General features: G+C 44.9%; 4 protein-coding genes and 1 pseudogene across 4 annotated transcripts in view; all 5 read right to left on the bottom strand.

The window, feature by feature from the left end:
- Positions 1-9,456, bottom strand: part of Slc22a14 (solute carrier family 22 member 14) — a 12,555-nt gene extending 3,099 nt beyond the window's left edge. The window contains exons 1-8 of the mRNA XM_052189475.1: positions 8,944-9,456; positions 8,038-8,141; positions 7,676-7,830; positions 6,687-6,855; positions 2,422-2,542; positions 2,083-2,180; positions 1,515-1,729; positions 17-125 (exon numbers count right to left, since the gene is read on the bottom strand). Coding sequence (XP_052045435.1) covers positions 17-125; positions 1,515-1,729; positions 2,083-2,180; positions 2,422-2,542; positions 6,687-6,855; positions 7,676-7,830; positions 8,038-8,141; positions 8,944-9,456 — 1,484 coding nt within the window. The remainder of the gene's footprint in view (positions 1-16; positions 126-1,514; positions 1,730-2,082; positions 2,181-2,421; positions 2,543-6,686; positions 6,856-7,675; positions 7,831-8,037; positions 8,142-8,943) is intronic.
- Positions 9,457-25,894: 16,438 nt separating this feature from the next.
- Positions 25,895-39,149, bottom strand: LOC127689573 (solute carrier family 22 member 13). The gene is made up of 10 exons (XM_052189261.1): positions 38,772-39,149; positions 28,723-28,826; positions 28,335-28,489; positions 27,969-28,137; positions 27,674-27,794; positions 27,495-27,589; positions 27,125-27,339; positions 26,839-26,947; positions 26,195-26,410; positions 25,895-25,988 (listed from the first exon to the last, which is right to left on the bottom strand). Exons 1-10 carry the CDS (start codon positions 39,147-39,149, stop codon positions 25,895-25,897), a joined length of 1,656 nt encoding a protein of 551 aa, XP_052045221.1.
- Positions 39,150-45,627: 6,478 nt separating this feature from the next.
- Positions 45,628-52,672, bottom strand: LOC127688412 (solute carrier family 22 member 13-like). Its single transcript, XM_052187004.1, has 10 exons — positions 51,211-52,672; positions 50,474-50,577; positions 50,092-50,246; positions 49,753-49,921; positions 49,458-49,578; positions 49,279-49,373; positions 48,908-49,122; positions 48,620-48,728; positions 48,020-48,235; positions 45,628-47,809 (listed from the first exon to the last, which is right to left on the bottom strand). The coding sequence occupies exons 1-10, from the start codon at positions 51,586-51,588 to the stop codon at positions 47,704-47,706; spliced, it is 1,668 nt and encodes a 555-aa protein (XP_052042964.1). The 5' UTR covers positions 51,589-52,672; the 3' UTR covers positions 45,628-47,703.
- A 6,700-nt stretch (positions 52,673-59,372) lies between these two features.
- Oxsr1 (oxidative stress responsive kinase 1) lies at positions 59,373-143,324 on the bottom strand. The gene is made up of 18 exons (XM_052187003.1): positions 142,918-143,324; positions 123,064-123,176; positions 114,457-114,565; positions 105,968-106,109; positions 97,553-97,608; positions 93,341-93,450; positions 90,910-91,011; positions 88,607-88,740; positions 83,938-83,986; positions 83,076-83,141; positions 79,502-79,624; positions 75,766-75,801; positions 69,460-69,606; positions 68,519-68,583; positions 65,688-65,740; positions 61,438-61,506; positions 60,420-60,484; positions 59,373-59,926 (listed from the first exon to the last, which is right to left on the bottom strand). The coding sequence occupies exons 1-18, from the start codon at positions 142,985-142,987 to the stop codon at positions 59,852-59,854; spliced, it is 1,584 nt and encodes a 527-aa protein (XP_052042963.1). The 5' UTR covers positions 142,988-143,324; the 3' UTR covers positions 59,373-59,851.
- LOC127689478 (40S ribosomal protein S2-like) lies at positions 80,242-82,518 on the bottom strand (annotated as a pseudogene).
- Positions 143,325-144,179: the final 855 nt, after the last annotated feature.

Here is a 144,179-nt window from a genome sequence, read left to right as displayed (position 1 = left end):
CCACCAGACTCCATACCTGAGGACGGTGGGGAGGAGCTCAGCCGTGTAGATAAAGAAGATAGAGACAGTGCCAGCCATGCTGAACTCTGCAAGCACGAGCATCAAGATTACTGTCGACTTCAGCTCTAAAGGAAGACAGCACAGCACTAAGTCCTGGGCCACCCCACCTTTAGTGCCCTACAGCCCTCTCTCAGCCCCTTACCAGGGGCAGCTGATGGCCCACCCCTATACTTGGTCACCTGGCCAGCAGACTCAGACATTCAACCAGAGGAGAGTTTATCTGCATAGTCCCAGCCAGTCCTACAATAGGAGAGTTGGACAGGGGTTGGGGGAGACCTTGGGACAGACCTTGGGACAGACTTTGGGGCAGGCCTTGGGGCAGACAAAACACAAGTTTGGCTTTGTTTGTTTGTTTGGTTGGTTTCTTGAGACAGGGTTTCTCTGTGTAGCCCTGGCTGTCCTGGAACTCACTCTGTAGACCAGGCTGGCCTCGAACTCAGAAATCCACCTGCCTACACAAGTTTTTAAAGATAGGGTATCTCATTGAACCTGGAATTGGCTGACTCAGTGAGACTGACTGGGTAGCAAACCAAAGAGAGTCTTCTTTCTCTCAGAGACTCAGAATATACCATGTGCTCTCCTGCTGAGATTTTTACATGAGTGCAGGATATCCAAAGCCAGGTTTTTCATGCCTATGTAGCTAACCTTCACCAGCTGAGTGGCTATGTCCCCTGCCCTCAGACCTTTCCTCTCCAGAATCCTCTCCCTAGTTTCTCGGCCACACCTGTAAACATGTCGGCTTGATCGGAGCTCTACTTAACTAGAGCAATAATGTCAATCGTGATAAACAACATCGTGCTGTAAAAGCCTGAAAATGTTTCTTCGTTTTGTCGTTGCCAATCACTATCTGCTAGCAGCTGGGAAGTTGCTGAGAGATACTTCAGGAGCGAGAAGGGGCTCCCGAGGGAGGACGTACACAGAGCCCCCCTCCCCCGACACTGACCGCAGCTCCGAGCGCCCCAGCCCTACAGACGGACCCATGTTTGTTGCCCAGAGATCTTTGAGACATTGGAAACAACGCTGAGTACCAGGATCCAGGCAGCCGGCCCCTGGGAAGGCCTCTGAGTAAGATGACTGCCATGGATCCAGGTCACCACTAGACCATCTTCAATGAGTAGATAGCAGTGGGTACTTGCCAATCAAAGGCTCCAGATGAGAGGCGAGGCTTGGGGGAGTGGCTAAGGAACATTACTGCCACTGTCTACTCTCCTTTACCCACTAGGTCTGCTTCCGGAGTGGGTTGCAATGGGGTCACAGAGGATGCCTGCCCTCCTACTCAGGGTTAACTCTCTTTTAATAGCATGAGTTCCTCTCGCGGGTCTTGGGGGCTGGGGCTTCCTCAAGGAGGACAGAGGAACAATCCTTCATGCTTAGCTGGGCTGGCCAAGGCAAGAGACACTAAGAGAACTGTGGAGAAGCGAGGGGTATGGGGCTGCCTTCTTGTCACGCTGTACCTTCAGGGAGGAAAAGGAGAAACAGGCACGTGAAGGTGACTAGGAAGAGAGTCAGGTTTAAGGACCACTTCCTCCCTAAATACTCCAGGAGAATGACACAGCACAGCCGGGCCGGCACCGCCAGGATGCTTGGGATCACTTGGACGAAGTAGATGTCCAGCCCGAAGTCTTTCATCTTGAGGCTCAGTGTAAAACTGATGTAACTGACGGTAAACCTGGGGGCGGGGCGGGGGGGGGGTGGAAAGAACAAGGGAGAGAGAAAGGAGGAGGATGGAGAGAAGGAACGAAGGATAGAGACAGGGAGAGAGACGGGAGAAAGGAAGGAGGGGAGGGAAGAGAAAGCAAGGAGGAGGGAGGAAGGGAGGGAATAGGAAGGGAGGGAGAGAGGAAAGAGGGAGGGACGGAGGGAAGAGGGAGGGAGGAAGGATTGAGTATCAGGAATAAGGACAGGACAGGATGGGGGGAGAGGTGGGGTGGGGGGAGAGGTGAAGGAACGGCCCAGAGACTGGAAGATGTGACCTAGCCCTGACCAACCTCTCTGAGTTTCCCACCAGCTCCAGACACTCACCACACACAGCCCATGGCCAAGACCACCTTGAAGAGGTGCTGATTGGTATAGAAGTCCAGGATGGAGGCCTTTGTCACTTTCTTTCCTGGAATCTGTAGCTATAGGACGATAAGACCAGCCGGAGGGGGTGGAGACTCCTGCTTGCTACCTGCCCATGTGCACAGGGCAAGGCCTGCCCCTCCTCTCTCCCCCCAGTGCCAGCCACTCTTTGGCCTTGCCCAAGAGCGGCTTAGTTTGTCCGCATTCTGAAGCAGTAGACTAAGGTCCCACTGCCCTGATGGTGGAAGAGGTGTCCACAGTCCCCGGCCCGGGCCTGGTTCCTGGCTTGAAGCCTTTTACCTCATTAAGTAGGTTTAAAGGGATGGTCTTCTTGTTCACCTCAGCTGCATAGCACAGCACCTTCTTGGCTTCCTCCACCTTTCCTCTCACTATCAGCCACCGCGGGGACTCTCGGAGAAGCCTGTGTGACCCCCACCTCTGTCACCTCAGAGTTCTAGGATGCCCCAAAGACCAGTGGCTCTCCAGCTGAGATGCCACCGGTATCAACCAAGGAACCTCGAGGGCCACCACCACCTCAAGATACCTTCTGCTCCTACACGGCAGCCAGCCCTTCTTCCCTGACCCACCCCAGCCCAGCCCAGCCCCAGTGCTGCTCAGAGGCAGTGCTCAGCCATTCGATCCCTATGCCCTGTGGTCTCTTTAACTGCCCCAATCACCGCTAAGCTCTTCCTTGCTAGCTCAAAGGCGTCATCCTTCATGCCCACTCTCTGAGACCAATAGTTGAGCTGCTTCCTTCAGGCATGACATGACCATCGCTGCCGCGAAGCAGAACGACTGTGGCGACTAGAGCAAGCATTCCCTGGCCCGTGCCAGGTTGTAGCAACTAAGTAGAGCAGCTAACTCTGCAGGTGGTAATGCGGTGATGAGGCTGATTCAAGTCCAGTGGCCACGCCCTCTACCTACAGGGTCCAGTAGCCACGCCCTCTAGCCAGCCCGTTGCTATATAGGAGCGGGATCTGAGCAAGACTGGAGTATATGGAGGATTAAAAACAACCTAAGGGGTGGGGTGCTCGGTGCAGTGCCCGCCTGTGTGCACGGAAAGAACATGACCTCGTGTATCTGCTAGACGGGACTTGATGAATCTTTCTGTGTTCTCCTGGCCTTTGCGTTATTGGGGGTGAGTAAATGTGTCTTTTACATCTCTCTAGGAAAAGTATATAATAATTGGTACTTGTGCAACGGGGACTTGACAAGCAAGCTAAGACAAGAAGTGGGCAATATGGGATGTACGTGTGAACCCAGCATTTGGAAGAATTGTTGCAAAGTTGAGGCCAGTCTGGACTCCAAAAGAGCAGAAGGCCAGCCATGACTACAAAGCAAGACTCGGGTTTTGTTTTTGTTTTTAAAAAAGATATATTATGTGAGAAAAAATAAATTTTTAATAAAAAAAGAAATAAAAACAGTAGAGGGCTATAGAGATGGTTCAGTGATTAAATGTGCATACTGTTTTTACAGAAGACTCAGGTTCAGTTTCCAACACCCACAACAGGTGGCTCATAATCACCTGTAACTCCAGCTTCAGGGGATCTGACATCTTCTGTCTCCTTCAGATATCTGTACAAATGTGCACACATCCACACACTAATACACATGTACATACTACATATATATACACATACATACATATACACATATACACATACACATATTCATATACATACATATACATGCATACATACATACATACATAAATATATACATATATGTACATACATACACATATATGAGTACACTCATACACAGCAGCATACATACACAGGTACACCTATGCACATATGCCCATATACACATATATGCATATGCGCATATACATATATACATACGCCTATGCATATACATATATATGTTTTTACAAAAAGTAGCAAAGATGACCAGGAGTAAAACATTCTAGGACGAAATCCTGAGACGGCCATCTTGCTCCATGTGGCATGGGCCGGCATCCTTCTTTGATGAGTGTGGTCTACCAAATGTACACAGAGGTGTCTCCCAAGAGGCTAGTGGACTAGAAAGCTGTAAACCATGCAGGTAGCACATAGGCAAGAGAGTTGTCAGCACACTGAAGGCGATCGCATGCCTAAAGGGAACTTGCCTATAACAAATGGAGAAGTGACCAGGGGCAGATGTGTGTGTCCCCTGTAACAGACCACAATCTGGCAAGGAAGTCAAACAAGAGGAAAGACAGATGGAAATGCTGACTTTCATTTTGTTCTTGTGGTTTTTGTTGTTGTTGTTGTTTTGTTTCTTTATGTCTTGAGGTACCAAAAGGGAACAAATTATATTGTTACTGAGAAGCCCCTCCTGGGAATTCAAAGTCTTGAAATTCAAGGGAAGGATTGTACTGTGAGGACAGAGAGCACAAGGCAGACATGACTGAAGACAGCTCTGTAAGAAAGCTCCACTCTTGAATACAGAGAGGTGGGTCACTGCTCTGTGCAGGGAGGTCTCTGGGGCCTCATAGACCATACAGGCACTTAGCACTGCGATATGCATACCCAGAGAGGATGGTTAATGCCCAACCCTGAAGCCACCACATGTTCTGGTGGCAGGAAACAAATCAAGCTAAATCTGAGCTGTAAGGCTCTCCTCACTGGTGAGTGACCGTAGTTGTCGAAGGCCTCATACAGGCCACTGTGAGAGAATTGTCATCACCTACAGTCTTGCTCACTTCTGGGCCCTAGGAATCAGCATGGCCGCTGGTATAACAGTGGCACAGTGGTCACAGGGGCCACCAACTACCTCCGGCTTGGACTTAATGCTCACTTCACAGGACAGAAGCCATGTTTGGTACAGTAATTAGACAAAAACTTATTGTTCAGGAAGTCATAGCTCCCAGTAGGGAAGTTATACTGTTTCACTGAGCCAATACGACATGCCTGTCAATTTGTCCTGCAGGCATTTTTTTGTGTATCTGACCACACTGCAGCTGGATACCGCAGTTGAAGGGAAAAATTCTTTTTACATTAGATGGTGGTTACTGCAGACACTCATAAGCAATCAAACTGCTGAGAAGGTGTTTGCGACAGCCCATACTGTTGCTGCAGCATACGTGGGCCAATGCTCAGGTCTAAGTGAAGGAAAATATACATACAACAGCTTCTCTGTGCTCCAGTGAGTTCAGCCCACTGGAGACGGCATCGACTCTAAGCATGCACAACAGCCAGGAGAAAGGCCAAAAGCTTAGCGAGGAATTCTGGGAAAGGAACCGGAGGCTGAAGGGTGAGAAACTGGGGGCTTGTCAGCACAAACCTCCTGGTCTACTATATTAGTAACACTCGTGCAGAGGTCGTGTGTGAGGGTATGTATATACATGTTCGTGTGTGTACAGGTGTGTGTGTGTACATGTGTGCGCAAGCATGTGAAAGCAAGAGGTCAGCCTTGGGTGGTGTTCCTCAGGAACCAGCCAGCTCATTTTTTAAAATGGGTTCTCTCAGTGGGAGCCAGGACTAACCAATGTGCTAGATTGGCTGATGAGCAAGCCCCGGGGTCTTCCCTTCTCTGTCTCCCCATTGCTGGGATTAAAAGCATGTCGTCCACATTTGGCTTCTACATGAATGCCAGGCACCAAAAGTAGGTCCTCACGCTTGCATGCCAGGCAATCCGCCCACTGGATCTATCTCCCCGGCCGGCCCTATGTAAATAGCATTTTAAAAAATCCCTCAAAGCCAAGTCTTCCAGATGCATGGCAGAGGCATGCCACCCACACTCACTGGCGTCTAGAGGGCTGTCAAGGCTGGTCCCTAGCTTCTGCAGCATCGGGAAGGTCCCAAGCCACGTACATGCCCTGTGCTGTAACTCATTACCTCACCCCTTGTACTCAGCCTGTGCATGGTACAGGCGTTACCATCGACCAGGGCTCTGAGGCCAGGCAGGCTGGGATAGAAATCCCAGGTCCCGGCCTGCCACCCATGCTTCTTATGTACATGATTTCCACCCTCCGGAGCTCCCATTCTTCTTCCCAATGCCCACCAGAGTTGTAAAAACAAAATGGAGCCTGTGGAGATATTGAGTTCATTCTTTCCCTCATGCCTTCCTCTCAGCCCTGACTCGTCTTCTCTCCTCAGACACAGTGAGCACATGGCTGTCCCCTCCTCCCTGTTCCTCCCAGCTTAGCTACTCGAGCTGAGCCTTCACAGCCCCCCGTCCCCACACTGCTGCACTATGACTCACTACATTTAAAACAGCAAATCCCTTGAACATGCCTCAGCCGACCACGAAAGGCCCTTTCTCTCTTCCCCCAAAAGGGTCTCACCCCCTGGGGTACTCCATCCACCCAGCTTCAGTTCATGGATCCTGGTTCTGGTTCTCTGGCAGTGATGTCACCTCAACAAGGTGACCAAGGCCATCCTAGAATTTTCCGTCTTACCTCATCAGACCTGATCGCTGCCTGTCTTTGGATCTTTGCTAACTACTGTTCTGTCCACCTCTGACATCTCTTTCGTGTACTTCTCTGAGGGCCTCTGGCTCTCCCCCCATCACAGACTTCCACGGCGCCCTCCATTTCCCCTGAGGCCCACCCCGTGGGTGCCCTGAAATGGACTGCTCACCAGAAATTGCAGATAAGTGGAAACATTGGCATGCCGCCCAGCAGGAACAAGAGCCTCCAGTGGACGACCTTGTAGGCAAGGCCCGTGAGGAAGATGACTCCTACGGTGAGGAAGCAGTGCTGGAGGATGACAGCTTGGGCTCGATGCTCGCCTACCAGCCACTCCATGACTGTGCGGAGAACATGAGGACAAAGGTGTGGTCAGGTCCCAGTCCCCAGGCTGGCCTTCCGTACAGCCTGCCCTCGACAGCTCAGGGTAGACAAAGATTCTTCTGCCCGTTCCAGATCTTTAGATACCCGTCAGAGCCAGATTGTCCCTGTGTCCCCTGGGTCACATCCTACCCGTTGATGCACCTCCTCAGATCCCATTCACCATTTTTTCCTACCCTCGTCCACTCCCTCTAAAGTCTAAGAAGTGCCTCTCATAAGAGCAGGGCCCCAACGTGCACTAAGCCAAGGAACCACTTGTCTTGGAGTGTATCAATGCTTTGCTCTCTGTGGTTCTGTGGAAGGTCACTTTGGCTGTGCTCTGGTAGGTTCTCATGAGAAGAGGTGTCAGGAAGCCCCAAGAAAATGAGGGGTTACAGCCATTTGGTTCTAGGCCTGGATATACGTGCTCTTGAGGTGTTAGCATCACATAGACCTGAGGAGAAACCCCAGCTCTCTTTGCTCTGTGGCCCTGAACTATCTGGCTAAACTTTCTGAGGCTCAGGATGAAATAACCAAAGCACATCTAGGGCTCAGGGTGCAGGGTCACAGAAGGAGCACGAAGGGATTACACAGGCCACAGGAGACTGCTGTGGAGGATGAGGGTTGGGAACACTCCCTTCTGACTCCCTCACACCTTCCCTGCTGAGCTTTGTGGCCTGTGGCCTGTGGCCTGTGGCCTCCCGCCTCCCTTAGGTTCCTGTTAGGCTGTCCCTCCCAGGTAGATCTGCCTCCTGCTCCCTCTTGAACTGTATCCGTTTCCATCCCACCGTGCCCCGTCACCTAAAGATACGCTGCAGATGGCATAGCCCACGGAGGCCTGGGCCACGAAAAAGCGGAAGAACATATACTGATAAAAGCTGTTCACAAAGGCTGTTCCGAAGCCAAAGATGAGGAACCCCAGCAGCGACAGCAGGATGACTGGATAGCGGCCCACCCTGCAGGAGGGGAGGAGAAGACGCCACCAAGCCACACCTCCCTAGCCAGACAGGCTACAGGGCTGTGTGGCTATTCACCTGGGCCAGCCTCTGTGTCACCCCAGGGCTTTGGAGTATCCCTTCGTTTTCCTCCCCGAGTCTGAGGCTCTGAATGCCTGAGGGGGAGGCAGAGTGTCCCAGGTTCAGAGGGAGCTCCAGGAGACTCACTTGTCACTTAAGAATCCGAAGAGAAGAGACCCTGTCAAGACGCCTGACATGAACACAGTCTGCCCGTTTTCCTTGTGTGGTTCGTTGCCACATACCAGGTCAAACTGCGGGTTAGACAAGGGCACTGATCACGGCCTCCACACAGACCTAGCTGTGACCCTTTAACACAGTTCCTCATGTGGCGGTGACCCCCAAACATAATACTATTTTGCTGCTACTTCCTGCTATTAGGAATTTTAATGTGATAGCTGATGTGCAACCCCTGTGAAAGGGTCGTGACCCACAGGTTGAGAGCCTCTGCCTTAGGCAGTTGGCACCCAGAGAATGGTCATTTTAAGCCTCACTCTGCTACCCCAGGACCCTGTCCAACACCTGGTAGACCCTGTAGCAACACGGAGAGAGGAAGCAGAGGAGTGGTGCAGACAGGATCCTGACTGAGCACTTGCTACGCACAGGCACACACATTACCTGCTGTCCCCGCTTCCTGCAGAGAGATCCGCTGAAAAGGGCCCAGGCCTCACCTCAGGGTAAGAAGCCCTGTGAGAATGCCTGGTACAAGTTTTTGATTTTCCATCCCTAGCTTCTATGCATTCTGCTTGGCTGCCTCCTGACCTATCTTCTGTGCCCCGTGCCTCTGCTGCCTCAATCCAAGGACTGCTAGGTACCAGACAGGATACAGATGAAGAGAACAAAGCCCACACACGGCCATTTGTGCCACCATCCCTAGGCCCTCAGCTTAAGGGTTTTCCCTTGACCAGAAGCCAAGAGTCATAGCAGTTCTCTGTCCTGAGAACAAATCCTCTGGACAGGTGACAAGCCTGGCTCTGCTAGCTTCCTGTGCTCAGACCAAGCACCAGCACATCTCTCGGGTGGCTATAGTCAGGACAATATGAAAGAAAACCATACCTCGTTGACCAGAGAGCGCGTGCGAGCAAAAGGATAGATCCACCCGAATTTGCACGTTTCTGTATAGTTGAGGCCAAAATGGATGATAGAGTCTAGATCCCACGGCACGGGGATATACATGAGGCATGTCAGGTAACTGCCGTTGGATGCTCGGGGCAGGGTCAGGTTCAGCTGTTCATCCTCCGTGAGATTGGGGCCCACTTCCAGGATCCAGCTGGTGTTACAATAGGGCCTCTGAGCTGTGAGCAGGAAGTGATGAGAGAACATGAAGAAGGTTGACAGGATGCTGGGGATGAAGGTGAGGGCCACCAGCCTCCACTGGAATGTGCCAAACTCCCCAATGGCACCCAGGACACTGGCAAACTTATCATCCTTCCTGGCATCTATGGCCTTCAGTTTGCGTAGCAACATCTCCAAGGACCAGTTATGGGAGGGAAAGGAAATCTCATGCCGGTGTGTGTCCCTGGAATTCTGGGATCTGATCGTTGTCTTGGAGGTCTGTTCTTCCCTCATCTGTTCAAAGAAAGGATGCAGGTCAGTCCCTGTCACTGCTTCCCCCCTTCACTGGGTCCTAGCATGGAAGTCAGTGGACAGAAGAGACCCTCTGCCTTGGGTCAATGTGGACTTCATGGTCCCTCCTTTCCTTTTCCTTCTTGGTCCCTCTTAGTTTGCATAAACCATTCCTCCTGGCTCAACCCCCTTATTTTGGGTGCATTGGACACTTGGAATGTTTTAGAGAATGTTTTCCTCACGAATGTCGGGAGCTCTCTGATAGCTTCCTCGAAACAAACTGTTCACACATTTGAGGCATCGCTGGAATTTCAAAGCTGGCAGAAGACTCAAAGGACTTCCCCCTCCTTCAAGTAAGCCAACAAGTAGTGATGTAAGATAAACATTGAGTCAGGAATGAAGGCCCAGGACCAAAGGCAGAGGCTTAGAGCCTTAGTCATAAAGCTCAGAAGCCAGGGCTGGAATGTAGAACACTGAAGGAGACATAGTAACCGGATGCAAAGTGGGGCAATGGTTGGGGGGCTGTCAGCAGTATCTAGGGCGTACCTTGGCAGCAGGAAGGAGCAGACACAGCCCAATACTGTCTTGTGAGCCAAAACCCTTTAGCAGTGCTAAAGAGGCCATGGGTTGGGGACTCTTTGGCTACCTTCTCTGTGCAGACCTTCTGCAAGCGAGCCTGAGAGATTCTCAAGGCCCAGTGGCAAACCCAGAATGTGGTCTGTGAAGGCGGGCACTATGAGTGCCAGAAAACTCACAGTGGTGAGCTTCCCAGCATAAGAAGGGTTAAAAGGTTGTCCGAACTAAAAGTATGCAGAGGGACATTAAGCAGAGGGATTCAGTGTGGGGAGTTAGCGAGCTGGAATGTGGAGCTGAGAGCCGGAAAGGTGCAAAGACCTGGTAGGTGGAAGGCTAGCCCAGGTCTAAACGGAAACTCACAAGAGAAATGGAAGAGAACAAAATAACAATGTACATATTAGTATATAGAAGCAGCATATTTTCTTAAACTCCAAAACCATAAATCAAAACATCCAAGAAACTCAGCCCTTCTCTCAAACACAATTGGGAGGAGCCTGTGGCTAGACACCCTACAATGAAGCCTTGGGCCCCAGGGGATGGAGGGTGCTAGAGAGGCAAAGGAACAGCCTCCAAGTCTCCACAGAGACTACAGAAGAGTGAAGTGCCCAGCCAGCCTGGAGTGATGCGGGGCCGAAGCGAGTAGAGTAGAGATTGGTCCAACCAACTGGGAACCAAGAGCACATCAAAGTGAGAGGAACTTACAAAAGAGCACAGGGAGGCAGCCTGAGGTGCAGACACAGGTGACCAAAATGGCGAGCCTGTACAAAACTTTCAGACATTGACTGTTTTAAGTAACAAGGGGACTGTCAAAAGATGAGGTCTAGAGGAAGATAGCGGAGGGGGTGGAGACAGGGCTCAATACTCTGGAGTTCAGTTCCCAGCACCCATATCAGGTGGCTCACAGTCATCTGGAATTCTAGCTCCAATGACCTCTTCTGTCCTCTGAGGGTAGTGTGTACAAGTGTGTGTGCATGTGAGTGGGTGTGTGTGTAAGTCGGAAGGGAAAAAGACATATTTTTCAGAGCTTTCTGTGCTTGAGAAAGTATTCAGGACAAGAGATGGAGACTTTGCAGCTACTCTTACATAACATAGACTTCATATTCAAGTCAGTAGACTGAAAACTATAAACCAGAGGAAAATAATTTTAATTCAGAAAAAGTCAAGGGAAGAAGAAACAAAGTGGATTCAGTAACCAAGACTGGAAAAATGAGTGTAAATTGTTACAAGTTTAAAATTGTGCAGTTTCTGGGGACTGTGGCTCCTTCCAGAGCTGGGTGCAGCTGATGCAATGGTATCGGCAGGCTCAGGTACTGGAAGGTTGTAGACTGGCCCCTAGTTCTAGCTGTTCTCTGCTGCTGGTCCATGACCTGTAATCTGTAGGTGCCATATGTTCCTGCTGCTATGAATTCCATTAGGACTTTCCCACCACAGGGGACTAGGACTAGGGTCTCCAACCCCGAGACAAAAGAAACCTTTCTTCCTCCAAGTTGTTTCTGTCAGCTACTTGCTCACAGTAACTCAGGAGACCTGCTTCTCTGTCTGTCTGTCTGTCTGTCTGTCTATCTATTATCTATCATCTCTCTATTATATATATAATAGATTATATATATATATATATGTATATCATCTATCATCTACCTATCATCTCTCTATCATCTATTTATTATCTATCACCTATCTATCATCTATCCATCATATATCTATATTTATTTACCATCTATCAATCATCAATCAATTTACCTATCATCTATCTATGTTATCTGTCTACCTTCATCTATAATTTATATCTCATTTGTCTATTCTGTCTATATATGCACAACAGAATATTATTCAGACATTAGAAACCAACATTTTGTCACTTACAAAAACATGGATAGAAGAGATGGGCACTCTACCGAGTGAAAAAAGTTAGATGCACATGGACAAATAGCTTGTGCTCTCGTGTGTGTGTGTGTGTGTGTGTGTGTGTGTGTAAGACAACACTGATTTCAAAGAAATAAAGAATCAATCAGGGGCTACCAGAGCCCTGGAGGGGCACAGGCAAGAGTGGGGGGATGATAGTTAATAGGGATAGAAGGTGGGGCTGGAGAGATGGCTCAATGAGTAAGAGCATTGACTGTTCTTCCAAAGGTTATGAGTTCAAATCCCAGCATCCACATGGTGGCTCACAACCATCCATAAAGAGATCTGATGCCCTCTTCTGGTGTCTGAAGACAGCTACAGTGTACTTACATATAATAAATAAATCTTTTTTAAAAAATAGGGATAGAAGGGACAACTAAACAGTAAAATAGTATGGGCTAGTGCTCCATCGTACATCAGAGTAACTACGGTGGACAACAATTAGATATTTCAAAGTAGCCAATAGCATTTTGAACGTTTGAACACCTTTAACCCCAGCACTTGGGAAGCAGAGGCAGGCATATTTCCCAATGCTAGAGGCAGCATAGTTCCCAATGCTAGAAATGGTGTATATCTGAGCTAGTGGATATGCTACTGGCTGACCTGATCTTACCTGTTGCATATGTGCGTTAAAGTGCTATACTTATTCTATAAAGTGTGTATTAATTAGTGTGTATTAATTAACATTTTAATAAAATAAGTAAAAAATAAAAAGAAATATTAAATCCATGTTTTACTTTAGAAGGGTCGTGGGCACTTCCCAGTGTGCTTGGAGCGTAGCTTGTTTATGTCTTCTGGGCTGGTCTAGGAACTCACCTTGGTTCTCCAAAGTGTCTTGAAGTAGATGGCAGTTTGGTCACCCTGTAAGAAGATGCACTTAAGACACAAGGACAAAAAAAATAAGGCAGAGTAAAGGGATAGGGAAAGTTTTATTTTGTACAGTAACAAAAGAAAGCTGGTACAGCTAACTTATCAGCAGACAAAGAGAAGAGTCAAGGGGACCACAGCAATGGCTCGGGGGTTAACAGAACTGGCTGCTTTTGCAGAGGTCTCAGCATTGATTCCCAGCATCCACATGGCAGCTCGCAATCATGTGTAACCCCAGTCCCAGGAGATCTGATGCCTTCATCTGACTTCTGTGAGCACAGCATACACATGATACACAAATATACATGCAGGCCAGACACTCATTTATGTAATATGCACATCTCTTTTTAAAATGTCAAAATTTGACATCACTAGGAATAGAGAGGTTTACTATCTAAAGATAAAAATTTCAGAACACAAAAGCGGGAAATCCTTAAAATACCTGAGCATTAGCCAGGCGGTGGTGGTACACACCTTTAACCCCAGCACTTGGGAAGCAGAGGCAGGCATATATCTGGGTTCAAGGCCATCCTGGTCTACAGAGTGGGTTCCAGGGTAGCCAGGGCTACACATAGAAACCCTAACTCCAAAAACAAACAAAAATCTCTGAGCCTACTTAAAACCTTCAGAAACTTAAATCAGGAAGGGGTGGGTGAAAACAGTAACAGCTCCAATAGATGACCAAATTCAGACTGATTTTTAATTGTGTGTATATGTGTGCGTCTGCAGGTGGGTATGTTATGTGAGTGCAGGTGCCCTCAGAGGCCACGGACGGTGTGGGATGCCCTGACACTGGACTGGGAGCTCCTCGGTGTGGGGCCAGGAACAGAACCTGGATCCTCTATCAGCATACTCTCTTAGCCACTGAGCTACTGCTGCAGGCCCTAAAGTAACTCCTCTAAGGGGTAAAATATACATATATATTTAGCAATAATATGGTCTAACACTACTCAAGCTTTGCCTGGCCACCTGTGCTGATATATATGTCTGTCACCCCAAAACTTGTAAGTGGGAAGATCTCAAGTCTAAGACTAGCTTTGGCTATATAACAACCCCAAGTCTAAGGCTAGCCTTGACTATATAACCTCAGATTCTACCTCAAAAAATGGGTATGCACTGGAAAGTCTCTGTGGTTTAGGGTGCTTGCTACCCAAGCACACACACTCACAAGCACTGGAGTTGATGGCCTGGTACCCACAGGCCAGGCCAGGCATGCATGCTTGTACCCCAAATACATGGGCAGCCGTGAGTAGTAGATGGAGTGGTGCTGTCTGACATCCTCGGCCTCCGTGTGCACGCGCCGGAACACACACTCAATTAAACTCAATTAAAAAAAATCTGAGGACTTTTCTTTTCCTTTTCATTTTTCTTTTTGAGACAAGAAAAAGCCCTATGTAGCCCTACCCATTCAGGAACTCACTCTGTAGACCAGGCTGACCTAGAACTCGCAGATCTGCCTGCTTTTGCCTCCCATGTGCTGGGATTAAAGGCAGGGCCCCACCACATCTGACCCCTAAAGTGTCCTTTATCTATTGTAATTTATAAAATTCTGCAACTAGGAACTAGAAAGTAAATGCTTCCCTCAAACCTGCTTAGAGGATTCGTGAAATTTAATCATGTACCAAGCAATAAGTTAAGCTTCAGAAAATTTCAAGGTACAGACATATAGATTCTTTTTTAAGATTATTTTATTTAGGGCCTTGGACGTAAGAGTCTGTAGCACTCTCGTAGAGGACTCAAGGTTGGTACCCATACCAGACAGCTCACAACCACCAAAAGCTCCTGCTCTAAGGGGTCTGATGCTTTTCCTATTCTGCCTCCACAGGACCCACATATATGTCCACATACACAAATAAAAATTACTATTATATTTAGTGTATAAAATGGCAGGGCTCATTATGACATTTTCATACATACGCCTATATTTTATAAATGACAATAGATAAAAAACCCTTCAGGGGCCAGATGTGGTGGCACATGCCTTTAATCCCATCATTTGGGAGGCAAAAGCAGACACAAATATATATATATTTGTAACAGTTAAGTTCATTTGACACATTGTATCCAGGCTCCCTAAGCCTTTGTACCTAAGTGGGATTCAGGGTTTGTCTAGTTACTCTCTGCACAGCACAACTCTCTGGGCTTTAGCAAACACTGAAGATAACTACCATTCCAAAGCATAAAAGTCCCCCTGCCTAAGGACCCGCTCCATGGTGACAATCCTCTCTCTTCAGGAGCCCCTATGAGACACTTGTCACCTTGTTATAGGGACTTTGCCTTTCCCAGAACAGAAGCTGAGACCACACGACATTCTACCTTTCTTTCACTTTCAGTAATGTCCATTTTTCATGTCCATCCATGCTTGTTGTTTAATAGCACTTTTTAAATTAAAATATAATTACATCATTTCCCCATCTCTGTCCTCCCTCCAACACACCCAGCCTGGCTCTTTCATATTCAAGGCCTCTATTTCTTTAGCTGTTACACACACACACACACACACACACACACACACCTAAATATATTAATACAACCTATGTAGTCAATATAGTGCCACTTGCACATGTGTGTGCATGATTTCAGGGCCGAGCATTTGGTATTGGATAAACCAATGTGGGGCCCTTCCTTTGGGAAGACATGGTTTTTCCCCAACCTCAGCATGCCTTCATTACCCATAGTTCTTTGTCAGGCCCATGAGATTTCTCTAAGCATATTTATTGGTGTCCTTTATAGAAAACCACAACTGACCACAATGCAGAGAAACCAGTGACTGTGTGATGCTCAGCTCCAACTGATACATGTATATCAACAACTCCCACCCCAGAGGCTCATGGCTGTAGCAGAAGGGAGGGGGGAGATTGTAAAATGCAGAGACTGTAGTCTCATCGGCATGGCTGCCAAGTCACTCAGAAGTACTTTACTGCCTGCATGTGCCACAGCCAGTCCATCCATCCACCCACTGAAGGACTTTCTAGTTGTTGTTTTTTTTTTGTTGTTGTTGTTAGTTTTTTTTTTGGTTTTGTTTTGTTTTTTTTGGCAACTGTGAAGCAGGCCACTATAAACATTTTGATATAAGTTCTCATGTGGACTTAAGTTTTTCTCCTTTTTTAAAGATTTATTATTTATTTTATGTATATGAGTACACTGTAGCTGTACAGATAGTTGTGAGCCATCATATGGTTGCTGGGAATTGAGCAATTTATTTATTGTTATATCTAAGTACACTGTAGCTGTCTTCAGACACACCAGAAAAGGGCGTCAGATCTCATTACGGATGGTTGTGAGCCACCATGTGGTTACTGAGAATTGAATTCAGGACCTTTGGAAGAGCAGTCAGTGCTCTTAATCGCTGAGCCATCTCACCAGCCTGGACTTAAGTTTTCAAAACAGTTGGGCAAACCTCTAGGATCAAGGATACTGAGGCATATGGGTCATGGGGCAAGAGCATGATTGGCTTTGTAAAAGACTGCCAACTGTCTTCCATACAATTCTGCATTGTATCTATCTATCTATCTATCTATCTACCTACCCATTTATCTACCTATCTTTATGTCTATATTTTTATCTCAGAGTCTTCTACATATTGGACAAGTGTTTCAACAACATGACTACAATTACCAGACACTTCTATTTTTAAAGATTCATTTTTATCTGGTGTATGTATGTGTGTGTGTGTGTCTGTCTGTCTGTCTGTCTCTGTCTCTCTCTCTCTCTCTTTCTCTTTCTCTGTGTGTGTGTGTGTGTGTGTGTGTGTATGTGTGTGTGTGTGTATGAGCTGTGTTTTGGTATAAGCTCCTGAGCGCTAGTTCTCATGGAGTCTGGAAGGAGTCGGTCAGACTGACCCCTGGAGTTACATGTAGTTGTGAATCATCTGACAAAAGGGCTGCAAACTGAACTGGGTTCTGCTGTAAGTACGGAACCTGCTTCTAACCACTGAGCCTCTTCTGCAGCTATGTCTGCCTGTTTCAAAACTTGTAGTTTAAATAAAAATCCTTGGGCTGGAAAGATGGCTCAGTGGTTAAGAACACTGACTGCTCTTCCTGAGATCCTGAGTTCAATTCCCAGCAACCACATGGTGGCTCACAACCATCTGTAATGGGATCTGATGCCCTCTTCTGGTGGGCCTGAAGATAGCAACAATGTACTCATATACATAAAATAAATACATCTTAAATAAATAAATAAATAAATAAATAAATGTCCTTATCAGATACGTTTGCAAATATTCCTAGTCTCTGATTTTTCATCCTTCTAAAGGGGGTCTTTGCAGAGCAGACAGTCTGGGAGTTTTAAACAGGCTTCAACATACCTATTCCTTTTCTTTCTGAGCTTTTGCTTTTGACATTGTAGCTAAAAATCTCATTGCCAAACCTAGGGCACTGAGGTTTTCTGCTCTTTTTCTTCTAGAAGTTTTATTGTGTGGTTTCACATTTAAGTCTATCATCTGATTTGAGTTGGTTTTTGTAAAAGGTGGTATTATCTAGATTATTAATTTCCCTATAGATAGCCAAGTGTTATATAGCACATTCATTTTCTCCATTAAGTGATGTTTGCCTCTTTGCTGGGTTGGCTTTATCTGTACGGACCTGGTGCTGAGCTCTGCTGTTTCTCGGATCTGTGCTGTGCTGTGCTGTGCTCTCTCAATTGTGCTGTGCTATCAAAACTGTGCTAGCTTTACTGCAAGTCTTGATATCTTGAAGCAAATGTGTGCTCAATTGTGCTGGCACACACACATGCACACACACATTCACACACACACACACACACACACATATTCAGTCTACTTCCTCTTGGTTATGGTGGCCACTTGGTCATCCAAGCATAAACTTCAGAGCATACTTGTTATAGCCACACAAAAAAATTTGTTGAGCTTTGATTGAAACTGTATCAAACACTTAGTTCAGCATGTCTATCTAGGTACAAGTTGATTTCAAGGCCAACCTGGTTAATTTAGCACTACTCAAAAACCCACAGGGACTGGCAGTCAGCAAGGCCCTGCGTGCCCCCAGGTCATCTGCAGGGTGCCTGGGCACACCTCCCTGCACCGAACAACCATGGGGACTGGCAGTTAGCAAAGGCCTTGACCACACTGCCCTTCACTGATCTCAGAGAAGACTCAGCACTCCACCTGCACACAGGAAATGACCAGGCGCCACGCCACCCCTAACCCCCCATCTCCCCTTCCGAGGACTCACAATTCCTGTGAGGACAGCCTGCACTTTCCATAGGGTTCCCACAGCTGAACAGGCCCAGGCTCGCTGCTGTCCACATTCGTGTGGAGAATGTAGCCTCACGGTCACAAGGTGTTGTCATAATTTTCACCTTCTACGTGCACTCCCAGTCCCTCCTCCCTGGAGACGGGACCACAAGTCAAAGCCAGGCCCACCTGACTGTTGTCCAGACCCAACCATATCCTTGGAAGCAGAACCCTGGGGTTCCTTTGGTAGCTGGGGAGACGGTGTCACAATAGGATGGAGAAGGTGAGCTGGGAATGCTGAGGGCCATATTCTACTCCAGGCACACACGTGGCCAGTCTTGGGGCCAGAATTAGTTAAGGCAAGTATGCAAACTGCTATGGGAGGTACCCTCGTGCCTTCACAAAAACTGTCTTCTATACTGAAAGCACTCCCCTGTCTTAGTCAGGGTTTCTCTTTCTGCACAAAGCATCATGACAAAGAAGCAAGTTGGGGAGGAAAGGGTTTATTCAGCTTATGCTTCCACACTGCTGTTCGTCACCAAAGGAAGTCAGAGCAGGGACTCACACAGGGCAGGAACTTAGAGGCAGGAGCTGATGCAGAGGCCATGAAGGGATGCTGCTTACTGGCTTGCTTCCTCTGGCTTGCTCAGCTTGCTTTCTTATAGAACCCAAGACTACCAGCCCAGGAGTGGCTCCACCCACAAGGGGCCCTCCCCAATCAATCATTAATTGAGAAAATCCCTTACAGATGGATCTCATGCAGGCATTTCTTCAAGGGAGGCTCCTTTCTCTGTGATAACTCCAGTTTGTGTCAAGTTGACACACAAAACCAGCTAATATACCCCCCAAATGAAAGCCCACCCTTTGCAGGCTGTCCTTCAAGCCTTCCTGACCCCGCCCCTGGGATCTGCACTATACCTCTCTTCTGCCTCAAGGGCACTTCACAATCAGCCAGCTTGCTACAACTGCCTTTGTCTGACCCGCCTCCCTAGAAGCCAGAGCCCTCCTCTGATGGTGGAAACAGGACTCTGGTCTTTTTGCTTAGAGGAGGGGTGGGGAATCAGCAGAGGACAAGGAGCCAGGCTGAACTGGTTGTGGGGAAGCAGGGGACGTGCGGGACCCTATCTCTAGCCCAAAGGCATGGCTCAGAGACAGCTGGCAAGAAGCAGGAACGAGAGCAAAGGAGGCCGGGGTCCAGACTTGCCCAGCTTCTCCATGAGCACAGGAAACACTGCTCAGGACGCTGGCAAAACTGGCTGAGGCAAGTTAGGAGGCAAGACGGAGGAGACAACTCAGCAGGCCAAGCACTTGGCACACAAGCAGAGAGGACCCGTGTGCAAAGCGTGGCGTGACGGCTTGTGCTTGTAACCCTAGCACCAAGGAGGCAGACAGGTGAACCCCTGAAGCCAGCTGGCCAGCCAGCCTAGCCTAAGTGGCCCATCTGAGGTCCCAGTGACTGATCCTATCTCACAACCAGAGGAAAGGGCGGGGAGATGGCTTGTTGGTAAAGTGCTTGTCACATAAGCACAGAACATGAATTTGACTCTAAAAGGCGAGGCACAGCCCCCATATGCCTGCATTCCCAGCACTTTAGGGCTGGGAGGGAGATTAGGATGGGGACAGATAAGTCCCTGGGGTTCACTGGCCAGCCAGGCGGTCTGAATCGTGGAGCTTCAGGGTCAGTGAGAGACCCCGGCTCAAAAGATAAGGTGGAGCGTGACTGAAAAAGATAGCTGGTGTTGACCTCTGACTTCCACGTCACGAATGCACACACACACACACACACACACAGAGAGAGAGAGAGAGAGAGAGAGAGAGAGAGAGAGAATTCTTTGTTTAACTCTGTACCCCATTTTTAATAGGGTTATTTGGCTCTCTGGAGTCTACCTTCTTGCTTTTTGTATATCTTGGATATTAGCCCTCTGTCAGATGTAGGGTTGTTAAAGATCTTTTCCCAATTTGATGGTTGCCATTTTGTCCTTTTGACAGTGACCTTTGCCTTTCAGAAACTTTGTAATTTTATGAGGTCCCATTTGTCAATTCTTAATCTTAGAGCATAAACTATTGGTGTTCTGTTCAGGAAATTTTCCCCTGTGCCCATGTGCTCAAGGCTCTTCTCCAGTTTCTTTTTTATTAGTTTCAGTGTGTCTGGTTTTATGTGGAGGTCTTTGATCCACTTAGACTTGAGCTTAGTACAAGGAGATAAGAATGGATCAATTTGCATTCTTCTGCATGCTGACCTCCAGTTGAACCAGCACTATTTGTTGAGAAGGCTATCTTTTTTCCACTGGATGGTTGTAACTTCTTTGTCGAAGATCAAGTGACCATAGGTGTGTGGGGTTCATTTCTGGGTCTTCAATTCTATTCCATTGGTCCACTTGCCTGTTACTGTGCCAATACCATGCAGTTTTTATCACTATTGCTCTGTAGTAATGTTTGAGGTCTGGGATACTGATTCCCCCAGAAATTCTTTTACTATTAAGAATAGTTTTAGCGCTGGGCGGTGGTGGCTCACGCCTGTAATCCCAGCACTCTGGGAGGCAGAGGCAGGCGGATCTCTGAGTTCGAGGCCAGCCTGGTCTACAGAGTGAGTTCCAGGACAGCCAGGGCTACACAGAGAAACCCTGTCTTGAAAAAAACCAAATCCAAAAAAAAAAAAAAAAGAATAGTTTTAGCTCTCTTGGGTGTTTTGTTATTCCAGATGATTTGAGAATTGCTCTTTCTAATTCTATGAAGAATTGAGTTGGGATTTTGATGGGGATTGCATTGAATTTGTATATTGCTTTTGGGAAGATGGCCATTTTTACTATATTAATCCTGCCAATCCAAGAGCATGGAAGATTTTTCCATCTTCTGAGGTCTTCTTCGAATTCTTTCTTCAAAGACTTGAAGTTCCTGTCATACAGATCTTTCACTTGTTTGGTTAGAGTCACACCAAGATACTTTATATTGTTTGTGGCTATTGTGAAGGGTGTCATTTCCCTAATTCCTTTCTCAGCCTCTTTATCCTTTGAGTATAGGAAGGCTTCTGATTTGCTTGAGTTAATTTTATATCCAGCCACTTTGCTGAAGTTATTGAGATATGATTTTAAATCCAACTCTTGCTTTTCCAGTGTGTTGGGGTATCCGGGACTTGCTGTGATGGGAGAACTGGGTTCTGATGTTGCCAAGTAGCCTTGGTTTCTGTTGGTAGGGTTCTTGTGCTTGCCTTTCACCATCTGGTTATCTCTGGTGCTGGTTGGTCTTGCTGTCTCTGGCTGGAGTTTGTCCCTCCTGTGGTCCTGTAAGTCTGTCTCCATACTGCTGGGAGACCAACTCTCTTCTGTCAGGGTCTGTACACAGAAGGCTGTGGAGCCACCTGGCTCCCCTGTGCAAATGGCAGCTTGAAGATCTCTGTCCCAGCTGCTCCACTGATCATATGCCCTGTGTACTCCTAGCTACTCCCCTCCAGAGAGGAGGTGGAGATCTCACCTCCACGCTCAGCTCCCAGGTACAAATGGCGGCGGGAAGCGAGTTCCCCAGTCTTAAAAGCAGAGGCACTAAGGCTGAAGGCCTGAGCAAGAGGCACAGTGGGCACCCAGAAGTCGGTAAGGACAATGGTCAGGGTGAAGAGCATGCCTTGGCTTTGTGAGCTCCCAAATCTCTACCCTCCTCTCTAGGCATGAGAGAACACTAATGTTGGCTGAGATGGAAGTTGCACAATGCATGTCAGAGAAGTGCTTAGTGGAAAGAGCTTAAAGAGCTACTACTCATGCCAGGAGTCATGTTAATTATTACACTCACACATATCTATGCACACACTAACACACACACTCACTTGCACATACACATACATTCACACTCACAATAACACACACACACACACACAGGATGGGGCTAGGGAGCTGATTTAATGAGTAAAGCATTTACCACGTGAGCATGCGGGCCTGTGTTTGACTCTCCAGAACTGACTTTAGTATAGCCAGGGATGGTAGCTTACATCTGTGATCTACTGGTGTCACTGCAGCAAGAGAGGTGGAGATGGGAATCCCCAGACACTATTTTAGAATAATACCCAGTAAGAAGACTGTCTCAGGCAAGATGAAAGGCAAAGGACAAGTTCCAAGGCCACCTTCTGACCCCCAAGAGCCTCATATATACACACTATCCTTGAACACACAGAATTACATCATGGAAACGCGAAGCCCCCTAGAAGACCATTTCCGTCCCTTTTGCTGTATGAAGACATTAGGGTTTTTCAACTTGTGAGCTGAATACAGAGCTAACTCTCACCTTGGCCCTAGTTTATGAGGAGCAAAAGCCAGAAGATGGCAAGGACGGAGCAGTGAGGCAAGGCCCACAGAGGGGCCCCGAGCTCTTCCTGTTCCCAGTATGATGACCATCAGGCCCTGTCCCAGCCTCCTCTGGAGGCAAGAGGCCTGGGCTGACCAGGGCGAGCACAGTGGACCATTATTGGCTCACTAGGGAGCTCTGAGGGTTGTAGGTCCTCCAGAAGGAACTCAAGTCTTGCTGCCATGAAAACATGGAGGCAAATGCCACTCAGAGCCTTCACTGACCTGCCTGATGCCCAGGACCCTTGATCTAAGGAGACGGAGAACAGAGGCAGACAGGGAAGGAGGTGCAAGGACATGGGATGACCTCTAGGTCAATAGAGTTGCTAGTAGGCAGCCTGGAGAGCTGACCCTTTGCAGGCCCTACTTCTGAAGCAAGGGAAGGGAGGAAAGGAGGCATGCAGAATGCAGAAGGTGGATGGCCACGAGTGGAGAGGGAAAAGGAGTCCATGAGAGATGGGCTGCTAAGCATCCACTGGAGGTGGGTCCCTGGACTCTCAGAAAAGTGAAATTGTACAGTGTATGACTCTCTCTCGATATGGGGCACAGGGACAGCACAGGAGGGTGCCTGACCGTGCTCACTACTGTGGCTTTTCTAGTTGGACATGACCAAACAGCACAAGAATTAAAATGAGGTGCTCGTAACAGGGCTAGGACTATCCCGTCTCACTAGTAATTGGAAGGCCAGCTTCATCCTCTGATCTGAGAGATGGGAGAGACTGGGAGAAGCGTCAGCAGAGCTGAAGGTTCCAATGGAGCTAAGAATGCTGCTGTAGAATGTTTGAACTCCCTCCAGGGCATATAATGTACCTGGACCCACAGTGTCATGGTATGTGGAGGTGAGGTCGTGACCGGGATTAGATCATATCGAAATATGGCCATCAGGGCAGAACCTTCCAGATGGAATTAGACCTTATAGCAAGAAGGAGAGAGAAATTTCTCTCCATTTGCACACACCACGGGAGAGTACATGATGAACAAGAGAGTTGGCCTTCCATACCGAGAGGTATAGAGAATACCTAGAGATGCATATAGGTCTAGGAAGGCTCTTCACCAGAACCTGAGCACACTGGTGCCCTAACCGCAGGCTGTCCGCTCTCGTGGCTCCCCAAGCAGACTGAGTCCGGTGGGAAGAGTGGAGCAGGCTAATCAAAGTAGTAGCACGTTAGCAGACTTCAAATACGAACTGACCCCAAGAGTCTCATGGGTGAATATTGGATACTGAACTGGTGGCCCTGTTTTAGAAGGTTCTGGAAACTGTAGGATGTGAGACCTAGGTAAAGCAGATCACTGGAGGCATGCCTTGGAAAGCTGTGTGTGGTCCCCCATCCACTCCTTACTTTCTTCCCTAACCATCAAGAGGCGGAGAACTTGCCCTACCACTTGACCATAGCCCTGACAACCTGCTGAGGTGTGTGCTGAGCAGCTCCCAACAGAACCTTCTAAAACCTTGAGCAGAAGTCCTCTCCCTCCTTGAAGGTTGCTTTGTCAGGGCTGAAGGGATGATTCAGCAGTCAGGAGATGTTGCCCTTCCAAGGTACCTCAGTTCCATTTTGGTACCTACTTTGGGCAGCTTGCATATGCCTGTAACTCTAGCTCAGGGGATCTGAGGCCCTCTTCTGGCCTATGCAGGTACAGCATCCAAACACACAGTGTTCAACTTGTGCTGTTGGTCACCATTACACAGAAGTAACTGGAACAGATGCTGTAGTAATTGTCAACGGTCTGGATGAGATTTGCTCATCTTTTACTTACATGTCAGATGCTTCTGAAATTTAGGTAGGAGAGGATTTTCTCCCAAGGATGACAGTAACTGGAGTAGAAGGGGTGGCCATGAGCCACCTAGACAAATTGTCGAAGAATGGGGAACATGATCTGGAGGGGTAGAGGTGGGACACACACACACACACAGAGAGAGAAAGAGAGAGAGAGAGAGAGAGAGAGAGAGAGAGAGAGAGAGAGAGAGAGAGAGAGAGAGAGCACTTACCACAGATTTTGGTTGGTGAAGGGACATGATAGCTGAGAGGCAGAACTGAGGAGCAGAGGGACCTGTCACCCAGCTCCCCTGCTGTGAGAACTTTCACAACTGTGTACAGAGGCAGGGGACAGAATTCTTCCAAGAATGGCCAAGAACATGGGGTGTCGTCAGGCTTTGGTCAACAGTTCCAAGGACACAGGTTTATGCCTGTGAGAGGAACTGGATGAGATAAGGAACAGCAGGCCCTTGGGAGCCAGGTCAAAGAAGAGATATGGTAACCAGAGGAGTGTGGGAACATCTTAGGGCTTGGACACAAAAGCCAAGAATTCAAGATGTGCAGTATGGTGGTCTTAAGCTCAGAAGCCACCTGAGAACAGACCGCCAGACCTCTTTGCTTTTCCTAGGCAGAGTTTGAGGTTATACTGTACTCAATGAAATCACCCATTCTGTGCAAGTGTGTGGTCAGTGAGAACGTTGAGAATTAAGCCCCGGGCATCCCACATGCTGGGCAAAGCCACCCACTGTAAAATAGGAAAGCTAGGGCCCAGATCTGGAGGATCCCTGCCCCCAGTGCTTGAGATCTGAATGTCACACCAGCCCCAGCACTGAGTGGCAGGGCTCTGTGTTCTGGCTATTCTCTGTTCAGCAGCACCCTCTAGGGGACAGGTGTGGACTGGCATACACTCGCCACTACGTTCCCGGTGGAATCCCCTTCTATTGTGATCTACCATCTCTAATCCTGAGTGGAGATCAGGCCAGGGCAGCATTTCCTCTGGGCTCCCAGAAGTCTTAGCTTCTGAACTGCTGGTGAGCAACCACCAAAGATAACCTGATTACCAGAATACGCCACAGGCACAGAGAACCTCTAAAGCCATGAACGTGCCGGGGTAGCAGAGCCAGCTCTTCGCAGCCATCAAATGCTGACTGCTGACAAGCCGGGGCATGCTGGGAAACAGCAAGCAACAGCACCTAAGTGAAAGGAACACACACACACACACACACACACACACACACTCTTCCTCACACGCTTGGAAAGCAGAGCACAGTGGGGACAGGAAGAGCTGACCAGGCTCCTCCCATTGCCGGTCTCACACCGGTGAGAGACAAACTGGCACAAACTGGAGACAGGTGGGGAGAAAGGCTCTTCAAAGGACAATGTGGTATAAAAGCCTTCCTTCTTCACCGACTCCCACAATTGCCCTGGCTGGTACCCTGCTGTTGAGTTTGGAGGTGATTTTGCTTGGGAGGAGGTGGTCATGGTTTGGTTTTTGTCTTTATGGGGATGGAGTATTCCAGACGTGGGTACCAGTGAGGCCATAATCCCAGAGAGAGAGAGAGAGAGAGAGTCAGAGAAGACCAAGAACCATCCAAGGCCTGGCCCGGTCATGGTGCTGGGATGTGGTTTATGTACAAGGGGTGTGGAAGAAGAGAGGTACTGTCCCTGTCCTTGGTGTTTCCGCCAGGTTCTGAAGTGTGGAGCAGGGACAAGGAACACGGCTGGTCTGATCCTGTGCGCAATGGACGCCATTCAAACAAGAACACAGCGTGAGCCACCCTCTGCTTTGATAGGCTGGACCTTAGTGAACACAGTCAGAAGTAGGAACTGCTCACAACAGCCATCCTCAGGCTGGAAGTCCTTTCTGAAGCCTCCATGTCTTTTGTTTGGGGTGCTGTTTTGTGGGACCTGCAGGGCACAAAAGACAGTCAGCGGCTACCCAACACACTGCATATGATGGTTCTCTTAATGTTTCCTGCTTAAAGATGGGGAAATGTGCTCTAAAGCCAGTCAGATATCTGTGGTGCCAAGGGGCGCCACGATTCCCAGTAGCAGATAGAGTGAAGGGAGCGGGAGGCCAGGGCCTGGGGAGAGGCCAGCAAGTCTGAGCTCACCGTGGGGGGCACCCCTGCTCCAGGTCCTGGAGGGTGTCCTTCAGGGTCTGGCCCCGGGTCTCAGGCAGCAGAGCACACAGTAGGCCTGTCCCAACGGGGAGGCTGCCAAAGATGAGCATGGGCAGCACCTGGTGGAACTGCTCCAGCAGCATCACAAGGGGGGTGAGGATGCCACCGACCCTGGAGAAGATGCTCACCAACCCCATGCCTGTTTGCCTGGGGAAAGAGCACAGGCTGAGGCTCTGCCCACTGTTGGAGGCTGCACTCTCTCCACAGCTGTGAGGACCCAGGTCTCAGCCACCTTTGGTCTGGCCATGGGGCAAGCTTCCTGGACCAGCCAGCCCCCTCAATCTTCCCTCTGTCACTCAAGAGACCCAAACTCCCTTTCCCTTCAGAGTGCTCCTCTCCTGGGAGCACACCTTTCTCTCCTCTCAGCTCTTCCTTCTGTCCCACATTCTGGCCCTGACATGACCAGGGCCTGCCTATGTCCACACATGCCTTGGAGAATGGCACTAGACTTCCTAGGCCCCAGAGGCAGTTCACTGGCTGGCTGTGGGCCGATGACAGAGGGACAGAAGAACAGAGGAACTGGGTGGCATTAGATCCCCGGGGCAAAGGACCAAAAGTCACCCAGCAGCTCTTACCTGATGATGGTGGGGAAGAGCTCAGCAGTGTACACATAGGAAATGCTGAAGGCAGCAGATGCGGCAAACTTCCCCACTACCGCCAGCACAGTGACCACCGTGGGAAGATCTGGAGGAAGTGCAGGACAGCCACACAGAGAGGACGCCCATCACCTGAGGCTGCACACCTCCCTGTCTATTCAAGTGATACCCGCGATACCTGCACCCTGGGGAAGCCCTACATCCTGAAGGGAGATGGGGCAATGGCTCTAGCCATGCAGGGAGGAGAAGGGAAACAGCCTGGTACCTCCTGGGATGAAGATGATGGTGATACACATTGTGCCAGCCAGAGTCAGAGCACAGAGCTGGCTCCACTTGCGACCCAGCTTCTCCATCATGGGGATGCTGAGAAAGCGGGCAGGCACTTCCACTGCTCCAAATATTAGCTGTGTCAGGTAGATATCCAGGCCAAAGTCCCCCACTTGGAAGCTGAGGCCATAATACACCAGGCTGTCCATAAACCTACAAAGTACCCAAGCATCCCTCAGACCCCGAGACATGGGAGGAAAAACCATCTCAGCCAGAGCCTCTGTTTAACCCTCCAGTGACACACAGCAGAGGAACGAGGTGACCCTCTGGGTCTGTCCTAACCGAGGGACAAATCCCTGGACACTTACCAGACGGCTATGAGAATCAGAGTCACCTTCCTGAGGTGAGGGTGTCTGAAAAGATCCAGGGCATTCCCCGAGGGGCCTGTCTTCTCAGGGACCAGCTACAAGAAGGGCAGAGTGAGGGGCCGGGACACAGGCATGGAGACTGGCTGGAGTCGGGGTGGCCTTCACCTGCTTACGGGTACCTGGTTCAGGAGCTCCGGGGCAAGTGGCCTGCCGTTCACCAAGGCTGCCTTCTGGACCAACTGTTTGGCCTCCTCTATCCTTCCTTGGGACAGGAGCCACCGTGGAGATTCTGGGAGAGCCCTGTCAACCATACATGGCCGTGAGGCTGGGGTCTTGAGCTCTGTTCAGCCACCCAGAATTCCAGGGCACACTGCTCCCCAACCCCCAAGCTCCACAGGCTCCCTCTTCTGGGCCCTGCATCCTGCCACAGTGCTCCCAACTAGGGTGGCCTGTCACTGGCAAGGGTCCCCTCACCAGTAATAGAAGAGGAGCAGGAAGACAGGTGCAGTGCCTATTATTTGAAGGAGTCTCCAGTTGCGGACGCCATAGGCCAGTCCTGCTAACACCATCAGCCCAAGGGCAATGTGACTCTGGGCCAGGACCATGGCTCGTGTTCTCCAGGACGGCCCCACCCACTCTGAAACTGTGAAAACAAAGGCTGAGGCTGGGTGGAATCTCCTTACTCCCCTTTGGTGGTTTCCCAAATATCAGAGGTGTGATGGGTCCCAGCACAGAGGATTTTCCTAGGACCTTTTTCAGTGCCATTGCCCAATACCATTCCCACATGTAATTTCAGGGCTCTGGCTCTGAGGGAGAAGGCTCCTGAGCCCAAATACTCACGCAGGACATTGGTGCTGAGTAAAAATCCAGCGTTTGCAGTAGCCAAGGCAAAGCGCAGGGCCATGTAGAGCTCGAATCTGGGCACGAAGGCTGTGGCCATACCTGAGATCCCTGACAGAAGCAGCTGCATTAGGAGCGAGGGTCTGCGGCCAATCCTGAGGTAACAGGGATAGGATTTGAAATGAAGAAGCCTTCCCAAGACCGAATCAAGAAAGCCCCCAGGCAAGCCTACTCTGGCCCTCTGTCAGAGTGGGGAGATGGGGTTTTCCCTGGGATCCCATCTGAAAGTAGACAATAGGACTTATCTCGATGGCCACTGATATGGCTCCAGGGGGATAACTGAGCCAGCCCCAGAAGCCTAAAAGCATGCTGGTCCAGCAGCACATACCAGTCACAGACAGGCCCAAAGACCAGGGCCCCAATGAGGAGTCCAACCATGAATACTGACTGGGAGGTCCTCTTCAGGTTCTTCCGATCACACACCAGGTCAAACTGAGGAAGAAACATACTCATGTTAAGAGCAGATGCAGTGCCCGGGTCAACTTTGCTGTCTTGGGCCCCCAGCTTCACTGCACACCAAGGCACCTCCCAGCAAAACAGCTGGTACGTGGTAGTTAAAATCAGAACAGAAAGGGCTGGAGAGATGGCTCCGCGGTTAAGAGCACTGACTGCTGCTCTTCCAGAGGTCCTGAATTTGATTCCCAGCAACCACATGGTGGCTCACAATCACCTGTAATAGGATCCAATGCCCTCTTCTGGTGTGTCTGAAGACAGCCACATATATAAAATAAAATAAAACAAAAATCTACACAGAAATACAGCAACCTTTGAATTCTATCCAATATCACAACTTGCCTAAAAATTCCAACAACGTTCAATTTACACTGTGTCTTGTCCTTTGCTTCAATGAAAACCCCAAATGAGGGCAGCCGCAGTGTCAGGAGACCAGGGTGCTTGTGCAGCCCCTGCACCACAGACAGCCTGTCAGTGTGTTTCATTCTAAAGAACTAAGTAGGATATTTTTCTATTTTTCTGTTGCCATGATAAAAACAATGACTAAAAGCGGGCAGGGTTTATCTGGTTCACACTGCCAAGGGAAGCTGGAGCAGGAGTCCAGGCTGGAGCAGAGGCAGGAACCCTGGAGGGTGGCTTACTCTCGCTGGCTCATGCTTAATCCAAGACTACCATCCCGGAATGGGCCCACCCACCGTGGGCCAGGCCCTCCCCTATCAATCACCAGTCAAGACAATCTCCTACAGATACAGCCTCAGATTAATCTGATTTTGGAAATTTCTCGCCTGTGGTTCCCTCTTCCCGTTGACTCTAGGTTATGTCAAGTTGACAATAAACTAGCCAGTACAGTGTGTATTGAATTCTTCGTTTGTGTGTTTTTAGGCAGGGTGCCTAGTAGCCCAAGCTATACTCAAACTCACTTTATAGGCAGGATGACCTTGAACAACCCATCCTCCTGCCTCTGTCTCCTGAGCGCTGGGTTTATAGGCATCATCTGTCATGATGCCTAGCTCTGGGTATTAATGCTTAAAACAACTACCTCTTGGTGCCAGAATACCTACCATTAAACTATTTGGACTTAATTACTTAATACACAGAATTGCTGAATATTTTTTCTGGCATAGAGACTACCATGTAAAAGTATTGACACAGTAAGAATGTAACATTTGGAAACTTCTGACCACTCTCATAGCTGCTTCCTAACGAACAGCCTGTTTCCTATGTAAGCCACTCGGGCCTTGCCAAGTTTTCACAGATGGCTGCCCAGTTACCTTCCAATGCCCCCAGTTTGATCAGAATTCTAAAGAGTGCTGACTTGTCCCTTTTGGTCGGGACAGATGTATATGCACACAAGGAGTGGGAAGAGGAATATAGATTCCCTGGGAAAAGTGTCAGCTTACCTAGGGACAGGCTGACCACACCAGGAATACTGGCTGGTTTTGTGTGTCAACTTAACACAGGCTGGAGTTATCACAGAGAAAGGAGCTTTGGTTAGGGAAGGGCCTCCATGAGATCCAGCTGTAAGGCATTTTCTTAATTAGTGATCAAGGGGGAGGGCCCCTTGTGGGTGGTGCCATCCCTGGGCTGGTAGTCCTGGGTTCTATAGGAAAGCAGTCTGAGCAAGCCAGGGGAAGCTAGCCAGTACGTAACATCCCTCCATGGCCTCTGCATCAGCTCCTGCTTCCTGACCTGCTTGAATTCCTGTCCTGACTTCCTTTGGTGATGAATGACAATGTGGAAGTGTAAGCTGAATAAACCCTTTCCTCCACAACTTGCTTCTTGGTCGTGATGCTTTGTGCAGGAATAGACACCCTGACTAGGACACTAGGAGTACCAAGCAGAGAAGCATATGTACCACATATCCAAGTCTACTACACACACACTGGTCCCCAGCCTGCCAGGCTGTGGCCCCAAGTGGAAATTCTGTGCCCTAGTGTAGATCAGCCCCTTCAGGGATGCTTAGGTGGGAACCTGCCCTGTGAAGACACTCCCAGTGTTACAGCTATACATTGTGTGCCAGCAAAGAGTGGGTTCCTACCAAAGCCTTCATGTGAGGGACTGGGATAGAGTTTTATACCACCATGCCTGGCTAGTTTCCCCCTGTATTTAGATTCACAAGTGTTGGATTTGTAGACAATAATGTGTCAGGATGACAAAAGGTGAGAAATGCCTGCTAGGTGTTTCTTGAGCCAATCAAGTTGACAATCAAAATTAACTATCCATGAGGCTGAAAGACGCCGGCATGAGCTGTCCTTTGCCTTTTCATAGTCAATACTCAAATCTGACCAAAAGCACTCTGGCTGGTTGGAAACCCTTGGTTTAAAGTCAGTTGGCAGTAGATGGAGGTGAGACGTGTTTGTTGATGTACGCATGAAATTAAACCAAGTGAAGGCTAAGAGAATGTTTCCTGAGATGAGTTAATGGATAAATGAACTAAAACTTACACCTACCCACTTGATTAGATATTTCTTAGCAAGAAATTAACCAATCTGGGAGTTGCCACACTCACACTTCTCAAGGACAACAGTTCCTTCCGAAGGACTTGCAGGACGTGAGGGATGGTGAACTAACTGCCTCTGAATGAAGCGAGGCAAGACAGGAAACTTAACTGTTGTGCTTCCCTGTTCTGTGCAGCTTGGGTTGTCTCTATAGAGAATTGCTTCAAAGTAAGATATCGCTCACAATGAATGCAAACAGATGGGGACATCCTGCAGCCAGGCTCCACAGTCAGAGCTGAATGGCTCTGTGTGACCTTGAGCCTGTTAGCCAATTTGCCTGTGTCTTGGTCTCCACTCATGCAAAAATGGAAATAAAGTGGACTAGGATGTGACCTGATATGATCAGGTTATCTATAACTCTTCTAGACCAGCAGCTGCTACACAGATGCTCCCAGTCTAGGTTAGCTGGGATAACTGTGTGCTGAACCTGTGGCCACAGAGCTTGTGTGTGTGTGTGTGTGTGTGTGTGAGTGAGTGCACACATGTGCAGAGCTTTGCAGACACAAATGCCAAGTCATAGGCTCTTCTAAGACTGGTGGCCCTGGTCCATAGACCATTGCCACCTCCCCTTACTCTATAACCCTTGCAGCTTAAGTCCTGATGAATGCTTACTGCATTGTTCGGAAGCAGTGCCCGAGACTTGCAGGGCCCCCAGTGTGCTCAGTCTCAGGTGCAGATGTCATATGGCAGACAGCAAAGGATGGAAGGTTCGAACCTGGCACACGAGTCATCACCCTCTTTGGCTTTTACCAAATGGATTTGGCACAGTGGCTGGTTCTGCCCAAGTCCCACTGTAGTGGCCTACAGAATGCCACGCGCATTCTTAAAAGCACATCCCATGATCTATCTCTCTCCCCCCATTCCCTAACCTTCAGTGCCCCTCTCAGGTTTCTAGGAGGCTTCATTTCCTTGGCATTGCACCTAGGATATTTCCCAGATGCTTTCATGCCAGCACCCCTCAAACTATGCTAGGCACTTCACGCCTCCAGAGCCTTAAGAAATGCTGTTCTCTGCACTTTTCCTTCCATCCTGTTCAAATGTCTTTGTTCCCTGGACACTGCTGTGGTTCACTGACAGTGGATCCATCTTGATTCACCGCCCTACATGGACAGGAAGGCCAGGCAGGCCAGACATGTTTCCATCTTAGTGAAGTTAGGTATGCAGGTACTTCAAGCAGGGGAAATGTCTTCAAGAGCACAATCTATCATAAAATATGTTCTCTTCAAATCAGTGTGCTTTGTGTTTCCATCTTAATATGAAGTCGCAGGTTATAGAAAGGAAAGGTCTATTCAAGAAGAGGACCTGGAGTTGGTGTGCAGAGTCCTCCATTGTGTCGTCCAAGAGACAGAAATCAGGATTACAGTATGGATCAAGACACAAAATCCCAAAGGTGACACAGGTGTACATTGCCAGGGGAGCCTGAGGTAGGAGGTAGCATGTAAGGGGAGACAGGACAGATTGCAGACTGCTGGTGTCAGTTCTTGGGTTATACAGTCCATCATCGAAGGAAGGCAAGTCAGGGCAGAAGGAGAAGCAGGAAAGGAGCAATGCTGCATTTGGACTCCCTGGGCCCAGGTTCTCAGCTACGTTTCTCATATGGCTCAGGTCTGTCTGCCTACAGGTGGCATTCTGCACAACGCGCTGGGCCATTTTATATCAATTAGCAAGAAAAAGTGTCCCCACAGACATGTCTACATGCCAATGTGACTCGGACAGTCCCTCAGTTGAGAATCCCTACTTCCAGGTGACTCTCATTTGTTGATAGCAAAATAGCAAGGGCTTCACCCTTGTCAAGTCAATAAGCAGATACATCGCCTACTACACGGTAACTTTCCTCTCTTGTTTATCCCCAAGATCTTACATCAATAATGTAAAATACACTACAACATTAAAACCCCCCACAGTCTTTAGTAAAATTTTCAGAGTTTTAAAATGTCAATGTCTCTTCAAAAATCTAAATTCTCTGAACTACGGGTTCCTGTCAAATTAACCAACAGCAACAACAAAAACAAGTTATGTATGTCTTTCCTTCCCAAACAGAAGACTAGGAATAATCAGATAAAGCCTAAGTCCAACAGCGTGCAGAACTCAATCCAGCGTCTGTAACACACCATGGGCTTGGGAAGCCCCACCTCACTGGCTCCACTATCCAAAGCATACACAGCTAAGCTCATAGGCTCAGGATGACTCCCCATCCCTTCCCCCCCATCCCATCAGGATGGACCCACCCAGCCAGCCACATATGCTGCTGTCCTTGATGGTTATCCAATCCTCCTGGAATTGTCAGTATTCTGAGGGGTCCTCTGGAACTGAGGCTGTTCCCTTCACCAGTGACTTCTTTTGGTTTTTCTGCCAGGACTCCAAATGTACCTCACGGAGCAGTGTTAGTTTCTTTCCATGACTCCTTCAATCCCAGGGTCTCTACTGCACCTGAGGCTGACCTCTGAACTCTCTTCAGGGACTCTAATGCTGCCTCATGAGCTCCTTAGCCTTGAACCTCTCATGCCTTCAAAGTCAGAAGTCATGGGAGACTCCTTACATAATGCCGAGTTCAGCTACCAGCTTGAGATGAAGCCATTCCCCAGTAACCCCCAGACCCTAGCTTCTGTTTACTGACTCTAAGGAAACACTTTACAAAATATTTCACCTCGATGGTGATGGTCTCTATTAATCATAGATGCTTTCAGTCCCAGATGACCATCATCCATTATCCCAGCAAAGCAAAGGTTTTATTTCTGAACATTATATGATTAATCCAATGCCAATAGTTGTTGCTCTCCTCGGAAACCTCCCAAGCCACACGTCCAGGATCTGTATTTCTCTTGGTATCTGAGATGCTACAGATGAGCACCTGACTGCTTTTCACTCAACGTTCCAATGTCTTCCACAAGCCCCAACAAAGCATGCTTCTGTTCAGCACAACACTATCCTGGTACCAATTCTGATTTTCTGTGACCATAAACACCTTGTGGAGGAAATGGTTAATTTGGCTTACAGATTATGGTCCATAATCAAGGACATCCAATATCCAATGCAGGCATCTTTTTGTTGTTGTTGTTTTTTTTTTAAAGATTTATTTATTTATTATATATAAGTACACCATAGCTGTCTTCAGACACACCAGAACAGGGGTCAGATCTCATTACGGATGGTTGTAAGCCACCATGTGGTTGCTGGGGTTTGAACTCAGGACCTTCGGGAGAGCAGTCAGTGTTCTTAACCGCTGAGCCATCTCACCAGCCCTGTTGTTTGTTTTTTGTTTTTTGTTTTTTTTCGAGACAGGGTTTTTCTGTGTAGCCCTGACTGTCCCAGAACTCACTCTGTAGACCAGGCTGGCCTTGAACTCAGAAACCCGCCTGCCTCTGCCTCCCAGAGTGCTGGGATTACAGGCATGTGCCACCACTGCCCGGCCAACGCAGGCATCTAAAAGCAAGAACCGAAGCAGAAACTGTGGAGAAATGGTGCTGATTTGCTTGCTCCCAGGATACCTTTCTTATAAAGCTGAAGCCAATTGGCCTAGGAAGGGTTTTTTACACAGAGGCCTGGGCCCTCTCAAGTAAATAGGCAACCAAAAAAAAAAATGCCTTGTAGACATGTCACCAGGCTGGCCTGATAGGGCCAATTTCTCAGTAAAGGGTTACTATTTCCAAGTGACAAGACATGGACCTTTAAACAAGTTGTCTTGAGCATGGCACCACTGTCTCCTAACATACAAGTCTCCATATGAGAACATGCTATTTATTTTTTCTCATTTACTTTGTGCGTGTGCCTGCACATGTGTGCACATATGCATGTGCATGCCATAACATGTATACAGAGGCCAGAGGACTAGTTACTGGAGTCCAATCTCGTTGTCTGTCATGCGGGTTCCAGGAATCAGACTCAAGTCATCACGCTTGGCAGCAGTGCCTTTCCCTGCTGAGCTGTCTTGAGTGCTGATGGTTTTTGACATGCCTGCAACCATGGATTGCTAAAGAGTCTTAGGATCTTTCACTTTTTGATACTCTAGACAAGAGGGATTGTGGTGTCTGGGTACCCACAGACAGGCATATTTCAATGATCTCTTTGTGCTCATCCAAAACTGTAAAAGAAATGGGGGTGTGCCTCTGTCAAACTGTTTTCTTGTTTGTGAGGACCCAGATGATCTTAGGGATGACCCCTGTGGCTGAGAAGTGTGTCAGGAAGACACAGAAGGCCATCACATCAGAGATTCTCCAAAAGCTGGCCCTTGCCCAAATAGTGTTACGCCCACGGAGACTGGAGACTATTCTGAGGCCCCACGCGTGTGAAAAGGCCCCACGCATATATCTGCCCTGGAACCTCCAGGGCAAATGAAGAGTTTCTGGTGGGTGTTGTCATTTAAGGATGCGTTCCATTTAGGCTGCGCCTTTTTTGTCTGCCCATGAGCAGATCCAGTGCTTTATGGATTTGTTGGAGTAATTACTCCCTCCCTGCTCCTCTTGCCCAAGTTCTGTGTGGCTACCTTTTAAGGAGATCAAACCACTATTTGCTGTTGGAGAACAAAGTTAACGTCTAACTTCTTTTACTGATAAATGAAAAGGATTGAACTTTTTCAAACGCCAAATGTGAGCTGGCAAGATAGCTCAAGGGGTAACAACGCTAGCCACCAAACTTGAAGACCTGAGTTCAGTCATCAGGACTCACACAGTAGAAGGATAGGCCTGGCTTCTTCAAGCTGTTATCTGACCATACACATGCTGTGACTACCCCCAACACACAAGTACACACACACACACACACACTCACATCTCAGCACCCTCATGTCAGTTCAAAACTACCTGTAACTCCAGCTCCAGAGAGACTTGGACGCCCTCTTTCTGGCCTCTACAGGTACCAGGCATGCAAGTAGGCAAAACACCCATACACATAAAATAATAACCGTTTCAAAACAAAAATGTACCAAACTGATTGAGCTCATAATCTCAGTGATTGTCCCCTTAAACCAAGGCTTTTTCTCTGTCAGTTTTTAAATATACACATTATAATTATGAGGATTAAATGGACAAACAAAAAGAGGTCCCAGCTCCTTGCAGACTTCCCATCAGTCTTGGTGCCCATGACTCTCCCTTCTCTGGGGCTTCTAACCATGTACCTGCTCCCTGTGGCCAGGCTTTCTTCTGATCTTGTCTGCAAAGAACTCCTGATTCTCTGTCAACATTCTGGGGAGCTTTCTAGTGCCACCAGCAACAACCACTACCTCTTCAAGAAAGTAGAAGAAGCAACTGTTAGGCCTCAGAGTCCACTCACCCTGTATTTCTGTACCAAGGACCTATATCTTCCATGACCATTGGGTTCTCAGAAGATGGGAAGATGGAATGGGACACCGCTCTCCTTTGACTGTGCCCACACCATCTGAGCTGGATGAAATTACATAATAGAGCAGCACATGCTGCGGGCTGGGCTTATAGAGTAGGCTCAGAGCAATCTAGAAGGTTCAATGGACCTTAAAGATACTATTGTTTGGCCAGGTGGGCAGAGCAATTCAATTTAATTATAAGTGTGCTCCAAACACCAGAGGGATAGTCAGAGCCAGAAGGTGAAGCCACAGGGTGATGTGGTTCAACCCCTTAAGGGGTCAAATGAACCCCTAAACCTGTGGGGTTCAACCCCTTAAGGGGTCAAATAATCCTCTCACAGGGGTTGCAGTACAGATATTTACATTGCAATTCAAAACAGCGACAAGGCCACAGTTATGAAATATCAATGAATACAACTTTATAGTTGGGAGTCACCATAACGTGAGGAACTCTATTAAAGGGTCGCAGCATCAGGAAATTTGATCACTACTGGTCTAGATTCTTTTAGGCCAGGTAGGAATCCTGTGATCAGGCTAATAGATTCAGTGATGAGAAGTATCCTTAAGCAGTCTAGTTCCACAGGGTGAGGGGCAGGGCGGAGCGTCCCAGGCAGGACACGCCCTCAGACTTGGAAGGACTATAGTCCCATCCAAAAAAGTAAATGTTTCACGTTAGTTAAAACACTGTCTCCAAAGCCATCTAAAAATGAATGCTTTTTTTTTAAATAATGTGGCGGCGGGGGGGGGGGGGGAGGAGAGTGAATGTTTAATCTGTGGGACTGAGATCTTCAACCAGAACCATGTTGAGAATGTGGAGATGGAACTCCCTCCAGAGCCCACTCCCCAGGTCTCTGGACTCTCCAGATGTGCTCCTCTGCTGACAAGGAAGGCAGGGCAGGACAGCTGGGATCCAGCAGCGTAGCCTTGGTTCCAGGACAAGCTTCCTATACTTCCTGGGCTAAGACATCTCCTCCAACTATGCCTCAGCCCGATGTAGGATGCTTTCTGAGGGCCCCTGGGACGTGAAGGTTGCAGAGAGAGAAATATATCTATCTGCTTTAATTTCTAAGAGAATAGAGCTACTAGAAGCACATGATATCCACAAAAGAATCGTGGGGTCTGAAGTATTCTCCAGAATCCTAGAAGCCAGTGGAAAGAGACCTAGACAGGGCTGGGAAGCAGAGAGCTACGTGGGATGCGCAGGGTGGCAGAAGGGCAGATGCGAATGGAGGGGACGTTAGACAGGAGGAGACTATGGCATCTTACGAGTCTTTGGAATAGGTTAATGTATAGTCAGGAAGACTTGCAGGAAAAGGAAGACTCTGGAAGACAAAGGTAGTGGGGAGTTATGGGTAAGTGGGGGGCAGAAATAAAGGAAAGTGGCTGGCCATAGGGCATAGACGTTTTACATTTTAGGTCTGGAGCCTAAATGAGTACCTGACCTACAGAGCCATCTCCAACTTCTCTTGCCAATTTTTACTCATGTATTATTTTCAAGAGCATTAAACAAATAGCAACAAGAGAAAGAGGTTATGAACTATTGTACACTTGCCATCTGGTCTCTGTGGCCCATGCCCCTTCTACAATACCCCAGAGGTGGACTCAGCTCCCAGACAGACTGTCTGCTGCCTGCAGCCAGGCTTCCTTTTATTCTCCTTCTCTGTAAAGGTTTTTTCTTCTCTGTCAACAGTTTATGGGTATCTTGGTTCCACTAGGTCCACAAATAGACAGATGAAAAAGAAACATTGATGGATCACGAGCAAAGCAGACATAGAAAATGAAGATGAGAGACATGCCAACAGAGGACAAAGAGAAGCACAGGATGGCCAGAAAAGGGGGGCATAGGCAATAGGTAGCTATATGCAAGCATACAAGCAACAGGTAGTTATATACAAGCACACAGGCAATAGCTAGCTATATACAAGCACACAGACAATAGGTAGCTATATACAAGCACACAGACAATAGGTAGCTATATACAAGCACACAGACAATAGGTAGCTATATACAAGCATACAGGCAGAACAACAGAGGGTGATCAAAGGCACAAGGTCAGACAGAGGAAATGACACACCACACAAGTGGGTATCAGACAACTGGCCATCCTACCTCGTTCTTGAGGGACTGAGGCCGGTTCTCAGGATAGTCCCAGCCTGCGTCGCAGGCCTGTGTCTCATTGAAGCGGTGGCTCAGGATGTCTTCCAGGCTGGCACCTTCAGGAGGTGGCTGGAACATGAGGCAGGACTCAGGTCTGCCTGCTGTGTCGTTGGGTATGCTTACAGCCAGCTGCTCAGCGGCACTCAGGTTGAAAGTGTGGTTCTTAACCCAGGACACTGAACAGTGGTGAGCCTCATCGAGGACCATGAAGACCTGGCTAAAGATGAAGAATGCAGACAGGAAATTGGGGATGCCCATCAGGATGGTCACCCGCACCTGGAAGCGACCGAAGTCACCCACTTCAGCCATGACCTGTGCAAACTGAGCCATGTCTGCTTCTCACTCCTTAAACTAGGAACACCACGCAGGTCTGAAACCTGGCTTTGGGACACTTGCTGCTGTGGGTTGTGGTGACAGTACATTAATGTTTAATCTAGCCTTGCTAAGCTGTCTATCAAATCTCTTCTACTAACTGTAATCAAACTGTACTATAGTTTGACATTGGAATGCACCCCCACAAAGGTCTCATGTGTTGAAGACTGGGTGTCCACCTATTGAGAGGCAGTGAAACCTGGAGGAAGTGGAGCCTATCTGGAGGGAGTGGGTGATTAAAGGCATGCCTTTGGAGGAGCTATTGCAGCCCCCTCTCTATCCCGTGCTCCCAGAACACCAGGAGGGTGGCAATCTTGCTACAGATACTTCTGTCTTACTGCCCAGTCTCACTACAAGACTACACAAAGAAAATCAAATCGAAACAAAACAAACAAAACAGAACCTAGTGACTTGACCTGAACCAAAATAAATCTTTTTCCCTTTAACTTCTTGTTGTCAAGTATGGTTTCACAGCACAGGACACTTACTAGCACCAAAAACTGTCATTAAGAACCAGATTGAATGTAAGTGTTCTTTGTAAAATCAGTTGGATGGTGTTTTGCTGGAGAAAATGTATGAAAGTGGATACATGTGTGAAAGGCTCAGGCAGACGTGTGATGAAACATTTGACTAAAGCAGACACAGGAGAAAAGATGTTCTGCTAAAGCAAGCACATAAAAGGACACTTGATGAAGGATTCTTTGCTAACAAGATGCATGTATTTATTAGCTTGCCTTGCATTGTGTAGCTGAGCTGCATTTGTCAGGACTCCATAGAGAGAAATGTACCAAAAAACTTCTGGTGGTGTACTGCAGTTCCATGCCTCATCCGAGGACTTGGGCTAACTGGATGCATGTACTGAGGCAAGACCTGTGCTGAGGCAAAGCATGTGGAGGACACGTGAAGTTTGGAGGGTGTAAATATGACTCCGTGGAGTGACGGAGACAGAACTTGGCTTGCTGGTACAGCTAGCTGTGCAACACTTGTGGGTCTCAATTCTTTTCTGATCTTTCCTTTTCTGAGAGAGGTACTGCTAAGAACTTCTCCTGGGGTCCCTCTGGGTCCCTCCTGCTCACTTGAACCAAGGCTGAAGCCTGGCTGTCTCTACTAGATTATGCCACTGCTGCGGACTCCTGTTTGCTATCCCGACTCTACCGAACCAGACTGCTGTTGAGTGTTTGTGAGTGGATGGAGCTGCCACTGCTAACCTGTGAACTGAACTGCTCATTTCCAGAAGCACTGACAAGAGTTGCTCCAAAGAACCTTTCTAAACAGGTCCACTTCCCCACCCCCAACCCCTGTATCTTTTCTTTTCCACTACCTCTGGAGGTGGTGGGTTACAAGGAAGATTAAAGCATTCAAGAACCATCATTAAAAATAAGGTTTGAAAAAAATTAAAGTTTCATAGGATGCTTGCTGTTTGGGATGGGCTTGTTGAAGACAGTGGGAAAGTGCCGTCTTTGTGTTAAGTAGAGCTTCACGAGTGATTTCGGCAGAGTACCAAAGACCAGAATGCTGACAGGAATACTGAGTAAGGGGCTGTGCCCATGAGTTCCTGACTGGAAAGGAGACTTAGAAACCAGACTAGAATGTATCCATGCCACATTCCAGAAAACACGTATACACTTGCCTATATTCGATCTGTTCTGTGACTCTGTGATATTGAATTCAAGATGATGGGCTAATTGGTAGAGATGTTGAGTGCAAGATGATGGGCAAACAGGTAGAATTGTTGAATTCATGATGGGTTAACTGGTAGAGATTTCAAGGCAATGCATATCCAGGCAATGGCACAAATATTGCTGGCTGTTCTCAGGTAGGTTTACGGAGAGAATTCAGAATAAAAACTGAAGTATAAAGATTTGAAAATGTTGGCCCATAAAGGAGACTATTTAACATTGGGCTACCCTTTAAACCTTTCGGTTACTGAAAAGATTCATGCCATTAAGGGAAGCTAAGTTTTTTTCCATTGGAACAATGAGATGTCTTGAGAACAGCTTAAGAATTGGCCCCTCCCACTCCAGGCTCAAGGGTGAAAATCTGTAAACTCTGTTAGAGGCTCTGCTTTACGAAAGTGAGTGCTAGGATATCCTGCACATGCAGAGCAACCTAAGGAAATGCTTTATTGTGTTCAGATACTTAAGACCTAAACAGTTACTTCAGCCACAGTAGGAGGAGGACCAGCTATTTCTTCAACTGGTGGCAGGCCCTGAGTCATCTAGATGGTGATACAGAATTATGGAATCATGGGGGTGGGGGGTGGGGGACAGGAGGGGTGTCAAGGAAAGTCTGTGAGGCCAGACTATCTGTTTTGGGGGGTGAAGTCTGTTCAGGCAACTGTTGAACAGGCAATGACTTAAGCCATAAGGATGATGCCAAGGCTGTAATGGAGACTCCAGGAATGGGCAGAACACAAAATGCCAAGGAAAGCCATGCACAATGACCAGATTCACCCCAGAGCAGCGGTCAGGGGGATGCAGTCAGCAAGGCTGTCCAGATCCTTTGGTTCGCACATCAAACCATCATGTGCTCCACATGCGATCATGCTGTCATAGTGAACATACGATCTCACCAGCCAGGGACAAAAGTTTCTTTTTGTGATTTCTTTTAATAAGCTGTTCTGACTGCAGTGAAACAATCACAATGCAGTTTTGGTTTAATTTCCTCATGGCTAAAGATAGTGAACATTTCTATATGTGTTTATTAATCATCTTTATTTTTCTTTTGAGAAATGTCTCATTTGCCCACTCATTATTCTCTTGGGGAAGAGAGGTTGATATTTTAGTCCTTCACATATCATGAGCAACCATTCTTTGTCCACACAGCACAGACTTCCCATTCTGTAGGCTGTCTGTTCTGCAGATTATTTCCTTTGTTATGCAGCTTTTTAAGGTCAAACGATCCCATTTGTTAAATCTTGCAATCTCTTCTTGTACTGGTGGAGACCTTTCTGGAAATTCCCGGCCTAGAGTTGTATCTTGAAGTGTTTTCTCTACACTTTCTTCTAGTAATTCTATGGCTTGGGTCTTTAACCCACTTTCAATTTTCATACAGAGAAGGAAGAATTTGCTTGTTTTCCCAGCACCATTTGTAGAAGAGACTGTCTTTCCTCTAATGTAGATCTGGGGCACTGAGGTCAGGAATCATGTGGCTCTGACTGCATGGGTTCATTTCTAGGTTTTCTTTTACATCAGTTTATACACAACACTTCCAGCTTTGCTCATTCTGTTTACAAATTGATTAGCTAATCAGGGTCATTTGTGCCTCCATAAGAATTTTAGACTTTTTAAATCCTGTGAAAAATTACATTGAACTATGGATTGATTTCAGTAATATATCCATTTTTTAAAATATTAATCCTGCAGATCCATAAGCATGAGGCATCTTTCCATCTTTGAGTGTCTTCAACTTCTTCCTTTAGTGCCTTGAACGTCTCACTGCAGCACTCGTTCTTTGCTGAGCTTGTGCAGGCATGTGTGTCTTTGACTTCCTGTCTTCTCAGCATGTGTGTCTTTGACTTCCTGTCTTCTCAGCATGCTTCCTACTGATATGTAGAAAAACTATGGGGTTTTGATTTTGCTGCCATTACTTGAAAAATGCAAGACCCACAGCACAGCAGGGTCATGATAATCTCATAGAGGGTTGGATTTCCACACCCTTTAGCTTTTATTCTCTAGTCAGAGAATCCAAGATTAGAATCTGAGAGGATTAGTGTAAAGTGTGCTAAGAAATTACCCATTGCTGTATGTGTTTATGTGGCTAGAAATAATACTCAGGGCCTCATGCATGCTAGCTGTTAGGCCAGAGGTTTTGAGACAAAGGCCAAGATGGTATGGGCCAAGAGGTCTCTGCTTTTCTCTTCTGACCGGTTCACAAAAGACCTCTCAAAACACTGTACAAAGCCAGCTCCTAGCTCCAGATTCCAAAGGGACCACCAGACCTGAGAGCACACTACAGAGCCTCACTCTACACCTCACCACCACGTCACCACTCCCTCCCCTTCCCCATTAAGAAGCCTCCACCCCAGCTCAGGAGTGGGACTTGGCTGACCTCCTGATGTGAGACTGGCTAATTCACCCAAATAAACCTGTTTTTTACTTTAAATTCAGCTCAAATGGATTTACTGCATTGGCGGAGAAGCCAATCACTAGTCATCTTATCTACTATTGCTATGAAGGCACACCATGATCAAGGCAACACCTATAAAAGGAAATATTGTGGGCTTGCCCACAACTCCAGAAAATTAGTCCATTATCATCATGACAGGAAGCATGGTGGCAGACAGCCAGGCATGGGGCTAAGAGTTTACATACTGATCTACAGGCAGGCAGGCATGCAGACAGGCGTGTGCATGTACACACACACACACACACACACACACACACACACACACACGAGAGAGAGAGAGAGAGAGAGAGAGAGAGAGAGAGAGAGAGACAGAGACAGAGAGAGACAGAGAGAGAGAAAGAGAAAGAGAGAGAGAAAGACAAAGACAGAGACATGGGCCTGGCATGGTTTTTTGAAAACTCAAAGCCTAGCGACATACTTCCTCCAACAAGGCTATACCTCCCTAATCCTTCTCAGACAGTTCCACTCCCTAGTGACTAATCGTTTGAGTTTACGAGCCTCTGGGGGCCATTCTCATTCAAACCAACACATTAGTTGAAAATGTCTACTATAAAAGAATAAATCTGTGATCTGGATTGCAGAACTCCTACCCCCGTGTATCTTAGTTTGGGTTTCTATTGCTGCAAAAAGACACCATGACCAAGACAGCTTTTAAAAATTTATTTATGTATTTATGTGAACACACTTCATTGTCTTCAGACACACCAGAAGAGGGCACTGGATCTCATTATAGATGGATTGCTAGGGATTGAACTCCAGACCTCTAGAAGAGCATCCAGTGCTCTTAACTGCTTAGCTATTTCTCCAGGCCCAAGGCAACTCTTACAAAGGACAACATTTAATTGGGGCTGGCTTACAGGTTCCGGCCATTTCAAAGCAGGAAGGATGGCAGCATCCAGGAAGGCATGGTGCAGGAGAACCAAGCATTCTACATCTTGATCCAAAGGCAGCCAGGAGAAGACTGCCTCCGAGGCAGTTAGGAGGAGGGTCTCAGAGCCCTGACACCCTGAGAGCCCAACACACTTCTAAAAAGGCCACTCCTACTCCAACAAGGTCACACCTCCTAATAGTGCCACTCCATGGGCCCAAAGATGTTCTAGGCACCACACTCAGTGTTTGAGATCTGAACCATGTACCGGCTTCAACTATGGCAACCACAGCGCTGAGCAGTACGCACACTGCTCCCATGTCCCCTGAGTACTGACTATTCCCTGTTCAATAGCACTCTCCCAAGGACAGGTACAATTTACTTACCACATGCCAGCCCTATCTTTCCTTATAAAGCCTCTCTGTTAGGCTCATCAAGACAGAGACAAGAGCACATTATGGCATTACTTCCCTAGGGAGATGTGAAGTAACCATCTATTCACACCGCAGACCTACCGTGCCTAGAACAGAGAAATGACCTACCCAAATCCTCTTTGATAAACTTAGGAGTTTACTCGGTTTACTGACCAAGTATGCATAAAGGGTTACTTACAAAGTAACATTTGTATACTGAAAAGTCCAACCCTAGTTGAGTGATAACCTAAAAGCTGTACAAACCAAGTCTCCCAGTGTAACCCTTCACCCTTCTGTATACTCTAGCACCTGCCAAGACCACAGGAAACTAGCATGGAAGAACGAGGCATGAGGAGGCTGTAATCTCAGGTCAGGGTCAGATGACCCTTTCCATAGCTTTTTATTTGCCAGTGTTAATGCAGCCCATCTTGTGGTGAGCTCACACTGGGAATCAGACCTGCTCTGATTTCAGTGTAGAGGTGGCCATGTCATACCTGGTGGACATGATTCACAACACAGGCCCGTGTAACTGGTATGACCTTCGATTAACTACCAATGAAGACACCTTTACCTGATAACAGATAGGGACCTGGGTACTTGTAAATAAACTCAATTGCAGTCCAATGGCCTTGGGCAGCTCCACCCATCTTCTGTGAAGCCTCTCATTTGGGCTGCCTTCTGTGTTTGCTCCTTGCTTCTGTGGATAACTTTCAAAATCCTGGGGTCTCCACTGCGACTCAGGCTTCATGTTCACACGGATCTGAAATGGCCCCAAAGCCACTCTGCAGGGAATATAATCCCTCACGGGCTCCTTGGCCTCAGCAATTTTCTGGACCCTTTTTGCCATCTTCTGTGGCCCATCACTTTTATTTTTTGTGTTGACAAAACCAGTACTATATAGATCCGAGGTTCTCAACCTGTGGGTCATGACCCTTTTGGAGACTGGACAAACCTTTCACAGGGTTGCACATCTGATACCCTGCATATCAGATTTTTACAAGTAATAACAGTAGCAAAATTGCAGTTAAAAGTAGAAACAAAGTAACTTTATGGTGGGGAGGGGGTCACACAGCATGAGGAACTGTATTAAAGGGTTGCAGCATAAGGAAGGTTGAGGACCACTGATGTATATGATGCTGTGAAGTCCTGCTGCCAGCTTGAGATGTTGCCTGGTCCCCTTAGATGACAGGTACAGTTTGCAGTGGCCTCTGGGAGTAATAGTTTCTTTAGTTTTTGAATGAGGGAACATTTTAGAACCATTCTTGGTTCAGGCTCTTCCTTTGAATGAATGAATTATTTTCACAAATTCTAGACTGTCATAGGTGGAAGCCTTTCTACTCTCTGTGAAAAGGTTTCTTTTTGATGGCACTAATTCCTCTAGCAATTAATTATGGTGCTTGGTCTGCACTTCCTTTATCTGAAACTTCAAATTGCTCACACTGCATTCCCAAGAAGGTTCGCTTGTTTCTTATCTCTCTGCTCTCTCACACTGTAGATCTGAATACATAAGCAATAGCCATACCACAGCCTGAAGAGTGTACTGTCTGGATTTTCTGGAAGAAACATAACAAAACAACCTCACTGTTTTGAATCTGGCTTCACTCAATTTCTTGCAGTACAGAATATAGCCTAATTCTTTGCCAAAGTATCTGATCAAAGGCTTCCAGCTTCAATTCCCAGTGGAGTCCTTGTTTCCTTCTGACACCTCCTAAGTTGAATGAGACAGCTTACAGTCCTCTGAGCATTCTGGTCTCATAGAACAGCCCACTAGGCCCTGCTTAGAGCGTTTCAGAGTTCCATTGGCCCAAAGTTACAAGCTGACATACTTCTCTTTATAAACCTTTCCCAAAGTCCTAAGAATCACATGGTCAGATCTGTCACAGAAAGCCCGAACCTTCTGCATTAATTCTCTGTTACATTTCTCTTTGTTGTGACATATCAAGGCAACTGAAGAAGAACTGACCCTGTGTTACAGTGTGGGCATACAGCTTAATCAGTGCTGCCAAGGTGACAGGAAGTAGACAGTACAGCTCTAGGCTTAATTCCCTTCATGGTTTTATTTATTTAGTTCCGGACCTTAGCCAACAGGATACTGCCCACCTTCAGGGAACTTTCCTGAACTTCAGGTCTTCCCTCCTCAGTTAAACTTCTGAAAACACCTTGATAGACACCACCCAGAGATGTTCCTCCTTTAGTGATTCCCATTCAGTCAGGATAACGATGAAAATTAAGCATCACTGAATGGAAATATTTCTCCTAGACATTGTTAATCCCTAAGAAATGGAAGAGATAATGTTTACAAAGATCCCAAAGGCAGGTCTGGGAATAAAGACCTATGTCTCCTATGACAAAACAATAAAAATGAAAGCCACAGGCAAACTCCTGTAATAATAATGTGTCAGCAAAGGATCCCTCTAAGTCATCTCCAGGAATGACAATCACATCACTCAGGGACATCAGTGGCTTCACCTTTGAAATGCACTTTGCCATTTTTGCGCATTTGCCTTTCATCAGAGAAACACACAGCACGAAACTCTGGGTGGTACTGGTACAAACCTGAGGAGCATGTTTGTCTATGATCTCAAAAGAGAACAGTACGAAATATCCAAGACTGGATGCCCAGCAAACGGGTACAGTACTGCTCACTCCTCAGAGAAGCTGACCAAGTGTGAAGGGGGAGATGCTGAAAGAATTGTGTGCTCTGCAAATGGTTTCACAGTGTTCTCCAAGGGTTTGCACTGTGGACGTTGGGCCTGGGTGTGGCAATGTGAAAACTGGTGGGACCTGTACGAGGCCTGACCAAGGAGGACACTGTTCCCACCGCTTTCCATGCTCAAGCTTGGGCTTCGGTATCTCGCATATGCACATCCTCCGTCCCGAACGATCCTGCTCATGCTCACCGTGACATACCCACAGACGCAATCAAAGAAAAGACCGCGACACACCCAGGATCCTGAAGCAAACATGGTACTGAGCAGTAAGTCAGAGACAGAGGAGAGCAAGGAGGTTGGCCCTGTCCAACAACAAGCTGGCCTGGTCCCTCCTTCAAATCAGGACCGACTGACATCCACCGTGTGACCAGGTGCTGGATATGAATCGGTCGTTAACAACCACAGTCAGAACGAGGAGCACTACCAATGCTAACTCGGGGGAGGAAGATTCTTCCCTTAGCCTCCATTTCTTTTTCAGGGAACTGTGTCATGGAGGACCTGCAAAAGGGAAAAGAGCAGTCAGTGGCTGCCCACGATATAGCCTCATGATTAATGAATGAGCTTATCAGCTCCAGCAGTAAAATGACCTATAATATCAGTGGCACCGAGGAGGCACCATGCTGCCCAGTGAGCAGTGTGTAACTAATAAAGAACTAATAGTGATTGGGAGGCCAGGGTCTGGGGAGAGGCCAGCAAGTCTGAGCTCACCGTGGGGGGTACCCCTGCTCCAGGTCCTGGAGGGTGTCCTTCAGGGTCTGGCCCCGGGTCTCAGGCAGCAGAGCACACAGTAGGCCTGCCCCAATGGGGAGGCTGCCAAAGATGAGCATGGGCAGCACCTGGTGGAACTGCTCCAGCAGCATCACAAGGGGGGTGAGGATGCCACCGACCCTGGAGAAGATGCTCACCAACCCCATGCCTGTTTGCCTGGGGAAAGAGCACAGGCTGAGGCTCTGCCCACTGTTGGAGGCTGCACTCTCTCCACAGCTGTGAGGACCCAGGTCTCAGCCACCTTTGGTCTGGCCATGGGGCAAGCTTCCTGGACCAGCCAGCCCCCTCTGTCTTCCCTCTGTCACTCAAGAGACCCAAACTCCCTTTCCCTTCAGAGTGCTCCTCTCCTGGGAGCACACCTTTCTCTCCTCTCAGCTCTTCCTTCTGTCCCACATTCTGGCCCTGACAAGGCCAGGGCCTGCCTATGTCCACACATGCCTTGGAGAATGGCACTAGACTTCCTAGGCCCCAGAGGCAGTTCACTGGCTGGCTGTGGGCTGATGACAGAGGGGCAAAGAGACAGAGGGACAGAGCTCTTACCTGATGATGGTGGGGAAGAGCTCAGCAGTGTACACATAGGAAATGGTGAAGGCAGCAGATGCGGCAAATTTCCCCACTACAGCCAGCACAGTGACCACCGTGGGAAGATCTGGAGGAAGTGCAGGACAGCCACACAGAGAGGACGCCCATCACCTGAGGCTGCACACCTCCCTGTCTATTCAAGTGCCTCACCTGCGATACCTGCACCCTGGGGAAGCCCTACGTCCTGAAGGGAGATGGGGCAATGGCTCTAGCCATGCAGGGAGGAGAAGGGAAACAGCCTGGTACCTCCTGGGATGAAGATGATGGTGATACACATTGTGCCAGCCAGAGTCAGAGCACAGAGCTGGCTCCACTTGCGACCCAGCTTCTCCATCATGGGGATGCTGAGAAAGCGGGCAGGCACTTCCACTGCTCCAAATATTAGCTGTGTCAGGTAGATATCCAGGCCAAAGTCCCCCACTTGGAAGCTGAGGCCATAATACACCAGGCTGTCCACAAACCTACAAAGTACCCAAGCATCCCTCAGACCCCGAGACATGGGAGGAAAAACCATCTCAGCCAGAGCCTCTGTTTAACCCTCCAGTGACACACAGCAGAGGAACAGAGGTGACCCTCTGGGTCTGTCCTAACCGAGGGACAAATCCCGGGACACTTACCAGACGGCTATGAGAATCAGAGTCACCTTCCTGAGGTGAGGGTGTCTGAAAAGATCCAGGGCATTCCCCGAGGGGCCTGTCTTCTCAGGGACCAGCTACAAGAAGGGCAGAGTGAGGGGCCGGGACACAGGCATGGAGACTGGCTGGAGTCGGGGTGGCCTTCACCTGCTTACGGGTACCTGGTTCAGGAGCTCCGGGGCAAGTGGCCTGCCGTTCACCAAGGCTGCCTTCTGGACCAACTGTTTGGCCTCCTCTATCCTTCCTTGGGACAGGAGCCACCGTGGAGATTCTGGGAGAACCCTGTCAACCACACATGGCCGTGAGGCTGGGGTCTTGAGCTCTGTGCAGCCACCCAGAATTCCAGGGCACACTGCTCCCCAACCCCCAAGCTCCACAGGCTCCCTCTTCTGGGCCCTGCATCCTGCCACAGTGCTCCCAACTAGGGTGGCCTGTCACTGGCAAGGGTCCCCTCACCAGTAATAGAAGAGGAGCAGGAAGACAGGTGCAGTGCCTATTATTTGAAGGAGTCTCCAGTTGCGGACACCATAGGCCAGTCCTGCTAACACCATCAGCCCAAGGGCAAAGTTGCTCTGGGCCAGGACCATGGCTCGCGTTCTCCAGGACGGCCCCACCCACTCTGAAACTGTGAAAACAAAGGCTGAGGCTGGGTGGGCTCTCCTACTCTCTCGTGATATCCAGATGGTATCATGGCAAGCACTGTGCCTCACCAGAAGCCCAGCAAGCTCTGCTAGGACCTCCTTAGGCAGAGGTGACTGAAACTATCCCCACAGGCTCCAGGGCTCAGACACTCACCCATAATCATGGTGCTCATCATATACCCCGCCACAGCAATAGCTGAGAAGCAGCACAGGACCATGTAGAGCTCAAAGCTGGGCACGAAGGCTGTGGCCATGCCTATGGTGCCTGACAGAAGCAGCTGCAGCAGAAGGCTGGCTCTACGGCCAATCCTGAGGTAACAGGGGAATAGGATTTGAAATGAAGAAGCCTTCCCAAGACCGAATCAAGAAAGCCCCCAGGCAAGCCTACTCTGGCCCTCTGTCAGAGTGGGGAGATGGGGTTTTCCCTGGGATCCCATCTGAAAGTAGGCAATAGGACTTATCTCGATGGCCACTGATATGGCTCCAGGGGGATAACTGAGCCAGCACCAGAAGCATGCTGGACCAGCAGCACATACCAGTCACAGACAGGACCAAAGACCAGGGCCCCAATGAGGAGTCCAACCATGAATACTGACTGGGAGGTCCTCTTCAGGTTCTTCCGATCACACACCAGGTCAAACTGAAATGAAAGCAAGGTATGTAAGACTAGGTGTAGCACTCAAAGCCAACATTCTTATCTAAACCTGTGGTTCTCACACTGTGTACCAAAGCAGTTCTCGGCACCATAGTGAATTCATTGAGCACAAAATATTTAAAATTTATAGGCAACACACGATACAATCATTGAATTCTGACTGGCATCCTACAACTGCTAGCCAGAGGCAGGCATGGAGGCATACACCTGGGAAGAGGTTGGAAAGCAGTAAATCACTCTGGGCAAGCAGTAAGGCAGGTAAAGAGACATGGAAGGAGACAGTGCTTAGGAAAGGAAGGGAGAACATCAGGCAGAGCTCATGAAAAGAACAAAGGGAAGGGCAGGGGAAGAGGGAGAAGACCAGAGGCAGGCAGCTGGGCAGAAGGACATGCAGAGAAATACAGACAAGAGAACATCCAAAGACCAACAGCCAGTCAGGCAGCAGAGCACAGAGAAAGTTACAGTGGCACAAGGCTGGTCGCCTGGCCTGTGATGCCCAACGGGGGAGTGGAGCAGGATGAGTGGCAAAGGAGAAACCAGGTGTAAGGACAAGAGATAGCGCAGGGTCCGAGGAATGGGCGGGCAGACCTGTAAAAAGCAAACAACTGGCCATCCTACCTCGTTCTTGAGGGACTGAGGCCGGTTCTCAGGATAGTCCCAGCCTGCGTCGCAGGCCTGTGTCTCATTGAAGCGGTGGCTCAGGATGTCTTCCAGGCTGGCACCTTCAGGAGGTGGCTGGAACATGAGGCAGGACTCGGGTCTGCCTGCTGTGTCGTTGGGTATGCTTACAGCCAGCTGCTCAGCAGCACTCAGGTTGAAAGTGTGGTTCTTAACCCAGGACACCGAACAGTGGTGAGCCTCATCGAGGACCATGAAGACCTGGCCAATGACGAAGAATGCAGACAGGAAATTGGGGATGCCCATCAGGATGGTCACCCGCACCTGGAAGCGACCGAAGTCGCCCACTTCAGCCATGACCTGTGCAAACTGAGTCATGTCTGCTTCTCACTCCTGAGCCTAGGAACACCACGTAGGCTTGCTGCTCCGGGCTCTGGTGACATCTACATTAATGTTTAACCCAGCCTTGGGCAGCTGCACCTATCAGTTTATACCTTACCTCTGTAGTCTGACAAGACAGAATATGAGAACAATGACAGCAACAGCAAAAACCCCAACACCACTTATGTGAGTGTTTTATTGACTGTGACAGACACAGGCATCACAAGAAGAACACCTTTCTAGTCCAAAGTCTTCAAAAAGATGCAACTGCCTTCCTCACTGACTTCCAACTATAACATCTTCAACAATTCAGTCATCTCCATTGCTTGACCCATCACTAAAATCTCAGATTCTGAGAGTGTCAGCAACATTTGGAGGGACAGGAGCATCTGTCTTTTCCAGAGACTAAACCTCACAGATGTGGGGGATAGAGAACAGGGACACAGCCAAGCTCCTTAATCACTGCTTTCACCAAGCCTTCCACCTCACACTGCACAATCAACACAATAATGCACCTACTGGGGCAGGCGTGGCAAGACTGCCCTAGGTCTAACCAACTGCTCTCATGTGGGTCTGAGATCTGCCCCACAGCAGAGAATTTATGCTTGTAACTGTAAACATGATCAGAACCCACGGCTACTAAAGTCTCACACCCTAGGAAAGAATTGATGAGTGTTATTTCGTTAAATAGCTATACTGGAAAACTGTCTTCTCCACACTCATGTTTTCTATCCTAATTTGTGATGCTCTCAATCTTGGTCAAAGCAGCTTCTTGCTGCACATGGCAGTTGTTAACTTTGAGACGTAACTGTTCAAATTGTTGAGACTAAGTGAATGTGCGTGCTCAGCCAGAGGGAAGATTTCTCTCTACCTCTCAACAAAGCTCCCTGACCATCACAGAAGAGACGGCAGAATGTGTGTAAGTCTGCTGTACAGTACTGTGAAACACTGACCTCTGCATATGACATGGCTGCTGCACACATCAGCTGTAGTTATCTACACATGACCTGTCTGAGATTAACCCAGCTAAAATTGGCATCATTTAAGAAATAGAAACAACCAAAGGGTCCAATAAAGGAAATGTGGCACATATATACAACAGAATATTATTCATCATTAAAAAACGCAAAAACCAAAACTAATGCAACTCTGTTCTTTTGTGACTGCACATTTTAGTAACTGAACACAGCCAAGCATACAAAGACAAATACCTTATGAGAATATGTGAAACCTTTAAAATCTTTATCTCACAGGAGGTAAAAGAAGAAGAATGCTTACCAGAGTCCTGGGGGCATAGGGAAGAAGGGACAATAAAAGTTGATCAATATCTGTTTATAAGTAATGACCGTGAGAAAGGAGCTCTGGTGCTCCGCTGCTCCTCCTCCACCCTAAACCCTAAGCTGAGGTGCCAACAGCAGCTGCTTGCTGCATAGAGAGAACCATCCTTCTCTGGCCCCCGATAGGGTGGCCATACTTCTTTAGATGAACCCACATCTATGCACATATGAACTCGGATGTCTACTAACTATATCCAGTGGGTTATTGGCTTTTTGGTAAACAATGGCCTGGAGAGACGGCTCAGTGGTTAAGAGCACCTCCTGCTCTTGCAGAGGACCTGGGTTTAGCTCCCAGCACCCACATGGCAGCTCACTCCTCTCTAACTCCAGTTTCAGAGGATCCAATTCCCTCTCCATGGGCATCAGGCATGCACATGATACACGTAATAAATATACACAGGCGAAACATTCATACACATAAAAAATTTATATCTTTCATAATAAATAAATAAAACTTTAAACATCTACAACAAGCAAATGAAGACATGATGTTGGGAAGATGTGTTAGGGCAACTGGTAAGGAGGGAGAAGATATATATCTTATGACTAAGATATACAAACAGGAAATCCTCAAAGAAAAAAACTTGCCTGCACTAACTCTGCCAAGGCCCATTTCTTGCCTAGAACCTTGATATTCTTCTGCTGATCTTATTTTCTTCTGCTAATATGTAATACTAGCTAATCCCAAAGAAGCAAGCAGGCCATGAGACACACAAAAGACAAAACATACCCTTTCCTTTTACTACCAAGACAAATCAAAAACAGAGTGACTACAAGAAAGGTAGGGGTGTGTGTGTGTGTGTGTGTGTTGCATTTCCAGTTCTAATCAAGGAAGAAACCAGTTTTCTTGTAATCTAGTAAATTTCTAGCAATCTAGAAACTTGTTTTACTAGATTAAAGACAAATACAGGCTCTTCTGGTATATCCTAATCTCCCAAAGCAATAGATGATAACAACACAGGACAAAGTCCCCCTCTACAATCATCTCTACACATGCACACAAACATATGTGCCTGCATGCACAGTACACAAACAGAAGAAGGCCTTTCATGTTCTGAATTCTGAACCATTTTAAGAGTTAGGCAGGTGATAGCCCTGGCCTCTGGCTGGCTAGCTGAGGACAGTGACAAAGCAAAAAAAAAAAAAAAAAAAAAAAAAAAAAAAAAAAAAAAAAAGGCTATGTAAAATAAGCACTTTCAGGCTTCTTGCCAGTCCTTGTCCCCACTGTGTTCTGTCCTCCCCAACAACTAGCTCAAGTTTTCTTCTACTGAACAACTGAAGAGGTAGGAAGCTTGTGCTGGGCCACTGATGCAACCCAAGCCTCTTTTTCACTCACTCACTCACTCACTCACCTACCTGAGGAGAAGGGTGAACTGGTCTCTAAAGATCCTTGTACTTCCTAAGGAGAATGATGCAAAAGGGTGGGACACACCAAGTATGGTGTCTCACATCTCAACTACAGCACCCTTAGGAGAGTGAGACAGGATCACTGAGAGCTGGAGTCCAACCTGGAATAAACAGTGAGCTCCAGGCCAGCCTAGACTACACAGTAAGACTTAACTAATCTGTATTGGCTGGTTTTATCAATTGACACAAGCTAGACTCATCAGAGAGGAAGGAGCCTTAGTGGAGAAAATGCCTCCATCACATCCAGCTGTAAGGCATTATCTCAGTTAGAGATCAATGGAGGAGGGCCCAGCCCATTGTGGGTGGTGCCATCCCTAGGTTGGTGCTCCTGGGGTCTATAAGAAAGCAGGAGAGTAAGCAGCTCCTCTCCAAGGCCTCTGCATCAGTTCCTGCCTCCAGGTTCCAGCCCTGCTTCAATTCCTGTCCTGAATTCCTCCAATGATGAACTATGATCTGGAAGTATACAGCCAATAAACTCTTTCCTCCCCAACTTGCTTCTTGGTCATGGTGTTTTGGTACAACAATAGAAATCCTAACTAAAACACCATCTCAAAAAAATAAAACTTCAAGGAAGAAGTTCCTCGGCAACACTGTCTTCTTGACCTGCTATGGTGTTTGTCATCATCCTCAGCTGTGACTCCTAAAACTCAGTAAGACGTGCAACTGATGACGAGGACATAAAAGTTTATCAACCATTTAGATAAAGGGTCTCACACTGAGAGATAATCTCTAAAGTAACTACCCGCTGCTTGATGAAAGTGTTAAGGTCAAAAGAGACAAAGATCAAGTTGAGCCAGGCCAGAGATCAAAGAAATACTATTGCTAAAGACAATACTGGATTGTGGACAGAGTCCAGAAAAGGCACAATACTGCAATAACTGAAGCTTTCTTAGTTTGCACATTAGTCAACAGTGTCCTATCAAGGCTAATGTCGTGATTTTGATGGGCATATATAGTTAAGAGGTAAATTTACATACAGAGAAGCCACAAGGCAGATATAGCTAAATCTTTGGTATTACTTGCAAATATTTCGCTAAGTCTGAGTTTACTTCAAAATAAGAAAGTCTGAATAGCCGTGTCTCTGGAACACACAGAAGGCAAGTGGGCATACATGAAGATGTTCAATAGCATAATCATCAGGAAACTACAAATTAAGACAGGAAACTACCACACACCTAATAGAACAGCTACGTTTAAAATACAACATCGGCACAAGCAGCCAGGAGTGTAGAACAACAGGAATGTAAAACAGTACAGCTATTTTAAACAATGGCTTAACAATTTACCGTTAAAACTAAACATGCTCTTACCTTAAAAGCCAGCAATTATGTTCACTGGCATTTGTCAAATGAGTTGAAACCATATCTCCACACAAAACCCTGCACAAAGATCTCAGCTTTGTTCTTAACTGTCCAAACTTGGAAGTACAAACATATCCTTCAGTGGGTGGATATGGTAAACTGTGTTACAGACACTGAAATTCAGTTGTAGAAGACACAAAAAACAAACAAAAATCTCCAGCTACGAAAGAACCTTCTATATTACTAATGTAGCCAATCTGTCTGTGAAGCCATGTGAAAGAACCTTCTATGTTACTAACATAGCCAATCTGAACAGACTGCATACATGTGTCCTAACTACACATGGACCAGCACGTGCATCATGTGGGGATGCTTACCGGAAGATTGCTTGTCCAGCAGGAGGTCCTAGGCTCAACCCTCATGTCAGTGACATGGAAATAAAAACAACCCACAACCAGCAAAAACATCGGCTGCCAAGGGTCAGTGTGCAGAGACACGAACAGGCCAGGCAGAACAGAGCATTTTTAGGGTCACAGATGCAGTTTACATCAAAAATATAATTCGCACAGAATGTCGGAGGTAGAAAAAGGATGTGTAGGTATAGAGAATACATTCTACTTGATTTTGCTGTGAAACCGCCATACTATCTTAAAAACTGAAGTCTACTTTAAAAGCAAACATGAGATAGATGACCTGACCCAAAGGAGCAAGTAAAGCTAAGGAAATATCCTGGGACACTCCAATCTGTTACAGCAGGTAAGCAGAGCCCCCTTACTCTCGCCCTGACCTAACCCCTTGCACACAGCATGGCCACATTTGAGTACCCAGTCCTACTTTGTGCTCATGGCACTCACAGCTCATTTCTTTGATTTGCTGATCTTGAAAGTAAGCTTCCATCAGCTCCAAGCCATAGTCCTCTCAACTCAAGTCCAAGGCTGTGTGCTTTCAAAGAAACAGCAGCACCTACAGCAGTCCCGTCACAGACGGTGGCTACTTCTGTCAGGAAAGATTATGATCAGAAAGTTAGCCAGAGCGGGTGGGTGACAACTCGGGAGCTTAACCTCCCACAAAGCCACTTGAGTGTCCAAAGCCCCCGGGGAGAAGCTCAGCGCTGCTCCGTGCTTTCCGAGGGGAATTCCAATGAGGGCAGCCTGGTATCCTCCACAGTCTAAAACCGTAAGCAGACTCGGAAGATGCAGTAAAAAAAATCATGACATATTGGGGATGGTTTGCTGTCATGTCCAGTTTCCTTGGGGAGTCTTCCTTCTTCCCATTTGGGGCACGTGTTTCCCCAAGTGGAACACAACAGTTTTAAGCTATTCTACTAAAAATGTGGATGTCAGTGTGCTCACCTTCCTCTTCATGAGCACCTTGGCTTCACTCTAGTCACAGGGAAACTAAAAGGAGTGACGTCATGTCCTACTTACAGGGCTTCCCAACCATCACCACCATTAAGAAAAAAGCATTCATACTTCATCAAGGACAATTATTCTTTATTGATTAAAAATGGAAGAAAAAAAAACCATGCAGTAAAATACAGGTCAAGAGAAGAGAGAGAAGGTAACAGTTTACATCTCCCACTACCCAGCAAGAGTCCTTGGGAGGGGCTGCCATTACTGATACATCCTTACTCTAGTCTCCAGATTACTTAGCAGTCTCAGCTGGCTCTAGGATTTGGTTGAAAACAGAGGGAAAACACACACACACACACACAAAAAAAAAAAAAAAAACAAAAAACAAAAAACAAAAAAAAAAAAACCCCAAAAAAAAACAAAAAACAAAAAACAAAAAAAAAAAAAACCAAGAACCAACCCAAATGATTCCTTTAATCATTTAGAAAGACCATTTCACATATTACCTTGGCTATATTGGCACATACTATCTTGTGCTATAGTTAGTCCCTATCCAGGGACAAGGGTATCTTGAGGACTTAGTGACAGAGTACCCCCTGGAGCATTGCTCAGGCTCCCTGGGTCTGAGCTGTCTCACCTCAGTAGTTTCCACTGACTGGTTCTCTCACCATCACTGCATAAGCCAGCAGAGGGAAGTTGCCACACATCATGGAGAAGTAACATTGTCCTGGGTCTTAGTGCCGACCTCCTAGTTGCCAAAAAAGCAAACAATGAACGGAAAAAGAGCTCCGGGACACTTTTACTGTCATGTCTGTCCCCCACAGCAGGGCAAAGGTGATGATGGTCTAGAGAACGTGAACAGGAGACAGTCTGCTGCTTCCTTCCAGCCTGGCACTGGAACACCCCCAAATCAAAAGCCAAAACAGTGATACCAAATTCTTTCCTGAGCCCTACGTGCATTAAGTCAAGCTGCTGAAACCAAATTGGATTCTACAGCAAGCCTGAGTCTTCTGCAAAGGCAACACTGCCTGCTTCCCATACCTCAATTCCACCTCCCCCTGCTTCCTCCTAACCCTACCCCTCACAAGTGGGGGAAAGAAGAAAGAAGAAAAGAAATGGTTTTCCAGCTAGCTGGTCCATCTTCTTTCTCCCTCCCAGCTTGGCAGGTGTCTCCTTTTACCATCCTGCAGGGACCTCAGACTCTCCCAACTCCCTTCAAATCCATCTTCCCTTCCTCTCCAGCACCTTTCCCAACATGCCTTTGCACTCAACGGTATGAACATCCATGACTGAAACTACAGGCTCAGCACGAATGAAGCATGAGGTGGCACAAGTTAGAGATGGGGAAAGCTTTCAGGTGTGTTCCAAGAGAAAAGTCAACAGAGTTGCTCGTAGGAGCAATACTACGGTCTGATCTGGGTGAGGTGGGGTGAGGGTGGGAACATACTAGGTACCTAATCTTGTTCATCAAGCCAACAATGGCAGGTGCAAGGAATTCTGTAAAAGGCAACTAACTAGTCCCTTTCCAGGGGCCCACGGCCCATCTTTGTGTGTCTCTTTAAGGCCAGACTGACTATTCCATTCTTACATAAAATTTGGTAACTTGGCAGGCTTATCAGCAATTAGACAAATGCTATTTAACAGTAGGGGGAAAAAAAATCAACCTCACTGATTATTCCCATATTGCATTGAGCGCTCTTTTTTAAACCTAAAGAATAAGTTACATAATTTCTGTAGAAAATCAAATTAACACTGTCTACTCATAAACCTAAAGGTCACGGCACGTGTGGTTTCATGTTCCATCTTGAGTCAGTTTAGCGAATGAAGACCCCCCTCCACGGAGGCAGTGCAAGAGAGGAGCAGAAGGCAGGCCTCTAGCCTAGTGTGAGTCTCCTTTATTGCTGTAAAATTCTCAGCTGTGTACACCATTTCCGCAGGACTTAAGAGGCCAGGCAAATTCATCTTCACAGGAGGATCAAAGATCAGTTTTTCTTCAGTTTAATTTTTTTTTAAATATTGAAAATACTTTCCCAATGATATGATTTACAAAGTTCTTTTTCTTCTTCAAAAACTACCTCTGGCAAGATAAGATTTATAAGCCATTGCTTGATGTTTTCTGCACAAACAATCCAAAGTTGCACTCTGCAGGAGCAGATGGCTGAAGTCTGACTAGTCAGATGTTTCGCACCAGCTGAAGTTAAGGCTAGCAACCCTTTCTGGAGGGAGCAGTGAAGGGGGTGCCCGAGATCAGCTCAGCAAAACACGGAAGAGACACCATGAAGAGGACAGACGAGAGTTTAGGCTGCCTCCATTCGAGGCTGTGCTTTTTCCTAACAAAGGTTGCTAGAATTCACATCAGTTACAAAGAAAAAACAGAAATTAAATTCTCTGGGCTCCAGCTGAACAATCAACTTTAATTGCTACTTGAGTGTTAAGGAGATATCCCGAGAAGCTCACGTCCCAGCCGGTGTGGGAGAGCAGGCAAGATGAGGCTGCCCGGTGCAGCTGCTCTATCCACTGGACCATCGCTGTAGTAAGGCAAGAATGAGTTGAGACTTCCATCCTGGGCCTTGAGGCACACTGGCCGCTTCTGCTTCTCAGATGAAGGAAGAGGGGACATGAGCAGCGTGTCTACCAACGGAATTCTCTGAGGGGATGGTGGCCACTGGTGATCCAACTTTTCTTTTCTTGTAAGAAAAGGGGGGCAGGAAGGGGGGCAGCAAGAAAAACATAAAGAAAAAACCTAAAGCTCCAAGCCGGGAGGTTCGTTGCTGGGTCTTTGGCAGTTGTAGGCTCAAGCCAACAGAAGCAACAGACATGTGCACGTGCGGCATCTCCTAGGCTGACTCTTCCAGGACTGTGGTTAGCTGATGCTGAGCTGAGCGAATCCTATCAGTTTGCCATCATCAGGAATATCAGAGCCTTCAACACCAGATGCCTAAGAACCAAACAAAATGACAAGGTGTAGTAATTTATAAACAAAATTTCAGGTAGCAATAAAAACCGATAAGGGGCCCAGAAAGGAAGATAATATGTTAAAGGTCCCTGAGATATAAATAGGCCACTGTGTTTCTTCTAGAAATGACGGGGCTGTTTGTATAACTATGTCAATGGTTTTATAATTTCCTTGAGAAGAGTTGGAGGCCTGGGTGGTAGCTTCTGGGAGGAGAGAAGTGAAACCACTCAGGCTGGGCGCAGCAGGGCTTGGGCAGAGTGGACGAACACCACTCAGCACAGTCTTTCTTCATTTTTCAAGACAGAGTTTTTCCTCTGTGTAGCCCTGGCTGTCCTCAATCTCGGCCACCTGCCTCTGCTTCCCAAATGCTAGGATTAAAGGCATGCCCGCCACTGCCCAGCTGACTCAGCACATTCTATAGTCTCGGCATTTAGGGAATGGGACAGCTGGTCTGCAGGAGTAAAGGAGTGAATACCAGTTTGAAAGTGACAGATCGATTTGACTGAGGTTCTTCCACAATTTTCTGCAAATTAGCTGCCACTGTAATCATACAAAGAAAATTAATGAGCAGCTACACAAATACATTTTCAACAATATCTTAAAATCCTAAAATGGTAGTTAAGAATCTTCTATGGACAATCAAAATGAAAAAAAAGAGGGCCAGTTATTTTCCAAATCAAAGCCATCACTGATCTACAGACTGAGTAAGTAAACCCTGAGTCATTGTTAAATTAACTCTTTAAAACGTCATCACTACCCTAAAGAGACACTGCAGTAAAAGGTATGCCTTGTGTTAAGACACCAACAAGCCTGTGATTCGGAGGCAACTGAGTATAGCCCGTGATCTGTTTTTGTTCTAGTATTCTATAAATAAAAATCTTTTCAAATGACATACTACAAACCCAAATGTAAGATGTATACCTGTAAAATTTTAGCACTGGGTTGGGGGCTGGGGAACTGAGGCAGGAGATGGATAGTAAGTTCCAGGCCTGCCTGAGCTACAGAGCAAGACTGTCCCCCAGAAAACAAGGAAATAAGACACAGCCTATACAAGGCCCACAAAGCCTGAACTATCCACCAGTTAGTGCTTCAGAGCAAATGCTGGGATGCCCAGCTCTGCCCATCTTCCCACATTGGTTTTCCTAGGACTCAATATCCACCCTGCTCATTTCCATGTCTACATAGGTCAGGCTGACGCATCAGCGGCAGAGAGCACAGGTAGTTAGGCCAACATATCAGAGGGAGCAGAGCCATTATCTTACTACTTTTCCTGTTATTTCCTCCACTATCCCAGAGATATTTACCACCATCAAGGGTCTGAGGTAGAACAGGTTTTTGTTGGGTTTGCTCAGGAACTGTCCTTGATACTATAATTTTAATGAAGCCAAGACTACTTCAAGAAGCACCAGACCTGTTCACTGGAAGCAGGATTTCTAGGTACCATGTATATACAACATGACATTAGGGCTAAGAGCAGAAAATACTACCCTTACCTATTACTAAATCCCTTCCATCCACCAGGCCAGCAGAAATGAGCTCCTGAGAAACACCCTCTGCTGTATCTGTAAGGACAAAGAACACAGCATTGTATTTCTTGTGTACGTCACTGTAATGCTCAGTCAGCACAGAGAGAACACGCCAGAGCCATGCTAACTACTCAGTCTGTGGATCAAGAAGGCAGGCAGGGGTTGTCCTTGACGCTTAGTGAAGCATTCTCATAGGTCTGGCTAAGGAACAGAATCTATAAACTACACGGCTCAAAGCAGAAGACAAATCACTGAACTGTATAGTGCAGAGATCACTAGCGCATCAGAAAAGTGAGTGCCCTACAAGTGGAGACAAATCCACTTGCTAGTGTTTCAACGCAAAGTGTTGGCATGCCTGACACTTCCCATTAGTATTACCAACTGTAGCTTGTTTTTACTTTGGTTTTTCTAGGACTCAATCTCTGTCCTGCTCATTCTATGTTCTGCAAAGATTAGTAAGAACTCTGAACTTGAGCTCTCTGAACTTAGACATGAAATTCAGTGAACTGGAGTGAATTTCTCAAAATCAAAACTTGAGAAAATATCTTACAGTCTTTCCTGAGAATCATAAAAGTTTACTAAAATCATTACCATTATGGTGGCAGTTTATTTTCTTAGCTACTCATCCTAGGTGATACAATGTAAACAATCGATACAACAGAAAGCAAATAGATGAAGTAAATGATCTCAATCTAATTTCACCTTTAATTTCAGCACCCTGGCGGCAGATCTCAATGGGTTTAAGGCCAGCTAACACTACGCAGTGAGACCCTGCCTCAAATAAGCAAACAAACCAACCAATTTCATCTTTAACTGAATAGGTACTGGAACCTCTAGAAAGAACAAAAGAACCAAGGGGAGGAGTGGCACTATTAGAAGGTGTGGCCTTGTTGAAAGAAGTCTGTCACTGTGGGGGTAGGCAATGAGATCCTTCTGCTAATCTGGTGGAAGTCAACCGCCTCCTAGCCTTCAGATGAAGATGTAGAACTCTTAGATCCTCCTGCACCATGCCTGCTTGGATGATGTCATGCTCCTGCCTTGATAATGGTCTGAACCTTTGAACCTGTAAGCCAGGCCCAATTAAATGTTGTCCTTATAAGACTTGCCTTGGTCAAGGTAACTGTTCAGAGCAGCAAAACCCTAACTAAAACAGAAGATGGTACCAGGAGTGGAGTACTGCTGTGATAGGCCTGACAACATTTTTCTTTGGAAAAATGTGGATCTGGGGACTTTGAATTTGAAAAGCAGTGGAATGCTTTAAATGGGGTTTAATTGGCCATCTTAGTAGGAATATGGAAGACTTTGTTGCTGAGTTTGATTTCAACTGTGCAGACCTGACCCAAGAGGTTTCAGTGGAGAAGAATTTCAATATGTGGCCTAGAGACTATTTTTGTAGTATTTTGGTGAAGAATGCTTCTTGCCCTAGTCTTAAGAGTCTGCCTGAGTCTAAGGTAAAGAGATTTATATTAATTGCATTGAAAAAGGAAGTCTCAAAAAAGCCCAGCAGACTTTGTTCTCTGGTTTGTCCTATGAAGAATGTTTTAATGAAAAGGAGCAAACTAAGAAAGGAAAAATGTATGGTTCAAGTAATAAAGGGGTACCAGGAAGTGAAATGGAGCAAGTGGTAACTTTGGGGCAAGATCCCAGCTAGCTAAGCTTAGGTCTAAGCGCAGAGGTTGACAATTTTAATCCCAGGAGACAGAGATAAGCAGATCTCTGAGCTCAAGGCCAGCTTTGTATAGAACAAGTTCCAAGTAAAGAAAAGCTGAAGTCCAGGTGTGGTGGTATACACCTTTGATCCCAGCATTCAGGAGCAGAGCCACGCAGATCTCTGGGCTCAAGGTTAATATACATAGCAAGTTCCAAGACAGCCAAGCTTAGGCAGTGAAGGAGCTGGAAAACAGAAAGTTGGTGATACACAATAGAAGGGGCGGGGGCAATGTTCCAGAGCCAGCAAGCAGCAGAACTCAGCAGCTTTGGCCATATGGCTCTTTTTTTAAAGTCACAAATAGAAGGGACTACTAGGATAATTGATGCTTGTTAGCTGGAGCTAAGAAATTAGCAGTGATTAAGAAAAGACCAGTATTACTGAGGTGAAATCTTCTGAGAAGTGTTTTCTGAGAGCACAGAGAAAAGATAGCCAAGGTTATCTATACCTTGTGCTACAGTTAGACTTGCTAATGTGTAAGAATTATCCAGATGGCACTGGTTTTGAAGGTATGAAGGGGTCATGGAGAGCAGCTAAAGCCTGGTAGTATGAGGCCAGGGAAGGCCATTGGTGAAGGTTCAGCCTCAGTTGCAGTTGATGGTCCAGGACTGAAGGAGTCATGTAAAGAGGTTGAGGCTTGGCACCAAGAAGAGAGCCTATGAGAGGCTATTGGTGAAGCCTAGTTGCAGCAGAGAAGACCATAGTGTATTGGAGATGCCAGTACAATGGGATGATCACCAAGAACAGCAGTGGCAGTGGAATGGATCAACCTGAGCTTAGAGTGCTACAGAGGGCAGAGCTAGAGAAGTGATGCCAGCCCTTTGGAGGAGCCCAGAGAACCAGGTGTGAATCCCAGACACTGGAACAGAAGCTGTAAAGTTAAAGATGGCTTGGAGACCTCAAGATGTTCAAGATGCCAGAGCTGTGGGCCATCTGCTGAGGAAAGCTGCTAACAGGGAGTGGAATCAGTCCAGGAGAGAGAAGTGTGTTGCAGTCAACAAAGATGAAAAAGGGGTTGGAGATCTGAAGACTACTTTGACATCAGACAGGAGATGCGGAGTTTGGAGTTTGCCCAGCTGGTTTCCTGTTTTACCTTGGGGATTACAGTTAAGTGGGTGGATCTCAGAAGAGACCTTGAACTTTGGACCTTTAACACTGTTGAGATTGCTATAGACTATGGGAACTTTGGAAGTTGAACTTAATGTATTTTTTATTACACTATTGCTAGGTATGATCCCCAAAGACTCATGTGTTTCTACAAACCTAAGGGGGCCAGGGAATGAAATGTGGTGGTTTGAATATGCTTGGCCCAGGAAGTGGGCACTGCTATGAGGTATGGCCTTGTTGGAGAAGTGTGTACTGTGGGGGTAGGCAATGAGACCCTCCTCTTAACCATGTGGAAGCCAGTCGTCTCCTACCAGCCTTCAGATAAAGATGTAGAACTCTCAGCTCCTCCTGCACCGTGCCTGCCTAGATGTGGCCATACTCCCACCTTGATGATAATGGACTGAACTTCTGAACCTGTAAGCCAGCCCCAATTAAATGTTGTTCTTATAAGAGAAGCCTTGGTCAGCCAGGCAGTGGTGACGCACACGTTTAATCCCAGCACTTGGGAGGCAGAGGCAAGTGGATTTCTGAGTTCGAGGGCAGCCTGGTCTACAGAGTGAGTTCCAGGACAGCCAGGGCTACACAGAGAAATCATGACTCAAAAACAGAATAAACAAACAAACAAACAAACAAACAAAAGGAGTTGCCTTGGTCACAGTGTTTGTTCACAGCAGTAAAACCCTAACTAAGACAGGTGGACATCATACAGATGCCTAGCAATTAACACTCCTGAAAACATACCTAAGAAGTCAGACACATACCCTATGTACATCTGCATGCAGGAAATTAACTGTGGAAACAAGCAATAGACGTTTGCTGGTCATTCCTAACCATGAGTTAACAAAGGCAAGAAGCATGAAGCCTTGTTCCAGGTGGGAAGTTCACAATTAGAAATAGTATTATGACAAGGTTCAGCTTCCACATGAGGAAAGGAAGCTAGGAGCCCTGCCTCCTGCGTGCTTATCAGGGAGAAGCATGTGCGAGGATAAGAGCATGGACTCTGGACTCTGGAAGAACTTGACTTCAGTGCCTCCTTCTAGATTATGAACTGGTTGTTCTGCGTTCCTCTAACCTGGAGCTCATCCTCTGTCGGAATGGGAATTATTGTTCCTTAGATAGCTGTCATAAGAACTAATGGGATAACGTTTAGGGAAATGCATGCCTGATAGTGGTATTTACTAATAGTTTGTATCCATTACTATACATCTTATTACAGTCAGGTCTCCAAATCAAACTACTAGTAAGTCCACTGTAGTTTTTCTTCATGTATATTTCCCAAAAGCTAAGCCAGGAAGTTTCACAATTCTTTAAAAGCAAACCTTATCGAAATGACAAAAACTGCATACCTACCTAAGTAGCAAATTAGTATTTGTTGTTTTCAGTCATATTTTGTAATACTTACCTCTTCCAGGAGTAAATTCAAATCGAATATCATTTAGTTCTTTTTTGGAATTCCTATTAAAAACAAAATAAGGAAAATAAGAACTTCTGAATTTATGCTTACAGTCTGCCAATATACATGTATGTGTATGTATACATATGTATATGTGTATGTCTATATATGCATGTATATATATGGATGTAACAGGTATTTACGTGAAAAAAAATATATATGGAAAGATTATTCTGTTGTCACAAATCATATACTTTTTCCTAATATGCTCATTCTACAGGGCTCTTAGCTAACACTTTTAGCGTTATCATCAAATTATCTTATATGGCTTTGAGTTTATTATCCCCCTACTGATCAGCAGAGGATACTCAAGCCTATTCCCACCCTTAATCCCACTAAAATAACACTATGATCTGAATGAGACCTACAATCTGACTGTGTTGGAAAGCCAGTCCTTGGTGCAGTGCTGAGAGGCTACAGAGAGGCATTAGCAGTGAGTCTGCCTGCCGTAAGGTGAACTGTGCTTCTTCTTGCTTCCTTGTGCACTCTTTGTCTTTTTGGTCACAAGATAAAGTAACATAAAGGCCTTCGTCAGATGTACACACAGACCTTACCACTCTGGACTTCTAGCTTAAACTATAAGAAATCAAATGTCTGGATTCATTTGAAGTTTGTTCTTGTTGTTAAGACAAGATCTCACTCTTTAGCCTGGGTTGGCTCAGACTCTCAGGAATTCTCCTGCCTCAGCCTCCCAAGTGCTGGGACTAAAGGTGTGAGCCACCATACCTGCCTAATCGCTATTATTTATAAATTAATCTTTGGGATTCTGTTTTGGCAACAAATAGTGAAGGGGAACATATAACCCCGTAAAACTAGAAGAAAAACCTGTGCACACAGAAAGGAGGGGTTCGGATGCTGGAGGACACTGTCATCTGTACCCCCACTCGTCTACTCCAACACACCAGAGAACTAAGTACACATAATTCCTTCAAATTCCACATCAGAGCAGAGAACACATGAGACCAGGATGGGGAAGAAGAAAGCTTTAGAGGAAGGTTTTTATCTGTTTATGCCTTCTATGTGGAGTATTATGCTGCTTGTAAGGCTGTGGACCATGTGCATGCCTAGTGCCCTCAGAGCCCAGAAGAGAGTGTCAAATATCCCGGGACTGAAGTTACAGATAGTTCTTATGTGGGTGCTAAGAACCAAACCCTGGTCTTTTGCAAGAGCAGCCCATGTTCTTAATCACTGAACCATCTCTTCAGCCCCCAAGATAAGTTTTTAAATGGGACTTAAAATGAGCAGAAATTGAACAGGCAGAGAGAGAAGGAAAAGGAATTGGGCCCACACTGGTAGCAATACGATTGGTGACGTATAGCTATGACCAACACTCAATGTGTTGAGACTATCTAGGTAGCCTGAAGTTCTAGTTAAGGCAGAGAAATCAAAACATAATGTCTAACAACACACATGACATATCATTGTGGGTTCAAATTCATTTACTTAAACAAGGGAAAGGGTTAGGTCTATTTCACAAATAATCCGCTTGAGGACTTCTCACTGAAACTGTGTGGTTTAACTGGCACTCCAATTACAAATAACAAAAGGTCAAACTGGACTTGAGGTGTTTATTATCTCTTCTGTTCATTTAGCGTCAAGGTCTCCATAACGGGAAATAAGAACCCAACTTCCTACTGTTTCTATAAATCATAAAAAAGTGATCCCTAAACAACCCCTCTGGCTGGTACCGCCCTGCACACCTTTAACCCAGCACATTGGAGGCAAGCCACCTCTCTGTAAAGTGGAGGCCTACTGCACGGCAAGTTCCAGGACAGCCAGGGCTATATACAGTGAGTCCCTGTCTCAAAAACACCGTAAAACAAACATATAAACAAACAAACCAGAATAAAATAAACGAGAAACCAGACAAAAAAAGTCCCTCTCAAGCTAGCAGTGGCTTCATCACACGCAGCGGCCTCCCCACTCTCCTGAGGCACATGTGTGCTGTGGTAAGACTCATGGCAGATCTCTCTGAGAGACGTGCACAGTGCGATAGGTAAGGGCACTGAGGCAACCTGTTCATCTACAACTTAGTATGTCCTATAGAAAGTCACCAAATCTGCTTTTTAACATTTGCGATGTAATTTCACTGTTGCCAGCAGAAACCATTTTAAACAGTTCTTGTGGCCTCTACCTATAACTTTACAGAGAGGACAGCCTGGAATTCCTGGGTGGTATTCTACTACATGGTACTTCAATGGCATACTTTAACGCTGTAAGAAGGCCTAGCCTGTCTTTGAGGTTTTTTTTCATATTCATTTATGACTACAAAGAAACAATATAACACCCAAATTTATTCTGACAAAGAAAATTATAGAATCTTGATCCCAACTATTATTAGTAGGGATAAATTTGAGATACAGATCTGATACCAATGATGTTTCTTCATGAGCAATCTCCCTAGGCCCTTCTATACACCCTACCATGAACCAATGATAACACAGGCAGTAAAACAGAGAAGCTACAAACTTCTTTGCAGGCTGTTCAATCACAGCCATGAAGTGCCTGTCCTTAGTTCATATGCCCACAAGCCCCTCAGGAACAGCCAACGTTGTCACTGCCCTGTCACCCTCCACTACAACCCAGACGGCCACACTGCGCATGCACATGCTGCTCCTGACTAACAGGTGTGCACAGCAGTCACAGTACCTGTTAAGAGCTGGATTCTCAAACAACCAGAATCATGTTGGAGATACACACAATGCTATGTAGTAGCATACACTAAGGCCCAACTGTGACAACATCTATAGAAGCCGCAGAAACAGCAGTCGCTCACTTACCTTAATCTGAGCACTAGACTGATAGGGATCTTGGTCTCCTGGGACCGTTCTCCTGAAGACTGAGCCTGAAATGCATTGACAGAAAGTCCCTGTCAGGAACATGACACAAGGACAATGGCTATACAAGAAAGACACTTGGCAGGAGTTTCCATCTGACTCTGCCCAAGTCCTTGTAGCCCCCAAGACAACCCCTGTGGTGGGAGGGGCCACCTCCAAAGGCACAACAAAAGGCAGCTATGGCTAAGTCCAATGAAATCAGAAAGTGAATTTCCAAGGACAGACCTAAAGTAGCTGTCTCCCGGACTTCACTCAACTTACGGTTCCAGAGCTTTTAAAATCTTTCTGAAACCTGCAAAGCTTTGCTTGTTGGGGAACAAACATTCTATTTGTCTAACATAATTCCAATCTTTCGGTCAATTTATCTAATACACCTGTATTTACACCTTAGTCACACCCATGTGACAGATGAAGGAAGGGAAGTCATGTGACTAAGTAGAAATATTCAGAGCAGTGGTCTCCGGGGACAGAACACAAGGTGAAAATATATTCAAGAACAAAAGGAAACTTCAGAACTGCCATTTCTTCTCACCTAGCATTTCTAATAATTAATAAGTGAGCTGACACTGAAACTCTTACTCAGTCAAATGGCACACTATCACATGATACAGCAGCATGCAGGGGCTCACAGAAGCCATTATTTCCCAGACACTGCCACCAGACATATGCTACCAGATATCTGTACTTGTTATATTTTCATAACTGACTTATTTTGTTGCTTACAAACCTGTGTGATCCTTATAAAGTTCTTTTTGTACCTGTATTTGTACCTGTAACACTTTCAAGACAGAATTTCTCACCTGTTCCAAACCCAAGTATCATCGTGCATTACTATTTCATCGTCTGCCCACAGGCGCTGGGCCAGGAGAACAGTCTCCACTTACCTGTGCTGGTTTTGTTGGCTCTGCAGGAGGCAGGAGAGAGACTTGAGTGGGCTGTGTGGGCATCTGGCCAGCTGGCTGAGGTAGATGCGCAGAAATCTGTTCTGGAACTTGAAGCAAAGTCCCCATGGGATCAGCTGCCGAGAAGAGCTGCAGTAAACACATACAGTGCTGGAGCGTGAGTGGGAGAGCTCTGTACCATCTCAGTGGGGATACTCACAGGGCTCTGCGCTGCCTTAATTCTGAATGCTTACTATTTCGCTGCACTTGTCTATATTACATCCTATTCAGTATCTCTAAGCATTCTAAAATCTTTTTGAGTTTGGTTTTCTTAGAGGAGAGTTTTTTTTTGTTTCATTAAACAGGCTGGTCTGGAACTTGCTAGGTAGTCGAGGCTAGTCTCACTAAAAATTTCCACTCAGCCTTATACTGCTACACTCAGTCTTTCCAGAACCAGGGGCCACTCCTCCATTCTTCTTGTACCTCATTTGATGTGTGGATTATGTTTTGGGTATTCCAGTTTTCCAGGGTAATATCCACTTATTAGTGAGCGCATACTATGATTGATCTTTTGAGACTGGGTTACCTCACTTAATATGATGTTCTCAGTGTAATAGTATAAGGCAAAACCAGAACAGGGAAGTGGGAAGGGGTGGGTGGGAGAACACGGGGAGGGAAGGGGGCTTATGTGACTTTTGGGGAGTGGGGGACCAGAAAAGGGGAAATCATTTGAAATGTAAATAAAAATATATCAAATAAAAAAAAAATAAAAATAAAAAAATTTAAAAAAAAGAAAAAAAGTATATATTAGAAAAAAAAATTTCCACTCAGCTTCCCAAGTGTGAGGAAGACAGACATGTACCATCACACCTGTCTAGCAATGATCTGAAGTATGACCTGTGAAAAATGAACCTGGTGGGGTTGAGTGGGTTGTCACTGCCCGGCCTCTGGAAAAGGGAAAGGAGATTAGTGCCCTGTGAGAACGGGCTATTCTAAGAGACAGCTCAGAATCTCTTCTGGCTTTGCCAGATCCTCTCCACATGTTCCCCCCACCGAACCCCCACCCTGTGCATCTGTAGACCATGCTGCTGTCAGAACCTCACAGGAGGCCAACCAAAGAGCCACCACACCTGTGAATTCTGGCATCTAAAACTGACAACAGAAACACAGAAGAAAGATAATACCTTCAACAAATGGGAAACCTGATTGTCATGTGCAAAAGAATGAAATTAGACCTGTATCTATAACCCAGTACACAAATTTGATCAAGGCCTGAAACCTGAAACACTAAAACTTCTGTGTAGGAAAGGACTTTGTGAACGGGACTCCATTTACCCAGGAATGAACATCCACAACTGATAACTGAGGCCTCATATAACTACAGTTTCTGTAGAGCTAAGGAAACACTCAACCAAATGGAAAGGCCCTCAGAATGGAGGGAATCTTGGCACGCTGTGTATCTGACAGACAATTAACAACCACAATATTCAAAGAACTCAAAAGACAAAAGAATCAAGGAAAGGAGTGATCCAATTTAAAAGTGTTCTAGGAATCTAAACAGAATTTTCAACAGGAGGAAGGAAAATGGCCTAGAAACACCTCAAGATGTATTGTACGTGCCATCCTAAGCAACCAAAGAAATGCAAATTGAAACAACTTTGGCATTTTATCACCCCAATCAGAACTGCAGAGATCAACAAAACAACTGACAAAAAGTGCTAGTGAGGCTGTGGGGAAATGACTGCTAAGAAAATTAGAACTAAATCTACCATAGGACCCAGCCACTCTTGGATATGGCCAAAGGACTTACTATCCTGCTCCACAGACACCTGCTCAGCAATGTTTATGGCTATTCTGTCCACTACAGCCAGTAAATGGAAGGACTGAAAATGCCCTTCAGCAAATGAGTGGACAAGACAAATGCGGTTCACTACACAACAGGGTAATACTCAGCTGTAATGAAAAATGAAGTCATGAACTTCCCAGGTAAATAGTAGACCAAGAAACCACAGGAACCAAGAAAGGACATGGCTGGGGTGACCAGGGAGAGGAACAGCAGGAAGCGGGTGCCTGGAGGAGGAGAGGAGCACAGGGAGGGGCTCGAGCTGGGGAGGGGGAGGGAGAGCAACAGCGAAGAAGGAAGGACAAGGGGCAAAGAGCACCGAGGCTGTCCAAGGAGTCCTGTTATTGCACATTTACTACTATGACAATCATATTAAAGAGGCCGAGGCAGGAAGGGAAGAAGGACAAAGCTATGAGAGTCCATAGTGAGATCTTGTCTTGGGGTGGAGGAGGATGGGAAGTGTTGTAATAGCACAGACACTAGACAACTGTATGCTTCAAATGTTTAATACACTTGAATTAGGCAATCTGGAGGAAAAACAGATCTTGATTATAAAAGTAAGCTAAACATATTTAAAATTAGCTACTGGGAAAAATATCAATGTAAGTGAAAATATTTTACTACTAAAAGAGAAAAGTCAACGGGCAATAATAAAGTCCTACTTTTGATAGAAAATAGTGAAAGACAGACAGACAGGCAGGCAGGCAGCAGACACACACACACACACACACACACTCCTTCCCTAACACTGTGTGTAAGTAAAATCCAAGGAGACCGGCTGGAGAAATGACTCAGTGGTTAAGAGGACTTGCTGCTCTTGCAGAGGACCAGAATTTGGTTCTCAGCACCCATATCAGGCAGATAATAACTGCCTATAATTCCAGCCCAGGGATCTGATGCAGTCTCACACCTCTGTCAGCACCCACACCAATGTGCCCCTATACACATACATACATAAAAATTTAAATTAAATTTAGAATGAAAAAACAAAACAAGGAGACAAAGAATAAAACTTAATGGAACTTTTGTGTTCATTAATCCCATAGTATAAAGCTCCTACTTGTGTTAGATTTTGACAGAAAAATAGAAGTTAAAGATTAGTTCTGAATAAATTCATGTATTAATAGAATTTCAAAAGGCCAGCTTCCACATTGTATGTTCACATGAATAGGCCACCTTAAAGGCCAAAAGGATCTAGAAAACGAAGTAAAACGTGAAGGACTATGGCTGTAGTCCAGCCTCACATGCACAAAGTCCTAGGCTTGAGTCTGACACTGCATAAAACCAAGCATGGCAGTACAAGCCTACAATCCTAACCTGAGGAGGTAGAAGCAGGAGTTCAGTGTCTGGGTCAGCCTCGGCTAAGTAGTGAGATGGAGGCCACACTGGGCTATGAGAGCCTGTCACCAAACCAAAAGCAGGAAGGAGTCAGGGAAAGTAGATATGAAAATCTGAAATCTCAGAACACTGCTATAGGGAAGCAGAGTAGCCCGGCACCCACACAGAAAACAACACAGTAGCTCTTTCAGAAAACAAAACACCAGAGCACAGAGGCACACACGTAATCCCAGTACTTAGATGCTGAGGCAGTGGGATTGTGAGTTTGAGGCCCTTGCCTCAAACCAAAGAAGTTGAAAACATAAACAGGATTCCCACAATTCAGCAATTCTACTTGGAGACATCTGGTTCAGAGGACTGAGAGCAGGTGTTACACACTGACGGTCATAACCACACTATCCACTACTCAAAAGACACAAGCGCCTCAACTGTCTGGCCTTGCAGATCTTTCATCTGAGAACTGCTACAACATGGATACACCATAAGGACATTGTGCCAGTGAGGAAAGAACAAACACTGTGACTCCACTGATATGAAGCACACAGAATAACCAAGCTTAGAGTGATTGAAAGTATAATATAAGGTTTATAGCTAGAGGTGGGAAAATCCAGTGGATAGAGTTAGCTTGAAAACAGGAAGCTGGGGCAGTGGTGGTGCATACCTTTGATCCCAGCACTTGGGAGGCAGAGGCAGGCGGATTTCTGAGTTTGAGGCCAGCCTGGTCTACAGAGTGAGTTCAAGGACAGCCAGGGCTACACAGAGAAACCCTGTCTCGAAAAAACAAAAACAAAACAAAACAAAAAAACAAAAACAAAAACAAAAAAAAAAAAGAAAGAAAACATGAAAAGTTCTTAGGACAGATCCAGCAATCATTGCACTGTGAAGTGAATGTATTCAATGTCAGTCACCAAACTGAAAATGACTGTAACTGTGGATTTTATGTTATATTAACCTTATTCCAAGTAAGTTAAAAATGATGTAACAGTATGAGAATACAGGTAGATAAGAATTCACAAGGAGGACTGGAGAAGTGACTCAGTGGTAAAGAGCATTGGCTGCTCTTCCAAAAGATCTGGGTTCAATTCTCAGCAACCTCATGGCAATTCCTAACTGTCTCTAACTCCAGTTTCAGGTGATCCAACATCCTAACAGACAAACACACATGCAGACAAAACACCAATGCACATAAATACAAATAAATAAATAAATAATCTTTTAAAAAGATTTATTTTAATTAAAAATTCACGTGGAAATGCTCTTTTAGGGAAAGAGTAGGAAAACTAAAAGGAAAAATTCACGGTGATTTGTAAAGTACATTCTTGTTCAATTTTTGAGAAATTAATCAAGGCAGGTTAAATCAGAAGTTAACAGTTTCCCCCTTTTACTAGCTGGCCAGTCGGAGGGGTTTCTCCTACACAGTCCCAGTCTCCCTGAACAGCAGGAGCTGTTACACAGTCACACAGTCAGCTGCAGGGATGCAGCTCATGGTGACAGGAGTTTTTTTTTGTTGTTTTTATTTTTAAAAAAAAAAAAAAAAACAACAACAAAACAGGAGTCCTAGAGCAACCCTTCCTTCACAGTATCAGCCAACTGTCTTGACCTGCCAGCTTCCAATAATGACACAGAGACAATTATTACTTATTATAGCTCAGGCCTTAGCTCAGGCCATTTCCCAACTAGTCCCTACAACTTCACTAGCCCATCCACACTAGTCCACATTTGCCACCAACTCTCACAATGTCTCAGTTTGTCAGTCTTCCTCCCTCTCTGGCTGGCAACTTCCACACCTCTCAATTCTCCCTACAGTTCCTATCACTGCCCAAAAGTCCTGACTTTCCTATAGTGCCTTAAAGACTGTAAGCTCTTTATTAAACCAATGAGAAGGTGAGGGAGGTGAGTGATTACAAAATATGATGCAGGTACTGAGCAACTGGAATAACAATACCAAAGTCCATTCTCAGCTCTCTATAGATAGGAAATCAACATCTGAATAATGCAAAGACAACCTTTACCTAGTGCACAAAGATTATCCCAACAAGACAGTTTCTCTGTATATCTCTGGATATCATGGAATTCACTCTGTAAGGCAGGCTGGCCTCAAAATAAGAGAGCCTCCTGCCTCTGCCTCCCAATCTTTTAAGAGGGTGGGGTGAAGAACAAGGTCTCAATGTACTCCAAGCTAACTTTGAACTCATTATGTAGCCAAGAAAGTCTTAAACTTTTAATCCTGCTACCCGCCAAGAGCTGGGATCACAGGGCTATGCATCACACTTAGTTTCATGTAGGAGATAGAACTCAAGGCTTCTGCTGTGCTGGAAAACATTCTACCATCGAAGCCATAGCCTCAGCCCCTGATGAATTTTCACTAGCTAAAGGACTGCTGGGACTGAGCATGATGCCAGGCCATGTAAGGAGAGTGAGAAATGGGAACACACAGCAGTGGAAATGTGTCAGCTAGTGTATCGAGTGTCAATCGTTTAGATATATACGATATGGCTGGAGAGACGGCTCAGCAGTTAAGAGCATGGACTGCTCTTCCAAAGGTCCTGAATTCAAATCCCAACAACCACAGGGTGGCTCACAACCATCTGTAATGAGATCTGATGCCCTCTTCTGGCATGTCTGGAGACAGTGCAGTGTACTTACATATAATAAAAATATATAATTAAAATTATATAATTAAAAAAAAAGATATACGATAGTTCTGAGTACATAAATCATGTGTGTAGTAATGCATGTAAACTGCATACTATGTCCACAAAATAAGAGCAAATATAAGTTTTTAAATCACATACCATACTCAAAAAGAAGGTGCTACCAGAAGGAAGAATATACAACACAATAGACCAGGAAAGCACGTCCCTCTGGTAGAAAGAAGAACAGTCCACTCTACAAGGCACTGTTTGTAGGATTTCCTGTCACTTTCCACTTCAAGCAGCCAAAACCTAGAAACAACTCAGCCAGCAGGGAAGCCAAGGTAAAGTCTGGCTGGTATAATGAATGCCTCATTAACATTTAATTACACAGAGATACACAGAGACAAAAACAGACTAGTTGAACAAGCCTAAGATTAAGAACAAAATAAAATGTCTATTTTAACAGGAGCTTGATAACCTCCAGTTACTTACCTCAGAATTTGATAATGAGTCTTTTACTCGGGGAGACTGAAAGAGACACAGAAAGAGATGCTTATTAACTGAGACGGTAAGAGGACTTGTGGTCAGTTTCAAATAGTGAATTCCAAGAAACTGCAAGGAATGCTGACTGCACGTCACTCTGTTCATTCTGATCCATAAACTAACTCGAATCTAAGTTTTCTGAGAAGAGAAAGCTGTTGTGGCATCATTAGTCTTTGTCCAGGCAGTCGATATTGAACATATCAATATACTTACTGTATTACAAGTTAACAGTTACTGCCAGGCATGGGGACTCATGCATGTATCACCAGCACTCAGGAGGCTGAGGCGAGCAGAGCTCTCCAGCCTAGTCTACAAACTGAGTTCCAGTCCAGCCAGAGCTACACAGTGAGACACACACCCTTACCCACCCACCCCTGCACTGATCTCAAACAGAATAGAATATAATACAGTCAAACAAAAAGAAAATTTAGTTTATAAGCAAACACCCAGATGGTCTGAGTTGCCAGGAAGTAGAGGTCATCCTCCAAAGCCAATCTCTTTTCACTAATCATAACCACGTTATGTACCTATGATCAATTACAGAGAAAACTCTAAGCCTTCAAGCTAGTTACTGACACATTTTCTAAGTCCCATTCATTATAAATGTTCTTGCACATCCATGTTTATTGCTGTGCTATCTACAACAGCTACATGTCCATTAACAGAAAATTGGATAAAATAAATGCGCCAAATATACAATGGAATTTTACTCAGCCATAAGGAAAAACAAAAGCATGGTGTGTGCAGGGAAATGAGTAAAGCTGGAAGTCATCAGGTTGAATGGAGACTAGCAACTCCGTAAGAGACAAATGCATAGGAGGTGCCTATATTTAAACTTCCATTTGTATTTGTATTTTCAGTGAGTCTAGAAAGAGAACTGTAAGAGTTGAAGAAGATATTTTGCCAGAGGTGGGTTGGAAATCATGAGATGCACATGGCATGAAAACAGAACAGGAGATATTAGAAGGGAGGAAGGAGAACCAGGAAGACATGACCTGGAGACAAGGAAGGGGATGGAGCAAGAACACAGTCGTGAAGACAGCCAGAATAAGGTGTACACAGAAATGCATAGCAAATCTATTTCCTATACTAATTGTTAAATTGATTTTAAAAATTCTCAAGATAAATAATATAAAAACAAAAATGAAACTGAGAACAATCATATGGCTGAGTGTGGCACAACTATGTACATGCATGAAGAAAGGTAAACCAGAACACGCAGATGCGTAGGTTTCCAGGTGTAAAGCTGCCAGCCTTACAACAGCCAAGACTCAGAACCTGGTAAGAAGTCCATCAACATTTTCAAGAGATTCCATTCTATTTTCAAGAGATGAATGAGTGCTGGAGAGATGGCTCAGCAGTTAAGAGCACTGGCTGCTCCTCCAGAGGTCCTGAGTTCAATTCCCAGCAACCACATGTTGGCTCACAGCCATCTGTAATGGGATCTGATGCCCTCTTCTGGTGTGTCAGTTATACCTTACTCATACACATAAAATAAATTTAAAAAAAAAAGAGAGAGAGAGATGAATGAACCTGTAGATGAAGTTGATAAGCAAGACTCAGACAAATTATATAATCACATTTTCTGTTATATGAAGAATCTAGGCTGAAAGAGATGGCAGAGAGGAGAGAGGAAGGGACACAAAGTGTGGCACACAGCCCGGATAAGCAGACTAAGGTGGGCTCTGTGCACATGAAAGCAGAGAGGGGCTGTGCTGGAGAAGGACAACGGAGGACGGCAGCAGGGAGATGAGGAGAAAGCACAGCAGTGTGTATGTGGGAACACACACTGAGGGAGCCCACCACCTTGCATGGTGACTAAACCAGTCTACTTCCAAGTCGCAGAATTACTGGTTAGCAATGGGCAAAATTCACCTTGCCTAATGCCAGTGTCAACAGACACTGAAGCAAAGGAAAGCAGCAAGAGTGTCAGTCCTAACAAAGTGTCTGTAGTTATGTTACTTATCTTTTAAAAACTAAAAGCAAAAACTAAATAGCAACATGAAAATAAAATAAGAGGGGAAACAATACATAAATGTCTGGTATTAGACAGTTATGTGGGGGCACAAAAGGCAAAAGAATAACCGTCTGCACTATTGCAGCACCTGACATGGGACAGATTGGAGAGGCTGTGCAGCAGATGAAGGGCAGAACAGGAACTACCCAAAGTTAGAAGACAAACAAATTGTTGACCATTTGTGTCAGGACTTTTCTAAACTTAATGCTTAATATATATTTAGCAATTTTCATTGACAAGGCCTTAAAAAACTTAGCTATACAAAAGAATCATGCTTTAAAAAACCTACCAGATAAGTAAAAATTCTGTATTGCTCAATCAAGAGTCCCAAGGACACTGGGCACGGTGTGTACACCTTTAATCCCAGCACTGAGGAGGAAGAGGCAGGAGGATCTCTATCTCTATGAGTCTGAGACCAGAAGGCTCATAGAGATCTCCAGGACAGTCAGGTCTGCAGATAAACTGTCTCAAAAAAAAAAAACAAAAACAAAAAAAAAAAAAAAATGAAGCGGTCTTAAGAACTCCATCAGAGTAGATCCCATAAGGCAAACACACCCATTATTAAACTTACCCACTCCAGAAGAGAGACCGCAAGCACAAGAACATATGTACAAACACAGACAGACAGACAGATACACACACACATAGGGGTACACACAAGATGTCCAGGTATATGCCAACTAAGGAAGTCCACTATTGCTCTCCAAGTAGAGCTCAGTATGCTGCAAGGCCTTCTAGTTACAGTTCTTCTACAGTGTTTGGCTGTATTGAGAATTTTGGAATTTTGGTTTTTTTTTAAAAAACACAGAAACAGGGATAGAGAGATGGCTCAGAAGTTAAGAGCACTGACTGCTCTCCCAGGAGTCCTGAGTTCACTACACATGGTGGCTCACAGCCATCTGTAATGGGATCCAATGCCATCTTCTGGTGTGTCTGAATACAGCAGCAGTGTACGCACATATGGAAAATAAATAAATACATCTTTAAAACAAAACAAACACAGAAACATAAGAATGTGCTTTTGTCTTCATCTGGTGCGAGGATGTGACATGACTGCTTCAGACTGTCCACAATGTATTTGCTTCATGCTATAGAAGGGGTTTGACTTTGCCAGCTATAGATAGTTTCTGCGATTGTGTGACTTTTGGAATTCTGGGCACTTTTCAGAGGGTATATAAATTATAGCACTGCCCCCCAAGGGGGCCTTGTTGGTTGTTATTGGTAGGTTGAAGAAATCAGATATCCTGGCAGGGAAAAATCAAACCTGCCCCACGGAACTTGACACCCCTAACCAGCAGGAAGTAGTCTAATGATAACAGCGCCCCCTTTCAGACTTTATTCCGAGAACTCGCTCCCTTCCTCTCTATCCTTGTTTTCCTTACTGGTGTTAGTGGGTTCAAAGGGTGGAAGAAAGAAGAAGCCACAGGGTAGCAAAGGCCACCTACATCCATTAGTGCCATCCTGTTAACTCTATGTCCAGACAGTTTGCCCCTCTATTTTAACATATCCTAAATGATATCACATTGAGAGACTGACATTCGAATTTGCTACATAATTAAGTAGAAAATCCCACTGTGGCACTTGTCTTCTTTCTGTTTTAGCTCCTCCAGCTATAACAAGACTCAGAGGCAACTCTAGAGTCTACGTACACTGTCAAATGCGACTTACCCTGAGCTGAGAGATGGCGGCTTTTCCTTCCTCGCTCTCCTCATCAAACTCATCGTCACTCCACTCCCAGCCGCCATCCTCTGTCTTATGGAGACGGCCACTGGAGCCAGGAACTCTGCGGACCTGAATGAGAAAGGCATGTGGGTTAAGAGAGAGCTTTGTACACACTCAACAGGAGCCTCAAGTCTATTCCCATCCCTCTATCACCTAAATGAAATAGTAACTGGATCACGTGTCCCTAAAACGTCACATCCTCCAGCCCTCAATCTGCTCTACCCAGACTTTAACCACAATCCTCTTTACCCTGAACCCCAACAATATTGTCTATGTTAGGACATAAGGAAAAAAAAAATCTAACATATTCACATACCAAGACATTTAAAGGGAAGGAAAGACAGTTCCAAATACACTGCAGACAAACCCAAGGGAAAGCATCCACTCTTTTACCAATGATTTTTTCCTCTTTTGGGTTAGGACCTTACTGTGCAGCTCTGGCTAGCCTGGAACTTGTAGTCTAGACCAGGCTGTGACATTGATTGGCCTGCCTGTCTTCAGAGTATTGAGTTTAAAGAGGTGCACCGAGATGCCCAGCTTCAACTTTTTAATTCATGGACGCTATATATTATATGTGCTATATATATGATATATATATATTTATATTTATATAATATGTGATATATATAATTCTTTATATATATATATATATATATATATATATATATATATATATATTTTTTTTTTTTTTAGCAGACTTAATTCATTTATTTTTCTTGTATAAAAACCCCTAGGTGGTAGCCACAGCTGGAGCCTGGGTCCTCTGAACAGAGACTCTGGTGTGGGTTTTCACAAGATGATCAGTGAATTCCTGATAAGGAGACTTGGTGAACAATCTCTTTCCAGAGGTCGGGGGTCAGGTAGCTGTAGGTCTTGGAGATGGCATCAAAGGTGGCCTTGGCAAAGTTGCCCAGGGTGGCAGTGCAGCCCCTGGCTGATGTGTAGCAGTCGTCTATACCTGCCATCATCAGGAGCTTCTTGGGCACAGGAGCAGAGACAATGCCAGTGCCTCTGGGGGCAGGGATGAGACGCCCCAGCACAGAGCCACAGCGGCCTGTCACCTTGCATGGAACAGGCTTGCCAATCTTGTTTCCCCAGCAGCCTCTCCGCACAGGGACGATGGGAGAGCTTGGCCAAGATGATGGCCCCTCAAAGGGCAGTGGTGACCTCCTTGGAGCATTTAACACCAAGACCAACGTGACCATTGTAGTCCCCAATAGCAACGAATGCCTTGAACCTGGTCCTCTGGCCAGCCCGAGTCTGCTTCTGCACTGGCATTATTTTCAGAACCTCATCCTTTAGGGATGTGCCCAGAAAAAAGTCAATCATCTCAGACTCCTTATTGGGCAGGGAGAACAGGTAGATCTCCAAGGACTTGATCTTCATGTCCTTAACCAGGAGGCCCAGCTTGGTAACAGGAATCCACTCCTTGTCTTCAGCTTCACCTCCACGAGCCCCGCGGCCTCAACCACAGCCACAGCCTCGACCACGGCCCCTGCCCCTAAGACCGCTGCCGAATCCTCCGCAGAAGCCACTGTGGCCTCCTAATCCTGGGCCCCCGGCTCCTCTGGGCCCTCCCGCTACACTGGCGTCATCCCCATTTGGTGTTTCCCGAAGAAGCAGCAGCAATACATATATTTTTAAGGCAAGCTGAAAACACACTGGCTCCACCTACCCGAGTGAACAATGAGCTTCGGTGGCACTGGCGATGTGGCTGACTAGGAGCTGCCAGCCTCCCCAGGGAGCATGGAACTAGAAAAATGTTTATGGTGTGGTGCTCATCTCTCCTTGTCTTCCTACCCTCCTTCCTTCCCTCCCTTCCTTCTACCTTTTTAGATGAGGCCTCAGTACACTGCTCAGTCTAGTCTCAAACTCCTGAGCTCATGTGAGCACCCTGCCTCAGTCTCAGGTACTACAATTGGAGGTATGTAGCACTAACCCTTGGTAGCAGCTGCTACCAAATGCCTTCTCTTCTCATGAAATCACAGTGGAAGCACTGGAGTGTGGAGAAGCATCTGTGATTTATTAGCAAACTGCAATCATTATGTGGGCACAGTATATATCACAGCTGCTCACAATGACGCCTGAGCTTCCAACCCTTTTGTTGCAGCCACGAAAATCCTAAAGGCGCACGGTTACAGGTGTGTGCTGTGAGCCCCAGCCTGTGCTGTGCTTCCTTGGAGACCAGGGTTCACTAATCCTAAAGAAATCACAGTGCAGACACGAAACAATTCCAGTTAGGACTTACTGTGATTACAAGCATAGAGGTTTAAAACTGCATTCAAATTATTTCCAAATGTTTACTGGATACAAAGAACTGACCCAACCCTACTGAGATGTGGTGGTGAAGTGAGCTTTTGTTCTAATAATGTAGAAAGGCTGTCATGTGTTAGATGGTGAAAAGTTCTTCAAAAATGAAAAGCAGAACATGATGGAAGAGAGAGTTATGGGAAGGAACCGTTGTACGTCAGGTGGTCAGAGAAGAATGTTACAGAAGGAAGCACTGTAGGTCAGTGGTCAGAGAAAATTCTATTAGGAAGTACTCCACTGATGACCTACAGGGAGGAGGTGCAATGCACAGAGGGTTTCCCCAATGGCCAGTCATTCTGAACTGTCCATTCCTCAGATGTCAATCCCCTGGGATGAGCCGACTGTGCCCTAAGCCTGGGATCCAACTGAGTGACAGCAGTTGATAAACACAGGGGAAGAAGACCAAGGAAAATGGAAGGCCTCTTTCCAGAAAAGGCAAGCTGCTCAGGAACACTCTAGAAGCATCCTGTCTGCAGAATGGCAAAGCTCTGAGGAGAAGGCAAGCTGGGGTGCTCTTAGTGACTGCAGTGAGACCATAAACCTCTGGATAAAGGCAGGAACCTCAACAAGTGAAATGTATACATAGTGAGCTTCTAGCAGAATGGTTCTACCATCCCAGGCAGGCCTTCTACCGCATCACAGGAACAGGGCATCTCCGTCTTTCCCCTCCAGCCTATCAACAGAAATTCATGGGACAGCATTTCTTTCACATTTGCTAAATCTCCCTTAAGGGGAGAAGAGCAAAGAAAATGAGAGATTTTATTTTGGTGAAACGTCAAACATGCATTTTGTCCAAACTGAAACTTTAATGCATTCCTTATGTTCAACGATGAACGTTCTTAGAAACGACACACATGAAACACAGTGCTTTGTTATGACATGTCCTGAGTCAGGAGGTGATGTGACCTATACCCCAAGCTGTAACTGCTACACAGAATCTCCACCTCACTCTGGAGAGCTGGGAAGACTCAAACAGGGCTTGAGCTGACTCGCTGCCTGCTTTGGCATGCTTGCAGACAGCAGAGTAATGGCTGAGCACACAGCTGACAGGTGCTCGCCGATTGGATATATGCTTCAAAATAGCCAAAAATAAAGAACCTCACTTCTATTTACAGAATAGTACCCAGTTTGAAAATGCAAAACAAACAACAAAATCCCTGCAAGTATATTCTAAGCAATCCAAGAAAATTGAATTAAATACCCCACTTACCTTTTTAGATCTTTCAGAAATGGTTGGTGCTCTCTGTAGTATTTTTTCTTGAAGAAATTCTTTATTCTAGAAAAGAAAATTCAGTTTCAGAAAGTCAGTTATCAGAACTTTTTATTGAGCTATGTGACACAGATGTCAGTCACAGTTAATATGTGGTAAGTACTGTGCACTGTGAAAAGACAAGGGGTTTCCACGCCAAAGGTTTTTATATGACATGTCCATTATTTTTCACCTAGAGACAAACCTTCAGTGTGTACTAGGAAACGTTTTCTATGAAAAGCTCTCTTTTCTGTACATTCTTTATCTTTGTTTAGTCCTACATAACCAAATATACTAATGCATTAAGTTGGGATATGAGACATTTCGTAGCTTAGCACTAAACCTTGAGAAGAGCTGACTCTTCATAGGTTGCTTTTACAATAAGAAAAGGAATGTTCCTGTGCATACAGACGTGCGTACGTGCGTGCGTGCGTGCATGTGTGTGTGTGTCTGTGCTATGCCCAGTATCCACCTTGTTTTTTAAGATAAAATCTCTCCCTGAGACGTGAGGCTCACCAATCAGCCGGGTCTCACTAGCCAAGGAGCTCCAGGGACCATCTGTGCCACTTCCCCAGTAAGGAATTATAAGGCACGTTTCCACACCTGACCGTGTTTGTGGGTCTAGGGATCGGATTTATGCCCTCATGCTTATGTGAAGGGCACTTCACTCCAGCTCCCAATACATACATAACCCCTTTAGTAATTACTTTCTCTATCGTCACACCTCCAAATGTAACCATCTTAGGAAATGCAACTGGGAACACAGCGGGAGCAACTGAGGACCATCATATGAACACACACACTCAAAAGCTGGGATGCCCACCTTGGCTTTCTGGAAAAACTTGTGCCTTAACAGTTCTGCTGCTGTTGGTCTAAAAGCAGAAAGGAGACTTTTTAGTTTTCAAGCATATTGTGAATTTCCATCTTCAAAAATGAGAAATTATTTCCTGGACAGCTAACTAAAAGTACATTCTACTTTCCTTTACCTGCTAACCATGAAAATAATCTTGGTTCAAGACATTGAGTAGAACAAAAACACAAACAGAAATGTGCTGGCAAATGACCAGGTAGTACCTGTAATTCCAGCACCCGGAGGCAGAGGCAGGAGGATCTCTGAGTTTGAAGCCAGCCTGGTCTACGTAGTGAGTTCCAGGTCAGCCAGGGCTACAAAGGGGAGCCCCTGGGTTTAGTGGGGCTAAGAAAATGATAATCATGATAACAGAATGTTTGAGAAGTTCATTAGTAAATTACTATTTCTAGCAGAGAATTCTTAGGGACTCCCAATGTTGGCTATTTAGCAGTATCATTTTAAGGAGTCAGACAATAACCACCTAAAAGTTTTACCAAAGCATAAAAATGCATTTAAGCTGAAAGAAAAACAATCAATTGGTTCTTGTTACATAGCAGTCCAGAAGGTTTAATTTTAAGGCAACTATGGCTTCTTAGAGATGTCTCAATTTCCTGTTTTTTAAAAAAAGGAAAAATTTTTTCAATTTTTGAAATTTAACTCAAATTCAGTTAAGTTCAGTCATGCATGATCTTGTTTGGAGTAAATTCTTCATTATCAACTTTACAAGCTTTTAAAAGAGGATCACTAAAAATAAAGAATTTACTCTTCAAAGACCATACCTACACTTACCACATACATACCACGGAATGCTAAGCAATGCTATTTCTCAAAGCTAAGAGGTACAGAACACTGCTCAGGAAAGGTGTGTATCAAGGAGCTTGCACAAGCCTGGTAAGCATGTTCCTCTGAGTACAACGTCAGCCTGAACAGTTGCTCTTAAACGCTACTATGTATTAGAATGCCTGGGTGGTATTTTCAATTTCTCACCAAAAGCATAGTATTTGGGAGCAAGAGCCAGGTATTAGTAGTTCTTTAACCTTCCCAGGTAATTCCAACTAAACTTCAAGTTTGAGACCTACTACTTCTGAATTAAAAGATAGGAATGAGCAAATGACAAATGTCTATAAACTGAAATTAAACAGTGACATTCTTATTTTTTTCATTTGGTAGATTTCAATGGTGCAATGCCTTCTTTGCCAAAGATAGCATCTTACTATTCATTTCTTTGTTCTAGGTCCATTTCCTTTTTTCTAAAGTAAAATTTTTGTAAGAGTGAAGTCTAAATTATTATATATATAAAAAAGTCTTCCTTTCATGTTCACTCTTGAATAATACAAATGCGCCTGCCTGGAGAACTGACAGTTATTCTCACTCAGCATTACTTGTTCCAGCCTTACTGTCGAGAAGAGTCATGTACCTGCAGGCAGGTTAGGGTTCAGAGACTGCTGAAGCTACACACAAGGAGTGCACACATAGGAGAGAAGGTATGCTGGGTGGAATCTGAAACAGACAGTTTTTTAACATGGGGATTGAAGAACTAGAAAGCCCGTTCTAGATGATGATGATTACTACTACTACTAATACTACTACTACTTTATTTCTATAGATCGCATGTATCCAAGGCTAGCCTCACAGTTGGCTGAATTGCCACAGATGATCACTAACCTTCTCATCCTCCTAGTCCTTCCTTAATGCTAGGATGAAAGGCCTGTGCTAACACAATTTATTTCAGCTGTTATTTGAATTTCACTTCTCCATTCTCACTCGTCTCTCCTTAAGAAGTCTACACTCATACATTCGTGTGACTGTATATACAGGTTATCCATTTTATTACAGGAGACTTTGCACAAGGCTGGTTATGCTCCGATCTGTTTCTTCCTTTTGTGAAGCAGAAAACGGAAAGTGCTATGGATCTTGTGAAAACTTAGTGAGATGGCACATGGCATATGCTCACACAGCATGTGTGTATGTGTGTACGCATGCTTACATGGAACATGCCCTCACACGTTGATACACATCTGCTATAGTTAATCAGTCAATAGTTTGTTGTTTTATTTCATTTTTTCTGTTTAATGGAATTGTGTTTTGTTTTATTTGAACTTAAAATACTTAAACCATGCTTAATTCTATACTTCCCAGAAACATATATATATTGACTTATGAAAAAATTGAAAAGATAGTACACAATTCTTTCATATTCTTCACTAGCTCCATGAAGTTAACATTTTATGTATCCAAATTATAGTTATCAAGAAGTAAGCTAATCAATAACACCAGTACAATCTCTCCAACTAGAAACTACAGCTCTTTTTGATTTCTTCTGTTGCCACAGGCCTTTCTGTCAAGGTAACCGTGGCATCCCCTGTCACATCTATTCTCCAAGTCCAATTACTCTGGCCAGTCATGCTTTTCAACTTTTTTCTTCACTTAACACTTCTGATAAATACTGGCCGAGTATTCTATAGCACATTTCTCAGCTCGGGGCTCTCTGAGGTGAACAGCTTCACCCAGCAATGTGCCTTTCTTACGACACAGCTTCCAAGTTCATCATGCTGTCTGTACCCTTGATCATTTGGTGGAGAAGGTGCCCACCTCCCAAGCCTCGTTACTGTTAATCTCTTTCTTCACACTTTATTCAATCAGGAGCAAATCAAGAGTCCACCCTACACATTTTATCTGAATCTTTCAGTCCTAAAAGTCTTGCTTGATTCTTTGGTCAAGTCTTTTCCCATGGTTTTGATTTATGGTTTTAATAAATTTGAAGATTTATAATCTTTTCAACTACCAAGGCATTATCCAAACTTCTTAAAGAACTAATGCTACTGCATGCCAACTGGAGCCCATCTTATTACATTGTCACATGCCATGTGTGCTGCAGCTTGAAGCTGACAGCAGCTTGAGTTGGGCATGTTGGGCCAGGAGCTCTGGGATCTGGATTGGCAGGTGTTGGCATGCACTTCTGTAGCTGCCTAACAACAGTATTTCTATGCTTAAGAGGTGCTAGTTACACATTTAGTGTGGTGAGTACAAATTCAGACTCTCAATCTCTAGGAAATAAAGTCAAAACAATGAGAGATTTTTGTTGCTTCTTGGAAATGACTGAGAAGGGAGGCTTCTTGTAGGTAAGTGCTGTACATATATACAGAGGCAAAACCTCAAGGAGTATATTTTCTGATGGTCCACTAAGCAGGAACTCAGCTGAACATTTCCTCCAGGTGGACCCACAGTCCCAATTCTGAGAGTCACAGCATCAGAGTCAAAAACAAAACCTTGTAGAACATCAGACTGAGTAGTATTCTGCTGGTGGCCGCTGGATTAGTTAGACTTTCTACTGTAATTTATGTAGTCTTCACTATTTCTGGCACCTAAGGATCTTTACATTTGATGGATTTTTACCTATTACTTCTAGGTATTTGTTGGCTAGCTTGGCAGAAACAAAGGAATTCTCTATCAGTTTTATCCACTGCTGGAAAAACAAAAGAAATCCTACAAACACAAATGTGAACTTGGCTGCCTGTTTTCCTTACCCTTTCCAATATTTCTAACAGTAAATTCTGAAGCCCCATTACATATACTAGACACATAACCAAGGATGTCAAAGTCTTTTACTTTTGTTGACCTTTAGAGAAAACAGAATTAAGTAACTTTTAATATTAAGAAATGTAGTGGAATATACAGTCTGCTCGTGGAATCCCAGGAGAACTGCTCCAGGATCCCTCTGCCAACAGCAAAGCTCTGATGCTTGATCAATCCCTTGTATTTAAAGGGAATGCTATCTGTGTACAACCCACACAACTCTCCTGCACTTTATACCACCGCCAGCTTAACAAGCACAGCTGCAACTGTGCCAAGTATACGGTGATGCTCAAGGAATGAGGACAAAGAAAAGGCTGGTTGGTGATGCTGAGCTCGGATAGTCTGACGAGATCCTTGGATCCAGGAGCTGATGAATCTGTGGCTGTGGAGGTGGTGGATATGGGAAGCTGATACACACAGGAAAACAAAGTAAGACACAATGGGAACGCAGCCCCAAGGTACAGTGAATGAATTTCAGAGTGAAATTCCACCTCTATACTAGAGGTAGGGTGACCTGAAACCTAAAAGGTTCTACTCAGTGACATCACCCACAGCGCTGTTCAACACCATGGCACATCAACACCTCAGTCAGAAGCCTGCTGCTTAACACTCAATGTGTGTAAAGCCAACGAGGAAAGTATAAGACTTTGATTACTAAAATCTTTCCTACATGAAAAGTAAAATCATTTGACATGAAATGTGAATTTGTTACAGTCCTTTTGTTATTAAATTGTAAGTGGCAGTTATATTTTAAGTGAAGGTTGAGAAAAGAAAACCTTGTCCATTAACATGCCCTTTTACTAATACCAAATTGGCAAATAATTTCATAGTTTTAAGAAATTAAGAAATATCTGGGCAACTTAGATAATTATATACTTGTAAGTACACGAAAATAAACTCCATCCCTTCCAATTGTGTAAAATGGCCTTTATGAATGTTTCTAACATCTGTTAATTCATTTATTTTAAGAATAGACACACAATGTTGTGTGTACAAATATAATTCTTAGGCTTCCTGGACCGTTTAAGCATCAGAAGAGACATGTCATGTTTATCCAGTATTTTACCTTTTTTCTGGATCCTTTTGAAGGCACAATGAAATCATTTTTCTAAATGATTTTCCATATTTTTTCAGCATTTCTTTATCTTGAACACCAGTTTCCAAAGAAGGAGGATCGTTCTGGAGTGTCAGCATTAAAACCTGCGTAGCAAGAATTTTGCCGTCTTTAAAAACCCAATGATGTTATGTGACTATGTTTTTGTTTTAATCGTAGATGTGGGATATAGGGCTGCTTTGGACTGTCTACAGTTGCTAACTATGATTTGTCTCATACTCTAGGAGGGAAGTGATTTTTACTAGCTGCAAATGTTTATGATTGGAATTCTGGATACTCTTGAGAGTGTATAAATGGGAGAACTCCAAGAGAGCCTGTGGAGGCTGCTGCTCTCCCTGCTGCTGCTGGTTTTTGCTGTTGCAGTTTGTCAAGTGGTCTTAAGCAAAGAGAAGAGAAGAAGAAATTGGATATCCTGACATCAAAGATTGGACTTGCCCCAAGGAACTCAATGCCCCTAAGCAGCAGGAAGTAGTCTACTGAGGTCTATGACCCCTTTCTCCTCTAACCATCTTTCTCTCCTACCTAGTGTTGGGGGCGGGGGATGGGGGGGGGATGGAAGGGATCAGGGTGAAATGAGGGTTGGAAGGGAGGTAGATACAGGAACCTAATAAAGTAGCCCACAAAAGTATACCAATAAACCTGTAAATTTTTTCAGTACAGTATGAACATATGAAGAATTTTCAATATGGATAAAGCTTCCCAACACACAAGCAGATTTTACTTTCCAGTAGTTGACATCTAGGGGCTGGAGATGACCTTTATGAATGTTTCTAATGTTTGTAATTCATTTATTTTAAGAATACACACCGCCGGGCAGTGGTGGTGCACGCCTGTAATCCCAGCACTCTGGGAGGCAGAGGCAGGCGAATTTCTGAGGCCAGCCTGGTCTACACAGTGAATTCCAGGACAGCCAGGGCTACACAGAGAAATCCTGTCTCGAAAAAAACAAATCCAAAAAACCAAAAAACCAAAAAAAAAAAAAAAAAAAAAAAAAGAAAGAAAGACAGAAAACAAAGAGAATACACACACAATGCTGTGTGTACAAATGTAATTCTTAGGCTTCTTGGACCATTTAAGCTCAGAAACTGAGTTCAATCTGTAGAACTCACATAAAAAAGCTGGGTGTAGTGGTCTATGTCCATGATCCCAGCTAGGAAAGGGAAGTAGAACTTCGGGGAGGTAGTTCTTGGGGCCTGTTGGCCAGCCAGTCCAGCAAAACTAGCGAGCTCCAGGAGCTTCAAGGAGAAGCGCTGTCTCAAAATGTAAGAGTGACTGGGGAACATAGTTGACAGCATCCTCTGATCTCTAAAAGCATACACATACATGGGTATAAACAAACACAGGCACATGCACGCACACGCACAGGTTTACACAGGTACACAGACATACCATACAAGTTACCATCTAGGTCAGCTATGTGCACTTTATTAGCATGTGTGTGACCCTGGGCTCAAAACCCAGCACCACAACAAACAGTTTGTTCAGAGCCCCACGTGTACTGGACATTAGTTAAAAGCTATATATAGATGGTGGATTCCCACAGTGCCCACTGTCAACTGCTGTCAGTTGCTCATCTCTTCATGTCCATAGACATAGTTCTTCCATTGCCAAACTACTGTGAAAATAGAAATGTAAAAACCACAGCAGAAGACAGCATGGCCTCCTTAGCCTTACCTACTGCTTGCCCTGTTTTTCCTTGATTTCTCATAGTATAGAGCCTTCTCTTCCAGAAATTTCTGTTACAGAAGTCACAAAGTGTCCCTCTCAGTAACAAACCTACATCTGATCACATTCTTAGTTTGCATTCTCTCTGCCTCCCCTGCAGCCTTAGTTACACTGGCAGCAGAGCTGATGAATGGCAGGGGAGTCGAGAATCTAGGAGGTCGGGTAATAGACACCAAATGCAGTTAGACTCCACAGCCCTGTGCTCACAGAGCAGCAATTCTGTACAGTCTGCGAAGAACTAAATAAAAGGGTTCAATGGCTCTGATTCCAAGAGGCTGGGTACAGTGATGGCTATACATCATACTTATCACTTAAATACACAATCAAAAATGATTTAGCCTGGGTTGTTCTCTATACAATACAATGTAAAAATGGTTGTGTTGGTAATTTTATTAGAAAGATTATATTTTGGTATAATACACATAAAAACTCTAGGAAAACAAATAACCACAGGTATGACTGGCAAACATAAAGGCTCTGGAGAGCCACTGGGACACAAGCTGGAATGATACCTTGACTATGAGCCTCACCTTCATTGGTGGATATTTATGATAAGGAGCTGCCCCTGTGGCCAGTTCAATCGCCGTGATTCCAAAACTCCAGATATCAGCTTTAAAATCATAACCTCGGACCTGAAAGGGATTGGGGGAGATGGGAGGGAGAGACAGGTGCACAATTACTTTAACCAGCCTAAAACACTCTTACAAAAGGTTCTAGTGTGTCATGAAAAATTGGGGGTCGGGGTAGGCGGGAGTGAGGAGTCTCCCTGTGCAGCCCAGGCTAGCCTTGAATTTTTGATTCTTCTACTTCAGTCTCTTAAGTGCTAGGACTATAAATGTGCACTACCAAAATGCATTCATAAACTTTAACCCAGTAAACTATTAACTGTATGCTTATTTAAGATCACTGTAGTCAGATATTAGCAGTACTTATTAATTCTATATGAAAACACAGAAAAATGTTCATGATAAAGCACTTAAAAAAGTATGAAACTACGACGGGCAGTGGTGGCACCCACCTTTAATCCCAGCACTCTGTGAGGCAGAGGCAGGTGGATTTCTGAGTTCGAGGCCAGCCTGGTCTACAGAGTGAGTTCCAGTATAGCCAGGGCTACACAGAGAAACCCTGTCTCAGAAAAAAAAAAAAAAAAGAAAAAAAGTAAAGTATGAAACTATCATTAAGTTGGATAATGAGAAGGCACACTCTATTTACCAAAAACAAAACTAAACAAACAATCTAGACCAAGGTTTCCACAATCCTCCTTCTTTCGAAATGTGCTATGGCATTACTTTTTCTTTCTTCCTTCCATGTCTTTCCCCTCACTGACCTTTCCCCCCTTCCTTTCCCATCTCCCTTGTCCTGAGGTTGTTTTTGTTTTAGAACAAGATCTCATTATGTAGGCCAGTTTAGCCTGGAATTCTCTCTTTCCTGCCTCAGGCTCCTGACTGATGTAACTGTGTGCTAGGAATGGTATCATTATTACTACCTGTGGTTAGCTTTTAAGTTGTTGACAAGAACAAGCTGCTGGATCTCTTACCATCTCCACTGCCACCATCACATCACAGTCACACATTTTTAATCTTCCATACCGAGCTACAAAGGAGAAGGTTAGGTTGGTCTCCAAAGTTTGTAGTCCAAGATTTAAATTCAGTGGTCAATATGTGTGCTGTTCTGCCTTTGGTACAGCAGGAGGGTCTCCAAAGGAAGGTTTCCTCATGGACAATGTTCTCCATGTCCACAAGCTTCTCTGCCACACAGATCAGGGTAATACATCTGTGACATTCATGAATAAATCCCATACAGTGTTGAAAGAACCTGGAGCCTTGAGACATATACTGCTTTGCTTGTAATCTAGGAATCATTTACATGTGGTAGCATGGACGAGACCATCAGTGAATATATGCACACAAGAAGAAAAGAGCATTAGGACATGACCTTAGGAAACAATGTCTTCTTTTCTTTTTTGAGATGGTATCTGGCTATATACCCCAAGCTGGCCTCAACCTCATGATCCCCGTCCTAGCCTGTGCCTGGATAACCCATGTACCCTACCAAATCCTACAGGAAGATTCAAGAGGAGATAGAGCCAGGCCTGGTGGCGCATGTCTTTAGAGGCAAGAGGATCTCTGAGTTTGAGGCCAGCCTGATCTACAGAATGAGTTCTAGGACAGCCAGGACTACACAGAGAAAAGGTGTCTTGAAAAACAAAACAAAACAAAACAAAACAAAAGGAGTAGATGGGTCAAAAGAGGCCAGAGAAACAGCCTGACAGCAGGAGACCCATGAAGACAGTGTACACAGGAAGGGAACAGTGCTGCGTGCTCAACACTTCATGCATGAGGGAGGTGAGACAAGGACTGCAGAGCAAGTGCTGAAATCAGCAGTGTTGACTGCGGTGAAGCAGATGACAGAGGCTGCAGGAGCAGCTGCCGTGCAAGCGGGAAAAGAAGAGCGCCAGCAGTGAGAACTCTAGGTGAACAACCCGGGCATCTGGTCTGTACTAAGACACACTTTTGACGTTCTTTATTCCCTATTCCTTGGATTATCTTTGGTATAGCCTTGAGTTTCTTGTGTAGAGTGTAGTTTTTGTTGTTTGCTTTGTACTGCAATAATATCTTTCCTTAGACTAAGCTCTGAACCAATCAACAGAAACATGCAATCCATGAATCTAACATGGAACATCAATCAAACATAAGCACTAAGGTTAGTGGCTTGGTTTAACAACAAAATCCTGGGGCTGGAGAGATGGCTCAGTGGGTAAGAGCACTTCCAAAGGTTATGAGTTCAAATCCCAGCACCCACATGGTGGCTCACAACCATCCTTAAAGAGATCTGATGCCCTCTTCTGGTGTGTCTGAAGACAGCTACAGTGTACTTACATATAATAAATAAATCTTTAAAAAAAAACAAAACAAAACAACAAAATCCTGAACCACTTCAAAAGCACAAAACCCACAGTACCTGTTCCATAACTTCAGGTGCCATCCAGCATGGGGTGCCAACAAACGTCTTTCTCACTTTATTTCTGGTAATGTCACCACCAGTGGCTAAAAATGCACTAACACCGAAATCTGAAATAAAGCAGACAGCACAGCAGTCATTCCGGTCTGAACAGGAAATCTCCCCCAGGTGTCACCACCCTGGACTGGCTGCCAACAGCAGGCTTTGGGACAGGCTGGCCCTGAGGATTCAGTGTGTCAATGGACGAATCCCTGTACAGAGTCAGAGATGAAAGCAGCTGGCGAGAGGGTGTGGAGGCCCGGGCCTACTGGGAGAAGAGTGGCCAATGCTCTGGAAGGACCCCGTGATGCAGGCCCCTTCTCACTGCTCTCCGCTGCCTGACAGCCACACGCAGCTCCCGCCTCCCAAGCGCTCTCACCATGCTCTCATTCTGCTTGCCTCAAGGTTAGGGTTACCATCCAAATCAATGGGTCCAGTTAGCCCTAGACTAAAACCTATGAAACCAACTCACCCCTACACACACACACATACACACACACACACACACACACATACATACACACACATACACAATCAAGAGAATATATTTGAAATCAAAACTGAAAAAGTATTAATATCCAGAATATACAAAGGATAACTACATTCCAGTATTCCAGTACTAAAGAATCAGAAGCCAATATAGGCTACAAAGCGAGATTCTGTCTTTAAGGGGGAAAGAGGGGTGGGGTGGGGTGGGGTGGGGTGGAGTCTACAATTCAGCAGCAACAAAAAACACATTTAAAAGAACAGGCCAAATTCATAAAACTGACATAAATTAGATGACAAAAAAAAAAAAAACAAAAACAAAAAACAAAAAAACCCTAGAGCTTTAATTCAGCAGAGACAAGCTGATCTCCATGAGTCCCAGACTATCCTGGTCTATAGTGAGTTCCAGGAGCTAGGGCTAGCTATATAGTGGGGGAAAAATACAAAATAAAAATACAAAATAAAAAAATAAAATAAATAAAAACCCTGTCTAAAAAAAAACCTAGAAAATTAGTTTTGTTATAAATGTTGAGAAATTGAAACCCTTATGAACTGCAGATACAAATGAAAATAAATTACTATATGACATAGTGCAATACTTTTTTTTAAAAAAAAGTTACTGTAAAAATCATCATATGATTCACCAATTCTACTAAGACATACCCAGAATAAGCCAGGCATGGTAACACATGGCTACAGTCCTAGTACAGAAGATGGGAGGAAATCAGAAGTTCATGTTAGCCTGGGCTACATAAAATAAGAGAGAAAGAAAAAGGGAAGAAAGGAGAGGGGGAGAAGGAAGGGGGAGAAGGATGGAAACTGGAACTGACTGAGATAGTTATGCACAGTTTATAGCAACATTTTTCAAAATAGACAAAAAGATACACAATTTGACAATTCACTGATACATCAATGTGTAAAATGGGCTGTATGTGAATCTGTGGGTTGTAGTTTTAGGCATACAGCATCTCTTACAGCCACAGAACCTTAGACTTAGAGATGGTTAACATCAGTAAATTTTCCATTACAACACAACAAAAAAATCGTTTTAACTTAGCTGAAGAAACACTATTGGTAAAGTCTGGAAACAGGACAGGTGTGGGAAAGGGAAGAGACATCAGAGCTCTGTTCACTGGACAGACAGCTAGACAAAGGCCCTCGTGTTCAGCATATCTCCCCATATTATAATTTCACGACTGCTTGCTTTTTAGGTAACTATGGTTGTGTGAATTTTCATCATGGTATGCTGGTGTGAAAACCAACCACAGTTTATGTTTACTGTCTACTAGTAAAAGGTATTAGGGATGTCTAAACTCATGATGAAGATGACTGCTGCCCATGTGAAAGCACAGTCTACACAGTAGACACGATAGCTCGAGGTTTGCATCTGCACATCCTCCACTCTAATGAAGTCACTACAGCGACTCGTATTTCTCCCAACAGTCTAAGATCCTGTGTTTCTGCTCCACACCCATAGATTGGCTTTGCCAGGTGTTGTGGTCAAGCCAGTCACTTGATATTTAGCAGCTGCTTCCTGTTCAAGGCTTTACCCTGGACTGCTTGGAATGTTTGCTTTGCATCTTTCCCATCTTCATGTGTAGTACATGTATGTGTGTGCACAGGGAAGGGTGAGTACCTGTGCATGTCTGTGATGTTGCATAGAGTTCTCAGTCACTATGTCTGTGTGTGTGTGTGTGTGTGTGTGTGTGTTTGTGTGTGTCCATCTCATTTTTGAGACACAGTCTCTTACTGAGCCTTAAGCTCGTGGTTTGGGATAGATCAGCTAGCAGGCGAGCCCTTGAGAGCCTCCCGCCTCTGCTCTCCTCCTCCAGTCAGGTTCAGACACATGCCACTGCATGGATATTGATGCTGGAATTACCCTACTCTGCATCTTGTCTTTAGTGAAAAGTACATCTTTTGATAAATAGAAAGTTAATGTTAAAGGATTCAACTTTATGTTGGATAAATATTACCTTACTTCAGGATTTAAAGGTACAGCCGGGCGGTGGTGGCGCATGCCTGTAATCCCAGCACTCTGGGAGGCAGAGGCAGGCGGATTTCTGAGTTCAAGACCAGCCTGGTCTACAGAGTAAGTTCCAGGACAGCCAGGGTTAGGCAGAGAAACCCTGTCTCGAAAAAAACAAATCCAAAAAAACCAAAAAAAAAAAAAAAAAAGGTACTTGCCTAAATTATCTTTTAAAAAATTGAATATATTATCCTGATTCACTTGATTATTGTAGCAGTCTGGAACCAAACAGAAGGAGACTGTTTGGTCAAAACAGCTATCTGTGGGAAGACGTGAATTCCAGTCTGATCCCTAGGCTCTAAAACTCCCAGAACTATGCTCTCTAAAAGGCAGAGACTCCATGCCACCCTTGTGTTATCCCTTCCTAATGCTGTGATTTTAAAAAGCCACTCAAGGACACAGGGGTTTACCTGCCTCGTGATTCTAGGTTTATAGCTCACTCATATTTAGGAGTCAAGGTGACAGGAACCTGAAATAGCTGATCACAGTTTCTAGTCAAGACCAAACTCCCGCTAGTGCTCAACTGGCTCTCCTTTCATTCAGCACAGCAGCTAGCACATAAAATGGTGACACCCACATTTATGGTGAGTCAGTCCAGTTCAATTAACCTAATTCAGAAAATCCCCACATGTTCGTAGTACTAGCCTTCTGTCTAAGCTCCACCCCACAGTTACCTGACCCACTATAAAAGGGGCTGTTTGCCCCCTCCCCCTCCCCCTCCTTGCTGTCTTGCTCTCCCCTTCCCCCTTCTCTCCCCACTCCCTGCAACACACACACACATACTCATGGCTGGCTTCTTCTCCTCTATTCCTCTTCTCTCCTCTCTTCCCCCTTCCCCATCCTCCCATCCTCCCACCTCTCTCTCTGCCTCTACTACCCTCTTAATTCCACCCCCCCCCCATGCCCTGAATAAACTTCATACTATACCATCGTGTGGTCCTCAGAGAGAAGGGATGCCTCAGCATGGGCCCTACTGAGGCACCCCCTCCCCCCATACCTACACCTCAATAGAATACATCCCCCTTCTCTTTGTATTTTTATAAACACATCACATAGGCCACCTGATCTACATAATTACTTATGAAGACTTCTGTCCCAGGTTCTAGAGTAAGTTGACAACTAAAACCAACCATCACCCTGTATCATGTCTCACCAGAATATTCCTGTTTCTCCTTTAAATAAGCATGGGCTGCTCTGAGACAGAACCCTATCAGAAGACCCTACACCTAATGAAGGTGAAGAGTGGGAAAATAGGAAGCAATGAGTAATGGCCAGGAAAATACCTGAGTGGTAAAGGCCATCTTTAGAGGGTGCTTACACAGAAAGACCTCCTGAGAACAGGATCATCAGATACTGAGGAAACATAAACGACAAATAATGTGGTTCTGCTGGCTATTAATCAAAATACAAAGAACTGCTGTGAACCAGGTGGTGGTTCAGTAGATAAAGTCCGTTCCACACGAGCACGAGGCTCCCCGGCCCCCACACAGATGCTAGGCAGGCATGCAAGCTGCTTGTCATGAATGCTCAGACGCTCTGAGGCAAATGTGAAAACACATGCATGCATCTCAAATACTCAAACGCTCACACACATACACACACAGTGGCACGCTCATACACATTCACACGCCCTCCAAAAGCACAGCCCTGCTTGTAGTTACCTGCAATCTGCACAGAGCCGTCTTCTCCTAGAAGAATGTTTCCAGCTTTCACATCTCTTCAAAGAAAAAGACACCATCAAACATTTGTTCTTTAGAATGGCAAAATTCAAGCAACTGTTTACTTACAAAGCATTAGCAATATTTAAATATTGTTTTATATTAAAGAGTATAAAATCCAATAAATTTAAAAAATTTTTGCCGTTTATATTATAATCCAAACATAAAACTATAAGGAACATAACTTTTTAGACAATCTAGAAAACTAAAGCTCATTAAATATTGATTGGGATGATAATGACCAAAGAAAGCAACTCTCCTCTAGCCTCACCTAGAAACACATTAAATTTTTTCTATATAAACTAAATGCTAAAAAATGGTGAATCATTGTCTTCCCAGTTCCTCAACTCTCACTTCTTTGGAAGTTTTGCTATATAACTCAGGCTGGTCTCTCTCGTGATCCTCCTGCCTCAACCACCCAAATACATGGGGATAGGGATATGTTTTAAATATATTTTAAAGAAGGGGTAAGCTTCACATACTATAACTTTTCATTTTGTGTTTAAATAACAGAATAGGAATATATACATTATATATGTATATATACATACACATATATACACATACATATATTCACCTATGTGTATACTGACATAAAATACTTCTCAAAGGAATCAGAATAAAATGGCAAAAAGTGATCTTTAGACCAGAACACTGAAATTTAAGAAAAAGGTGTTTTTAGATGCTTTACATAAAAACTGAAAAGAAAATGTAATACCTTAAGCTTAGTATCCCATTATTAATTAACCCCTTACATCAGTGTAGTACTTTTGTTAAAATTAGTGAACACAACTAAGACCTCATGAACTAAAGCTCACAGTGGTAGTCTCAGGCGGAAATGAGCTCAAGCTAGACTACAGAGGAATTTCTGGTGGTTGGCTAAAAGCCGTCTTTCCTCAGGAACTTGTGAAATGAGTTCAGGCCCATCACTGACACGCACGTGTGATTGCACATGGAAGTCCATGGTGGTCCCCAGGGTCCTTGTCCCTTCTCTCCCTCCCTCTCTCCCTCTCTCTTTCTCTCTCTCTCTCTCTCTCTCTCTCTCTCTCTCTCTCTCTCACACACACACACACACACACACACACACACACACACACACACAGTGGACCCTTTGCCTCCCTGACTTCTATAGTATGCACTATGCTCACAGGCCCCCAGACTGTCTCTCAGCTCAGCTGCTCTCAGGACGCTCTTGAAGATAGCCCTGACCATGTCCATGTCCATGCTGTTTCTTTTTCTCTCGGTGATGTCTTTACTGTGCCCCTCACATCCACACAGTGTGTTCAGGTTCCCGTCTTCTTTAACCAATGTTCCTTTTCTATCCAAGACTCCATCCAGGACAGTTCATTACATTTAGCTGCCAGTTCTCCTAAGGCTCTCCACAGTGACAATTTCTCAGAGTGTCCTTGCTTGGTGACCGTGCAGTTGTGAAGGATATATATGTGACATATATATATGTTAGAAGGAGAGGAGAGGCATGGCGTTCTCACAGTGCCTGCATTTGAAAGGTACATTCAGTGTCAACAGTTCCATCTGGGGAAATTTAGAAGACTGGGTTTTTTCTATCCACCATTTTAATTTTGAGCTGTTTGAAGGCAGAAGTCACATGAGGTCTGTCTCACCTGTGTAGGTAATATTAGCATTTCTTCTAGGCTCCGCCCAACAGTTGCCTGGCAACAGCCAGGTAGGCCTGGCTTACTATGAAAGAGGCTGTTTGCACCCTCCTTGCTCTCGTGCACTCTCTGCCCTCTTTCCCTAGACCTTTCTCCCTCTCTCCCCTTCCGTGCCTCACATGTCCCTGGTCAGCCTCACCTCTCCTCCCCTCCCCATGCCCCAAGTAAACTCTATTCTATACCATACACAGTGCATGGCTGGTATCTCAGGGGGAAGGGATGCCTCCGCATGGGCCTGCATAGACACCCCTCCTACCCTATCTTGTTCTACAAAACATAGCCTGGCTTTTTTTGTTTGTTTGTTTTTTGTTTTGGTGCTCTTTGGTTCCTCATTTTATCCCTGCCCACCATCATTGGTTACTTCTTTTTTTTTTTTAATTGGATATTTTCTTTATTTAGATTTCAAATGTCTTCCCCTTTCTAGGTCTCCACTTCGGAAACCCCCTATCGCCCCTCCCCCTATGAGGATGCTCCCCCACCCACTCCGCCTTCCTGCCCTGGCATTCCTCTACACTGGGGCACTGAACAGCCTCAGGTCCAAGGGCCATTCCTCCCACTAATGTCCCAAGGCCATCCTCTGCCACATAGACAGCCGAAGCAATGGGTCCCTCCATGTGTATTCATTGGCTGGTGGTCCAGTCCCCAGGAACTCCAGGGGTTCTGGCCAATTGATATTGTTGCTCCCCCCCATGGGGCTGTAAACCCCCTCAGCTCCTTCAGTCCCTTCTCCAACTCCTCTATCAGGGACCCCACACTCCCCATGCTTAGTCCAATGGTTGGCTGTGAGCATCCACCTCTGTACTTGTCAGGCTCTAGCAAAGTCTCTCAGGAGATAGCCATATCAGGCTTCTGTCAGCAAGCACTTCCTGGCATCCACAAGAGCGTCCCAGTTTGTCAAACTGGATCTCCAGGTGGGGCAGCCTCTGGGTGGCCTTTCCTTTAGTCTGTTTCACACTTTGTCTCCATATTTCCTCTTGTGAATACTTTGTTCCCCCTTCTAAGAAGCACTAAAGCATCCACCCTTTGGTCTTCCTTCTTCTTGGGCTTCATATGATCTATGAATTGTATCTTGGGTATTCCGAATTTTGGGCTAATATCCAGTTATCAGTGAATACATACCATGTGTGTTCTTTTGTGACTGAGTTACCTCAGAATATTTTCAAATTCTATCCATTTGCCTGAGAATTTCATGAGGTCATTGTTTTTAATAGCTGAGTAGTATTGCATTGTATAAATGTACCACATTTTCTGTATCCATTCTTCTGTTGAGGGACAACTGGGTTCTTTCCAGCTTCTGGCTATTATAAATAAAGCTGCTATGAACATAGTGGAGCGTGTGTCCTTATTACATGGTGGGGAATCCTCTGGGTATATGCCCAGGAGCTGTATCGCTGGGTCCTCAGATAGTACTATGTCCAATTTTCTGAGAACTGCAGACTGATTTCCAGAGTGGTTTTACCAGCTTGCAATCCCACCAGCAATGGAGGAGTGTTCTTTCTTCACATCCCCGCCAGTATCTGCTGTCCCCTGAGTTTTTGATCTTAGCCAATCTGACTGGTGTGAGGTGGAATCTCAGGGTTGTTTTGATTTGCGTTTCCCTGATGACTAACCATGTTGAACATTTCTTTAGGTGCTTCTCAGCCATTTGAGTTTCCTCAACTGAGAATTCTGTTTAGCTCTGTCCCGTTTTTTAATAGGGTTATTTGGTTCCCTAGAGTCTAACTTCTTGAGTTCTTTGTATACATTGGATATTAGCTCTCTATCAGATATAGGATTGGTAGAGATCTTTTCCCAATCTAATGGTTGCCATTTTGTCCTATTGACAGTGTCCTTTGCCTACAGAAGGTTTGCAATTTTAATGATGCCTCATTTGTCAATTCCTGATCTTAGAGCCTAAGCCACTGGTGTCCTGTTCAGGAATCCCCCGTGCCCATGAGCTCCCCACATTCTCCTCTATTAGATTCCGTGCACCTATTTTTCTTGATTTATTTGCCAGATAGTCTGTGCTTCCCTTTCAAATTAAAGGTAATCTGTAGAAGCGGCTTCAGCCTAAGAGCAAGGACCAGCACCAGGCAGGCCTCCCATGCAACAAGGCAAGGCACCTTTCAGGATGCCAGCTAGAGCTGTCAGCTGAAGAGCTTGTTTTGTTGTTTTGCTCCCACCCCATACATATATACCTGAGACAGGGTCTTTCTGAACAGCCCTGGCTATCCTGACACTCACTCTGTAGATCAGGCTGGCCTTGAATTCAGAGATGCCCCTGTCTCTGCTCCTGAGTGCTGGTACTAAAAGCGTGGGCCACCATCACCAGACTAAAGAATTTGTTTTACTCTGTCCCAGACAACTCCAAGCAATTCTGCAGGCCTGAGGGCTGCCCTGCTTAGTGCCTCACAGCAGCACGAATCTGCTCTCACTGCTTACTGGGGTTTCTCATGCGCCAGCTACAGGTGCCACAAAAAAACTAAAGGGCATGCAATAGGCATACTTTGCTTTCTCCAGTTTATAGAAAATTTGAAAAGAGATTAAAGAAGCAAGATTCATAGCCAAAAGCTAGAATACACTAGATTAGCAACTCAGAGATGCCCAACACTTTTGTTACAACTAATCTCTTTGCTAAGAAAAACACTAGAGCACACTGAGAGAAAAAACTAGAACCTGTCCCTCCTAATCAGAATCTCTGAGGTCAGTGCTAGTCAACTACAAACCCACATTCCGGAACCAGGATCAGCCCCACCCTTCCCACCCTTAATGACTCAGTGCTTATGGCCAGCCCAGTCATTACTAACAGCCAATGCCACCTTTCCACTGTAGCTGGCTGTATTTCCCTTATGCGTGCTCCATACCCATATAAACCCGCCACCACGTGTGGGTTTTGTGGCACACCTTTGGCCCTATCACCAAGATACTCTTCATCACAGAACCCTTCAGTCAGTCTGAGCACAAGAATCGCATATCTTCCATCCTAGTCACAAAGAGGCAGAGGCTGGCAATATCTGTGAGTTCAAGGCTACTAGCTCTACCTAACAAGTCCCAGCCAGCCACAGCTACATACTGAGACCCTGTCTCAATGAAAACAGAAACAAAAAAGAAAACCTCAAAAATCTAGAGGGGGGCTGGAGAGATAACTTGGTGGTTAAGAGTACTAACTGCTCTTCCAGTGGTCCTGAGTTCAATTCCCAGCAACCACTTGGTAGCTCACAACCATCTGTAATAGAAAGGATATCCTCTTCTGGTGTGTCTGAATACAACAATGTACTCACAAAAAGTAAATAAATAGTTCTTTTAAAAAAAGGAAGGAAAGAAAAAGAAAAAGAAAAAGAAAAAGAAAAAGAAAAAGAAAGAAAAAGAAAAAGAAAAAGAAAAAGTCTAGAGAGCTAGACAAGGAAAGTAACTCTAGATAAAGACCTACAAAAACAAAAAACTGCACTGGATGTTAGGTAAGAGTCCCTGCTTGCCCCACTCTGCAACAAGGTCCCGCAAATTCCATTCCTCTCTCTGTCCAACCCCACCCACACAGAGAGCCTCCAAACAGACAAGGCCAAAAAGCCCAGTACCACATTACTGCCATCTGTCCCAAACCCCCTAGTCAGAAGTCATCAGCCACACAAGACCCTTGGCTCTCTACCACAAGCCTAGCAAGTGGCAGACTTCTCTTTTTAATTTCCCCACCATCATCTGCCCAAAGCTGGTTAACTTGCCCAGGAGCCCACTCCCAAAGAAACCTGCCTATTTTTACTTTTAATCTGGTCAAATTGGCTTATTTCTGCAGCAGAGAAAACCTATTATAACTGAACACACAAGAGAAAAAGCAAACCTTCTAAACATTCATTTCTGCCTCCCAATTCAGCTTTCTCCCAGACCTGATTAAAAGTCAGTGCATTTCAGAGCTGCTCTGAAACCTAAGCTACGTGGGACTTCTTGTTCTAGCTGCACTCAGAATCACCTGGAGAGCCTTTGATATCACAGGCTTTCTGGTTTCTTTTGTTTCTTGAGACAGGGTTTCTCTGTATAACAGCACTGGCTGTTTTAGAATTCACTCTATCTAGCAAACTGGCCTTGAACTCAGAGTTGCCCCTGCGCCTGCCTTCTGAGTGCTGGTCAAACACCATTGACTAGTTTGTGTCAAGGCTTTATTGCAAACCAATTAAATAAATCTCTGTCAGAAGATGCAAGAGGCAAAAATTCTTAAGAGTCTCCCAGGTGATTATGCTATGTCTTAAAGATTGAGAGTCAGGACTGGGGAACTGGCTCAGCTATTAAGAGCACTAAGTTCCCAGCAACCACATCAGGCAGTTCACAATAGCCTGTAACTTTGGGTCCAGGGATCCATGGTCCTCTTCTGGCTGCCCCACATACATGTCAGACACTCACACAAACAAAAATAACCATTAAAACATTTCTTTAAAAATTAAGTGTATGATTTGCAGTATATATGGGGTGGGAGGGGGAGTCATTCCAAACAATATGGAAAGCAATATACATAGAACACAAGAACATTTGTCAGTTTAGCAGAGGCCTTGCTCCAAAGACACCCTTTCCTAGTACAGTCACATGTATATAGGTATGTAGAGGTGTGTGTATGTAAAGGAGAGACAGACAACAGAAAGACAAACAGATACAAAGAAAAACAGGGAAATTTGTTGAATAAATTTATTCTCTATCTTGAGATTATCCTTGAAAAGTGAAGAAAAATAGGAGATTTTTTCAAAATCTTTAAATCTCAAAATAAAAAAATCTGTAATCGGTAGAGCTCTTGCAAAAAATGTTAAAGGCACTTCTGAGACCCCTAGGTCCACTAGGGCAAGCAGACCATTGTGAATGAAATCTCCCAGAAAGAAGCTACATCCTGTCCTCAAGTTTCACAAGGCTGATTATCTACTTACAACCATAAAGACCTGAGAGGTTAGAATGTTACTGGTTCAGAGACTGATTCAAATTTATCTGTGGCTCTCTTTAGCCCCCTGATTAGCCTGCCTCCCTACCCTGCTTGATCTAAGATGTTTGAGACTATCTAGCGAGACCTTTTGAACGGTACTTACTTAGCAGAGCACCAGCTCCCACCAACCACAACCTAAGAATTTATCAGACATCATCTGAGCCTGGAAGACTGGAACTGAGGTTTCCTCCTCTGCTGGAAACACCTACCTCGAATTTCTACCACTGTATTCGAAAAGTGTCTTGGTTTATGACCTTCTTTGTTCTGTTTCTATGAAGACTTCATGAAATTGCTATCTCACTGGAACATGACATTCAGGGTAACCTAATTCTGTGTTTCCAGACCATGAGCACTCACATTTGGCTATTTTTTGTGTCGTCTACATCCTGACGAGCAACACACCTCGGGTCAGAGCTCTGGCACTCAGACTCTGGTTAGAAGAGGTGGGCACCATCTGCAGTGACACTGGCAACAAAATTCACCTCCAGAGAGAGGGAGGGTTGCATTTCTAAATGGTATAGCCACTGCTAACCCCATAATTGTGCTCAAACAAGCAGCGGGTCAGTGAAAGGGGTGAGAGGACAATGGGGCAGGAAGAGTATCAGAGTACTGTTGCACACATGTAGTAAACTGTGAAAGAATTAATATTAAATAAAGACTAAAATGTTTTCCGAAAGGATCTCAACTGTTCCAAGTGGCCCTGACAACCTGAGGCTTCTCTACAACTGTCTCTGATAGACCTGACAACATGAAACATCTCTGTGATTGTCTCTGTAGTCAAGATGGTTATTGCCAGCTACAAACCAGAATACACATGACATTACAAAGTTATTTACTCAGATACATACATACACCCTTTAGAACTGGGATTTTAGCTGGGCGGTGGTGGCGCACGCCTGTAATCCCAGCACTCTGAGAGGCAGAGGCAGAGGCAGGCGGATTTCTGAGTTCGAGGCCAGCCTGGTCTACAGAGTGAGTTCCAGGACAGCCAGGACTACACAGAAAAACCCTGTCTTGAAAACACCAAATCCAAAAAAAGAACTGGGATTTTATTAGTTTGTCTGCTTGTTCATTTAGTGATAGAGAAACAGAAAATTTCAAGGAGCATCTTTTATAAAAATGTTGAAAGTGCTACTAAAAAAACCCTAAGGACCTGTGTGTGCCAATTCCCTACCAAGCAGCGCGCGCACACACACACACACACACACACACACACACATACCATTGTCTTAAGCACTTTAAGAAACAGAAAATAAAATGGAAACCAATATTTCAAACCAGTGAGTGTCTTCTTGGCAGAAAGTAAGTTTGTTTTTTTCATTTTCTAACTTTACTAAAATACTTACCACTTTTGTCTGTTTGTTCTTTGAGAGAGGGCCTTACCATCTTGTCCTGGCTGTCCCCATCCTGCATGTAGACCAGCCTGTCCTCGAACAAACTCAACAGACATCCACCTGCCTCTGTCTCCCAAGTGCTGGGATTAAAGACATGCAGTAAGCCGCCATTGACTGACTTACTTATCCATTTTGTTTGTTAATATTTATCACTTTCTTAATAATTATAGGTTGTATAATTCACACTGTAATAAGCAAAACAAAATGAAACTAGCAATGCAAAAAGTACAGGGCTCAGAAATAAAACAACTTCATAAATGAAAGCGAGTGTCCTCAGCAAGACAAAGCAGAGCAGGCGCTTGTCCCCGGAGGCCAGAGGGAGAGCCCCCCTTGAGCCCCCCTTGGCATGGCGCACCTGTGAATCTGCCCATTCTTGTGCAGGTACTCCAGCCCCTCTAAGACCTCTCGGAGGATGGTGGCGATGGTCGGCTCATCCAGAACTCCACTCTTATGCTCCCCCTTCGCCACGATGTGTTTAATGATATCCAGAACAGAACCTGAAAGCAGAAAACACAGCCTCTAAAAATGCTAACTCATTCAATAACTCAGACCACTTAGAATAGTCACATAAATTATGTAAGAAAGAAAGAAAAAAATAGCAAATACAAGGAAATACAGATGCTTCAAACTGGAAATTCCAACCTAAAACAAAGAGTAATTAATACCTCCATGATATGCTACACTAGTGTGTCCTTTAGGTCTCTAATGAGAACTTGGAAAGGTTAGTGTAAGATTTCTAGTCACCTCTGAAGAATCCCTTGGGTAAACCACACCCATCAGTAACACTCTAATACAAAATATCACAAACCAAAGACATTTTCAACCTAGATTAGATTGTGTAGTATTTTATAACTAAGAATGAAAAATGCAATTGAACTACAAGTCAAATCAATGAAGAAACACATGGAAAATGAAAACCAAAGCTATTCTTAGTTGTCAACTTGACTACATCTAAATTAACTATAACCCCAAATGGAGGGGCACACCTGTCAGGGTCCACATCCAATCCTGATCTCTAATCTGGGACACACTCCTGCTTAAGTCTACATAAGGACATGGAAACCTCACTCTGCTATCACTAGCAAACCCACTCACTCCTTCACTGGCATCAGACTTCTGGAAACTAGCTCAGACATCCAGACTGCTGGATTGAACACCTACCAGATTCTTGGACCTTCTGTTCATAGGTAGCCACTGCTGGATTAGCTGAACCACAACCTGCAAGTCATTCTAATAAAACCCCATTTGTACAGAGAGAGAGTTACCTCTGTAAGCTGTTACTCTCAAGAACCCTAATACAATAATCAAGTCCATAAGTAAACCAGGCAAGGCAAAGGTAAACAGAGAATAGAAGTGACGTCAGATCTCCCTGAAGTAATGCCCAGATGTTTCAGCAGTCCAACTCCTTCCAGGGTGACGGTGAGGCTCAACAGGCACAGCAGGCACACACACACACACAGCACTGACCACCAAACGGCTTGCCTCCATGCACTATTTAACATCTACACTCTCCCTCTTTCTCTAAAATTTTTCTTCAATAAAATAAAGCCACCTGCCAGGCGGTGGTAGCACATGCCTTTAATCCCAGCACTTGGGAGGCAGAGGCAGGCAGATTTCTAAATTCCAGGACAGCCTGGTCTATAGAGTGAGTTCCAGGACAGCCAGGGTTATACAGAGAAACCCTGTCCCCAAAAACCTAAATAAATAAATAAAGCCACTAGGTCCCACTGAAAATGTACTATACTGCATACTCTTGCTTAACTCACCTGAAGAAGTTAATTTAAATACATAGACAATCATAATCCAAGAGGCCAGTGGGGCAGCTTGGTGGTAAAGTGCCCTAGCCTCAGTTCCCAAAACCAAATCACTGTACTGTCAACACGAGCTTCTTTTAGAACCAACGACCTGAGTCAAGTGTGGAGGCTCATAAATACAATCCTAGCACATGGACAGTACAGCAGGAGGGCTGGAGCTGAAGACGGTGCTCAGTGGCAACAGAGAGCGCAACAGCAACCTCACCTGCAGGAGATATGGCCTCAAACGTCCCCTCTTAGGCAAACAGTCCATGACTCAATATGTCTGATTTAGTACAACAATACCACCACCACCAACAACAACACCACCACCACCAACAACAACAACAGAAACCAAGTGCTTAAGAAAAAGAACTGACACTGAATCCTGTGCTAAGGCTTCTAGAAGGCTTTTAAGCCTCTGGAGCAGTTCCCAGAAGACATCCATGATAACATTCAAGTGGGGTCAAGCCTGGGGCCTCAGTAGGCAACATTCCCTACAGACTAAGCAGGAAGAGAGCAAACGAGAGAGAAGGAGGAGAGAAAGCAGACTAGAGAGACTGAACTTCAGTGCCTGAAGGATGAATACAGGAAGTCATTCCCCCACTGCTCTTGGAGGCAGAGACAGGTGCATCACTGAGTTCAGGGGTCTGCGGAGTGAGTTCCAGGGCAGCCAGAGCTACACAGTATAATACGGGCTTAAAATGAGAAGGAGAAAAGGAAGGATGTACTCCCTACCTGGCGTTCCAGCACCCATGCTGTATGAAGAGAAGGGAGGGGAGGGAAGAGGACTGAAGAGGGCAGAGCTGGTTGCAAGCAAGTCTCATTACTCCTGCGTCTGGGAGCCAGCCCACTACCACTAGGGACTCCAGCAGCAGATGGGCACTTTATGCTGTCTAGAAATAAGGACCCGGGGGGTTCAAATGCTATACAACACTTCCTAGCACACTGCCACAGGACAGCTTCCTTTCCTGGACACACCGCCACAGGACAGCTTCCTTTCCTGGACACCGCCACAGGACAGACTCCCTTCCTGGACACCGCCACAGGACAGCCTCCCTTCCTGGACACCGCCACAGGACAGCCTCCCTTCCTGGACACCGCCACAGGACAGCTTCCCTTCCTGGACACACCGCCACAGGACAGCCTCCCTTCCTGGACACACCGCCACAGGACAGCCTCCCTTCCTGGACACCACCACAGGACAGCCTCCCTTCCTGGACACCGCCACAGGACAGCCTCCCTTCCTGGACACCGCCACAGGACAACTTCCCTTCCTGGACACACCGCCACAGGACAGCCTCCCTTCCTGGACACACCGCCACAGGACAGCCTCCCTTCCTGGACACCACCACAGGACAGCCTCCCTTCCTGGACACACCGCCACAGGACAGATTCCCTTCCTGGATACTCTGCCACAGGACAGCTTCCCTTCCTGGACACCGCCACAGGACAGCCTCCCTTCCTGGACACCACCACAGGACAGCTTCCCTTCCTGGACACTGCCACAGGACAGCCTCCCTTCCTGGACACACCGCCACAGGACAGATTCCCTTCCTGGACACTGCCACAGGACAGCCTCCCTTCTTGGACACCACCACAGGACAGATTCCCTTCCTGGGCACTGCCACAGGACAGCCTCCCTTCCTGGACACCGCCACAGGACAGATTCCTTTCCTGGACACTGGAACTTATAAATTTGTAATCCAGATGGCTTAGGGAAAAGTTCAATTCCCTTGAATTTAACAAACACGTTAAACCCTGAAGCAAAGTGACCAAATCATTGACAGCTTATGTTCACTCAAAAAGGCCACAAGAACTACTTAGCAAGAACATAAAGTCCTGTTTGAAACTTGAAGAATTTTTTTAAAAAAGACTAGAAATGGGGAAACTCCTGATAGAATTTAAAATCAACAAAATGTATTCATTTGACAATTCTGCCCATGTTTTATTCCTCAAACTAAGGTCTGTCATAAGTTCAAGAACAGCCTGTACTACACAGAATTCCAGATTAGGCTAGCCAACAATGAGCTTCTATCTCAAAACACCAGAAAGCAAGCAGGCAGGCTGGAGAGATGATTTAGTGGTTAAGAGCACTGACTGCTCTTCCAGAGGTCCTGAGTTCAATTCCCAGCAACCACATGGTGGCTCACAACCATCTGTAATGGGATCTGATGCCCTCTTCTAGTGTGTCTGAAGACAGCTATAATGTACTCACATACATAAAATAATTCTTTAAAAAATAAATAAATAAAAATAAAGCAAAACAAAAAATTAAATAAAAACTTCAAGGAAGTCCTATTATATTATTATCTAGAACTTGTTATACAATAGTCAGCCACAGTGGCACAGGCCTTTAATCCTACAGCTGGAAGGCAGAAGCAGGCAGATTTCTGTAAGTCCAGGGCCAGCGGATCTACATGAACTCTAAGACAGCCAGTACTATCTACATACAGACACCATACCTCAAAAAAAAAAAAAAAAGAAAAAAGAAAAAAGAAAAAGACATGATCTGCTATTTTGCTGACTTCAAGGAGCTATTTGTCTGACATCATGGTCTGGGTTAGCACTTCTATCGTTGTGATGAAACACACTAACAACGTGAGGAAGACAAATTATTTCAACTTACGGCTTTCAAGTCACACCTCACTCCTGAGGAAAGTCAGGACAGGAACTCACACTGGGCAGGAAGCTGGAGGCAGGGGCTGATACAGAGGCCATGGAGGATGCTTTCTCATAGCACTGATATGGGCGGCACCATCACAGTGAGAGGGACCCTTCCCATCATTAATCAAGAAAATGCACCACAGGCCTGGCAGTAGTGGTGCATGCTTTCAATCCCAGCACTTGGGAGGCAGAAGCATGCAAACTCTGTGAGTTCAAGGCTAGCCTGTTCTCCAAAGGTATTCCTGGATTAAGATTCCTTTTCCCAGATGACCCTAATGTGTCATCATTCAGGCTGACATGAAAACTAGTGAGAGCATATACAACACAGAGCTGTCCACTTGATTTATTCAACAACATATAGCATTCACTCAAGTGACGGTGACCACAGTCTCCTCTCCTCAAACATTAAAGTTACACAGAAGATTTCGTTTGAATTGAAACAAAGCTGAAGGTAAATATGGTAAGCAAAAGAGACTGACGATGGCCACTGACAGCCCAACTGACCCAGTTAACTAGAGAGACTGGCAATGGTGACTGACAGCTCAACTGACCCAGTTAACTAAAGAGACTGACAATGGCCACTGACAGCCCAACTGACCCAGTTAACTAGAGAGACTGGCAATGGTGACTGACAGCTCAACTGACCCAGTTAACTAAAGAGACTGGCAATGGTCACTGACAGCCCAACTGACCCAGTTAACTAGAGACTGACCCAGTTAACTAAAGAGACTGACTCAGTTAACTAGAGAGACTGGCGATGGTGACTGACAGCTCAACTGACCCAGTTAACTAGAGAGACTGACCCAGTTAACTAAAGAGACTGACTCAGTTAACTAGAGAGACTGGCGATGGTCACTGACAGCCCAACTGACCCAGTTAACTAGAGAGACTGGCGATGGTGACTGACAGCTCAACTGACCCAGTTAACTAGAGAGACTGACCCAGTTAACTAGAGAGACTGACTCAGTTAACTAGAGAGACTGGCGATGGTCACTGACAGCCCAACTGACCCAGTTAACTAGAGAGACTGACCCAGTTAACTAAAGTAGGCATTTGGGGACCAGCTGGGGATGTGTATACTATATTTTGTCCTTAACCACCATCTGCAAGGAATAATGTACAGAGAGAATTCAAGTGTTTGAACTTTAACATGCAAGCTAGTAAAAAACAAACAAACAAACAAATAACAAAAGAGAAACAGTGGACTCCAGGACTCTATAAACTGTCATGACATAAATGTGAGCCCAAGAAGCTGCAACACTGTGACACCTCCATTGCTCTGACTACAGCTCTCTGTAAAATCTCATGTGCTGCAAGCCACAGGCACTCAGTTGGGAAGGTGTTCATCTAACAGGCATGCGTCTGGGTTTGGTCCCAGCCATGCACAAACCAAGCACGGTGGTCTCTTGGACCCCAGCATTGGAGACTGAATGAATAGGTGGTCAGCCTCATTACACACCATGTTGGAAGAGGCCAGACTTAGACTATATGAAAACCTACCTCAAAAAGAAATTTTCAAAAGAAAAATAAAGCCCAAGCACTTTTAGAATAAAGCAAACAAAATACTGAAAACTGAGATTTAGTACAAATTTTGTAACAAAGCAAAAAGTTAAAAATACACCTCTTCCACTCCCCAAATAATCTGTGTACCATCACAACCTGGGCATGGAGGGACAGCAATGCAGAACCTAAACTGTCCAAGGAAATCCTGATAATTATCAGAAGAGTGTCGAAAAGACACAGCTCAGTGGTTAAGGGCACTTATTGCTCTTGCAGAGAATCTAGGTTCAGTTCCCAGCAGCTACATGACAGTTCACAACTGTCTCCAGTTCTAAGAATCCAATGCCCTCTTCTGACTTCTGTGGGCACTGCACACACATGAACTACTATATACATATAAAAAGTACATCTAATAAAAGTAAAGAATGTTAAAGACATTTTAAAGACAACAACACCACAGACAACAGTGAGGCAGCTGCGGAGCTAAGATCCTGTTAAACTGGCAATGAACTCAACCAGTGAGCTCACATGCACTAGCCAACGCATAGCTCACACCTTACTGCTATGGAAAGACCCATTTGAAAAACAGAAATAAACTCATTTAAAAATGTAGCTACATACATTAAGTATGTACATTAAGTCCTTCTGTACTTTTGGGAAGGATTTTCTTGGTTATTTTTGAGACTGGGTCTCACTTACCTCAAATTGGCTTTGAACTCTAGGGAATCCTCCTACCTGTGCCTCCATAGTAGGATCTATAAGTGTGAACTAATTGAGAATATCCACATGTATACTCCAACACACACACACACACACACACAGAGGGGGGGAGGGGAAGGAGAGAGCAGGAATCAAATAGCAAGAACCAGCTATACTCTAAGCTAGCCTCTTATATACTCATATGCTCAGATTACAGGCATGAACCATCAGACCCTGCTCAACCATCAATTGTTTTAAAGTTATTTTAGATTTGTTTTATGTGTGAGTATTTCACCTGGTGTATAAATATGCACTACAGCCATGCCTGGTATCCCTGGAGGTCAGAAAGCATTGGCTCTCCAGGAACTGGAGTTATGGATAGTTGTAAGCTACCATGACGGTGCTGGAAATGGAAATCAGTCTTCTGCAACAGCAACAAGCTTTCTTAACTACTGAGCTATCTCTTTCTAGGCCCAATCAATTCTTAAAATATATTTGACTATTTCTTTGCTCCTGAGAGCAGCATGTATGTTCCAGTGCACATGTGGTCAGAGGACATCCTATGGAGCTGCGCTCTCTCATCCAGCCTTTACACAGGTCCCAGAGACCCATGAAGGCACTAGCCTTACCTCTCACAGCACCATCTTGCCTGCCCTCAGTCTTTTTATTCTGCCTTTTGAACAGGAACTATAGCAGAGATTAAAGAGTCCCAGTTAATAAAGCAAGGTTCCTCTTAAAACAACAACAACAACAACAACAACAAAACAGGAGGGCTAGAGAGATGGCTCAGAGGTTAAGAGAACTGGCTGCTTTTCCAGAGGTCCTGAGTTCAATTCCCAGCAACCACATGGTGGCTCACAACCATCTGTAATGGGATCCGATGCCCTCTTCTAGTGTACATGAAGACAGATAATGTACTCATATAAAAAAATTAATCTTTAAAAAAAATCAGCTTATATTTACAAATGAAACGATATAGTAATAAAAAAATTTCTAATGAATTACCTGATTTAAATAGGACTAAATGCTAAAATAGTAAAATGTAAGTCCTACAGGGATATAGAAAAAAATAGTATCAATATCAATAGGTATAGATTACCTGATAGCTACAAGAAAATAGTTTTCATAGGGAGTGTTGGGGTGTCACAACCTTATGCAAATAAAATAAATATTACTATTAAAGATCCACTTAGGAAAAGTTTCCGGATGTGATGTACTGAGGAATAGTCAATACTCCAGATCTAAAAAACTTGGCCTGAAATTGATCAAGCTAAACTTTCAATCTAATGCTTAGCATGCTAGAGACCGACATACAGACTATGGGTGACATCAACGTCAATGGACAAGATCCTCTTCCAATCAGTTTATGCCCTGAAAGGAAGGGGAAGGAAACCATACTAAGTTAAGAGATGTCAGAGGCAAAACGGCCCAATGGAAAGTGTTAACCTATCACTGCTTTACACCAGCATTTGTTTTATTAAAACTACATTCTCACCGGGTGGTGGTGGTGTACGCCTGTAATCCCAGCACTTGGGAGGCAGAAAAAGACAGATTTCTGAGTTCCAGGCCAGCCTGGTCTACAGAGTGAGTTCCAGGACAGCCAGGGCTATACAGAGAAACCTTGTCTTGAAAAAAACAAATCCAAAAAAAAAGAAAAATAAAAAGAAATCCTTCCAAAACTACATTCTCGGTAGCTCCTTGAATGCAAAATATCCACAAAATCCTATCAAGATGAGAAAACTTTTTTAATTAATAATTTTTAAAAGATTTTTATTTATTTATTATATATGAGTACACTGTAGCTGTCTTCAGACACACCAGAAGAGGGCGTCAGATCTCCTTACAGATGGTTGTGAGCCACCATGTGGTTGCTGGGATTTGAACTCAGGAGCTCTGAGCTCTGGAAGAGCAGCCAGTGCTCTTAATCGATGAGCCATCTCTCCAGCCCATGAGAATACTTATTTATTTATTTATTTGTTTGTTTGTTTGTTTGTTTGTTTACTTACTTATTTACTTTTTTTTTAGACAGGGTCACATTGTGTATGTAGCTCTGGTTGACCTGGAATTTGATATGTAGATCAGGCTGGCCTTGAACTCACAGAGATCTACCTGCCTCTGCCTCCTGAGTGCTGGAAAATATTACACTTTTAACGTAATGAAAATTGCATTCTGTTGCAGTACTCACCTCCACTTAGCAGCTTCATGACCAGCCACAGCTCATCTTTCACCACGAAAGATGTGTAGTAAGACACAATATTAGGATGGTGGCATTGACTCATGGCTTGAATTTCTTTCTACAAAGAAAAAAAATACATGGTCATTGTAAATTCCAGCTTAAAGCAATCCCTATAATTAATCCCTATAATTATAATCCCTAGATCTAGCCACCCCAGTACTATGTTACAATCTTCTCTGGGATTTCCAAGGAACTAATTTCTTCGTGAATGGCTAAATTGGAACCAGGAGTCAGGCCAAGCTGCACACATCTCTAGTCCTGGGACTTGAGAGGACAGAAGAAGACAGTTAGTGAACAATGTCTGACCAAGATGCACAGGAGGCCAGATCCTGTCTGAAAAGGCTAAACTAGGCCAGGTGGTTGGCCTTTAATTTCAGCACAAGGGAGGCAGAGACAGAGAGATCTCTGAGTTTGAGGCCAGCCTGGTCTACAGAATGAATCCCAGGACTGCCATGGCTACACAAAGAAACCCTGTCTCAAAACCCCTACCCCCCACAACCCCTCAGAAAGGCTAAACCAGAAAACGTCAAGGTTTCCCTCCATCACTTCTGACTCTACTCCTTGTATACACTGCACTGAGAATCTCTGAAACTACAGACACACACTGCTTACCACACAAGGCATCCCTAAATAACCATCTTAGAAGATCAGGCCCACAGAGAATAATTACTAATAAACAGAAATATGTAGAATGTGCTTAACTTAAGGGTATGTATTCTCTGCACTCACCATCGTGCGTGACACACATGTACACCTCTAATATTTGTTGAATGAAAGAATGTGTTGAATGGGAAGCTACACACAGCCTTCCATTTATTCACGTACATGACTGATATTCTTGGATAGAAAGGGCTTTTTCTCATTCTTTAAAAACAATAAATGAAGTGTTCAGTAAATGCTACTTTCTTCATCTTTATCTACTTTAAGGGCAAATTTGTACCAAAAACCTTGTACATACTTTGCAAGCCCTAAAAACACCAGCAGAGATTTTTGCAAGGCTCCTTAACTTCTGAAACTCAGTAAATAGGAAAGGAAAAGAAGGACGCACTTGCCTATTTACAGTTAAACATGACCAGGTAAGATAAGTGAATGTAAAAAGGAACAGATAGGTCAGCATGTACACAGTAAATTAGTAATCACATTAACCGTTACAAGAATCAGCAGGAGAACACAGCTAAGACGGGCAAGGGTGATGGAAGAAAGGCTAAACCAGAAAACGTCAAGGTTTCCCTTGGAGGAGCTGGGGTTCAAACCCTGAGGAAGGAGAGCGGTGCAGAACCAGAGGCCAGTGACCTCCCGCTCCAGCATTTAGAAACCGAGCCACACTCCCAGTCCCATGTCATATGACAAAATATGTGAGATAGATTTAAGGCACAACTGTTACACTGCCTTAATCATGCACAGCCTTGCTGGCCTTGCCAGACACTTTATTTCTGAGGATGGGACACGGCAAGGCAGAAGCTGTTCTAATCAAAGCTGGTTGGATCTCAGGTGGCTGCCAAAAGACTGCCAAGATAACCTCTAACGTTAGCATAATCCCATGCAAATGTCAAATGTCACCCTAACCCAGGGCTTAGACAACCACTGGGAAAGAACCATAAAAAGGAACAGAAAATAACTTCCTTAGAAAATCTCCATCTGTGGCTGAAGAGACCGCTCAGTGGTTAAGAGCACAGACTGCTCTTCCAGAGGTCCTGAGTTCAAATCCCAGCAACCAAATGGTGGCTCACAACCATCTGTAATGAGATCTGATGCACTCTTCTGGTTTGTCTGAAGACAACTACAGTGTACTCACATACATAAATAAATCTAAAAAACAGTTTAAAAAAAGAAAAAGAAAGAAAATCTCCATCCATGCCCAGGAAAGCCCCATTTCTCCCTTTTCTTAGCCTAACATTCTTCTGTCTTTTACATCTAGCTACAAGCTCCCAGCCCCCAACAGCTGGAGCAGCTGATCTGCAAGTGTGCCTCCTCTTCAGGTCAGCAGAGGGTCTTAAGGTTCCCTTAAGGTCAAGAGGAAAACAGCCCAGTTTGGGTAAAAGTTGGTAGCATAAGCGCTAGAGAGGTAGCAGCGGTTACGAATGCACACTGACTACTCTTGCAGAGGACCTGAGTTCTATTCCCAGTATGTACACTGGGCAGCTCATAACTGACATTAACTCCCACTCGAAGGGATCTGGTATCTCTGACCTCTGCAGGCACCCACATGTGTGTACACATACCCAGCACCACACAGGAACACAAACATACACATAATTAAAATATGACATCGTTGTTTTAATTGGTATCAGGCCATGCGTCTGCCTACTAGAGGTACGATGGCACACGCCTCCACCGCAGCAGCTGGAAGGGAAGCACAGAGAGTCGCTGAGTTCAAGGCCAACCTGGTCTATACAGAGAGAAGTCCAGGCCAGCCAGGGCTACTTGGTAAACCCCTGGCTGGAAAGCAAAGAAGCAGAGGGCAGCATGATGACCTGCAAGGATGTCTGATTGAGCAGGTCATATGTGTGTTTATTAAGTGTCTACTGTACCAACTATGTCAGGCCCAATTGCTGACCACCACAAACCCTCATAAAACTGACAGTCTGATAAAGAAGTCAAAGAATACCATGACAACAGAAAAATAGTTTGATAAAAATCAAAAGAGCCCACCAGAGAGGCACAAAATCTAGGAAGCATGCCAGCCAGCCCTCTGGAGCCCACTGCACTGACGGGGACTGTTTAATCATAAAGAACCTTTTGAGAATATTAAATTCTCAGGTATAGCCCGTTCTCAGGTATAGCCCTCCAGTTACATTCATATTAAAGGAAGGGCTCTTACAAATCTTCAAGCCTAGAACTGTCTATGAAACTTAGAAACCAGCAGCTCAGTGACAGAGCACTTGCTTAGCACACATCAGGCCAAAGTTCGATTTCCAGTTTCAAAAAGTTAAAAAGGCACTACAGACAACAGGGAGAAGCCAAAAGGTAAAGAGGAACTGTAGAAAACAGACTGGGTAGCTGGCAGGGGCTGCGGTGAGAGAAAGGACTGGACAGCAGCTACGAGCAGTGTGAGGGCCTGGGACAAGAGCAGCTCTGTGTGGTAGGCTACACTCTGAGATGTAACCTGAGAAACTGCTTAGCTCTAGTTTTCTAGCAGGAGACTACCAAGGACTATAAAGACAGACAGCCTCCTGCACCAACCCTCCCCCTCTCAAGGCGTAGAATCTCCTCCACCATAGCACCTGCTCCAGTCACACTTTTTCTCTTCTGAATAAACACAAATGCTATGCAAGCGTCTATCATCCTCACTTACATTCCTAATAATCTTACTGCCACCTATCCCATCTACCCTTACTGATTTCTGCTTTCTCAGTGTTTCACAGTCAGCTAATGCCTTTCTTTCTTCTTTCCTTCCTTCTTTTGTTCTTCCTTGCTTCCTTTCTGTCATTTTTGTTTTGTTTTGTTTTGTTTTAAATGGGGTCTAACTGTAGAGCAGGCCGGCTTGGAACTCAGTGAGATCTACCTGCTTTTACCTCCTGAGTATAGAATCAATGGTATGCATTCCCACACCTGACACAACTTTACTTACTTAATTTATTGGTTAGGATTGACCCTAGAGCCTCACATGATAGACAAGTACTATAACACTATACTGTATCTCTAGCTTTTAAATCCCCCCTTTGTTGTTTTGTTGCTGCTGTTGTTTTGAGACAGAGTTTCTCTGGGTAGCCCTGCTGTGCTGGGACTTGCTTTGTAGACCAGGCTGACCTAGAACTCAAAGATTCACCTGCCTCCATGAGTTGTAAATTATTTATAGGTCCCCCTCAAAAAATATAAACACTGAACTTAAAACAAACAAACAAACAAACAAACAAACAAAAACAGTAGTCTAGAGGTGGTGCACTAGAGAAGCAAAGGCAAATCTCTGAATTTGAGGCCAGCCTGGCTTACAGAGCAAGTTCCAGAATAGCCAGGATTACACAGAGAAACCTTATCTCGAAAATAAAACAAAAAACAACAACAACAAAACAAAAAACAAAAAAAAAAAAACTAGTAAGTTATTGGCCTTATGACCTAAAACAGATATTAAAAAGAAGAGGACCTAAGTTGAATCCTAGAATTTACCTAAGGCTTGGTGACATGACCTGGTAATCCCAGCACTAGGAAGAAGAGAGAATTGGATCTCTAAAGCTCACTGGCCAACTAACCTCCCCTAACCTGTGAGCTACATGCCAGTGACAGATTCTGCCTCAAAAGCAATGTTTAGGGGACCTCGCTCAGCAGTTAAGAGTACAAACTGCGCCAGGCAGTGGTGGCGTGCACCTTTAATCCCAGCACTTGGGAGGCAGAGGCAGGCGGATTTTTGAGTTTGAGGCCAGCCTGATCTACAGTGTGAGTTCCAGGACAGCCAGGGCTACACAGAGAAACCCTGTGAGGGGAAGGGGGAGAGAACAAGCTGGTGTCCCAGGGTGTCCAATGATGTCTTCTAGCTTTTGGGGACACCAGACAGACACATAGTTCACAAGCACATAGGCAAAAATACCCATATACATAAAGAATTTTTTTTTAATTTAAATTTTAAAAAGACTGGGATTTTTAAATCAAAAACAAAATCCACTCCTGACAGCTGCCAAGGAAAGATGCCAGACCTGACCTCTGACCTACACATAACACACACATACACACACACACACACACACACACTTCTAGTTTCCTGGTTTCTACAGGTACTCCAAGTTGAATACAAACTTAGAAATATCAAGCAGGGATTCACATAAGAAATAGAACGTAGCATTTGCTTTTCTGTACTGAGTTCCCTCACTTGATATGGTTATGTTAATTCCATCCATTTTCCTGCAAACTTCACACCCAAATCAAACCCAGGCCTTCTTGCCCTTCTTGAGCTCCATCACCTCACCAGCCTTGCTTTTTGTTTTTGTTTTTTCTTTTTTAAGCAGAAAGGTTTAAGCGAGATGCAGATGGGGGAATGGAAGAAATGAGGGGTCGGGGTAAGGTTAACTAAAACAAATACCCCCTATTACCTTGTAACCACATTTTGAAAGCATGCTTATAAAACAGAAACTACTTGTTTTCAATGGAATCTATCACATCAAATAAAAAAAACAGCCTAAAAAATTTGAAAACAAATAAAACCAATAAATGGGTTTTGTGGGTGTCGTGGTATGAGTAAGAATGGTTCCCATAGACTAATAAGAGTTGAATGCTTAGCTACCAAAGTAGCACTACTAAGGAATGTGGCCTTGCTGAAGTAGGTGTGTCTTTGTTGCAGGAAGTATGTCACTGGCAGTGGGCCCTGAGGTTTCTGAGACTCAGGCCAGGTCCAGGGTCTTCCTCTTCTCCTGCTGCCTACAGGTCCAAGTGTGGACCACTCAGTTACTTCCCCAGCACCACGCCTTGTTTCCTGCCAGGATGATGGACTGAACCTCTGAACTGTAAGCCAGCCCCAGTTAAATGTTTCCCTTTACGAGCTGCCATGGTCATGGTGTTTATTCACAGCAAAAAAAACCCCTAATACAGGGTCCAGGATCTTGCATATCCCAGATTAGCCTCAAGCTCACTATGCAGCTGCATATGACCTTGAATTCCTAATTCTCAGCTGCACCATCTATGTACTGAGAGTGTAAACTGTACACAAACACCCTCTAACCAAAAAAGGCAAATGGCAGGAGACATTGGCATACATTGCTTTGAATGTGAATGAGTGTTTGCGGGCACATATGTTAGTGCACCACATGTGAACCTGGTGCCTTCAAGGTCAAAAGACATCAGGTCCCCTAGGACTGCAGTTCAGAGTTACAGCTGGTTGTGAGCCACTATGTTAGTTGCTAAGAACTAAACCTAGGTCCCCTGGAATAGCAGCCAGTGCTCCTAACTACTGAGCCATCTCTTCAGTCTCCACACACTGGAATTCTTAAATTCCCATTTTACTGGGGGAGAGGGGCGCAGATACTTCTATTTTAACAGAATTAATTCAAAAATTCACCTAGGCCCAAGGTTCAAATGGTGCTCTAAGATACTAGTAGCAACTGTTACCCCAGGATCTTGAAACAGGATTACAAGGCTCTCCTCCAACCTATGTTTCTTACCAGAGGTGACCAGATCACTGCATCAACCCATGCTTTGCTTCCACAGATGTGTCATCTCCAGTTGACACTTCTCTTATCTGCTTCTAGTTTAATACATAATTACACTACTATGTTTCCCTTCATTCCAATTATCCCCTAGTACTTAGTACAAACACGGGTCATCCCACTCAACTTGAGACTGTGAGACTGTGGTATTCTGCCTGGTAGGCAAGACCTGGGTCTACTGCCTGGCCCCATCAATAAAAAGAAGGGAGGGGGCAATGGAAAAACTTATAGACAGGCAGGCAATCCCTGCCTTTTGTTGTCAGAGAGAGAGAGAGATACATGCATCTGTGCATGCTGCCATGATACCGGTGCTTATACACAGACATCAAAGAACCATTTTGGAAAGTCGGTTCTTTACTTCCACCTTGTGAGTCCTGGAAGGCTAAACTCAGGTCACATCAGTAAATGCCTTTACAGTCTATGCCCAACTTCTCTATCACTAACTGCATATACCTGTTTTGGTTTGGTTTGGTTTGAGTCTTTTTTGGTTTTTTGGAGACATGGTTTCTCTGTATAGCCCTGGCTGTCCTGGAACTCACTCTGTAGACCAGGCTAGCCTTGAACTCAGAAATCCGCCTGCCTCTGCCTCCCAGAGCGCTGGGATTACAGGTGTGTGCCACCACCTCCCTGCTATATACCGGTTTTAAGAAAATATACTTTACATTTATTTTATTATTTTGCATCTATCAATCTTTGGTCTACATGTATATATAGGCACCGAGTGTGTGCCTGGTATTGACGGAGGTCAGAAAAAGGCATCAGCCCCTCCACTTGGAGTCCCAGATGGAGGGAAGCTGCCATGTGGGACTGATGGGATCTCTGTGAGAGCGACAAGGGCTCTTAATCACCACACCGACTCTCCAACTCCACTGGAAAAAACACTATAAAATAAAAATATCAATACATCCATTGTGGTAGATTTCTGCTTTTGAATACCATATTACTTAGGAAGGCACCCAAAGGGGCCATTATATTTCTACAGTAAGCAAAACAGAGAACACCTCCCAGAAAATAAACCTCAGCAGTATAGCACTTACCAGCATATACACACCCTAGATCTGACTGCTATGTCTGCAAAAATAGTAACAAAAAATAAAAACATGAAATGAGCCAAGCACCGTAGCACACACCTTTAGTCCCAGTACTTAGGAGGCAAAGGCAGGCAGATCTCTAAACCCAAGGTTTAGATCAGTCTGGTTTACATATCAAATTTCAGGACAGCCAGTATTATCATGAGAAACCCTGTCTCAAGATATGATTTATAAAGCTAATTTTCCTTGCTAAGCACTTACTATGCATTCTTTTGAAACAAGGTCTCTATACATAGCCCCGGTTGCCCAGAGATTCACTACTCAAGGTTATACTCTTAAACCGTACTGCCAATCCAAGAATATAACAGAAATAGAAAACAATCCTGGGAGGCTGCTTTTTTGTTGGAGAACAGAGAATATCTTTATCAGCCTTGTTCCTACCTACATTCAATTCCCAGAACCTACATAAAAGCATGACATGGCATATACGTTAATCCTAGCCCTGAGAAGACCCTAGGGCTTGACTGTCAGTCAACCAGCAAGTTCCAGGCTCACCTCAAAGACTAAGGTGGGAAGCAATTGAGGAAGACACCCAATACTGACCTCTGGCCTACCTATGTACTTGAGACCCACAAACATGTACATGTGTGTGCTCACACCACTCCCCAAAGTAAACTAAACAAAAACCTTTAAACCAGCATGCCTTTTATCTGAGCACTCAGGTAGCAGAAGCTGGTGGGTCTCTGTGAGTCTGGAGTCTAAGGCCTGTCTGATCTATGATCTGAATTTGAGAGCTCCAGAATAACCTGAGGTACATAGCGAGACCTTGTCTCCAAACAAAAAACAAAAAAACAAGCTTTTAAAATAAGTAGAGGTAAAGGAGAACACACATTGATACTATGTTTCTCTAAGGTCAGTATCTTTTAAAAGATTCTTGACCCGGGAATCAAAAATCCAAAATATTACTTAGAGAAATGAGAACTAATGAGCCACCACATATATAAATAAGAACGAACATCAATCACACAATCTAGGACATATGCTCAACAAACTAGGTGCTTCTGTGAACATCACACACCTGTCTACTAAAGCTACATGAGCAGACAGTGCTACAAGCATTCCCTGTACAAAGCAAATACACAAAGAGCAAAATCTCAAAAGTTCTAAGAAATTAAAATATTCAGTCAAAAAAAAAAGTATGTATTAAATGTTAACCTCAGAGTAATAAGATTGTAAGTAATTTTTTCAACTTACTTTGATTTTATAAATTTTATAATAATCATTTATTAATGAAAATAAGTCACTTTCTCAAAAGAAACTGAACATATCAAGTTATCTCTTCTTCTCACATGATCTCTAAGAACAAGCCCTCTATCGTGAGCTATGCATACCAGGAGCTCGTCCATGCTGGTCTGACACTTCTCCAAGTTGATCCGCTTGATGGCAACTCTCTCCTTCTTGGGGGCACAGTAGGCTGCTTGGACCACGGCAGTTGCTCCACTCCCTGAAAACAAACACATCCGTAAATAAATATGCACATAAAGCACAGCGGTTCAAATCCCACACATCTGAACAAGGAAGAATAAGCCTGCTGTGCCCCCAGGGGATAACGGATGAGGAGGAACACCCTAGAAAGACGCACAGCACAGGCTTCAGAACCTCAGGGACGTCAAGATGGTTCAGCAGAAAAAGGTTCCACCTGCCACCAAGTCTGACAGCCTGAGTTCAAACCCAAGGACCACATGGTGGAAAGAGACCTGATTCCAATAAGATGTCCTCTGACCTCCACACTCACCATGGGACTGTGCACCCACATTCATGCACACACATACAAGAGAAAGAAGCTATTTCATATCCATTGCCAATAAAGAACAGTGTAAAAAAATGGAAAATCATTAGGATTTTAATGATTCTGAAGAACTCTAATAGTTCTGAAGTATGATAATAGAGACCCATACTTCTTGTTCTTTTCCAGATACAAATAAATACCATAAAAACAACTGAAAAACAACCGCCAAAGAACTTTGGGAGGTATAGAAAGGAGGCAGATGGCCTAGAGACCACAGGACTGGGGAAATCCATGGAGACCTCACTGCCTTCTCTGCCTCTCTCCCATACTGAACAGCAGAGACCTGCACCCCAGAGCTACCAAGAAAGAAAGAAAGAACAGACACATACACAGACAAGCAAGCCAACAAACTAGAAGAGCTGCCCTCTGGCTACAGGTCTGTAAAAAGGGCAGCTCAGCACAGAACTAGCAGTCAAAATATTGCCCAGTCAGTCCTCATGGAGGACAAGGCCTGGCCCAAATTATCCGGCAGCAGCATGGAATGGTCCCTAATCTACATCTTCAATAGTGGCAGGCAGATTCAGCCCTGTGCATACCTACGGCAATGCCAAGCTAAGTGGCCTTTAGCAGAGCTTAGAGCCAGGGCAGCTCTGCAGACATGGAACAGGCCACAGTGGTCCTGAGCAACACTGCAAAAGCACTAAAAACTAAATCACCATGAGGATTACAGTTTCCAAAAGCAGAACAGAAAGCTACACGCTATGCTGAAATAGGGTAACGGCTTGCCAAAATACAAGATTCAAATAGGATCAAGAATCTGCCAACATAATAGCCCAGATGTCCCGGATATAATCAATGACATGATGCAGGATGGCCCGGCTCTCAGGAAACAGGCAGGTGCACTAATTCAACATCACCCTGGGCTACATGACAAGCTGGAGATAAGCCTAGGCTTCATCACAATAAGACATGATGGGTTGGAGAGTTCAAATCCCAGCAACCACGTGGTGGCTCACAACCATCTGTAATGAGATTTGGGTGTCTGAAGACAACTACAGTGTTCTTACATATATAATAAATAAATCTTAAAAAAAAAAGAAACATGAAATCCTATCTCAAAAAATGGTAATAAAAAATAAGTTCTCGGCTGGGCGGTGGTGGCGCACATCTGTAATCCCAGCACTCTGGGAGGCAGAGGCAGGCGGATTTCTGAGTTCGAGGCTAGCCTGGTCTACAGAGTGAGTTCCAGGACAGCCAGGACCACACAGAGAAACCCTGTCTCGACAAAAACCAAATCCAAAAACAAAAAAAAAAAAAGTTCTCAATGAAAAAATGGAGGGTGGGGGCAGGGGGCCTCACTGGGTAAAGATGTTTGCTACCAAGCCTGAAAACCCGAGTTCCAGCCATAGTACCTACAGAAGTGAATCTTGGAAGCTGTCCTCTGCCCTCTACACACAGGTACTATGGTACAGTGATTTGTACATATACAATCACACACACACACACACACACACACACACACACACACACACACACGTGTGCACACACATAAATGTAACGATTTAAGAATGTGTCTAGAGGGGATTATGCTAGAGACTGAAAACAGGGTCAAAACAGGGTCCTGTGAATACTGTGCACAGGGTCTACCAACACAACCCATCCTCAGCCCCAAATCATTTTGCTTGTTTTCAGTCTGACACTCATCTGAAAGTGACTACAGCAATGGCTAAACTGGTTGCACTACTAATTTATCTAGAGGTTTGTTTAGCACATGGAAGATATCTTTTCTCTTGATGTGAAGAAAAGATGAAAATGAAATATGCATCAATGGGCTAGAGAGATGGCTCAGTGGTTAAGAGCTCTTCCGAAGGTCCTGAAGTCAAATCCCAGCAACCACGTGGTGGCTCACAACCATCCATAACGAGATCTGACACCCTCTTCTGGGGTTTCTGAAGACAGCTACAGTGTTCTTACATATAATAAATAAATAAATCTTTAAAAAAAAATGTTCATCCAAAAGTTAAAGTACCAAATGGAACTATACAGTTGAGACAGCTAATGACTGAGAAAAGGCATCTTCTGGGAGCTCAGTGATGGACAAATCACAAAGGAGAGAATCTGTGAACTTTGAGTCAAGATCAATAGTTCATCTGAACAACAAAGAAAACAATCTGAGGAAAAAGCCTTAGGTAGCAGTAGAGTAACAACAAGGGATCTATACTCCATGTAATACATAAAATAATGTCCCCGCTTACTCCCAAAACATGAATGTTCTAGCCTTCTAGACCTAAAGGCATCTTACCCTATATCCTCCTCCTCCTCTTCCTCCTCCTCTTCCTCCTCCTCCTCCTCCTTCTCCTCCTCCATTTTAGGACTGGAGAGATGGCTCAGTGGTCAAGAGCACTAGCTAGTCCCCAGCACCCACGCAGTAGTATACAATCACCTCTAACTCCATTCCAAGGCATTCAAAGCCCTCTTCTGGCCTCCAACTGTACATAAACATACATGTAGGGAAAACATCTATGTATATAAAAACAGTATTAAAAACACTTGCTGGATATCACCAAATTAAAGCTCTAAAGCTAAGCCTGAAGGTGCACAACTACGTCAGCACTCAAGCAGCACAAGCAAAGGATATAAGAGGCTTAGCCAGGCAGTGTCAGTTCCACTTCGGCCCACACTACAGGAGACTCAGTCCCCAAAATAAACAAAGAAAGAAGGAAGGAAGGAAGGAAGGAAGGAAGGAAGGAAGGAAGGAAGGAAGGAAGGAAGGAATTAAAGATTATTTTGAATTATCTGGATGACTCAATACAATTACAAGGATCCATGTAGTGAAAGAGGAAGGCAGAAGTTCTATTAGACAAGACAATGGAAGCAAAGGCTGAAACACGAGCACGCACGCACGCACGCACGCACGCACGCGCACACATACACATATGCAGGAACACGCACACCACACACATATATACACACATATACACACATGCACATAAACGCATGCAGCTATTAATGACATAGCTATTAATGATATAGCCATGAGTCAAGAAATGAATACTGCCACATGCTAAAACATGGGTAAACCTAAAAAAATAACAGGCTAACTTAGTGAAGTCCTGCTTCGAAAACCCAGACCAGCAGCCTTCCTTTATGTAAGATGTCCAGAACATGCGAATCGAGAGAAAGAAACGGTGCTGCCAGGAGCTGAGAGGAGAGAGGAAGCGACTGCATTGTATGCTGGGTTTATTCTCTCTCTTGGTGACTGTAAAACACCCTAAATGCAGGAACTTTTAATCAAGTGTACATTTTTAAACGGTAACTTTTAACCAGGTATAATGGCACACACCTTTAATCCTAGCACTCAGGAGGCAGAGGCAGAAGAATCTCTGAGACCGGCCTGCTCTACATGGCCAGGTTCTTAAAAAAAAAAAAAAAAAAAAAAAAGTAACTTTTTCTTATTTTCTTAGAATACTACAACCTTTACCTCCTAATCCGACAATTCTGACAAGAGAATGGAGCACTGCTTCAAAGACAACCGCAGCTGAGCCACGGTGAAGAGGCCGAGCCGATGGCCTTTAAAGCTTCTGTGGCTCAGTTTCCCCGTCTTCTCCCAGCCAACTCCCAAAAAGAAGGTTCAAGGCTTTACCAAGCCCTTTAAGGTTGTGGAATTAAACTACAAATTTAACGTCATTCACATTCTCTTTGCCATGGCTAAAGAAGCTCCATTTTATGTCAGGCATCCATCTCGGTACCCACCAGCCATTTGTCTCTGACCCCAGTTCCTGGGAGATGTTTCCCAGTAACCCTGACTCAGTGGCCCCACCCAAAACTTTACAGTCATGACTACCTACTTGTCATGTGACTGCTTTTTTGCTTCTGTGACTTGCTTAAGCAGATTGCCAAAGATTATTTTGAGTTGCCTTAATCACTTAAGGGCAGAGCAGAATAATTTTTTTGCTTGCTTTTATAGATACTGAAGGTCTGTGTGGTTTTCACCTTTAAAAGTCCATCCCCATAACCCTCCTGCATAGCATTATCAATTTTGGCTCAAAGATTATTCATCTTTCTAGCAGCTAATCAATACACCTTTTAATTATAACTGGATTGAGTCTATGGTCTTTTCCCAGGAGTTACAAAGTCCATACCATTTGGAAGTCCCCAGTGAGATCCCTAGGAGATCCCACGCTCAGGGCCAAGGGTCTGGGATAGGCCCCAGGGATCCCAGAATGCAGTAACTGGACTGAATCTATGGTCTTGTCCCAAGGGTTACAACTCCATGACACTCTTCACCCACCAGCGCATCCTTCCCTCCTCCCATCTCTGGCCCACACTTGCCTTTCTGACTGACATGGATTATTTTTACATCTTACCTAGGAGGAATCCTCCTTCCATCAAATACAACAGATGCATCTGCAAGTCATTCCTCAAGCCTCTCAATTACAGTGTCTACTTGATCCGGCACTAAGTACTTGGAAACTGAACATATTTACTCATTTTCCATAGCCTGAGTGCAATTTATTTCCATACCACCTTCAAGCACATATGTCTTCCTTCCATCTTTCTTTCTACACATTAATCCACGTAATGTCCTTCTTTCAAAGCCTGCCTCAAAACTCATTATTTTCAAGCAGTATCACTACACAGACTCAAACTGACACTGCAGCTCCACTACTAGGGATAGAATAAGTTTTCATTTCACAACCATGTGCCTGGCAGAGAAATGCTCAATTAATGACTGCTATTATTCACTGATTTATTTACTACACAATTTTAGTCATTTAAACTGTTCAAGCACATGTGTATCTCAAGTATTATTTGGGCTAGGGTGAGCTTATTAAGGTTCAAAAGTACTTGAATCTTTACCAAAACACAGAAGGGCAAATTATCCCTACCAGCTCTCCAACCTTTACACATCACTGAAATTACACAGGTTCCATTCCCAATACTTTAATCACTAGTATGACCATACAGTAAACATTCTCTTGTATAATGAGCCCAGAAGGGAACACATTAAACACTACAGGGAACGTGTCATTAGATTTCCTCCTCCTTCTCTATTATCTTATCGTCCTCTCAAATATAAAGCAATCTCAAGAAACTGTTGGCAAGTGAGTGGGAGGGAGAATGCTTTGTGTATTGCAGAGTAGCTATAGTGGTGAGAACAGTCCTCAGTATACTGCTGGACACAAGACTCACAATGTTTCCACTACTCTGGAGGAAAGGTACCTAGGCCTAGACTCCCTTATAACAAGCATTTACTTTGACAAGAGTTCAACTTTAATAAGACTCAGAATCTGCCTGTAAATGGGTTGTTGAGAGACAGGCCCATCCATAAAGTACCTGCTACAAAAGCATGATACCCAGAGTGCAGAAACCCATAACTTGCTAGGCGGTGGTGGTGCACACCTGTAATCCCAGCGCTCTAGGAAGCAGAGGCAGGCAGATTTCTGAGTTCGAGGCCAGCCTGGTCTACAGAGTGAGTTCCAGGACAGCCAGGGCTACACAGAGAAACCCTGTCTAAAAAAAAAAAAAAAAAAAAAAAATCCAAAAAACAAAAAAATAAAAAGAAAGAAAGAAAAAAGAAAGCCATAAGTCACGTAAAAGCCAAGCCCGGGAGTACATGCTGTAGTCCTAGTTCTGGGAACACAGGCAGGAGGATCTGTGGAACCTACTGGCCATCTAGTCTTGTTGGCTCAGGAAGGCCCTGGTTCAGTTAGTGACTGAGTCTCAAAATACAGGTGCAGAACAACGGAAGAAATCACCTGCATCGACCCCTGCCCTCCACATGTGTGCCGCACATGCACACACATACCACACACAGAGAAACCTTTTAAATTTTGTTATTTATTTTATGTATGTGGAAGTTTTGCCTGCATGTATGTGTGTGCACCATGTGTGGACCTGGTGCTCTCAGAGGCCAGAGCAGGGCACTGGGACTAGAGTTACAGATGGCTGTGAACTGTCATATGGGTGTTAAGAATCAAAGCATGTCCTCTAGAAAAACAGGCAATGCTCTTAACCACAGCACCATCTCTTCAGTCCTCCAAAAGCAGCGGCAGCATCCCAAGAGACGGATAGGACAACCTAAGACGAGGCCAGTACAGTGGCACCTAAATGATTATACTAACGCCATCCTGTTCTCACTACACTGTGTGTTTGCTGAGACCAGTTCTCAGCCCTCCATAACCTTCCCCAGAAGCTACATCTGTCTTAGAATACATTTGAGAATGCCATGTCCTTGACCATGTTCCAGATATATTAACCAAAATAATTAAGTAAAGTAACTAAAAAAGTCATAAATAAAAAAATTATGTTATAGCTGAAGTAATTAATCATGCTCTGAGAGGAATAAACACTTCAAAGTTACTTTTACCCTAAATTAACTTCAATTTAAGTTATGTTCTTTGTGGTTTTTGCCTCTTAAAATGCTGATCGCAAGCTTGGTCACCAAAAGACTATTCGGAGGCACAAAAGCACCCTTGGTCTGACCATTAGCGAACTAAAATCTCGAGTGGTTTAATCCCCATGGTTGTGGGTAACTATCTCAGTGGATCACATCACAACGGGTCTACAATCCCAAGTGTTCATCGGGGTGAGAGAGCAGGATCATGAGTTCTGAGCCAGCCAGGATCAAGGAGTTCAAGGTCAGCCAAGGTTACAACGCAAAACCCCATCTCAACAACAAAACAAACCCTAAATGCCAGGAAAAAACATGGAGCAAAATGCTAAATAAAAGGACACCCAGTTAACATCTTCTACAGGTGAATGAGAGCAACCACTGAGAGCAGCTAAACCAGAGCCCTGTGAGGGGACCCACACCTCTAACCCTAGCACTCGGGAAGCAGGAGCAGGAGCAGGGGCATCTCTGGCTTCCAGGCCAGCCTGGTCTACATAAGGAGCTCCAAGTTAGCTAACGCTACATAGTGAGAGCCAGCCTCACAAAAATAATAATAATAATAACAACAACAACAACAACTAAAAAACATCATGTTGGACATAGTGGTACCTGCCTTTGGTCTCTCTGATCCCAGCACTTGGAAGCCAGAGGCAAGCAGATCTGTGTGAGTTCTGTAACAGCCTGGTCTACAGAGCTAGTCCCAGGATAATCAGGGCTACACAGAGAAACCCCGACTCAAAAAATCAAACAAATAAACAGTAATGATGATAATTTTCTGTCTATAGGTTTTAGGAGTTTGGGGGGTCTTTTGGTTTTTCAAGACAGGGTTTGATTTCTCTGTGTTGTCCTGGCTGTCCTAGAACTCACCATGTATAGACCAGGCTAACCTAGAACTCACCGTATATAGACCAGGCTGACCTAGAACTCAGATCCTCTTGTCTCTGCCTCCCAAGTGCTGTTGTTTATAAGTTTTAATGAGGAAGTGGCATTTTTTGTTAACTTACATGATGTATGTTTTTATTCATTAAAAAAAAAGTATTTCTATTTTTGAAATGAAATAATTGTAGATTTCTTGGTTTGAAAAATATGATAGAAAAAGAAATTTGATAATTTTGTTAATTGTTCTTGAATTACAAGTCAACTCACAAATTTTAGAACATGACAGATGGACATGGTAGCACAGTCTTTAGTCCCAGAATTCAGAGCCAGAGGCAGATGGGTCTCTGTAAGTTCAAGACCAGCCTGATCTACACAACTAGTTGGAAGCCAGACAGAGCTACATGATTGAGACCGTGTCTCAAGCAGAGAGAGAGAGAGAGAGAGAGAGAAACAACATGACAAAGATAAAGACTACCTTTTTTAAGAGAAAGATTATCTTTAAAAAGATCATCCTAACCAAAAAAATAATAATAATAATAATAATCTGGGCTCAGACTAGTTTCTTTCCTGTCAGATTGTAACTTCTATCACTTTTATCCTTCATGATCCACTCACACACTTAAAGAATAGAATGTGACACATGATGTACAGCATTACTTCTGAGGATATTCTCAATTAGTTCACACTTGTAAATCCTACTTTGGAGGCACAGGTAGGAGGATTCCCTAGAGTTCAAAGCCAATTTGAGGTAAGTGAGACCCAGTCTCAAAAATAACCAAGAAAATCCTTCCCAAAAATACAGAAGGACTAGGACTACAGTTCACAGCTCAGTGACAGTGTGTGTATGGAATATCATGAGGCCCTAAAGGGATAAGGTACAGGATCAGGATGAAAAAAAATCTACAAGATTCAGAACCTATTAAGATAGGGAAATCAGGGCAGGAGAGATGGCTCACTGACTGCTCTTCTGAAGGTTCTGAGTTCAAATCCCAGCAACCTCATGGTAGCTCACAACCATCTGTAATGAGATCTGACGCCCTCTTCTGGTGCACCTGAAGACAGCTACAGTGTACTTACATATAATAATAAATAAATCTTTTTTAAAAAATTTTTAAAAAAAGATAAGGAAATCAAAACGGGGGAAGACAAAAAAAAAAGAGGCTGAGGATTAAATCGCTAGTGGATAAAGCATTTGCCTTGCAAGTAAAAGCTCTGGTTTGGGAAGATGACAATTTCAAGATACAGCTTAGTAGAACACTTGTCTGGCAAAAATATGGCCCTAGGTTCAATACCTAGCACAGACAGACTAATAGCTGAGAGTAGTTGCTACAAATGCTGAGACAAAAATCATGAGTTCAAGGTCAGCCTAGGATACACTGAATGACACTACCTCAAAATAATTTTGTTAAAAAATATTATACACACACACACATATATATATACACATACATACATACATACATATATATGAACCGTCCTGCATTGTTAATAGGATTACAAAATGGCATTGCCACTTTAAGGAGTCTGCCAATCTCCTTAAAATGTTAGTTTCCATGTGATGTCCCATCCTGACAAACAAGATTTACTTTACAATTCAGAAGACTCAGCAGCTATCTTCAACTATCTGAAGCCAACAGGACACATCTGATTCCCATACCTTCCTTAGCAGAAATTATAGATTTTGTGTTTGCCTTATGAGAAATGATTATCAGGTGCATTTTGTGTTGCCTTCTCTTATGGCTATCTTTATCTGCCCATCTGTCTAATAAAACACAAAATAATACTATCCCAGTACCCTGAAGTGCTCTGCAATTTGCTTTTTAAAAGGCTGAACTTCTTTTACTAGGCCCTTGAGTACAACAGGGTTAGACAAAGTTAGACTCCCTTCTATGTACAAACCCATACAGAGGGCTAGAGGAATAGCTCAGAGGTTAAGAGCACTGACTGCTGCTCTTCCAGAGATCTTGAGTTCAAATCCCAGCAACCACATGGTGGCTCATAACCATCTGTAATGGGATCCGATGTCCTCTTCTGGTGTGTCTGAAAACAGCTACAGTGTATTCACATACATAATATAAATAAAATCTTAAAAAAAATACAGAAAACTTAACCCTCCCTTGCTGTCTGCCACTGTGTGACTCTTGGAAACAAGTAATTGAAGGAGGCTGATTGTGGGGAAAACAATTTTCAAATCACAGAAGATATAATGATTCTCCTACACAGAGCCTCTGTTTAAAACAATCTCACATCTATATTGATCAAGTTAATTTCCAAAGTATTCTCTAGTGCTATTCTACAGTATTCTCAAATCTATTTTTGGATAATCTAAACTGACTAACTATAAGCAAATCCTCAAGCTGGGAGTGGCGACCCACACTTTTAATCCCAGCACTAGTTGGGCCAAAGGCAGGTGGTTCTCTGTGAGTTCGAGGCCAACCTAGTCTACAAAGTGAGTTTCAGGACAGCCAGGGCTGCTACAGAGAACCCTGTCTGGGAGGGGAAGAGGAGGGGCCTAAAATGCTAGCATGAACTAGATTAATGAACTGCAAGTGTACATAAGCAAAACCCATGCTGGAGCTGAGGCCTAGAGCTGTTCTTCCTCACAGGGAACACCTTCCGTCCTCCCAGAGGATGCCTGCAACTGGGGAAGAATATTAAACCCAACAAATGTTGGGATTTTTTTTTACACATAATTACAATAAAGTTTAGAAATCTCATTAAGATGTTTAGAAATCTTAATTCTAAATAAAGTTAAATAAATAATAAACTAAAATTAAAGTTTAGAAATATCGCTGTTTTGACTGTATCTTACAGCCTAGGCTGGCTTTGAACTCTCTGTAACAGAGGATGACCGTGAACAACTCCTGCCTCTAGCTATCCACTACTCTATGATTACAGGCAGGAGCCAACATGCTCAGCGCTGACTTTTTTTAATATTAATTAAGACCTTTCCCACTGTAACTGAGTGGATAAACTATACCTCTAATTATAGTCTTTTAGAAGCAAATGAATCCTGAACTCAAGGTCAATATGCGCGTGTGTGTGTGTGTGTGTGTGTGTGTGTGTGTGTGTGTGCGCGCGCGCGCGCGCGCAAAATAAAAACATCCTGATCCCCAGCCAAGAGGCAGAAAGCAAACTGGGAATCTCAGGAGTCTTTTAAAACCTCTAAACACATCGCAGTGACACTCCTCCTCCAGCAAGGCCACGCCTAATCCTTCCCAAACAGTTCTACCAACTGGGGGCCAAGTATTCACCTATATGAGCCTATGCAGGCCACTCTCAAGCTGGCCTCCATGCCTACGTGCAAGCCATATACATGTGCACACAAATACACGAGGATAAGCTCCTGCAGTGACCCAGACTCCCATGGCCAAGGCATTGCATCTCTACCACACCATCTTTAGACTCTCTTCACCTGTGTTACCTAAGTCCACCTCGCTCTGCTCTTGCCACCCCTACCTCTTCTATCACACTGGCAAGCTCTCAGAGTCCTGCTCAGTTCCTGCTGGGACAAACTTTCTACAACAAACACACCGGAATCACTGCTTCATGCCCTTCAGGTCTTTCCTCAGATGTCACCTTCTAGATGAGACTTCCCCAGCTGAGGCTTCCCTGACCTATTTACATAGGCACTCTCACTATTGATAGCAACCTACAACCCTTTCCTTCTTTATCATAGCAGGGCCATTAACTTCAGGAGAGGAAGGGTTTCTGTGTTTGCCTTCCCTCCAGTGCCTGGTATATAACAGGTATACTACAATAAAGACTTGGACAATCGCTTCTCGGCCTTTTGGCTAAGATCAAGTGAAGACTTGGACAAACTATTCTTCAGGGAAAGAAACTGCTTGGTTAGGAGAGCACAGAAGCGCCCGGTCTCTAATCTTGGTTCAGTGTCATCGCCATGCACGCTGATGGTAACTGAGCTCTTGCTACGTTGAGCATCTCTTAAATACGTTCTGTTTCCCATCTAATCATTACAATAATCTCATTACTCAGCTATTGTTGGCCCCACAAAATAACGCAAACAAAGCAGTGCAAAGCCAAGTTAGGCCTTAGGTCCTGGGCTAGAGACCTGGGCAACCATCCATAACTCCAGCTCCAAAGGATGACACACTCTTATGGCATCCTCAGTCACCAGGCACGCACGGTGCACAGACCTATACACACAGAGAACACATACACAGAACAGTACATATTTTCAAGATGTAGGTCAACCAGTTCATGCAAGGCAAAGCAGGATTTCAGAGACTGAAACCACATGGCATTCCAATACTATGCCCTTAACTAGTAGGTTACCTCTTTTTCTTTTTTTAAAGAACCATTTATATTATGTATATGAGTAGTATACTGTAGCTTTCTTAAGACATATCAGAAGAGAGTACTGGATCCTATTACAGATGGTTGTGAGCCACTGTGTGATTGCTGGGAATCGAACTCAGAACCTCTGAAAGAGCAATTGGTGCTCTTAATCGCTGAGCCTTCTTTACAGCCACGATTCACCTTGTTTTGACAAAACACACTAGCTTTATTTGCAACTTTCTTTTATTTTATTGAAGTAATAATGTCCTTCCCAGTTAAAAAGCTTCATTCCCCAGTTCCCTTTGCAATGACCAATTTACACAGTTCAAGTCAATAAAGATGTCACCCAGGACAAAGGCTCTTTGCAAGTGCTAACTCATCTGTCAAGGCTTCGTCCTTCTGCTACACTCTTCTGGACTAGATGTAAGTGGGAAGCTGAGATAAAATGGAATACGACATAATTATGAAAGGGAGAGTCACAGGCTAGGTTGTGACGATGTGAGAATTCAAGAGCCTCAGACATGAGGTCCAGACCTCAAGCTTCGTATGTAGGGAGGGGAAGTCTGGTACTAAACCCCGGCTATTTGTTCTGTTACATGCACATGAATGCAGTGTCTGGTAGAACTCTCACAAGTTGAAGATCGAACGATGGCTCTCCCGCCCAACTAAGCAGAACACATATCACTATAGACAAAACATCAACTAACGCCCAACTAAGCAGAACACATATCACTATAGACAAAACATCAAATTTTTCACAAGTCTGAAGGGACACTCCAGAATCTGCATTTGGAAAACACAATTTTAAAGATTCAAATATGTAGCTAGCAAAAAACTCATAAATATGGTGAGGAAGAAGTAAAGAATAAAGCTAGAGAGTTGCCTTTGTCAGAGTTGGGTGAATTGTATTAACCAAAATCAAATCTTAGAAGCAGTGTAAAGTTTTCCAGTTTTAAACCTAACCTGAAGCAACCAGTTATGACTAAGACATGACAGTCAAAGCCGCATGGCACAGTCCTTCCTAGGCATGGCACTATACCTTGCAGAGCCTTATATGGGTCTATTACCCTGACTGGCATAAACACCTAATCCACCAAAACTTGAATGAAACCTGAAATAGGGGAGAGGGGATGCAGAGATGTAGCAGCAAGCTGAAGAGCAAACTGAAAATGCTTATTTCAGGATTCCAATTCCAATCATGGGACTGGAGAAATGGCTCAGTGGGGAAAGTGGCTAATATGCAAACATTCAGCCTGAATTCAGACACAACCCCTGCGCAAAAGTTGGGGCATGTGTGGAACCCCAGCACAGGGTGGAGGGTAGAGGTGCAGAGACAAGACAAAGTGGGGAGCCGTAGTGTCGCGACCACCCTCGCCAGCTAGGAATGACGCAACGCAGGAAGATCTTCAAGCAGTTTATTCCCAGGGGGATTAAAAAAACACACAGAGCCAGGTCATTCTGCAAGGAGAATGCCCCCCCCCCCTTACTGAGAGACCAGCAATATATATACTAAGAGGCCAGGGAAGAAACAGGAGAAATCAATTACAGTCATAGATCAGGCACCTGGGAAGTCCGTACCACACCAGGCAGGAAGGTAGGAATCAAGCTAAGCCACGGGATGTTTTGCTCTCAAGAAACCTGTGCAAACAGCTCAGCTGAGGGCGTTGAGCCAAGCTCTCTGGTTCCCAACACCGTAGGAGATACCAATGTCCACCTCTGTCCTCCACACAAGGCATGCACACAACTACATACATAGATGTGCACAGACCATCAAGCCCCCTCCCACATACAAATAATTTTTTTAAAGAGCTGAAATCACATAGAATTTCATGGTTCATAACAATATCAGAATCTGACTATAGCTTGTGTTTCTCCATGTGTATGCTTTGGTTGTTGTTTTAGTCCCTGTTAACCCTGGGGGTTCTGGTTGGTTGATATTGTTGTTCTTCCTATGGGGTTGCAAACTTAAGCTCCTTAAGCCTTTCACTAAGTCCTCTACTGTGGTCCCCATGCTCAGTCCAATGATCGGCTGAGAGCATCCCCTCTGTATTTGTCCCTCTCTGGCAGTGCATCTCAGGAGACCACTGTATCAGGCTCCTGAAAGCTTTGCTTCTTTTCCCCCCTTTTTCTGCTTCTCTTTTTCCTCGTCATTTTAGGTAACTGTTTTTATTCTAATGTAAAAATGAATTAATAGTTGTGGATTTGGGTGGGTGGGGCATGGGGAGGATGGGATGTGTTGGGGTGGGGAAACTAATAAAAATGCATTGTATAAAAATACATTGTAATAAAAATGTATTTCCTCTAAAATTTTTTAAAATTAATTTAAAATTAAAAAATTAAAAAAAAAACAATATCAGAATCTGAGAAATATAAGACAAAAGGGGTCAGGCATGGCGGTGCAAGCCTTTTAAAACAGCTCAAGGGAGAGAGAGGAAGATGGTTCTCTGTGGGTTTGAGGCTAGTCTGGTCTACATAGTGAGTACCAGGTCAACCAGGGCTATTTTGAGACCCTGTCAAAAGAAAGGAAGGGAGAAGGAGAGGGAGAGGGAGAGGGAGAGAGAGAGAGTGAAAGGGAGAGTGAAAGGGAGAGGGAAAGGGAGAGGGAAAGGAAAGGAAAGGAAAGGAAAGGAAGAAAAAAGAAAGAAAGAAAGAAAGGGAAAGGAAAGAAGAAAATAAGGAAGGAAGAAAAGAGGAAAGGAAAGGAAAGGAAAGGAAAAAAAGAAGGAAGACAAAGGAAATAGACAATAACAACTACTTACTTTAGGAAGCATCTAACAGACGCTGAACAGTATGCAAAAACAACTGCTCTCAATCCAAACAACAGACCCCATGACAGGAACTACTGGCATCAGAATGCCAATATAAAACCAACTGTACAAAATGTGCCCACAATCACAGATCTATTAAGTGGTAAAGACAAGGTTAGTCAGTCTAATCCAAAATTCCTTATTTTTAAAACTGCTTCCACACATATCAAATACAGTGTGTATAACCATGCTGAAATTCTTTTTTTAAACATTCTATTTTTATGTGTGTGCACATACACTCACAGAGGCCAGAATAAGGTGTCAAATCCCCTGTAGCTGAAGTTGCAGGCAGCTGTGAACTACCAATCATGGGTTCTGAGAATTGAACCTGGGGCCTCTGGAATAACAGCAAGTGCTCTAAATTACTGAACCATCTCTCCAGCCATAATATACTGAAATTTTCTCATGCAAAACTAGACTAGAAACAAGCTCAAAGTTACTAAAATGATTAACTGTGAGAATATTAACACCTTTTACATTAATCACATGAAACTTTAAAGCTTGCCAAAACATCTTTAAAATGGAAAAATTCTTTTAAAGGAAGCCTTCTGAACTCCAACCTGTATGTGTACCATGTTTCCAGGGCAGGTTCCTTGTTTTACCATAAAGGAGAACAAGGGGCCAAGGAGAGGGCCCAGAGGGTAAGGTACCTGAGGATTTGAGCCTGATTCCCCCAGAACCAATGAGAGAGAGAGAGAGAAAGAGAGCTCCCAAAAGTTGTTCTCTCATCTTCTACATCTCAATATCTTTGAGTACAAAAGGTAATTTACTTTATATCTCTCACCATACCCAAAAAAAAAAAAAAATCTCGAAATGTATCAGAGACTTAGATATTACAGCTACATTTATAATACTTAAAAGAAAATATCAGAACATCGCTATGATATTGGGTTAGTAAAGATGTCTTAAGTATATCTACTACAAAAGCAAAATCAATATAAAAAGAAACTTCCTTAAAATGTAAAATTGTTAGCCAAGTTCAGGCCTATCTATAATCCCAACCCTCTCGAGGCAAAGGTTGGGGCAGAGGCAGGAGGATCACCTCAAGTTCCAGGCCAGCCTGATCTACCTAGGCAAGTTCCAGGCCAGCCTGATCTACCTAGGCAAGTTCCAGGCCAGTCAGAACTATATAGCTAGAACCTATCTCAAAATAAATTAATAAAAGAAAAATTATCAAAATTTCTAGAGTCAGGTATGTCAGCATACCTTTAATCTCAGCACTTGGGAAGCAGAAGCAAGATCTCTGAATTCAAAGCCAGCCTGGCCTATATAGAGAGTTCCAGGACAGCCAGGACAGTCAGAGCTACATGTCTTGGGCAGGTGGGGGGTAGAAAAAGAGGGAGGGAGGGAAGTAAGAAGGAAAGGAGGAAGGAAGGAAGGGAGGGATGGAGGGAAGAAAAAAAAAAACTGCCACCAACTGAGACCAGCCTGGGCTCCTGGGCTCCAGCCTTACCTCAAAAAAGTACCAAAGTGCAATCCAAGTAAGAGAATTCAAGGGCTGGAGAGATAGCTTGGTGGCTAAGAACACTCACTGACTGTTCTTCCAGAGGTCCTAAGTTCAAATCCCAACAACCACATGGCGGCTTAGCTCACAACCATCTATAATGGGATCCAATGCCCTCTTCTGGTGTGTCTGATGAGAGTTAACAGTATACTCATATAAATAAAATAAAAATAAATAGATTTTAAAAACTGAAAAATGTGAGTGTGTGAAAGTCTAACAAGCAAGCACATGAAACGCTCTTCATCATTATTAGTAATGGAGCAAGATACCAATTCACACTCACTACAACAGCGATAACCTGGGAGACAAGGCTAGCCATGGACTTCAGCAGCAAAGCACACATTTAGCGTGTGAGGCCCTAGTGCTCCCCTAAACATACGACACATTCACACATACAAAAAGAGAAAATGCAGGCTGCTAAGTTGTAGAGAAATGGGATTCTCACACTAAGCGGTAGAGCGTAAAGTGGTGCAAGCACTATGAGAGAAAGAAGGAGTTGGTAGCTTACAGAGAGAAGTTGAACTTACTATTGTGACCTTGCAACTCCTGAGTTTCTACAAGGAAAATAAAACACTGTCCAGTAAGACTTTATATAAATACAAACAGGTTTATTCCAAACAGACAAGGAACAGAAACAATCCAATTCCCATCGACTGTTGTCCAATTCAAAGGAACTAGGAATAACTGTTACTACAAGCTATGGGACATGGTTGGACCTCAGCAAGTATGCAACCTAAGAGATAACAAATACCAAGGAGCACTAGTTATAAGATTACTCCAATATGAAGTGTCCAGAGGGAAAATCTACACAGGCAGAAAGTAAAGTTTTAGCTGCCTGGGGCTGGGGTGGGACAGGGAGTTACTACTGTGAATGGACCTGAGGCATCGTTTTGGAATGAGAGAAATGTTCTAAAACTGGATTGTGGTGATGAGTGAACAACTCTGTAAATTTACTAAAATATTACTGAACTGTACACTTTAATCAGGTTATTTTATGGGGTATAAATTATACATTCACAAACTTATAAAAATAGTGTGCTACGTGACAGAAGCCAAACACCAAAGGTCACATCGTTATAGGATCCTATTTAAATAAAATGTCCAGAAAAGACAACCAAAAGGCAAAAATAAATGTGTGGTTGCCTGGGGCTGGGAGCAGGAAGCACAAAAGAATCTCACTGGGATGACGTGATGGTTACACAGTAAACATACTACAAGAAAAAAAAATCGTGTTACAAATGAAATTCATGGTAAAAGATTTATTTTTATTTTTCATTCACCTGCATATGTGCATATCTATATTCAAATGTCATGTATGTACAGGTGCCTGAGGCCAGAAGCAGTCATCAAATCTCCTGGAGCTTCTATTACAGGCAGCTGTGAGTCGGCTGGTATTGGTGCTAGGAACCAAACTCAGGTCCTCTTAAAGAGTAGTAAATGCTCTTAACTTCTAAGCCATCTGTCCAGCTGGCAGGTTGTTTTGTAAAAGATGACCATAATCACACTGGCATTCTCAATCTGTGATGAACCGTGGACCACTCTTTGACTGGGGTAAGAGCTACCAGACTGACTCCCTCTGCACTGCCCACTCGGACATCCTGTGCTATAGCTATCATTGGGCAAAATTAGTGTCACTACATTCCACAGCCCTTGTAGCTCTCAGAGTTTGTAGCTGAAGAACAAAACGTCAAGGATAACTAAAGCAGTCCTTTGACCCCAGTCAGGCCGTAGACAACTAGGAGGGATGCACATCCCACCAGAAGGAAAGAACAAGGTTACTCTTCCAGAATAACAGAATCCCCTTTATTTTTCTGACATCATTCTGGAATCTCCCATTTAAACCTTTCCTTCATTATGAAAGTAAGGTCCCAAGAAACAACCAATCAAGAGTCTTTATCAAAACAGCGATGTTTGGTTAACTAGCTCAACCAGTACATGTCAAAGACCCAACATGAAGCAAGAACAGACCGATGAAGTACCTTAAAGATGAGGCATCTTTTGTTTTATTACATGTGGGGGTGGGGAGCAGACTATAAGCTTCTCTTTCCTCCGCTAGGGTCGCAGGAGTGGAGTCAGGCCATCAGGCTTGGCAGATAAAGTATAAAGCTGAAACGTAGAGATATGGCACACAGCAAATCCGATGCCAAGCTGAGCAACCTGAGACCTGCCCAGGTTTATTTTAAATCAATATTTAAAAATATTGGGGGGCTGGGGAGAGAGCTCAGGGCAAAGTGTTCGCGGAGCAAGCATTAACAACCTCAGTTTGGATCCCCAGTGCGAGGCCCAGGGATCCTGTAAAGACCCTGAAATCCAAGTGCTTTGAGGCAGAGACAGGAGAACTCTGGAGTCTCACTAACCAGTCAGCCTCACCAAATGGTGAGTTACGTATCAACTGATGAGACTGATCAATAAGACCGTGAAAAGCTAGCCTTTACACAAGCACATAAACCTACACAGGGCACACACAAACACACACACACACACATACACACACAGAGACCTACAAAGAAATTTGGTGGCTTTTTGTTTTTGTTCTTCTTAACACAAACAGTGAAATAAACACTGGCACCTTTAAGGAAGCTCTGGGATTTTCGGCTGGTCTTTATTGTAAAACTAATTTAAAGGCGGGATGCTATCAGGGTAGACAGACTCCTTCCAATACTCAGGTCAGCTGATCAAGCCTTTATGTTACTAAACCCATCTCCTTTGATTTCTATGGCCACTGCATTAAGGCTATGTTACAAATTCTCCCTCATCCCTAGCTCCTAAACCTCCTCAAGCACTATGCACCTCTGGGAGTGACAATCCAAGTTTGGTGTCCACCAACTGGTATTCTCAGCCTGTATTCAGGGCCACTTCACACATAGTAACCAGATTTATGGAGCGAGCCACGATCCCTAGTTGAAGCCCTCCAATGACGACTTGAAAACTCCAAATCTTTACCACAGCTTTAAAGATCCCTGAGATCAATGTGTGCCCTCTTCCTGGTCTCTAAACTTAGCAAGCACTTTCTCTCTCCTTAGAGTCTACATACTTTATTTCTGAATGAAGGAGGAAAGGCGATCTTGCTCCGACTCACTTCAGGGCTCAACTTTTCCTTGAAATCACATAACTTGTCTAAATCATTCCTTATTATAACATCTTGCTAGTTTCCTTCCGGCCATCAACCGGGACCCGTTACCGCCTTTTCCATTCTTTCTATGTAGTTGACATCTGTCTCCTCGACCAGAGAAGTCAGTTGCAAGGAGCCAGGGGCGGGTCTAACCTGCTCAGCACCAGGTACCTGCAGCTTCCCTCAGCCTCACCCCTGCGAAATAATGCACCGTCGAGTGGATGCAGGGATGGACTCAAGTGCACATAGCCCACAATCCCAGAGCCACGCGGCTCTGCCCACGAACCCAGTGCCGCCCGGACCAGGCCTGCCGCCCATCCACATGGCTCTTCTGCACAGGACGCATCTGTCTCAGGTACGCTTCTCCCTCCGGAGGGAGCCCCACCCTAGGCGCACGCCTCGCACCATAGCCCAGCAAGGGTCGGGCCCAGAACCCCCGCGCGTCGCCCCTCGGCTCTCACCGATCACCTCCTGCAGCTCGTAGTCGTCCCTGTTGATGGACCAGGGCAGGGCGCTCGAGTCCTCGGACATGACGGCTGCAGCGTCTGGCTCCGTGCTCCTCGCGCTCGGGGCTCTCCTGTCACCTCGCCGCGCGCCTCCCCACGCCCAGCCGCCGCCCCCAACCCGCCGCTTGGCCCAGCCTTAGGGCGCACAACGCCGGGGCGCGCGGGTCAAGCGCAGCCCCGAGGCGGGGACGCGCGGCTGCGGCCGACCTCGCCTCCTGCGGCTCCGCGTCCCGCAGTCCCCGGCCCAGCCCACGAGCCGGCCTCAGCCTCCGCGACACCGCGAAACAAGCTTCTACCCGGCCCTGCCCCTCCGTCCCGCCCTCCACCCGAACCCCAAGCACGGGCCAAACTTTCCCTTCTCCCTCCACCTGCCGACACGCAGCGCGCTGACGTCACCACGCCAGGGAAGCCTGGCCGCGGCCCGCCGCCTCCGGCCGCCATCTTGAGTGTGGCTGGACATGAGGCCAGCGAGAAGGGAGCCGGAGAGAGTGAAAGCCGATAGTTAGAGGGAAGAAAATGCTCGTGGAGGAGTTCACTAAGGGCGTCTGAAAGCCAAAAGAGGCAAACTGCCTCAGGACGAAGAGCCACACCAAGCATGGTGGCCACTGAGTGCGGAGCTTCCTCTAGCGGCTGAGGGAGAGGCGTTGCCCTCTCTGCTTTGCATTCATTGGTTGGTTTGAGAAAGCATGAGAACCGCAACTGGAGCTTGTGGACATCAGTCACACATTAGTCCCGCCTCCGGGAGCTTGACTCGCCGTTCATCCTGAGCGCCAAAACCTTTCAGGAACCCTGTTCGCTGAGGTGACGTCACGGGCGTCACGGTCACACCCTCGCGACGTGCAAACCGCGCCTCGGGGTGTGGAGAAGCCCGAGGGAGCGGCCGGGTGGGGTGCGCGGACGGAGGCCAACTAGGATAAAAGGTCTCCCGAGTGGAGCCGGAAGCTCGGCCGTGATGACATTTTTTTTTTCCTAAGGCGGAAGTACTCAGCGCCGCCTCCAGGGTCCGGGCGGGAGCGGGTTTTGTCTTTTCTAATCTTCGGGTCTAAAGGGACAATTAGCACCTGCCTCCCAGACCGCGCCTCGACTGTTGAGTGAGGTTTCTGTCACCCGACGTGGGGGGTAAGCTCTAGGCCCCCGGGCCTGGCTTTTATCATCTTCACAGAAAGAAGTTCAGTTTTCTTGGCCTTAGAAGTTGGCGCTTTGGTGAAACAAAACAT

The sequence above is a fragment of the Apodemus sylvaticus genome, chromosome 7, assembly GCF_947179515.1.
Source record: "Apodemus sylvaticus chromosome 7, mApoSyl1.1, whole genome shotgun sequence".
Taxonomy (NCBI): domain Eukaryota; kingdom Metazoa; phylum Chordata; class Mammalia; order Rodentia; family Muridae; genus Apodemus; species Apodemus sylvaticus.
This window is presented reverse-complemented; position numbering and strand designations above follow the sequence as displayed.

Coding starts and splice junctions, on each gene's coding strand:
- LOC127689573 (XM_052189261.1), bottom strand. CDS start 39,149: ATGGCTCAGTTTGCACAGGTCATGGCTGAAGTGGGTGACTTCGGTCGC. Junction 28,827..38,771: donor CTCAGTCCCTCAAGAACGAG/GTAGGATGGCCA, acceptor TTTCTTCCTCAG/TTTGACCTGGTGTGTGATCG. Junction 27,795..27,968: donor CTGCTCCTCTTCTATTACTG/GTGAGGGGACCC, acceptor TATGGTTGACAG/GGCTCTCCCAGAATCTCCAC.
- LOC127688412 (XM_052187004.1), bottom strand. CDS start 51,588: ATGACTCAGTTTGCACAGGTCATGGCTGAAGTGGGCGACTTCGGTCGC. Junction 50,247..50,473: donor TTTGGTCCTGTCTGTGACTG/GTATGTGCTGCT, acceptor CTGTTACCTCAG/GATTGGCCGTAGAGCCAGCC. Junction 49,579..49,752: donor CTGCTCCTCTTCTATTACTG/GTGAGGGGACCC, acceptor TGTGGTTGACAG/GGTTCTCCCAGAATCTCCAC.
- Oxsr1 (XM_052187003.1), bottom strand. CDS start 142,987: ATGTCCGAGGACTCGAGCGCCCTGCCCTGGTCCATCAACAGGGACGAC. Junction 106,110..114,456: donor CATGAAGCTGCTAAGTGGAG/GTGAGTACTGCA, acceptor TTCTGCTTTCAG/GTTCTGTTCTGGATATCATT. Junction 61,507..65,687: donor TGAATTTACTCCTGGAAGAG/GTAAGTATTACA, acceptor TTGTCCTTACAG/ATACAGCAGAGGGTGTTTCT.